Below are 130,671 nucleotides of genomic sequence, written 5' to 3' on the forward strand. Positions count from 1 at the left end.
CCCCTCTCCCCCTTCACCTCACTCACATACACTCTCCTAGTCAGTCTCTTATTCTCCATTCTCTGCAAAAGTACTTTCTAATACTTTCCATCTCCACACCAACATATATCACATTATTATTCTTTTATCTGTTATTTATGCAATGTGTTAGTATTAAAAGGATACAAATAACGTGAGGGAGTGTTATAATATGCAAAATAAATCGGTAAGAAGAATGTGTTAGGGATTGGGGAACTACCTTTGCCGACGAGAATATGAGCGCTTGTATCAGTGATCTCTTGGTATAGGAAATTTCGTAACCATTCTTCTTTAGCGATTTTGTTTCTGCCTTACACCTAACTTTTTATTATATGTCATTTATAGCTGTTTTATATCGCCTGTTTTTGCATCAGTAATATACAACAGTTGTAAAAACGTGATGTGTAAAAAAAAAAAAAAAAATCACTGAGGAAGAAGTGTTTTGAAATAACCAATCCTAACTCGTAATGCAAGTGAAGTATACGTTTTGAACTCGTGGATCTGATACTGGCTTTGACTAGTGTTATTCTGCAATACTACCTTATACATCCAAGTAGCATTGCATAGACTGATAAGAATATGAACTATGTTTTAAGTATTCGTATTCAGAAGCCTGCAATCCACGATACATAATATCCAAGTAGCACAAATGAGTTCTGACAAATAAATAAATAAGTAAATAGATAAATGCTAGTCAATTCCGCCTACCACAGGGACACGACACCATCCCTCCATCCCCCTGTCACCGTAAGTGAAAAGAATGGCTTTGTATCTGTGGAAGGTAAGAGAACGCCCTCAGTGTAAGATACGGTAATTTCCTGTCGCGGGCTTGCTGTTTACAACCCAGATATGAATTCTGATCCCTGCACTCCCTACTTTTTACAACCCCGCCTTGCACCCACTCCAGGACTCGCTGCGATTGCCTTATAAATATTAACCAGCACCTGATAAAATTCTGAGCGTCCTGGAATCGCACGGAAGTCTGGGAGATACTGTGAAATCTTGCGTTGATTTGTGTCGCCAATATTGTCACCAAAGATTTATGCAACGCGTCACTACTCTTAACTGCTCTATTCAGTTAAGCTTGTCTGCTGGTAAATAGAAGTGAGTTGGGGTGTGATTGACAAGGAAAGCATCCAAACATTGCCCGAGACAACGACATTCAACCGCCATTTACAATTCCAGGTTTCCATTTTATTTCCATGAGCGAATAGATTGGGGTTAATGAGATCCTGCTTAAGGGTTTCAAGGGATGAAGAGATGACTTTGGATGGTACGTCACACGCTTCATGGAAAAAAAAAAAATGGGATAATCCTGCACTCTCATATCCTTCCTGCAATAATAAATCTCTGTTACAGACGTCGGAATCAACGCCCTGCTCTGATGCCTTTCTCGTCCTTCTGTCAAAACAGGTCTGAGCTGCGACAGAGATTTGGTCGTAAGTTTGTTTGTGAATCTCAAGGCCGTATTCCAGACGAAGTAGAAGGCTTTGTAACAATTCATCTTTACAGGTTTCGTTTGCGTATGATACCTTAACTTTCTCTTGCTACTGTTATCGTTTTATTATCGACATAGTTTGTATCAGTAATATACTATAAACGAGGCTACTGAGATGCAGTGCGAAGAATACATTGCTAAGGAAGAGGCGTTACTAATAACCGAAGCCAATTCCCCTCACCGAATCACGCCAGCTTCCCTCACGTGGTGTGGTTGGAGAAGCCTAGTCTGCCACCTGTTGGACCAGAGTTTAATTCCAGGGACGTGTGGTTGAGGAAACAGTGGATCATGAAGTTTTGGCAGTTTCCAGACGGTTCGTTCGTTCGTTTGTTTATGAACGCTCCAGTATCCATGCGTCAGCCTTGATCACCTAATGGCGGCTTTTCTCCATGTTTCTCGATCTCTAGCAACCTCCGCATTCAGTCACCTTATCCTTGAGGTCACACTTTATGACCACGTCCCAGGTCTTTTTCGATCTGCCTCTTGCAACCTAACCCCGTCCACACATCTCACCCTCTGCACTCAGTTGTCATCCTTCACCCCCCCCCCACCTGCCCAAACCATCTCAGTCTAACTCTTCTCATGACAACAATAAAACATTCAAGTTCTATCCTTCCACTCAGATCTTCATTCACAGTCCTAACCCCCCTTCTCCTCAGGCCTGTCATTCAAGGATGCACTACACATCCATCTGATCATCATCTCTGTACAGTACGTTTAAGCCTACGATCACGACTGCACCACGTGTGAGCAGCGCTTAAATAAACGCTGAGAGAGAGAGGGGGGGGGGGACAGAGAGAGAACCACAGACACTGAACCTAGTAACATTTTTTTTTTTTATCTATACGGTCACAAAAGTTATATGATATGTATAAATTAATAAAAAATTACTGTCAATAGTACTTTTACTATTCTATCTAGCATGAACTTATATGAGCTATTTCTTTTGAATTATATCCTAAGCAGTAACCAGAGGTAAATAAAAAGAAAAAGTTAGCTACCTCAGTTACCCCATGGAAATCAGGTTCTCACGCGAACACTGTAACAAAGGAAGGGTGAAAGAATGGGAGGAGATCAAGAGAGGGGAAGATGATGGAGTGGGATTGCTACATGGGCTGGAGAGAGAGAGAGAGAGAGAGAGAGAGGATGAGAAATGAATCACAAACTGAGAGCGGATGCGAATGAAAAATGTGTAAGGATGAGACGGAAGTGCAAGAGGATAATAACGACAGTAGACTGTGTTTCTTTCCCTTTTTCAGTTATCTAACCCACTGATATGAAGCCATTAAAATTACCCAGAGTATCGCTACATTTACGTCCGTTGGTCTCATTATAATCGGTTCGGTGGAACTGGGCCACTTCATTACTAAGTCGTCGTATCATGAAAGCTGATGAGATTTTATGAGGTAGGAATGAATCTCCTTGGTTACCAGTCAGAGTAGATCTGCATCCTGGCCACATCCCACCATCAACTGAGCTGGGTTAGTAGTAGTAGTAGTAGTAGTATTTTGATGATGGTGATGAATGATAATGATTATTACAAGAGGAAAATCACCCTACTTTTTTTTTTTTTTAGTATACGAATATTTGCTTCTGAATTCACATATACTGTACAGTCCATTCCCTCCTGTAACTCAGATTATTTTTACTTCTCAGAAGAACAAGAAATACGTGGTATCTTCGCATTTCTTTCCTTGTTGTTTTTTTTAAATTGTTCCAAATACTTTTCTTTCCTTTATTAGCTTTTTTTTTTTTTTTTTTTTTAAGGAGGAACAAGAGATATGCGATGATTATGAGCTCTCTTTCCCTTGTCCTTCCCCCACCCCTTTTTTTTCACACTCTATTCTATTTGGGCATATAGAGAGAATGGATAATGTGCGATTGGTGAAAAAGATAACTAGATCTGATGTGAGAGGTGTAAGGCTGAGAGGGAGACCACGAATAGGATGGATGGACAATGTGAAGAGAGCGCTGGATGTGAGGGATGTCTGTTGAGCAAGGAAGAGTGGCTGTGCGTGACAGAAATAAATGGAGAGAAATTGTGAATAAATAAATGATGACGCAGCCCTGAGGGGATATTCTCCCGCATTTAGTCTGATCAGCTAGTCAGGCCAGGTGCGGGTAAGGGGATGGGTCTATTATGATGTGGCAGGGGTAATCCAGCTCTGCTGTCGGGTCCTACTGTGGATGTCACTGAATTTGATTGCACTGCGCAGTTGACCCTTGTGCGGTGTGGTGCGCTGAGGATCTGTCCCTTCTTCCCTTTGGGGCTAAGATGCGAATGAATGTGTTTGAATGGATGAGTAAATGGGGAGTGTGTTGTCCTGTCACGGCTACCTCCCTTTCCTTGGGGGAAGCAGCCTAGGTATAAGCAGCCTAGGTATATAGATAGATAGATTGATAGATTATTACTACCTTCAAACTATTTCATTCAAATCAGAGGAAGAATGTCTATGTAGTGAATGGGATAATGAAGGCTGTATCTAACCCCTTCAGTTCGAAAAATGTCTTCTAAGATTAAACTGAACTGAAAATGAGATGAGAAATGCGTGATCGGACTGAAGGGTTAAGTTGATTGGTGAATTCGGCTCCTTGGGATGTGTGATGTCTCCTTGGCTGCTCATTCAGTATGCAGATGGATGGCGTGATTTGGAAGGCTAAGGAGAGGACGAAAGGGAAATGGTTGGATAATGGTGGGACGAGAGCGTGAATTAACATAAAACTGGGAGAACAAAGACCGGGCGGGAAATATTATCTGTAGAATCCGTTAGTGCAAAGTCGTGTGTTCTGTTGGAGAGTTTTGTTTGTATAAATTCTTCATCGACGTCTCCTGTTAATCCCTTCCCTACCATGACATAGTTTTTGTATTTCATTTTTGCATTTTCCAGACGCCTCATTCTTGCTTGGATAGATTTTTGGAACGTACCGTTTCCCTGCTTCGGCGCTATCTCAACCTGAATAACCTTGTCTGCTAGCAACAGAAATAAAATATAAAAGTGCGTCATCGTAGTGAAGGGATGCTGTCTACATCAGTTAATTTTATTCAGATCTGGGAGTACCTCTAGCAGTGAAAATGGCTAATGGATATCCCACTTATACAACACCCAAAAAAAAAAAAAAAAATCAAACCGATGTATTTCGTATGTTATTCTTCCTGCTTCCAGGCGATTTGCTTCAGCTAACGAGATTTGTGTGTATGTGTGTGTGTTCTTACCTACCTAATTGTTCTTACCTAATTGTATCTTTACAGGAATGAGTCAAGCTCGTACTGTCCCGTGTCTTAAACCATATTTATCGTACATATCCTTAAATTTGTGAATTGTTTTGGCACACACTGTTTCATTCGGTAGTGCATTCCATTGATCAATTGCTCTGTTTGGGAAACTGAATTTCCTTACGTCTTTATCACCTCTGTTCTTATGCAGTTTTTTGTAGTGTCCTCTTGCTGATGCTTCTCCATATGTTAAGTAATCATTTATGTCTATTTTCTCCTTTCCTGATATGCACTTATATAGCATTATCATGTCACCTCTTTTCCTTCTCTCCTGTAGTGTTGGTAGATTCAGTTCATTTAGTCTTTCTTCGTAGCTTAGGTCCCTTAAGCTTGGTATCCATCTTGTAGCGGCCCTTTGAACTTTTTCAATCTTGTCTATATGCTTTTTGAGATGAGGACTCCAGACTACTGATTCATATTCCAGGGTTGGTCTAATGAATGATGTTATTATCCTTCTTAGCATGTCTTCATTTATGTATGTGAATGCTATTCTCATATTTGCAAGCAGTGTATACATGTTCCGTACCTTCTCGCTGATGTGGTCAGCCGGAGATAGTCTGTTATTGATAATCACACCTAGGTCTTTCTCTCTTTCTGATGTGTATAGGGTTTTATTTCCTAACTTATAATCCCAATCAGGTCTTTTTCCACTTTTACCAAACTTGATTACATGACACTTGTCCACATTGAATTCCATTTGCCATGTACTACTCCATACATGAAGTTTATTTAATTCTTCTTGTAGCTCTTTACAAGAGTCTGTGTTAGTAATTCTCCTTTGTATTTTTGCATCATCTGCAAACATATTCAGATAGCTCTCATTTCCAGTGTTACTGTTTATATCATTTATATCACTAAAAACATGATTGGTGCCAGCACTGAACCCTGTGGTACTCCACTAGTCACTTCTTTTCATGATGAGTAGTTTCCTCTTAGTACTGTCCTCATTTCTCTTTTTATGAGAAAGTCTTGCATCCAACAAAACAGTTTGCCTCGAATTCCTCCTTGATGGTACAGTTTCCATAAAAGTCTTCGGTGTGGTACTGTGTCAAAAGCTGTGTGTGTGTGTGTGTGTGTGTTTATTTCAGAGTTTAGATATTGCCTTATTTCATCCTTCGTCACTGCAATACTTCTAAAAGCTAAATAAAATCGTCTGGAGATATCAAGAATAAGGTTAAAGAAACATATCCTCGGTCTCAAGGGTTTAAGATGACTGAAAGCTGGTGATAATAAAATAAGAAGGAAGTCACAGGACAGAACTTGCATAAACTGATGAAAACCCAGGAAGCGTGTTTAGAAATGGTGGCGGAATCGATCAGAAAGTGAGAGCGAGTTGTGATTAATGGACGCTGTTTTTACTGCCCTGAGTACCAGACGTAGTGGTAGGTGGTGGCGACCATCCTCCACTCACTTGATGTAGTGCACCCTACTTCTTCCATCACCTTTTTCATTCTTCATCTGTGTTTGCCTTCCCTCTTTTCCTTTTTCTCCCATCTTTTCTGTCACTATTTATTACCCTTCTTTCTTTTTCAGGTGGCTTTACATTGAGTGACAAGCCTGATGGTTTCGTGTAAGCCAGGAAACCATTTACAACGCTGGGGTAACCATATAACCAAACCATACCAGTTTCTCACGTGTCAGTAAGTGAGTTGGCGAAGGGTTGGTGTCCCTCCCCATAGAACAACTAACCCAAAGACAAATGGCAATCCTTTACGGGGTTATGACATATCTATATAGGTAGTACCAGACGTCTCTTTTAACCCCCTTTCCTATGATGACGTACATTTCAATTTTATTTTTGCCATCTGGAGAAAAGTATATTTAGCTAAAGAATATGTAATTTTTCGAAATGGAAAATTAAGTCAAATACAGCCTTCGTTAGCCTCTTCATTAGTAAGCTCTAAAACAGAATGAAACAATTTGGAGATGGCAGACGTAAGATTTAAAAATATATATCATCGGACTGAAATGATTATCATGTCTAGAGGTAGCTACAATCAAAGAAAAAAAAAAAAACAAATGGTTATGAGTAAGAAGTAGAGATCCCTGTGCTTGAAAATGTTAACAATATACATTCTCAAAAATCATCTAGAAGTGGCCAAAATCTGTCTCTCTAGCTATTGACAGACGCCTTAATCCTGTAAGGGATGGCCACAAACAAATCGCCTCCACATCGCCCTGTCCCCCGCCATTTCACTGCCCTGCTCCCAGCTGAGCTCACACCCCCCTCTCTCATATAACTTTCCACTCCATCTCTCCATCTCATCCTTGGCCTCCCCCTCCCTCTCTCCCCCTCCACCTCACTCACATACACTCTCCTCGTCAGTGTCTCACTTTCCATTCTCTCCACATGCCCAAACCACCTCAGTGTGTTTCTCCTAACGCCTCCTATCACATCCACATCCACACCACAACGCTCCTTCACATCTTCATTCGTCTGTCTGCCTCTCCATGTGACTCCACATGCTCCTTTCAAATAACTCATTTCCACTGCTCTCACTCTTGACTTCTGCCCCTCCAACAAGGTCCAAGCATCAATTCCATAAGTTAGAGTTGGTATCACAATACTGCCATGCAGTAACTTTTTCACTTCCATGCTCACTTCCCTGTTTCTTATCACTGCTTTCAGGGAACCAGCAACTTTTCTTCCTTGTTGTACCCTTTCAAGCACTTCATTCTCCAAACTTCCATCCGTACTCATCACACTACCCAAGTACGAGTACTTAAATGCACTCACATATTCCATTTCCTTCTCATCCAGCCTCACTGTACATTCACTGACTTCGCTTTTCTCGAAAACCATAACTTTACTCTTCCCAAAATTCACCTTTAGATTCTGTTTCTTGCACACTCTCCCAAACTCATTCACCAAGCCTTGCAGTTCCCCCTTCGTCTTCTCTTAACAACACAGTATCATTTGCAAACAACAGATACATGCAGGGAGTTTCCAAACACTGCCCTCTCTCATTAGGGCCACTCCAACATCCATTGTCCTACCTTGTATCTCTTTTATAATCCCATCCGTATACAGATTGAACAATCATGGAGACGTGACACATCCCTGTTTCAATCCAATCCTCAAGTGGAAAAATTCACTCAGTTCACTATCTACACGCACTGCAGCCTAACACCCAGCTCATACATACGCTTCACAGCGTTCAACAACTTCCCATCTACTCCATATATTCTTAATACTTTGCACAATCCTTGTCTATCCACCCTGTCATATGCTTTCTCCAAATCCATGAAGACCGCATACAACTTCTTTCCCTTCTCTAGAAACTTTTCCAATAAAGATATAAGAATTGATCTACACAACCTCTTCCCTTCCTGTTCTTCTCCAACTAATTCCTCTGTTATTTTCCTAACTCTGTCAGTAAGTACCCTACCATATACTTTTCCTATTACACTAAGAAGACAAATGTCCCTGTGATTACCAGACACTTCATTTTCTCCTTTTCCTTTGTTCAAGGGAATAATTACACTTGACTTCCAATCCTCCGGCCTTCCTCACAGGCCAATCTGCACATCTTCCAAAATAAAATGGAAAATACGCCATTAGAGAGAGAGAGAGAGAGAGAGAGAGAGAGAGAGGTTACTGGTGAGAACGTACTGAATTAAAAATAAGAGCGAAACACGGGCGAAACACGGGAGACAAGCTGTGAAGGAGTGCAGTCGAGTTGGGGTTAGGCCTATCAGAGGAGTGAATTTGGAGTGACCTGTGTAAGAATTTGGAGTGACCTGTGTTTTTGAGAAAAATGATGCGAATATCATGGATAGAAAAAGAAACAAATGAAGAAGTTCTGAGAAGGGCAGGAACGGAAAGGGAAATGATGAAGACTATAAGAAAAAAACATGGAATTTTTGGGACGTGTTATAATAGTAAAAGAACTTAAAAATGACTGTTTACTTGGAAGAATAGAGGGAAGAAGAGCAAGAGGAAGACAACGATTAAAGTATGTGGTTTGTATAAGAAGCGATTTACAACAATCAACAACGTGGAGTTAATCAGGATAGCTGAGGATAGAGGAAGATAGCGCTCCATGGCCGCTAACGTCACATGACCGGCACTTCAGTAAAGGTAGAGGTGTAAGAACAAAGGAACGAATGTATAAGCTGAGTGGAGGTGGAGGTAATAAATATGTAATAGCTAGGTAATAAGTGTGAAATAAGTGTGTAAGTACTCAGTGAGAGAGTTTTGGACTGATTTCTGTAACAGCTCATTCTTATCGATTTATTTTGCGCCATATACATTACTATTCTCATGTTACCTGTATACTTCGCATATGGACTTGGTTTAACTCTCTAGAGAATTTTAACTGGGCAAATACAGATATTGTACCGTACGTTGGTAATGAAGAGGTGCTAGATATATTTACAAATCGCCTACGGCATAGGGAAACGAAGTAAAAGATGAAAGTGTGATGATAAAATAATGAACACCATGGACGAGATGGGAGGACAAGGTGGAAGAGCAGGCGAGAAAATTAGTTTAGGATTGTTTGAATGAAGTGGAATTGTGAAAGCTGATTTTGTGGGCATTTTATTATTCTGGGATGAGGCGTCTGACAACGGCCATCTAGATCTACATAAATTAATGACTGTCATTTTCTTTCACGAATGAGGGGTTACTTCGATTTCGTACAGTTTCCCTTACATCATCATGCTCTATAACTCTCAGCAGCGGTAACAAAGGACTGGAGAGAATCGTGAAGTATTCAGTGAAGTAATTAGTCAGTATCAGTGTAGAAGGCAGTTTTTTAATGGAATAAAATAACTTCCATCACATTTCACCAACAAAACGTTTCATTAAATGAGTTTGTTAGTGAGAGCTTACTGTCATCGCCCCCAGCCAGCCCTTCGCTCCTGTCCGAGAGTGGCTAAACGTTTTCCCAAGTATTCATTTTTTCACTTAAATAGCCAGATTCGTACCGCTTAAATTTACACAGATGGATTGTGACACGTGAAGTTTAGAATGACTGTACAGATGCTTGTACTGTATTATACACTTTGAATGGAGAGCATTATGTAAAATAATAAAGATAAAAATGAGTATCTGCCTACTCAGCCTTTGTGTACCCGTTGACTCCCGTGAATTGCCAATAAGATACGAGTTTCTATACAGATATCTAACTATCAACGGCATGGTGGGCATCTTCACTGCAGTTTAAGAGTGGGATGCTTATGGCGATCATTTCCGTAGTTTCCGTGCTTTCTACAATCATCCTTTGTCGCCAATGGAGAATAGATTAACAGTATATATAGGTAGTAATGTACTTTCTAATAAATCTGTATTTTCGATAAAAACAATACCTATCATCTCTTATCACCAATCATAGCAATAATAAATACAGGATTCATAGGTTTGTAAAAGTATTTTTATTCATGTGTTTCTCGGGAATAGTAAACATCGGAGACGCAATTCCTCCACTTCCCGCCCTTAACAAATTAAAAACTAATGTACTGCTGTGGCAGCGAGATAAATTTAAATCTTTGGATATTTCATGGGATAGCCGTAGAGTGTGCTTCATTAGTATATCAAAATATATGAACAATTTGAAGTTTACAAAAATTTACTGTGGAAACTGTAAGATATTGACATAAAAGATTTCATTTGATACTAAGCTTGACGTCATGATATGCGCAGATCACGTGCGCAGTCACACGAAAACAAACAAAATGAAGTCCCAAGACAGTAAAGCTCTATGGGCTACTCAGACAGAAAAACCTATACATTACACGTATGTGATAGTGATGCGTGGTGTTAGTGTGTGTCTTGTGATGGAAATAATGGTGGCTCGTTAAAATTGCGTGTAAATTGTGCTAATGCGGGAATTCTTTCCAGATATTTGAAGGAGTTCCGAGTGGAGCAGTGTACGCTTTTCCTTCAACACAAGTGCACTCAACACCGCCCATACACGTGTTTTCATTGGCATTTCTTAAATCAACGAAGAAGAAGGCCAATTAGAAGAAGAGATGGGACGTTTAACTACTCTCCAGACGCTTATTGTAATAAATTTGACGAAAATACTGGCATCTGTCCTGACGGAGACGAGTGAGTGTTTTGGTGGCGTCCTCTCCACTCCGTACATATTTACCTCATAATTTCCCTTACTGTTTGGATTTAAGTTTTTTGTCACTCTCAGGAACAAAGAGAAATCATTCAGTTAGCCATAAGTAAGAAGGGTATTGAGATATAAGGTGGGAGAAATGGAGAATGAAGGTGAAATTAGTTTGGACAAAGAGCAGTGGGTGAGGAGGGGGAGTGGTCGGTGTTTGTAAACAAAGCCTTAGACAGGTGCCACGGCTGGCAAGGCACGCCCATTTTATGCACAAATTTTCACATGTTGGCACATGATATTTGCTTCTCTAGACCCTCATTGTTGCTGTTAGATAGTTTTTCTTGTGGAAGATGACAGTAAAACTGAGAATTATTGATGCTTGAGTTCATAATGTGGCCACAATATGATGGATTGGCACACACAGTTAATGCAGTAATTTTATTTTCAGTTTTTCACGTGGTATTTGCTTCTCTATACCCCCCTGTGTATCTTATGGATAGTTTTTCTTGTGGTAGGTGACTGTAAGATGATGAATGAATGATGCAGTAGTTCATAATATGGCTACAAAAGGATGGGCTCCATAGAGAAGCATATTTCCATCCCAGGTGTAGTGCAGGTTAGTATTTTCTTAGTATTTTGCATTGAATCCATGATTTTTGTACTGGTATTGAAGGATATAACTTTTATATGCACAAGTTGATGTTTTATAATTTTTCATGTCTTGCATCATCTAAAAAGACAGGATTTTGCTTTTGACTTAAAATGCTATTGTGGTATTTAGACCTAGGTATCCAAAGTTTGTGTGTGTGTGTTCTTACCTAATTATATCTTTACAGAAATGAGTCAAGCTCGTACTGACCCATCCATTTTCATTATACACCTCCTTAAATTTATGAATTGTTTTGGCAGACTCTATTTCATTCGGTAGTGTATTCCTCTGATCAATTGCCCTAGGCTATTTGGGAAACTAAATTTCCTTATGTCTTTGTCGCCTCTCTTTTTATGCAGTTTTTTGCAGTGTCCTCTTGCTGATGCTTTCCCATAGGTTATATATTCATTTATGTCTATTTTCTCCTTCCCTGATATGCATTTATATAGCATAATCATGTCTCCTTTTGTCCTTCTCACCTGTAGTGTTAGTAGATTCAGTTATTCTAGTCTTTCTTCATAGCTTAGATCCCTTAAGCTTGGTACCCATCATCTAGCGTCCCTTTGAACTTTTTCAGTCTTATCTATGTGTTTTTTGTGATGAGGATTCCAGACCACTGATACATACTCCAGGGTTGGTCTGATGAATGATGTTATTATCTTTCTCAGCATGTCTTCATTTATGTATGTGAATGCTATTCTCATATTTGCCAGCAATGTATACATGTTCCATACCTTCTCACTGATGTGGTCAGCCGGAGATACAGTAGTCTGTTATTGATAATCACACCTAGGTCCTTCTCTCTTTCTGATACGTGTATGGTTTTACTTCCTAACTTATAATTCCAATCTGGTCTTTTCCCATTTTTACCAAACTTCATTACATGACACTTGTCCACTTTGAATTCCATTTGCCAAGTATTATGCCATTCAGGAAGTTTAATGAATTCTTGTAGCTCTTTACAAGATTCTGTGTTAGTAATTCTCGTTCATATTTTTGGATCATCAGCAAACATATTTAGATAGCTTTCATTTCCAGTGTTACAATCTATGTCATTTATGTACGCTAAAAACATAATTGGTGCCAGCACTGAGGCCAGTGGAACTCTGCTAGTCATATCCCTCCATGATGTGTGTGTGTGTGTGTGTGTGTGTGTGTGTTACTCTTGGGACAGTGCAAAATTAAAATTGGAAAAAAGAGATAGCTCCCATTAGTTAGAAAAGCCCTATTTAAAAAAGTATACTGTAACATTGCAGAACCACAGTGCAACAGTTCTAACTGTTCTTTACCATCAAGCAAAGAAATTGTTGATTATAGATTAGAAAGAAATGGTAGACAAAATTCATAGGTACCGATATGATACCATTATTACGATAAATGTGGAACTGCTTGGAAGCCTACCGGTATGGCAACTTGTTTAAAGCCAAAATGATCTTTCCAGTTTGGGTCATTGCATTAAGGACTATATGCTCAGATTTGCATTTTTAGAAAACATATGTATAAATCAACCTAAGACCTACCCACCCACAGTAAAAATCAGTCTGAACAAATCATTTGGTGATTGTGTTAAAACTAAAATGTACATTAACTTGAGGACTATAACTTGCATTGGTTGATGTCCAGTAATGTCAGTAAATACAGTGCTGTTGCTTTGAAATATCACAGAAATATATATATATATATATATATATATATATATATATATATATATATATATATATATATATATATATATATATATATATATATATATATATATATATATATATATATATATATATATATATATGATATATGATATATATACAGTATATATATCATATATACTGTATAGATGTGGATGTGGTTGAAAAGATTAGGAGAAATACACTGAGGTGGTTTGGACATGTGGAGAGGATGGAGAATGAAAGACTGACTAAGAGGGTGTATGTAGGTGAGGTGGAGGGAGGGAGAGGGAGGGGTAGACCGAGGATGAGGTGGAGGGATGGAGTTGAGAGGTATATGAGGGAGGGGGGGGTGAGTTGGGGGGAGGGGAGTCAAATGGTGGGTGACAGAGTGACTTGGAGGCGTTTTGTCTGCGGCCACCCTTTGCGGGATTAGGGCGTCGGGCTATAGATAGATAGATAGATAGATCTCCTATAGCCTATGTACAGAATTATAACACTGTTACACATGTCCATTCTTTATTTTTCATGCTTCTGTTTTGCATGGGACAGAATTAAATGAGTTCCAGTCACTGCCAAGGTCTTGTCAGAGGTGGATGTGTTGTCTTTGCTATCCTGTGTGTGTGTGTGTGTGTATAAGAGTACGGTACCTGGTAGTATATATGCCAAGGATGAGATGGAGTGGAGAGGTATATGAGAGAGGGGAGTGTGAGCTGGGAGCAGGGCTACATGGAGGCAGTTTGTTTGTGGCCACCCCTTATGAGATTAAGGTGTCTGGCAGTAGATAGATAGATATTCGGTACAGTAATCTCTCAGTTATCCAGATGACCACTACCCGGACGCTGTAATCGGGCTGTTCCAAACCATTACAGTATTTGTACTGTACAGTACGTTGTTTCCCACTATCCAAACAAAATGCTTCCGTCCGTTTGGAAATTATGGTCGCATGAAAATTTCCTTCCAGATGGGCAGGTGGGAATAGCCCGGTGGTGCTGCCGTGTCTGGCTGGTTAGTTTACCCAGCTCACTCTCAGTTCCCGCTTGGCGATGTAAACAGTTGTTATAGCAGCACATGGTGGCTTTTGTGGTTGTTCCCAACCGGTAGCCTACCTGCGTCTGGCCTTGATGTTCCTTGCATGCCTCTTCTTAGGGCGTGTGATGATGGCCCCTTCACTGGGGAAAGAAGAGGGTAGTGCTGACTCTTTAGAAGCAGGAGATCCTGGGTAAGATTGATGCAGGATGGTCAAATCTTGAGTGTTGACATAGATCTTACTCTAGCTTACTGTACTGTACCATGTGTTATTCCCGTTTACCAGGATTTTATTCCATTCTACCATTATGTTTTGTGTGCCCACTGCATTTTTAGGTCTGCTTGACCAGATAGAGTACAGGTTGTCCCTGTTTTATGAACGGACCTCTTACAAATTTTTGACCTAACAATCTTGTACTTTCAGTACAGTATTCAGTTAATTACATGAGATATTCAACACTTTCTTATACAGTAGGCTTTGTGTTAATGATTTTGCCCAACTGTAGGATAATATAAGTGTTGTAAGCACATTTGCAAGGCTTGGCAAGGCTATGATGTTCTGTTGGTTAGGTGTATTAAATGCATTTTCGCTTTACAAAAAATATGACATATGATCAGTCTCTTGGAATGTAACCCAGTCATAAGTAGAGGACCACCTGTAGTGTTAAACAACAGGAACAAGTGTTTTATGATGTACTGTAGTGACCTTTTACACTGGCTTTCAAAGTTAGGTATTGTTCGAAGGGGGGCCAGGAGAGAAGCCCACTATCTGGATGGAGCCACTACCCGGACATGCCCTTGGCTCTGTTACATCGGATAATCGAGGGATTACTGTATTCAGTATTGATAGGCTTATAAGATAATTAGCGATGATGACATTGTGTAAATAAATGTTGTGTTTTAAGGGTTTTGTTCAACTTTTTAGTTGTTGGCAGGTTACTCTTGGGCTGCTTATAAGATGCAACATATGTTTTTTGCACCAGCTAGCTACAGTAAAGGCTATGCCTGAACCATGATGTGTGTGCTGGTGTTAATAATCGCTGATTTATTGCCATTCTACAGGCAGGTTATTATACTGTAGCAATAATCGTGCAGTGCAATATTGTGCATATATCAAGTGAATTGAACCTTTTTTAGGTGATTTTAATGGCTATAAAGAATCTGTGCTGTTTATCAGGTACAGTACCATGATACCTCGATATACGATACCCCTAGATGCGAAACCCCGGCTTAACAACGGAGGTAGAAATACCACCATACCCTGCCTAGCAATGGCCAAACTCCAGTTTAATGATGGGTTTTGATTTTTTGTTTTTACCAATTTTGATATTTTAGACTAAAATTGTGTGTTTAGGCTAATTTATAAACTGATTATAGACTGAGATTAATGTTTTAGCCATAGGTAGGGTGAACATTATATATCATTTTGGGGTAGCTACAGTTTACAAAACATGATTTTTTCCAGACTTATATTTAACGATTTTCAGATTTTATTAGTTGGTTTTAGTGAGTTATTTGCAGGTGTTAAGCTTAGGTTAGCTTCTTTTACAGCTGTTAGACCCTTTTGATTGTCTTTAAACTTGTTTTTGGGCTCATTTGAGTGGGTTTTGGACTTGGTTGAGGGGGAAAACCCAAGGCTGAAGAATGCATCCCATTACTTTACATGTTAAATCTATCCTGATAAACAATAGGCTACCTCGCCTAATGATGGGTTTTTATCTAATCAGTTGCATTGTTAAAACGGGGTATACCTGCACCGGTACGGTACTGTACATAGATGTGAGATTTCTACCACATATTGCTCATTTATGTGGTGTCCATTTAATGTGTGGAATGGTATAATGGAACAGATTGCCATTGCTTCTTGTGAATCAAAATTTCATTTTTGTGGCTGTCGACAAGCCTTTGGTCCTTTGACAACATGGTACAGTAGCTATATTATAGTTATGTGAAGATTAAGAAAGAAACTAGCTTATTTTATTCATATATTTTCTTTGTGCACATAAACCTACCATGCTTTCCTTTGAATCTTCTTTTTTTAAGGCTTGATGGCAACTTTTTATTAAGATGTCTATTAACTGCAAGGTGTGTAGTATGCCATTAATACTGGCCAAGTCATGTAATTTCACTCAGTGGCGTACCAAGGGGAGGGGCCATGCCCCCCCCCTTTTGCAATACAGTGTATATATATATATATATATGTACAGTATATATATACCAGTATATAATAATAAGGTTATTGGAGAGACTGAATCATAACTCAGTGGCACAGAGTACTTAAAAATTACTTTAGAATATGCTGTATTTATGTCATATACCCATTCTAAATGGCCTCAAAGTGATCATAAAATTGGCCAAAATGCAAAATTTTCTTGGGGAGGGGGAGGCATACAGCCCCCCTGCACCGCTGTACAGGCTTGCTGCACTTGCCAAAGTCATGGGCTGCACAGTAAAAAAAAAAAAAAAAAAAAAGCCCCCCCCCCCTTCTTCAACTTTCTGGGTACACCACTGATTTCACTATAAATGCAACTCAGGGGTTATAGGCAAGTTTATAGTAGTAGTAAAGAATAATCATCTAACACAACCTTTCTTTAAAAAAGCACACCAGAGTCATGTTACTTTAGAAGCCATTAATTCTCCTTTTACTGGTAGGCTACACCACTGTATCGAAGAGTTTTTAGGTACGGTATCTAGCACTTTCGAGATATTACTAAGTTATTGTACGATATGTATTAACACTTATACCACGACAAAATAAAATGATAGTGGAGGTGCTAGAAAGTCTCCTAAACTGGCAAGAATACTGACCTAAAGCTCTGGTGTTGTATGCCCAAATGACCAGATAGGTGTGAGCCAGCCTCATGTGTTCTAGTCTATCCAGTGCTGGCAAAGGGTTGTTTAATATCTCATTGTTTTGCTGACAGTAAAGTATAGCATAATCTATCTACCTATCTATTGCCAGACGCCTTAATCCTGTAAGGGGTGGCCATAAACAAATTGCCTCCATGTTGCCCTGTCCCCCGCCATTTCACTGCCTTGTTCTCAGCCCATACCCCTCACTCACATATATCTCTCCACTCCATCCTTCCACCTCATCCTTGGCATAATAATGCGAATAAATCAATAATGCATTATTCACAGATATGCTGATATCAACAAGAAAAAGGAAACACAAAATATTCCAACTTCTTTAATGGATTCACATCTTTGGGGGAGATCTCTCCACCGAAGATGCAAATCCACAAAAGTGCTCATGATATTTTGTGTTCCTTTTTCCTTGCGCATAGCATAATACCGGTAATGTTCGCAGGATTTGAAATCTTGCCATGTGCAGACCAAAGTAAGGCAGTGGGTGATTAAAAAATGCTGAAATGAAACAGCAGTAGGTTAGCTGTATTCAGTCAGCAGTGTGCTTTCTTGTTCAGTAAATTACTGTATAATGAACGCTATACCATGGTGTAAGTTACTACACTCAACCCTCAGCTATCACTCCCAATTGGTCCTGCTGTGGCTGCGCTATAGCCGAAACCGTGATAGCCGAATTGAAGAACTTATGGTAATAATTCTAATTGGTGCCATGACCTCAATATTTACCCCTAAGATACTCTTTTTGTACCACATATTAATATATAATAGTCTAAAAATGAGCATGTTTTATGATGTGATCACGATTCTTACAAATATCCCTCACAGTTAATTCATTGATGTTATATTTCTTCCCCACACTTCGCTTAGTTGGAGAAGAACAGAGAGGCTTTAGGAAGGGAAGAGGTTGTGTAGATCAGATACTCATTCTTAGATCTTTAGTGGAAAAGTTTCTAGAGAAGGGAAAGAAGTTGTATGCAGCTTTCATGGATTTGGAGAAAGCATATGACAGGGTGGATAGACAAGGATTGTGGAAAGTGTTAAGAATATATGGAGTAGATAGGAAGTTGTTGAATGATGTGAAGGCTGCAGTGCGTGTGGATGGTGAACTAAGTGAATTTTTCTCTTTGAAAGTTGGGTTGAAACAGGGATGTGTCATGTCTCCATGGTTGTTCAATCTGTTCATGGATGGGGTAATAAAAGAGGTACAAGGTAGGGTAGTTGATGTTAGAGTGGCCCTGGTGAGAGAGGATAGTGTTTGGAAACTCCCTGTACTGTTTGTTTGCAGATGATACTGTGTTGTTGAGTGAAGACGAAGGGGAGCTGCAAGGCTTGGTGGATGAGTCTGGGATAGTGTGCAAGAAACGGAATCTAAAGGTGAATGTAGGGAAGAGTAAAGTGATGGTCTTTGAGAGAGGTGGTCAGTGAATGTATTGAGAGTTTGGATGGTGAGGAATTGGAAAATGTGAGTACGTTTAAGTACTTGGGTAGTGTGATGAATAAGGATGGAGGTTTGGAGGGTGAAGTGCTTGAAAGGGTACAGCAGGAAAGAAAGGTTGTTGGTTCTTTGAAAGCAGTGATAAGAAACAGGGAAGTGAGCATGGAAGTGAAAAAGTTACTACATGACAGTATTGTGATACCAACTCTAAAGTATGAAAGTGAAGCTTGGATGTTGTTGGAAGGACACAAGAGTGAGAGCAGTGGAAATGAGTTATTTAAGAGGAGCCTATGGAGTCACATGGAGAGACAGGCTGACGAATGAGGATATAAAGGAGCGTTGTGGTGTGGATGTGGATGTGATAGGAAGCGTTATGAGGAACTGAGGTGGTTTGGCCATGTGGAGAGGATGGAGGGTGAAAGACTGACAAAGAGAGTGCATGTGAGTGAGGTGGAGGGGGGAAGAGGGAGGGGGAGGCCGAGGATGAGATGGAGGGATGGGGTGGAGAGGTATATGAGAGAGGGGTGTGTGAGTTGGGAGCAGGGCAGTGAAATGGCGGGGGACAGGGCGACTTGGAGGCGATTTGTTTGTGGCCACCCCAAACGGGATTGAGGCATCTGGCAATAGATAGATAGATAGGTAGACTTCGCTTGGTCTCACCATTCTCTATAAGTTTCACATTTCCAGTTTATCTGCATAGCTTAGGTTCTTCCTCTTCTTTATTTCCCTGCCAGGTGCCGCAGCATTATGTTGGGTGATGGTAGGGGGACGGGGGGGGGGTACGTTGGCCATGGTCATATCATAAAAAAGGTTATTGTTCTCGCTATCACTGTTCACGGTCTGAAGGCGCACATTTGAAAGGTCTGGCGGGCAGGAGACTCGGTTGGGCGGCCAAATCAGCGCTCGGCTGGTGCTGACGTCACACGACCAATCACGGCGTGAAGCTTTTGTTGGCTGGGTGGAGCGCTGGAGCCTGGCCTTTTTGAAATTTTCGAACATTTGTGGTGCGCGATAGCAGGCATTTAGTGCGTGATAAAGGTATTTGGGTAGTTTTTTTTATATAGGCATGATAGCGAGATATGCTGTAGCGGAACCCGTGTTAGCCGAGGGTTGAGTGTTCTGTAATGCCAGTAACTAATATTGTAGCTGCCACAACTAACGCTCCATTGATCTGCTTGTACTTAATATTAGAAACCATGTTCTGTCAGTTCCACGTAAAATATCATAAGTTGGGTATAATTACCAATTGAATAATGACAATTTATGACTTTTGAAAGTTTTCTAGTTGACCTGTAGCTTTCAGTTTGATGATTTGGACATTGATATTGACGCATCTTGCTCAAGTGTTCTTTTTTGTGGAGATATATAGCCAACAAAAGTACAGTAATTTAATAACAAAAAGGTTAATTTAATTAATTTTTCATACTGAAATCTGTAAGCCAAGAAACCATTTACAACGCTGGGTGGTAACCATATAACCAAACCATACATGCTCCCTACATGTCAACAAGTGGGTTGGTGGAGGGTTAGTGCCCCTTCCCGTCAAATGGTTACCCCTTATGGGATTATGGCTTCTGGCAGTACATAGATAGATAGAAAAAATATTTTCTTCTTATTCAGATATTTTTGGCATCTCCAGTAAATATTTCACTACAGTGATGACTTACTGTACTTTCTGTTTATTAATGCTGACTTCAGACAGTTTTTTTCCCACTTATGAGAGATTTTTCAAACTGGAAATGTTACAGTATGTATAGCCTTTTTGTATCTTTTCATTAGGAGAGGCCATTTCTTAGGTGAAGAAGCTCATCTGGAAGTAGTTGTTGAGTAACTCTGGTCTTTCTGGTCAAGCAGACCCATCAAGCATAGGCAAGCAGTCATTCCTGCAGGGCCATCCCAGTCATTTAACCAATGTTCCCTCGTGGTAAACAGCACCTTGCCACAATGAGCTGCGGGGAGGAACTCCTCTGCACCCCCTCCAAAGTCACTTAACATCTGGTACTACAAATAGTTACACCTCACATCCCCCTAGCCCCATCACAACATGGTTTTAGGTCACTGCACTCCACAAACACTTCTTACAGACCTTACACAGAGAGCTTTTGATGGCATGAATTCAGCTAGGCCACCACACAGAACACTCCTAGTCACACCAGACATTAGCAGAGCTTTTGATGCCATCCCTGCCACAACCTCACGAACAAAGTATTCAACACAAACATGCACAATAACACAAAAAGATGGCTGGCAAACTACAGCAGGCAAATGCGCACGTTTAACATTTGCCGGTCAGTCTTTGAATATCTAAAACTTCACAAACGACATCCCCCAAAGATCTGTTTTTGCCCCTTACACTCTTTAACCTATACATGCACGACATACCCACACACCACAGATACACATAGCTTCCTGTGCCGACGACATAACACTTACATGTACACACCAAAACTCAAACACAGCCGCACATATCCTCCAACCTTACATCAACACACTACACGAATGGTTCACTACAAACAGGCTCAAAATAATAGCCCCAGCCAAATCTACAGTGACCCTTCTCACAACCTGGACAGCAGAACAATCACATTCCACACCTCACCATAAAAACACACCCTTACGTAACATACAATACATCAGTGTCATTTAAACAACACATCACAAACATTAAAGATAAATTTACACCAAGACTCAGTGCCTTGAGGTCATTTGCCCATACAACATTTGGACACAGCAGAGAAACGACCACCTCAATATACAAACAAAATACAGGTATACATTCAGTGATGAATTATGCAAGTCCTGTTTGGGCTTTTAACCTCACTAAAACACACCACAACACTTTACAGATCATACAGAACAAGGCCCTAAAAATAATCACAGGCTGCACAGCTACCACACCCACAGACGACCTACACCAAGAAACCAAAGTCCTTAAAGTCAAGGATCATCTAGACATGAGAAGTACCCAAATTCTCGCTACAACTTCCACAAACCCGCACCATCCACTACACTACATGGCAGCATATCCATACAGACCAGGGAACATCAAAACAACACCCAGCTCACGATATCATACACAAATACTGTCATCTCTCCCCCCTCGCCCGCCTCAGACCAGCTTCCAAAAGCATATCCGTACTCAAATTACTTGCCGCTCCGTTCAGTCACTTAAAGACAACACACTGCTGCATGCACGGCCTCCCAATATCCACCCTTCTGAATCCTATCTCCCTCTTGAGGACAGGGTCCACCTGGCCAGGCTGAGATGTGGGCATCATCCAGCCCTCTTAAGTTATCAGATGAGGCTGGATGACTCCGTCGCTGATGCCTGTCCAGGATACAACACAGCACCCCATACTGCTGTATTAAGCACATTATGGAAGACTGCATTGCACACAATTGCATGTACCAACAACACAACATACACTCCTTGAGACTTCTGTGGGAAAGACCGGTTTCGGCCGTGACTTTCCTTAGGGACTCAGGGCTGTTCAGCCAGACTACCTAGGGAACAACAACTACTACTACTGTACATGGATGTTTGGTTCCCAGATGGACACTACATTTGAGTCTCCCCACCTAGTTAACAATCACCACATTTACAAGAAACCAGTAAACTTCATCATGTCTCAAGGGGTTAACAGTTATCCTTTTTTATTGCTGCTGTTCAACCAATGTAATACAATTTTAAAAATTATTATTATTATTATATTGGAAAATAGCATACAAATAGAATTCATCCACAGCAAAATATGATCCTTTGAATTTTTCCTGTACTGTACCATATTTCTTGATGTTGTCCTCTTCATTGTTTCATCATTATTTTTAATTACTGGTGTCCCTTTGTTGCTCAGGGCAAGAAATACCATTGATAACATAAAATATCAAAAGAATATGAAACAGAAAAGCAGACCAAGGTCCAGCAGTGATTGCTGACAGTATCAAAACTACAGGAGCTTGGTATATAAATACCGTGTATATATATATATATATATATATATATACTGTCAATCCTTGTAAATCGCAGCAATTTGGGTCTCGACCACTGCCGTGATTTATGAATTCCGTGATTTATGAATAATAACTCATGTGAAAAATTAATTTGGGTCTGGACTTTGGCCAACTCGCCCCCACAGCACCCTACCTACACCTATCTAGGCACCATCAAACACAACCATACAAATTTAGGAATATTCAATGCATGTATTAAGGGATCTCACCTTAATCCTATGACGAAATTGCTTAAGTGAATGGAGTGGGGTGGTGTTGGGAAGTACTTAGAACCTCTCAGCACTTGTTCTTCCCAAACTCTTTCACCAGCTTTGAAAACTTCTCTTCCCTCTCAACACGACAAATGAGCTCCAAACGTTGACTGTATGACAACTGCGGCAGCTTCTTGACGCCATACTGCTTAGAGCGCTTCATTGTGGGGTCGGGAGGGGCCATGGCAGGTAGGAGGCGGGGGGAAGTTGCACAAAAAAGGCAGGTAACTCTCGTACTCCACGGCGACAGTCTGTAGTGTGCAGACTGGCGGGACAAGAACAACAACAACATGGTGGCATTAGTAGGCACATATGCCACCAGGGACGCGCGGTGATTGGTTGTTGGGTCACGATTTTCAGTTTGAATGCCACGGTTTACGGTTCTCCTCGGAAAAGGCCCACTTGGGTGCCTAGATCCATGATTTTCATGACTTAACAGTGATTTAAGGTTGCCGGCAGTCTGATGGCCACCTAGCCGTGATTTATGAACACGCGATTTATGAGGATTGAGTGTATATACAGGCAAACCACAATTTATGATACCCATAGATTTGATACTCCAGAATAGTGATGGGGTAGAAATACCACCTTACCCCACCTATTGTAGGCTTACTTCCGGGTTTGCGATTTTCTTTTTTTAACTGATTTTGATGATAGACTCAAATTTTTTGTTTGGGTTGATTTATAAACTGTTTTTAGACTTAGATTAATGTGTTTAAGTCATGGATGGAGTCAACACTGTCATTTGGGATATGGATTCTCACCCATCAGACATGGTACAAAAATGTGGACAATTAGGCAACTCAACAAAGAATATTTCGTGTTTGGCCATTGAACTGTCATCTAACCTATCATGGAATACATAATAATTTTGAATAAATATTGATAGCTAATTATGAAAACCTTAGCAAGTAAATATATCATGCATTGATGAAAATTGTGGCATCGATAAATTACTGTATACGTTTACATTTGGGCTGTTCAAGGAAGAACACTTTGAAAGTACAGTACAAAGGAATTTCTAAATAAATGTAGTGGTGAACAGTGAGGATATTAAAGATGCATGGAGAGAGCATTATAACCGGTTGTTGAATGAGGAGTTTGACTGGGACAGGGAGGGTTTGGAGCCAGCAGATCCAGTGTCTGGCCCTTGGCCTTTGATTGATACTGCTACTGTGAGTGAGGCAATAGGCAGGATGAGGGTGGGGAAGGCAGTAGGTGTGTCTGGGTTGACTGCCGAAATGTTGAAGGCCTCAGGCGATATAGAGGTGAGTTTAGTCACTGACCTGAAAAACAGGATTATTTATGAGTGTGTTGTCCCAGATGATTGGCTGAAGAGTGTAATTGTATATGTGTATAAAGGGAAGGGTGATGCCCTGGAAAGAGGAAATTATAGAGGTATAAAGCTTTTAGATCAGATAATGAAGGTAATGGAGAGAGTTTTAGAAGGTATGATTAGAGAAAGAGTGAATATTGATGAGATGCAGTTTGGGTTTATGCCAGGTAGGGGGACCACTGATGCCATATTCATTGTTCGACAGCTTCAGGAAAAATATATTGGTAGGAGAAGGGATCTTTATTTTGTTTTTGTTGATTTGGAAAAGACCTTTGACAGAGTCCCTAGAGAGGTGGTGAAGTGGGCAATGAGAAAGCTTGGCTTGGAGGAGTGGCTGGTTAGGGTGGTTATGGCCATGTATGTGGGTGCTCACACCCAGGTGAGAGTGAATGGAGATTTGAGTGATGAGTTTTCCGTGAATGTTGGTGTGCATCAGGGGTCAGTCTTGAGTCCCATGTTGTTTATCATGGTACTTGAAGCCCTTTCTCGTGACTTTAGAAACGGACTCCTGTGGGAGTTGTTGTATACTGATGATTTGGTGTTGATTGCAGAGAATGAAAGGGAGGCGGAGGAAAGGTTTAGGAAGTGGAGAGATGGTATGGGGCAAAAGGGTTTAAGGGTAAATGCAGATAAAACAAAAGTGATGATATCTAGGGTTGGTGGCGGTACTGTCAAAGACGAGGGAGAGTGGCCATGTGCAGTTTGCCACAAGGGCGTGGGAAGTAATTCCATCTTGTGCGGTGTGTGTGATAAATGGGTGCATAAGAGATGTAGTGGTATCAGAGGTAGACTGCGAGATAATGCTGATTTTATGTGTACGGCGTGCCGGGGTGAGAAGGTGGAGATCGTCAGACGTGAAAGGATTGAACTTGCTAGTGAATCTCTTGAGTGTGTGGAAGAGTTTTGTTATTTAGGAGACATGTTGTGTGCTGGAGGTGGGGCTGGAGCTAGCTCTGTGGCTAGGGTGAGAAGTGGTTGGAAGAAGTTCAGGGAGCTCTTGCCTCTCCTGACATTGAGGGGGCTCTCTCTACGTGCTAAGGGGTCTTTGTATGCAGCGTGTGTTAGGAGTGTAATGCTGTATGGCAGTGAGACCTGGGCAGTGAAGGAGGAAGACATTCGCCGGCTCAGACGTACAGAAATGACAATGATTAGGTGGATGTGCAGTGCGTCCCTGCGTCCAAGGCCTGGAGGGGCTGGGTTTACAATGGAAGAGTTGAGAGGTAGGATGGGACTGGAGTGTATTGGTGTTGTGATGAGGAGAGGTAGATTGAGGTGGTTTGGACATGTGGAGAGGATGGGGGATGATAATTGGGTGAGGAAGGTGAGAAGTGTTAATATTGGGGGTGGGGTTATTAGGGGTAGACCGAGAAAGACATGGGACGAGGTCATTAAGTGTGACCTTAGGGTTAAGGGACTGAACAGGGAGGCTGCAATGGATCGTGCAGCGTGGAGAGCCGCCATTAGGTGACTAAGGCCGACACATGCAAGCATGTTGGAGCCTTTAAAAACGAAAACGAAAATAAGAAAGAAGAAAAAAAGTAGCTTGGCAACAAGAAGAGTAACTAAAACGACATAAAGAGGGGCCTTTGAACAGGCTGTCCCAATCTCATCATTGATTGATATATCAATCAATCAATCAATCATTTCCTGTGGCACCCTCGGGGATGCATGTGTTTTCATTTGGGCTGCTCAAAGGAAAACGCATTGAAAATACAAAGGAATTTCTAAATAAATGTTGGAAAATAAAAGAAAAGAAAGGAGCTCAGCAACCAGAAAAGTAACAAAAATGACATAAAGAAGGACTGTTGAAAAGGCTATCCCAATCGCGTCATCGACTGCGTTCCCCGTCAAGAGAATTCCCCAACAAAACATCAGTGATTCTCTGTCACAACAATTCACACCTTGGACAATTCTGCATCATTCATACATTATTATTATGCATAACTGATGTTTATTTAACCCCTCCGTGTCTGCCGGTGTCGAATGGTGTTTAGCCAATAAATGACCACAGGTGTCGTTTGAGCGCAGCCTATAAAAAACGACAAAAATTTTAGGGAAGTGAACGAACATTGTGAACATCTTCAGACTGAGCTACACTACACTCCCATACATCCCATCAAGCAGTTCAGAGCCTGCTGCTGTGATGGATGGATTTTCTATTTTTTTGCTCGTAGCCATGCTTAAACAAGCACAACTACACCCATTATCTTGACCCAGATAGAAAATATCATCTTTCTCCTCCCTTGCGAAACACACACAGTCACCCTGTTTATGATTATATATAAACACAGGCATAAACAAAAAAGAGATGAAAGTAAAAGAAAAATTGATTTTTGCTTGGTATCTTTACCTATTTGCTCAGGTTTATTGCACCGTTTTGAATCATTTTACATATTCTTTGCCTTTTACAAGCATAACAGGAAAGTTTTCTGTGTTCAAGTGATGCTTTTGTGGGTGGAAAGGTCTCCCTTCCTTTCCTGCTAATCAGCTTGTTCGAGGTGCGAATGGGAGGTCGTCTTGCATTTCAACCCTCATTGTCTAGCCTCTACATTCAAGGGATGACGTTTATCTCATTTAGGTCTGAAAACAGACAGTCTCGCCTCCCTTTTTCAACAAACTCCACCACCCAGAGTACGAAAATAAGTCGATACTACCCTAAATGCAATAAACACCGAAAAATGCAAAATACTGTAAATTCATAATATAATTTTTTACATTCAAACCTCGCGTATTATGTACTGTACTGAAAAGCTTCATAGTAACATTGTATAGTTATTTCAGACCTTTTCAGCACCATTGACAATGTTTTTGGTTAAACAAAAAAAAAAGTGTGATGTTGTGTCATTGCAACACCTACGAGTGACTAGTATCAGCTGCCTAAATTTATGTAACTTCTGCATTCGATTGCATGCCACAGGATGGGTCTAGGAAGCTGAAATTTGCACTGGCAGGTGCTCAGAACTTCCTCTTCAGTATAGCAAGGAAAAAAAAAATAAATCAATTTTTGAAACTTCAGAAAATGGCCCCGGCATTGGCCAGGGATGCACGTAAAATTCTGGACCCACGGCCATGGAAGGGTTAATTGTCCCGGGACCATCTGATGATATGATTGTATACAGTGCTGCTGCTTCTTCTCTACCGAGTTTGAATACATGTTGGAGATTACATTCTCCAGTGACCTTGACTGGGTACCAGTGAGCCTGGCAGTGGTTTTAGGCCTAGGTTAGCACCTTTTACAGTTGTTAGGCCATTTAGATTGGCTTTAAACTATTTTTTGGACTCATTTGGGTGAGTTTAGGACTTGGTTGGGGGGGGGGAACCTGAGGCTAAGAAACGCATCCTTATACTTACATGTCAAATCAACCCCGAGGTACAATACCCAACCTAGCGATGGGTTTTTACGTAAACAGATACATCGTTAAACTGGGGTATACAGTATATGCCTCGATATATATATAGCCTATATATATATATATATATATATATACAGTCTATCATGTCTAACATGGTTTTTGCTAACACGAAAATGATCTAACACTGTTCAATTTTCCGGAAGCACTACTACTTCTAAAAGCCATTGATGAAGCTAACACGGTTATTTGAACTGGGCGGGCAGTGATAAGATGAATCATAGGAGCGTTGCTTTGCCAGTCATCTACCTCCCAGCCAATCACACTTCAAGATTCTCACTTTTGAACTACCCAGCCATTCAGGACACTCCCTGCTCCTGCCTACCTCCCCATTCTGCCTGCTCCCTCCAGCATTGTGTGTCCCCTCTTATCCTTCCATCAGGTAAATAAAGTGTGGCTTTTAGCTGCAATAATACTCTTTTATAATTTTTTGAATCATATTACTACTTTCTGTGAGGTTAAAATTGGGGGATATAAAAAAATTTTGCACCACAAGGGGGGAAAAGTGGACTTTGGGTAGAGGTGCAGAGGAAATAGAGGGTTTCAAGAGTCCCTGTAAAACGAAATTTCTTTAACACAGTAGGGGTGCGGAAGCAATTAACCATGTTACATGAGGACAGACTGAGTGTGTGCATATATATATACCAGAATATATATATATATATATATATATATATATATATATATATATATACTATATATATATTGTTACATAGCCTATGATTTCATCATCCTTTGTGTAATTTTAACGCACAGTATGCTGCATGTTTGATCACGAGCGTGTTCTGCCTCAGTCCCCCCCTTCTACCGTTATAGTAGAGTAAGTCGTTCTCTCTGTTGTCCAGAGCGGGATTGTGAACTCTATGTCCCCATGGCTTTCATTTGCGCGTCCTCTTACAAGTTGTATCAGGCTCTGCTGGCCCCTATATAATGAGCTCAGTCTCTGCATCATTGCCACTTAGATCTGCTCCTCACTTTGTTCACATCTCTGTCCTCCCCTATACAGATATTATTATTGTGAGTGCTCAAGAAATCTCCAACCATCTAGCAGCTGTGTGTAATTTGAGTATTACTGTTATTGCATTTTTTCTTGTACTGTATAGCATAAGTTTAATTTGTGGGCTTAGTGAAGTTTTTGTAATTCATGTATGGATCTTTATGTCAGTCATTTTTGATAATAGTTTGTATCTGTAATAATTTATCTGGCATTCACTGAGTATTATCTGGTATCTCATTTTATCAGGGCTGACTTAGATAAATTTACTCTTGCTAACTTCGTGTTAATAGAGGCTATTGTAGTTAACCATATATTTAACCTGTTTATTTGCCATTACATTATCCTTATGAGTTCTGAATGTTTTGTTGTTAGTTTGTGCATTAAACTTTAACTTGTAATTTTACCTAACTCTTTTGTTTTGAACCTGGAACTTTACGGGACAGTAGTGACTCTTCGTATTCTCACTTAAAGTGTACATTATCTTTCTCTGTTCCGTAACATAAATTTGGCGACCTCATATCAGGATATTCAGGATATTATCATAAGGATATTGTTTGATATTTTGTGACTGTGATATATTCATGATGGCTACTATTTCTACACTTGATGAAGCCAAAGATTTTTTGTCAAATGTGCAAACAGTGTGTGATATAGAAAACAGAACAAAGAATGAACTTAAGCTTGTTGCTCAACAATTGGGAATTGCAGTTCACTCTCATCATTCTAAGGATCAAATTGTTGGCATGATTAATAAAAGCTTGTTTAATGTAACTCCTCCAAATGAGCAAACGCAGATTGAATTAGCTAAGTTACAGCTAGCTCTGCAGGAGGCTCGTGCTAAAGAAGCTGAATTTCAGGCAACTGCTAAGCAGGCGGAGTCTCAGGCTCGTATTCAGGAGGCTGAATTTCAAGCACGTGCTAAGGAGGCTGAGTCTCAGGCTAAGGAGGCGGAATCTCAGGTTCGGATTCAGGAGGCACAGATACAGGCACAAATTGAACTTGCCAGGATTCAGGCAGACCATGAGTATCGCATGAAACAAGGTGGAACTGGATCATCTAGCTCTGATGATTTTGATGTGGCTAAAAATGTTAAACTTGTCCCTCCTTTTAATGAATCTGATTTAACAAAGTATTTTCAGTTGTTTGAGAGGGTAGCTACAGGTTTTAATTGGCCTAAGGAGTATTGGCCAGTACTCCTTCAAACTGTTCTCACCGGTAAAGCTCAAGTAACTTATGCATCTTTGCCTCAGGATCAGTCTGATAATTATGATGTAGTTAAGAGCTTGATTCTTAAGGCCTATGAGCTTGTTCCTGAAGCCTATAGAGTAAAATTTAGGACAACTTACAAGCAAGATAAGCAATCCCATGTTGAGTATGCAAAAATCAAAGAAGATTTGTTGGAGCAGTGGTTAAATTCTAAGAATGTGGATTCTGATTTTGACAAATTTAAGCAGATGATTTTGCTGGAGGACTTCAAAAGGTGTATTTATAAAGATGTAAGCCTATATCTTGATGAGAAAAGAATAGATAATTTGTCTGATGCTGCAGTTTTAGCTGATGAGTATGTTCTCACTCACAAGAGATATTCTAGAGAAAAAGGGAAAGCTGAGAGTAAGTACATTGCCTCTACTCAGAGTACAGGTAACAGGAAAGAGAATAAGGATGATGTTTCTCAGGAAGTAAATACCAGCTTCACCTCTAGATTTCAGAAAAGTAAATGTACTTATTGTAGTAAGCTTGGTCATACTACGGTGAGATGTTTCAGGAGACAGCGTGATGTGAACAAAAAGGAGTCTTTAAATATTCAGTCAATTGGTCTAGTGTCCACTCTTGAGAGTTCCCAGAATTCTTTAACTGAGTTAACTGAACCTGCTTTGAGGGGTAACTTAAATTCTCATGATGGAGCTCCTCTTTTGAGCAGTAACGTGGGTGACACTCTCAAGAGTTCATGTGCTAATTTCCTGTCTGATGGTTTTGTCAGTCCTCTGGACAGTAATGACAGGAAATCGGTTAAAATATATCGTGATACAGGTGCTTGCCAATCCCTTATGCTGACCAGTGTTCTAGGCTCTAATTTTAATTCCTCTGATGAAACTGTAATCTTACAAGGTGTAGGGAATAATTACTTCTCTGTTCCTCTGTGCAGAGTGAATTTAGAGTCTGGTTTTGTTAATGGTTCTCTTATGGTTGGGTTGGTTGAGACACTCCCAATGTCAGGTGTAACTTTCTTACTTGGAAATGATATTGGTGGAAGTCAAGTGTGTCCAGCTCCTCAGTTGTCTAGTGAGCCAGTGGCTGTGTCCCGGGATTGTGATGTCCCTGATGTGTTCCCTGCATGTGCTGTCACTAGGGCTAAGTCTAAAGTTACTGGTGATTTAGAGGATAATGATGATGATGATGTTATCCTAGCTGACACTTTTCTTGCTAATTTGGACCACTCACCAGATGAGGCAGTACCCCGTAGTGTTGATAATTTGTCTCGTCAAGAGTTGGTTGAGTTGCAGGTTGCTGACCCTGAGTTGAAAGGTCTAGCTAACTCTGCTTACAGTGAAGAAGAGTCAGCCGGTGCTTCTACTTGTTATTATGTAAAGTCAGGAATACTTATGAGGAAGTGGAGACCCCCAACAGCATCAGCCGACTGTGAATGGGAGGTTGTACATCAAGTTGTCATCCCTCGTGTTTGTAGGCAGGATATCATTCGAGTGGCTCATGATTCCAGTTTGGCAGGACACCTTGGAGTGAGGAAGACTGTGGCACGCATTTTGAAACACTTCTACTGGCCAGGTATCTTCAGGGATGTTTCCTGGTATTGTAAGTCTTGTCACACCTGTCAAGTTGTGGGAAAGTGTAATCAGACCGAAAAGGTTGCACCTCTAGTTCCCATTCCTCCTTTTGAGGCGCCTTTCACCCGTGTGTTGGTGGATATTGTGGGCCCTCTTCCTAAGACTTCTTCAGGATTTTCTTATGTGTTGACCATGATTGATATGGCTACTCGTTATCCTGAAGCCATTCCACTTAGAAACATCTCAGCAAAGAACGTGGTTAAGGAAATGCTAGGGTTCTTCACAAAGTTTGGTCTGCCCAAGGAGGTACAGTCAGACCGAGGAAGTAATTTCATGTCAAATGTTTTCAAGCAGTCTCTGAAAGAGTTGGGCATCTCCCAGATCACGTCTTCAGCTTACCATCCCCAGACCCAAGGAGCGTTGGAGAGATACCATCAAACACTCAAATCGATGCTCAAGAAATACTGTTTGGAACATCAGAAAGACTGGGATAAAGGTCTTCCATTCGTTGTGTTTGCTGCAAGAGAATCTCCAAATGAATCACTGGGCTTCTCACCTTTTGAACTACTGTTTGGCCATGAAGTAAGAGGACCCCTTAAGCTACTCAAGGAATGCTGGCTGTCGGAGGAAGATGACGTCAACCTGCTGGAGTATGTGATGAATTTCAAAGAACGGCTGTCCACTGCTTTACAGCTGGCGAGAGAGAATTTAGGAGCTGCTCAGGAGAAGATGAAGACTTGGTATGATAAGAAGTCCAGGTTACGCCACTTTCAGCCAGGAGATCAGGTTTTGATTCTGCTACCAGTTCATGGGCAACCTCTTCAAGCCAAGTTTAGTGGCCCTTATTTCGTGGAGAAGAAACTCAGTGATGTCAACTATGTCATCGCCACACCAGATCGTAGAAAGAGCAAGCAACTATGTCACATCAACATGCTAAAGTTATATCACAGGCGGGACGAAAATAATCCAGTCTGCACTGTAGCTGTTCCACCCGAGTCTACAAGTGAAGTTCTCCCATGCAGCATGAGCCTGAGTGATAGTTTGGGGAAGAATCCTGATATCATGAATGATCTCCAGACTAAGCTTTCTCATCTACCTCCTAAGGAAAGGCAGGAGTTTTCGGCATTACTGCAGGAGTACCCGCAAGTGTTCCGTGCTACTCCAGGAAGAACCACTGTGTTGATGCATGATGTCGATGTTGGAGACGCAAAGCCAATTAAATTGCCTCCTTACCGTGTGAACCCAGTGAAAGTTCTTCTCATCCAGAAGGAGCTTGGCTACCTGTTGGACCACAAGATGATTGAGCCCTGTCAGAGCGAGTGGAGTTCTCCTGTCACTCTGGTCCCTAAGCCAGGTGGGTCACAGAGGCTTTGCATTGACTACAGACGTGTTAATCAGATAACTAAAACAGACACTTACCCTCTCCCTCGTGTGGAAGATTGCATAGACAAGATCGGAAAGGCTAGGTACATAAGTAAGTTTGATTTGTTAAAGGGATACTGGCAAGTACCTATGACTGAACGTGCTAGGGAGATCTCATGTTTTGTAACATTAGGAAAGACATTTGCATGTTCTGTAATGCCATGTACATATTGTTTTAGAGTAATAAGAAATTTCCTTTGTAAATTTCTTTTTTCTTTGTGGGGAGGTGTTACATAGCCTATGATTTCATCATCCTTTGTGTAATTTTAACGCACAGTATGCTGCATGTTTGATCACGAGCGTGTTCTGCCTCAGTCCCCCCCTTCTACCGTTATAGTAGAGTAAGTCGTTCTCTCTGTTGTCCAGAGCGGGATTGTGAACTCTATGTCCCCATGGCTTTCATTTGCGCGTCCTCTTACAAGTTGTATCAGGCTCTGCTGGCCCCTATATAATGAGCTCAGTCTCTGCATCATTGCCACTTAGATCTGCTCCTCACTTTGTTCACATCTCTGTCCTCCCCTATACAGATATTATTATTGTGAGTGCTCAAGAAATCTCCAACCATCTAGCAGCTGTGTGTAATTTGAGTATTACTGTTATTGCATTTTTTCTTGTACTGTATAGCATAAGTTTAATTTGTGGGCTTAGTGAAGTTTTTGTAATTCATGTATGGATCTTTATGTCAGTCATTTTTGATAATAGTTTGTATCTGTAATAATTTATCTGGCATTCACTGAGTATTATCTGGTATCTCATTTTATCAGGGCTGACTTAGATAAATTTACTCTTGCTAACTTCGTGTTAATAGAGGCTATTGCAGTTAACCATATATTTAACCTGTTTATTTGCCATTACATTATCCTTATGAGTTCTGAATGTTTTGTTGTTAGTTTGTGCATTAAACTTTAACTTGTAATTTTACCTAACTCTTTTGTTTTGAACCTGGAACTTTACGGGACAGTAGTGACTCTTCGTATTCTCACTTAAAGTGTACATTATCTTTCTCTGTTCCGTAACAATATATATATATACAGTATATATATATATATATATACAGATATGTCCCGTTATACAACCACTCGATATACAAGAAACTGATGATACAACCTGGGTAAATTAGGGACTGTTTTCAATATACAATATCGATGATCCAATGATACGACATTCAGTCTGGGGCAAAGTGTGAGGATTCTAACTTGGTCATCCTAACAAACACAATCGCCGCCATTTTCTCTCAACCTTGGAGAGAAATAGCGGGACTGCTCAGCTGCAGCGTTGCCAGACATGCGATAATTATCGCAAAAAGCGATAAATAAAACGGGGATTGCAAAATTAGCAAGTCTACTGTAAGATTAGTACAACAGTAGGATTTAGTAACTTTTACGATAACCAGTATTATAATCTGGTGGTGAAGTGGGCAGTGAGAAAGCTTGGCTTGGAGGAGTGGCTGGTTAGGGTGGTTATGGCTATGTATGTGGGTGCTCACACCCAGGTAAGAGTGAATGGAGATTTGAGTGATGAGTTTTCCGTGAATGTTGGTGTGCATCAGGGGTCAGTTTTGAGTCCCATGTTGTTTATCATGGTACTTGAAACCCTCTCACGTGACTTTAGAAACGGACTCCCGTGGGAGATTTTTTTTTTTTTTTTTTTTTTTTTTTTTTTTGAGGAAGAAGGAACCAAAGGCAATGAGCCCGCAAAACTGTTCCTTCCAAGAGAAAAACAAAATACAAGAGAGAGCCAAATTCAAGATCCATTCATTTCGAGATGCCTGGACACACTGCGTTTGAGAGACTGGAGATCATAGGAAGCAGGAAATACAGACAGAGGGAGACAGTTCCAGAGTGACCTGTTGCATAAATGAAGGACTGGGAGTAACGGTTAACTCTTGCATTAGAGAGTTGGACAGAAAAGGGGTGAGTGTTTGCCGTTAGACGGGTGCTATGCGCCCGTCGTAGAAGTGGAGGAATGCATGCAGACAGTTCAGAGGAACAGTGACCATTGAAGTAGCAATAGAAAAGAGATAAAGATGCAACATTGCAGCGAAGAGACAGAGGTTGAAGGGAGTCAGTAAGAGGGGGAGAGTTAATGAGACAAAAAGCCTTTGACTCCACCCTATTGAGAAGAGCTGTATGTGGGGAGCCTCGCCACACATGAGAGTTGTACTCCACACAGGGGCGGATAAAACCCCTGCATAGAGTCAGCAACTGTGCAGGGGCAAAGAAGGAATGGAGTCGGCTTAGCACACCCAATCGCTTGGAAGCAGATTTTACAAGAGATGTAATATGATCTTTCCAAGACAAGTCCCGAGCAAATGAAACCCCAAGCATTGTTAGGCGGGGTATGGTGCAATTTCTACCCCCATCGTTAAGCCGGGGTGTCGCATCTAGGGGTATCGTATTTCAAGGTATTACTGTATATATATATATATATATATAAATATAAATATATACCATATATATATATATATATACCGTATATATATACAGTATATATATATATATATATATATATATATATATATGTATGTACAGTAAAACCTCACTATAACAAGCTAATTGAGGCCCAAGCCTTTCCGAAAAAAGCGAAATTCCAATAAAAGCGACATCTGGACTTCGCCCTGCAAATCCGGACATTTTCTGATACAATATATCAGACGTTAGTCTGAATCGCACCAACTGTTTTTAAACTGTTTTCACAACCTTTGCAATACTGTTCTGTATTATACATTCACTACAATATTCAATCAATCAATCAATAAATTTCCAGACGCCATAATCCTGTAAGGGGTGGCCATTGACTCTGAATTATTTGTTTTACGGGGAGGGGCATTAACCCTCCACCAGCCCACTTGTTGACACGTAGGGAGCATGTATGGTTTGGTTATATGGTTACCACCCAGTGTTGTAAATGGTTAAATGGTATAATATATACAGTATAATAATACTGTACTGTACACTGATAAACTATCTATCTATCTGTTGCCAGATGCCATAATCCCATAAGGGGTGGCCATTTGACTTTGAGTTATTTGTTTTACGGGGAGGGGCACTAACCCTCCACCAACCCACTTGTTGACATGTAGGGAGCATATATGCTTTGGTTAGTCCTATATGGTTACCACCCAGCATTGTAAATGGTTTCTTGGCTTACAGGAAACCATTTGGCTTGTCACTCAATGTAAAGCCACCTGTAAAGGAAAGAAAAGCATTAAGAAGTGACAGGATAGATGGGAAAAATAGGAAGAGAGGAGGACAGGCTTAGAAAAAGAATGATAAAGGCTAAGGAAGAAGTAGGCAGCACTACATCAAGTGAGTGGATGATGGTCGCCACCACCTACCACTAACTCATGTTTTTTATTTACCTTATTGTGGTGAACGTAACTGAAGAGGTCAGGCAGTCCAGACCACTTCTGGCTTTATTGGAATTTTTCCGTTATACAGTGTAGGAACTTAGTCCAGTAACTGCTTGATTCTGATAAAAGCAAATTCAGGTACAGGTATGCCCTGGTTTAACGATGCAATTGGTTAGGTAAAAACCCATAATTAGGCTAGGTATTGTATATTAGGGTAGATTTAACATGTAAAGTAATGGGATGCGTTTTTCAGCCTTGGGTTTCCTCCCCAACCTAGTCCAAAACCCACCCATATGAGCTGAAAAAACTAGTTTAAACCCAATCTAAGTGGCCTAACAGCTGTAAAAAAAGCTAACCTAAGCCAAACACTGTAAATAACTCACTAAAACCAACTAAAATCTGAAAATCATCAAATGTAAGTCTGGAAGAAATCAAGTTTAGTAAACTGTACCCCAAAATGACAGTGTTCAACCCAGCTATGGCTAAACACATTAAGTCTAAAAACAGTTTATAAATCAACCTAAACACAATTTTAGTCTAAAATATCATCAAAATCGTTTTTTTTTTTTTTAATCAGAACCCATCATTAAACTGAGGTTTGGCCATTGTTAGGCGGGGTATGGTGATATTTCTGTCCCCATTGTTAAGCCGAGGTATTGCATCTAGGGGTATCGTTTATCGAGATATACCTGTACAGTATATTGAAGTTCGTTATATCGAGGTTTTACCGTTTAGCCTGTACAGCATAGCAGTACTTTCACCTGAATGTAGGGGAAATGAAATATGTACAGTATATATGAGATACCTGTAACAGGTCTTTTCATAGTGATACCCGGTACTGCATTTTTATTTATGTGACCTGTTTGCCAATTTTTTTAAAAGACTGATTCATATTTATTGATTCAAATTTAAAGATACCCAGTGCCATATGGTATGGGTGTCCTGTTGAGTTGGAAAATCAGGTAGGCTATCATTTAAAAATGCTCTCTCTCTCTCTCTCTCTCTCTCTCTCTCTCTCTCTCTCTCTCTCTCTCTCTCTTGGATGAACCAAATGACTTTGGACCACTCATCAGACAGAATCACCCTGTTGATATTAGTTACCAATATTTATTATAAGAACCACATTTAATTGAAGGTTTATTGCAGTACAGTGCAATTGCCCAATTCCACATGTTCATATGTAATCAAGGTTACCGTATTTCATATATACATTATCTGAGAGCAGTGGGGCAGAGGAGAATGAAAGCCCTACCGAGTGTGAACAGTTTGTCTTTCATCTCATTTGATAGGAGGTTCGAGGATGTTTGTAACATTTGTGGTTGCCATATTCCTACATTAGTACAAAAAGAGGTTCCAGATCCCCACCTCTCTTTTGGTAGTATTCTTTGCGACGGTATGTAATTGATAGGATACTGTGAAATCCCACATACCTCTTCAAGCAGTTGACATAATTCATCCAGCACTGCATAGTGTTTTATTATTGTTATCAGTATTAATATTTATTTAGCTTTAAAGAGACTTGTATATGGTGAGGTTAGATATAACCTTCATTACTCGTTTCAACAAAAGAGGTCCTCGCAAAGTTGAATATAATCACCTGGAAATAGGAACTGTACAAGCAACATTATATTTTCTTTCTTCAGGTGCCCCTACCTACACCGGACAGCTGGGGACACCGAACGACGCTACCACTTAAGATATTACAAAACTGGGATGTGTGTACATGACACCGACTCACGAGGCATGTGTGTCAAAAATGGCCCACATTGTGCCTTTGCTCATGGCCTAGAGGATGTCAGGTGAGGAGTTAAGTCGCGATCAGTCTATCTAAAGCCAATCGTCATAATCCCATAAGGGGTGACCGTTTGTCTTTGGTTTAATTGTACAGGGAGGGGCACAAACCCTCCGCCAACTCCTTTGTTGACACGTTGGGAACATGTATGGGTTGGCTATATGGTTACCACCCAGCATTGTAAATGGTTTCCTGGCTTACAGGAAAACATTAGGCCGGTCACCCTGTAAAGCCACCTGAAGAGGAAAGAAGAGTAATAAAGGGTGAGAGGAAAGATGGGAGAAATAGGAAGAGAGGGCAGATACAGAAAAAGAGTGATAAAGATGAAGAAAGAAGTGGGCAGCAGTACATCAAGTGAATGAATGATGGTCGCCACCACCTACCACCAGGGAGTTTGGCACGGTGATATTATGGTTTGAATTTAGCTACTATGTACACTCAGCCAAAATAGTATTGCACCCCGGTGGTTCAGTGCATGTGAAAATGAGTGAGTTTTGCAGACATATATGAATCTAATAACCTGGTGCTTCAAACAATGTAGCACCAAATATACGAACTGTTATACCATTTTTAGTCAAATAAATAATAAGAACAATAGTTGCACTTACAGTCAGAGGGTGGCCCATATATCACCATACTTCATCCATGTTTCATAATGATAAATGCAGTAGAGGACTGATACTTTTTTGGTTGAGTGTACATACACTAGTTACTTACCATAGACGTTAACCTGTTGAGTGCAGGGCACAGCTCAGGCACCAACAAACCTGCATGTCAAACTTTCACATTCCACTATTAAGTGCTCTTTATAGCACTAGCCTTGCTTGGGGTGTTATCATTCTCAAGGTACTGGAACTATTACAGTACTTATATACTGTACTACCTGAATTTCATTGAGCTTAGGAAAGCACCCTACTGTAGTGGTGAAGATATTTAAGTAAGGTTTTATTTAACCCCTTCACTTTGAAGAGCCTCCAGTGATGAATACTCATGAACATTACATCCATCCATCCATCCATCCATCCATCATCCAATCCTCCATTGCCCCATGAGAAACGTAGGAGCCCGGGGCTAGGCAGTTGGTCCCGACATTTAAGATGAAAGTGATGGACATTATAAGAACTCGTTTATTTATGGACATTACAAGAACTCATTTATTCATGCATCAACTAATCAAGTGTTGCCCCATGAGGAGCATAGGAATGGAATTATGAAAGACACCTTCAGTGTACTCTGGTTGAATGGACTGATATGAAACATATTGACTATCTGGATCCCAGTACAGTACCGATAGGTCTTTAAATTTTTATTGCAACCTCCAGATGAGTTATCCAGCTTAAGAGAGCACCCAAGTAGTGAAGGGGTTAATGAAGACTGTATAGAACTCTTCCTGCTCAAAATATCCATATAAAATCATCATAGAATACCAAGAATGAAGAAACATTGTCACATTGAAGGGTTTTACTGCAATGATTTTGCTACATGCTCTGATATCCATGCCTGTGGGATAGGGCCATTTCATTGAGTGCCAGGTCAGAGATGCGACATCCATACATGCATGATGTAACCATTTCTGTCATGCTTGCAGCACAAGCATCATGTGATGAGATCGCTAGGTCCCAACATTAGTTCTGGTACCAGTACAAAAAGGGGGTTTCGTGTCCTCCACTTCTGTTCAGTTTAATTATTTCTTACTTTGAGGAGGGAATACTTGGGTACTGTTGCATCTCCCCTTACCAGCATCAGATAATGATTTTAATTTCATTTATATAATATATTTGTGTGTTTGTGTGCAGACCTCCAGTTTATGACCTGCGAGAACTGCAGGTGTTAGAAATGATGGAGCATGAGGGTGTCAACGGTAGTGGACCCAACAACTTGGACAAGGAGCGCAACATGGTCAATGATGACCCTAAATGGCAAGGTATGACACTAAAGCTTTGTTTGGCCACCATTAAGCTTAGGTTGGGATCCCAGAGGCACTAATGTACAGTATGCCACATTTGAACTTAGGACAGCATGAGTCTGAAGTGGAAGTTAAACTACACTTTCCAGCCTTCGTGCATCACCATTACCTGTCCAGTTCAGATATTAACTGACAGTCCAGTTCATTGATGTTATTACACCACTTAACATATACAGTCACGACTTGGTTTGCGATGGGGTCTTGCCATGTGAAAATGTATAGCATACCAGTTTATTGTGTGTTGATGTTGATTTGACATGGGTTCAGTGGGAGTGCATTATTATGTTTTAAGCTTGCCCTCAGCATCCTTCATAGCACCATGGTTTCCAGTAGGGGTAGCATCCATGCCCAACAATTTCTAAGTCACAAGTTTAAGTATTTAACACAGAAAGTTATCATTCCTCATAATATCACACACTGCACTATTCATTGTGCACTTGCACTGTTATTTGATGCTAGCAAGTGTTTCAGTGGCCTTGCATGCCCAGAACAGAATGAAAAGGAGATGGTCACAACGAATGTAAACACTGAGTGGTCATCTTGGCTCAAACTTCTGACTGTTAACTTTCGTGGGAGGGACTGCATACACAAGGGGTTGTCATACATGGCCACCATAATTATTGTACAGTATAAGTGAATTTTACAGGCATTAACCCAGACTTGGGTATAACACTTGCTTCATTATTCTGTCAGTTTAACACATACCAAACTAATCCCCAAAATGATGTTGGAGGTGGAGAGGCGGCCTGCAGTCCTAATGAACCTGGGTTTGAACCCCGGCTGGGGCAGGGAACAATTAAAGGATTTGAATTTCATAAAAGCAGACTTTACTGATCCACCAGAAGATGCACCAACATGTTGTAAAAATACCCCAACTAATACCAATACACCAGTCCTGTTTGAGACAGCTCTAGCATATATTCAATATGGATGGTGGGTGTAAATGCCCATGTGGTGACATGTGAAGGTGTTTGGAATATAGGAAAACTACTGGGCCTTGAGAATATGCTGTGAAGCCTATGACCAGAGTTGGACACATAGAAAAACAATAAAATGTATATCAAGTCATGACTGTATATAAAGGTTTTCTCGTATGCCAATTGCCAGACCTACACATTGATGCCATCCTGGGTTAAAAAGTGGTAGACAAAACATTATAATCAGCAAAAAAGTATTGTTACAGCTACTGTTGTGTGATAAAATTGGAAAACTGTGCTGTGTGAAGTATTTCAGTACCTATTACCTCTTGTCTCATTTCAGAAAGAAAATACAAGTAGTAATCCATGTTCATATTATTTTTATTTTTTACCCTCATACCTTGTCAGGCATATAAAAAAACTGTATTGGGTAAATACAAATGTGCAGTATATGTTTCTCTTTTCTGATGACCTGAGCATTGAAACAGTGTTTTTTTTTCTTCTCTCTTTTTGATTGAATGTTTGACAGTTGCACCGTACAGTAAGTTCCTCATAGTACATGTATTAGTTGACACTCATTTCAGAGTAAAATGATTAAGTTTGGTATTGGGAATACTTTAAATAGCTATAACATGTTTTTCATTATTGAATGTGTGAGATGTGTGGTTGAAGTACTAAGGCTGGATGAATTGACATGTAGTTTGTTATGTGTTTGCTTAGTACTTATTGTTGCAGAAATCTATGTATCCTTACCTTTGTTTCACTGGTAAAGTAACTTCTCATTCAGAGGTTAGGTACCGGTATAAATTGACACTACAGTTTTGCAGTTTTAGGTATGATTTTGTTTATACCCTTGTACATCTTATATATTTTACTTTAGAACAATTTTTCATGGTTTAAAGCAGTAGTAGTGGTGGTAGTAGTAGTAGTAGTTCTGTAGGCAGTCTGACCGAACAGCCCCGAGTCCCTAAGGAAGGCCATGGCTGAGACCAGGCTTTTCCACAGAGCTCTCAAGGAGTGTATGTTGTGATACTAGTGCTGGCATTTGTGTGCAATGCAGTCTTCCATAATGTGCGTAATAGTATGAGGTGCTCTGTTGCATCCTGGACAGACATCAGTGACAGAGTCATCCAGCCTCTTCTGGTAACTCAAGAAGGCTGGATGATGCCCTCAACTCAGCCACAATAATTGAAAACTGCTTTAAGCTAGGCTTAGATGTGGTTTAAAGCAGTTTTCGCTTATTGTGGCAGTTTCTAGATTGATATCTAGGTATCCTGCAGAATTACTGGTAATTAATGTACAGTAATACAGTCGACCCTCTGTCTTCGCAGGGGTTAAGGGCCTGAGACCCCCGCGAAGATCGAAAATCCGTGTAAAATTGGTGCCCCCCTAAAAACACCCCTAGCCCCCCATTTCCTTCTTTAATGAAAGAAAACCCCTGTGTACATATCAATAAACACTTATTTTATAATTACTGTAAAGTAAAAAAAAAAATAGTTTAATTGCATAGGTGGATGGCTGCTCACACTGCTCATCACAGCTACACTGTCACCCTCCACCACCGTTACCAGGATTTTCCCTCCCGTAACTTGTCCAGCAATTCTACCTTCTCCAGCAGGGTCATTACCTTCTTCTGGCACTTTGGGGTGCCTTCAGGAGATGTCTTAGCTGCTCTCTTAGGGCCCATGGTAGATAAAATGATGGTGTCACGGAGAGATCAGCGAGTACAAGCACACACATGCGTGGTCACAGTGAGAATGGGTTTCGGGACAATTCGCCGTCAGGTCAATTCGCAGTCACAACAATAACAAGATAATTCGCTGTCACGAGTTTTAAAAGTGGTGGTGGTTTATTGTTTTTATAATAAATGTAGTGACATCTGTTGAGGCTCAGCCATATCTTTCCCCACGGTTTGCGTCCACTATGGCCGATCAGAATAACATGTTGGATATTGTCATTTGAGATGAGTATATACTTGTACTTCTTCAGAGTCATTTTAAAATATACCCAGGATGTTGTAGTACCAATGAAAATTAATGAAGACAGCTACGGATGATGCTAGAATATAATTCAAAGTCAACTACAACGAAGTTGAAACAGGTTAATTATTGGCTAAAAGTGCAACTTATAAATGATATCCAAAGCCTACACTATTGAATGAACATAGACTTTGATAGATCCCCCTGAAAATTGGTTATTAAAGTATTAATTATTCAAAAATAAGTATATTTATAGAATGACGGGGAATCGTCCAGGGTGCGAATTGTCCTGAAGGGGAATTGTCCATGTTTTAACGGCGAATTATCTCGGAACCTGAGAATGACAGAGCCTACCGCGAGAGATTCAAAACAATGCGGGGGTGGCGAGGGTGGCGCTGTGGGCAGTATGCAGCGTGTGGCGCACAATTTGAATATGTTTCCATTTTTCTCTGGACTTCAAAAAAGGTGATTTGGTTTCCCTGGTGACAAACCGCAAACTGAGGAACCGCGAGGACAGAGGGTCGACTGTATTTATAACACCTAGATGGTAAAGTGGTCTAAAGCATCTGTTGAGGTGGGGGTCATATACCACATGTGCTAGTTCAAATCTCTAATATGCTGTTGGAGGTTTTTAATCTATTAATGCCACCCAAGGCATAGGCTGGCCATCTGGCCTTGAATGTTTTAGATTGTTGTATTAGTAATTTCTGAACCTTGTGGTGATGAATGAACTATTTTGATTTTTCTGTACCATTGCTGACTACACTCCAGTCAGATTCAGGTTGATCCCAACTAATAGTCACTCATATTCCGTAAATGATCGTCAAAAATTGGGTGCCTTTTTTGCAAGGGGTAATATGGAAGTTACTGTTCTTATATTTTTATCATTCAGACAGTTGAGAAATGTATAATTACAATATCATTTCTTCTCCTCCCAGATACTAGTTATGTTTTAGCAAATTACAAGACTGAGCAGTGTAAACGACCGCCTCGGTTGTGTCGACAAGGTTATGCCTGTCCTCAATACCACAATTCTAGAGATCGCAGGAGATCGCCCAAAAAATGTAAATATAGGTGAGTACCACTTCTGAATTAATTAAACCTATCATTGTGATCGGTGCATTGTGTATTTTGGGCAAGCTAATGCCTGAAGATTTAGCTCAGTTGAGAGATATCTTAGCTGTATGAAAAAAAATGTACATTACCGTATAGAGTCACAAGTTACCCTTTCTTTGCTGTTAGTAGTTGGTATACTTCAGAATGTTATTTGGGCTAACATCAGAGAATTATGTTCATTGGAGATACATTGTAATAGTCAAAGTATTAAAGTGATGGCATGAACTTCTCAGAATTAAGAGCCTGATTTTTCATAGTATTCTGTCCGTCAAATGCAGTTGATTTTTTTTTTCCCCAATAATTTACACTTTGATATAAGTCAACCAGTGTTCATATCAACAGCAATGTAAACTGTGAATATCATTCCATCTCTCCATCCTCTTTTGGAAGTAGAGTTGCCAAACCAGATTCACAGAGGTAGCAAAATGTGCAACCATGGGTTAGAAAGACATTACAGTAATCCCTCTAATATCCGAACGCCCAATATCCGAACATCCCCACTAACCGGACATAATCCTCCTGGGATCCAATATTCCCAAAATGGGCCAAAAACCGCAAAAAATTCGAAAAAAATCTGACTTTTTTCCCTCCCATAATTTGAAATTCCCGCCTGGCGCCAAACAGCTGTTACACCATGGTCCCTTCACCCCTTCCTTCCTCCCCCTCCCCCCTCCCCTGTCAGGTTGCCATTTGGTATTTTTCATTACCAAGTGTGGGCCAATTTGGTAATGAAAAATTCGTTTGGTAATGAATTAGAATAATGCATTACCAAATGGATTTTTCACATGTATGAGGATACACAGGATGGAGATGGTGGATTGTTTGCTCTCTCTGATTAATCTGCTACCCTACATAGTGTGAAAATAATCAACATGGTGTTAGTTATAAGGAGAGTGATTACATGTATTTCCACTTGTATATATAATTAGTGAAGAATATATGCTAGCTTTACGAATTTGGTAATGAAAAGTTATATTTGACAATGAAAGTTGAGGAGATTGGTAATGTGGCTGTTGCGATCTGGCAACTCTGTTACCCCACCAACATCAACAGTCACAGCTTAACTCCGATGGAGAGCAGATACTCATAACAGTGCAAGCCACAGTTGCTTGTTTTTTGTGAATAAACAGTGAATAAACTGCAATACCTTGCCACTAGAACACATGGGAATTTACAGTGTTGTGCAGTGTTAAGAAATTAGAATTTAGAGTGCAGAGGATTAACTGTGGACTGCAAACTGGCGGTTCAAACCAGTCCAAGAGCAAGGGACTTGTAAGTACCCAGAATGTTTAATATTGTATAAACTCACCTCTAAAACCTCATTTTATGGTTCTTTTGCATTTATTTCAGTCTTTTATGTCCCTTATTGGTGTGATTTGGGTCTTAAATAGGTGCAATGCATGTCCAGAGGGAGTTGTATAGGTGTTTTTCAGAGTCAGGGTCCATAAGTACAAGTCCAAAAGCTGGGGCCCAATATCCGGACAGGACCACTATCCGGACCTGCCTATGGCTCTATTGATCCGGATATTGGAGGGGTTACTGTATAGGCAAAAATATAGAGGAAATCACAAAGAAGTAAATTAACCCTATCCCGTAAAAGGAGGAGCATAAATTCTGGCTGTGTGCAAAACTCTTGCATGAGAGCTTTCAGAACAGTCGCATAGAGATATTTTACTTCTAACACTCACAGGAAAGTTACTCTTCATCATAGAAAGGCCACTTTGGTCTCATTTTGAAGATGAAGAGTTTTGATCTGTCGTACATTGTCCAAAAGACAATGTACACAAAATAAAATGCAAAAAAAGTGAGTAAAAGTTAGCTGACATGCCAAAGTTTTACATTGTCCCAAAAAAATTATTCAAGAAGTAATAATATTTTTTTGCTTCAATATGCAACAGAATAAATTTCATTTCTGATAAATGCATTATTTGTTGTATTTTCTTAACTAATATCACCGCATATATACTGTACGTGAGAAAAAGGAGCATAAGTGTTTGGCAGGAGGTCAAGAGGCTCATGTTGAAGCTGAATAGTTGCACTTTATCGTAGCGTATATAAAACGTGAAAAATAACGTGTCACACTCACCGGTAAATCCTGATCTTCGGATGATAGCTTTGGCTGTCATCTGAACATTTGAGCCTTAGAAGCCGATGACAACCAAATCCGTCAGCGGTACGCGAAAGGGTTTATTCTTCTTATCTTTAATATCTGTGATTTATTCAGTTTTGATATTGTGCTTTTTTATGTAAGTAGGGGGGTTTGTCAAGAATACTCCCCCAGTATCCCTGCTTGTCGTAAAAGGCGACTAAAAGGGTTGGCGGAGGGTTAGTGCCCCTCCCCGGAAAACAACTAACTAAAAAAAAAAACAATAAGCCTCGGACAAGGACTGACCAAACGTTGACGACCAAGGACCGGACAAAGGACATTGCAATTGGAACGTGGAATGTAAGGGGAGCAAATGATGAGGTGAAAGAGAGAGAGATTGTCCAGGTGCTTGAGGATGCGAAAGTGGATGTATGTGGAATAACTGAAACAAAATGGAGAGGAGAAAGTGTGAGAGAATGGGAGTATGGATGGGGTATATGTGCAGGAGTAGGTGAGAATGAGAGGGCAAAGGAAGGAGTATGTATAGTTGTGAGTAAAAGATGGAAGAGGAGCATAAGACAGTATGGATCAGTTGGATCAAGGATTGTGTGGGTAAAGTTGAAAGTTGGAATACAAATGTGGGCGATTGTGTGCGTGTATGCGCCAATGCAAGATCGTGCTAGAAGAGTGAGAGAAGAGTTCTGGACAAATGTAGAAGTGTGCATGGAAAAGTTTGGAAGGAATGATAAAGTGTTTTTGATTGGTGATATGAATGGTAAAGTTGGGAATGTGAAGGTGGATGGAATAGTTGGTGAGTGGGGTGTGCCTGCTGAGATAGATGAGAATGGGAGTGCGTTAGTGGACATTTGTGCTGGGGGGGGGGGTTGGTGATAGCCAATACCCTCTTCAGGCATAAAATGATCCACAGGTATACATGGCGAGTGATGAGAAGGGTGGGTGGTGAATTGAGTGAAAGGAAGGCAATGATTGATTATGTGTGTGTGGATGAAAGGATGCGAAGATGTATATTGGATGCAAGAGTTTATAGAGGTTGGGGGAGTGGACTTTCTGACCACTACTTGGTGGTGGCCAGAGTTAAAGTTCAAGTAAGATGGAGGAATAGAAGAAGGGAAAGACGAGAGGAAGGAGTAGTTGCAAGGAGAGTGGAAAGGTTACAAGAGAATGAGAAAAAGGCAGAGTATAAGAGAGAAGTGGAGGAACGATTGGGCAAATATGAGTTGGAGCAGATGGGGGACGTGGAAGGTGTGTGTAGAATATTTACAGAAGAAATATGTGCAGTATGTGATGTGGTGTGTGGAAGGAAGAGAAGACGGAGGGGGGTGCAAGGAACAGCGTGGTGGACTGAAGAGGTGAAACGGGCTGTGGCACAAAAGAAGAAAGCATACAATGAATGGATGAGAAATAGGGGCGTGGAAGAAGTTGAGAGGCGGAAGAGAGAGTTATATGTAGAAAGAAAGAGAGAGGTGAAAAGATTAGTAAGAGAGAGTAAGAAGAGAGTGGATGAGGAATTTGGAAGGAATTTGAGTGTAAAGTGGAGGGACTGTAAGAAAATGTTCTGGAAAGAGGTGAAAAGAGTAAGACAGGGTGGAAGTGGAGTTAGCAGGGGAGTGAAAGATAAAAATGGTAGATTACTAGTGGAGAAGGGAGAAAAAGTGAGCAGATGGAGAGAACACTTTAAGGAATTGTTGAACGTGGAGGATGGAAGTAATGCGAGTATAAGTGGCTGGGGAATGGCTGGAAGAAGGAGGGAGGTGAGAAGACAGGAAGAAATCAGTAGGATAGAAGTTGTGGAAGCAATGAAGAAAGTTAAATCAGGGAAAGCCCCAGGAATTGATGGAGTGTGTGGTGAAATGCTGAAGCATGGGGGAGAGATAGTTGTAGAATGGATGTGGAAGATGTGCAGATTGGCCTGGGAGGAAGGTAGAGTCCCGGAGGATTGGAAGTCAGGTATAATTATTCCCTTGTACAAAGGAAAAGGGGAAAAAGAAGTGTGTGGTAATCATAGGGGCATTTGTCTTCTTAGTATAATAGGAAAAGTACATGGTAGGATACTTATTGACAGAGTTAGAGAAAGAACAGAGAAATTAGTTGGAGAAGAACAGGGAGGCTTTAGGAAGGGAAGAGGTTGTGTAGATCAGATATTCATTCTCAGATCTTTAGTGGAAAAGTTTCTAGAGAAGGGAAAGAACTTGTATGCAGCTTTCATGGATTTGGAGAAAGCATATGACAGGGTGGATAGACTAGGATTGTGGAATGTGTTAAGAATATATGGAATAGATGGGAAGCTGTTGAATGCTGTGAAGAGTATGTACGATGGTGCGAAGGCTGCAGTGCGTGTGGATGGTGAACTAAGTGAATTTTTCTCTTTGAAAGTTGGGTTGAAACAGGGATGTGTCATGTCTCCATGGTTGTTCAATCTGTACATGGATGGGGTAATAAAAGAGGTACAAGGTAGGGTAGTGGATGTTGGAGTGGCCCTGGTGAGAGAGGATAGTGTTCGGAAACTCCCTGTACTGTTGTTTGCAGGTGATACCGTGTTGTTAAGTGAAGACGAAGGGGAGCTGCAAGGCTTGGTGGATGAGTTTGAGAGAGTGTGTAAGAAACGGAATCTAAAGGTGAATGTAGGGAAGAGTAAAGTGATGGTCTTTGAGAGAGGTGAAGTCAGTGAATGTACAGTGAGGTTGGATGGTGAGGAATTGGAAAATGTGAGTACGTTTAAGTACTTGGGTAGTGTGATGAGTAAGGATGGAGGTTTGGAGGGTGAAGTGCTTGAAAGGGTACAGCAGGGAAGAAAGGTTGCTGGTTCTTTGAAAGCAGTGATAAGAAACAGGGAAGTGAGCATGGAAGTGAAAAAGTTACTACATGACAGTATTGTGATACCAACTCTAACGTACGGAAGTGAAGCTTGGACGTTGTTGGAAGGACACAAGTCAAGAGTGAGAGCCGTGGAAATGAGTTATTTAAGAGGAGCCTGTGGAGTCACATGGAGAGACAGGCTGACGAATGAGGATATAAAGGAGCGTTGTGGATGTGGATGTGATAGGAAGCGTTATGAGGAACACACTGAGGTGGTTTGGCCATGTGGAGAGGATGGAGGGTCAAAGACTGACGAAGAGAGTGTATGTGAGTGAGGTGGAGGGGGAAAGAGGGAGGGGGAGGCCGAGGATGAGATGGAGAGATGGGGTGGAGAGGTATATGAGAGAGGGGTGTGTGAGTTGGGAGCAGGGGAGTGAAGTGGCGGGGGACAGGGCGACTTGGAGGCGATTTGTTTGTGGCCACCCCAAACGGGATTGAGGCGTCTGGCAATAGATAGATAGATAGATTATTTTCCTTTATTTTTGAAGTAGCTTGTTAAGTGCTGAGGAGTGTTTATCACTTTTTCCTGCTTAATTATCATTTTCATCCACATATAGTGTAGATAAACAGAATTCCTTTCTCTTTCCCTCCTTTCCCTTCCCTTACTATGTTATTGCCTGACTTTTTGTCGTTTATAGTCATCACTGGTATTCTTATAGTTTATACTGGTAAGTCAAGTGGTAGGTGGGGGTGCTCGCCATCCACTCAGTGGATGTAGTGCTGCTCTCAGGTGCCTACCCTTTCCTCTCTTCCTTCTTCCTTTCTTTCCTTCCTCTTCTGTCTTTCTTTCCTTCATTCTTTCCTCTTCCTTCTGTCTATAGGTGGGTCTACTCTGAGTGACAAGCCAAGTGGTTTCCTGTACACCAGAAGCCATTTACTATGCTGGGTGGTTACCATATAACCAAATTATGGCACCTGGTGGTTTAGTGGGTACATAAGGCGCTCCAATCTGATTGAGCCGGTGCTTGGTTTATATGCAAGGGGTGGCTGAGGATTATTGCTCACGTTTTGGCAATCAGGGATGAGTGAGGCTGGTCATTCTTAACTTCAATGTCGGGACCAACTTTCCTAGCCCCGAGCTCCTATGCTTCTCATGGGGCAACACTGGATTTGATGATGAATGAATATTATAGTAAATAAACATCTTGTTTCTTCTTTCTTCTTGTGTGTTATCTCCCCTCTAATGCTTTAACTTGTCTTATATTGTACCTTGCTGAACCATAACTCTGATGATCTTTTTCATTTTTTTCAATTACCCTTGAGTATTTTATTTGCATTTACAGACTTTTTGATCTGGAGGAGTTAGATGTAGCCTTTATTAACCTCTTCAATACTACGGTGCCCTCCTAATCTGAGTAAAGTAATTTTGTAGCAGCAAGAAAACAATATGGATGGCATCATATGCAGTAATTGAAGAACATAAGCATCACTCTAATTTTCATGTGATATAGGTCAACAGCATGTCCAAATGTGAAGCATGGGGATGAGTGGGGAGAACCAGGGAACTGTGACAATGGAGATGCCTGCCAATACTGCCACACCCGTACGGAGCAGCAGTTCCACCCAGAGATTTACAAGTCAACCAAGTGCAACGATATCCAGCAGAATGGCTACTGTCCACGGGGAGCCTTCTGTGCCTTTGCCCATCTTGACCGTAAGTCTCTTTGTCAAGCCATTAATGTTTCTTCGCATTTTTTTTTTTGCATGTACTGCCCATTTTGAAACAGAGTTTTTTATGCTTTTATGAGCCATTCTGATGCTTGGAAGGGATGCCCTGCATGTGGTGGTGCCAATATAACTGGGTGGCTCCACTGCTCAGTTATACAAGCGCCTCTTATAATGGAGCACTTTACAGCACATGCTACATATGTGTCTGTTCACGATAACAACAGTGTAGGGAACCTGTGGGACAACCCCATGGGAGAGTTTGCTTGTCTGTAGTTGAAAGGTCTGTTTGGTCAGGTGAACCAGGGTTAAGCAATAACAGCATCCTTCTGTGTTCCTCGAAAGGATGATGGTGGACTGCAGCAAAAGGAAAACTTCAGCCTGCAGTCCACCATGTTCATATCCAGATGAGCAGTCACAACAACAACAACATGGGCAATTTTGTTCATTGTATGTCCGTTTTCCATGCTGCATGGTTTCTGTAGCCTTTCAGTCAAGACTCTGACCCTGAGATCCCTTCTAAACCTTTTGATGCAGTTTGTGCGTTTGGTTATTTTCCTGAGTCTAACACCAAAAGATTTTGTTCAACTGAGAATTTGTAGCACCTTGTTGATCAGAGAAGGGGGGTAAGATTTATGGATTTTTATTTTATTTACCATAGTTGTCTCTGGGTTAACTACTGAAATGCTGAAAGCCTCAGGAGATCGGAATGAGTTTAGTTACCAGTTTGGTGAAGATGATTATACCTGGTTGTGTGGTCCCAGATGACTGGCTGAGTGTGATCTTGTAAATGTGTACAAGGGGATGGGTGATGTCCTGGAAATAGGAATTTATGGAGGCATGGAACATTTAGACCAGATAAGGAAGGTAATAGGGAGAGTTTTAGAATGTGTGATTAGAGAAAGAGTGAATATTGATGAGATGCAGTTTGGGTTTATGCCAAGCAAAGATACCACTGACACCTTATTCATTGTTCGGCAACTTCAGGAAAAAATATATAGGAAAGAAAAGGGACCTGTACATTGTTATTGTTGTTTTGGAGAAGGCCTGTGATAAAGTCTCTAGGGAGGTGGTGAAGTGGGCATTGAGAAAGCTTGGGATTGAAGTGTGGCTGGTTAGAGTGGTTATGGCTGTCTACTGTATGCTGGTGCTTGCACCCACTTGAGAGTGAATGGAGATTTGAGTGATGAGTTTTCCGTGTATGTTGGTGTGCATCAGGGGTCAGTCTTGGACCTCTTATTGTTTATTATGGTGCTTGAAGCCCTCTCATGGGACTGAAGAAATGGACTCCTGTGGGAGATGTATGCTGATGATCTGGTGCCGCTCGCAGAAAAGGAAAGGGAGGCAGAGGAAAGATTTAGGAATTGGAGAAATGGCACAGCACACAAGGGCTTCAGAGTTAGTGTGGATAAAACAAAAGTGATGGTATCTAGGGCTGGTGGAGGTACTGTCAGAGAAGAGAGAGAGTAGCCAAGTGCTGTTTGCCAAAGGGTTTGGGATGTTTCATCTTGTGCAGTATTTGTGGTAAATGAGTGCATAAGAGATGCAGTGGTATTAGAGGTAGACTGAGATAAAAGTGATTTTGTGTGTGTAGCTTGTCAGGGAGAGCATGTGAAGATTGTCAGGCATGAAAGAATTGATCTTGCTGGGGAGTCTTTTGAATGTGCAGATCTGTCAACAGTGGTGTTCCTCAGGGCTCTGTCCTATCACCAACTTTCTTCCTTTTATTCATCAATGACCTAAGCTGTACATCTAACCCTCTCCGCTCGTACACTGATGACCCCACCCTTCACCTTTCCATTCAGTTCCCACAACATCCATCTCAGCAGTTACTTCAACAAACAAGGGATGAGGCTATGGCACACCTAATGTCTGACTTGGGTCGTATCTCTGACTGGGGTAAAAATAATCTTGTTTTTTTTAAATACCTCAAAGACAGTTCTTACACCTATGATCCCGACAAAATCTTCCACAGGTGTACCCACTAATGTTTAATAATATTCAGCTTTGTCCTGCATCATCCGTGAACATGCTTAGGGTTTCATTCACTCGGGACTTATCTTGGAAAGATCATATTACATCTTTTGTAAAATCTGCTTCCAAGAGATTAGGTGTGCTAAGCCAACTCCGTTCCTTCTTTACCCCTGCACAATTGTTGACTCTATACATGGGTTTTTATCTTCCCGTGTGTAGAGTACAACTCTCGTTTAGGGAGGCTCCCCACATACAGCTCTTCTCAATAGGGTGGAGTCAAAGGCTTTTCGTCTCATTAACTCTCATCCTCTTACTGGCGTCCTTCAGCCTCCTCGCCACACTGTTGCATCTTTATCTCTTTTCTGTCACTACTTCAATGGTCACTGCTCCTCTGAACTGTCTGCTTGCATTCCTCCACCTCTACGACAGGCACATAGCACCTGTCTAGCAGCAAACTCTCATCCCATTTCTGTCTAACTCTCTAATGCAAGAGGTAATCGTTACTCCCAGTCCTTCATTTATGCAACAGGTCTACTCTGGAACTGTTTCCCTCTCTCTGTATTTCCTGCTAGCTATGATTTCCAGTCCTTCAAACGCAGTGTGTCCAGGCATCTCGAAATGATCGGATCTTGAATTTGGCTCTGTCTCGTATTTTGTTTTTCTCTTGGAAAGAGCAGTTATTATTGCGGGCTCATGGCCTTTGGTTCCTTCTTTTTAACATTAAAAAAAAGGGGGGGGGAGACATGTTATGTGCTGGAGGTAGGGCTAGAATGAGGAACAGTTGGAAAATGTTCAGGGGGCTGTTGCCTTTCCTAATGTTAAGAGGGCTCTCCCTCCATGCTAAGGGATCTTTGTATGTGGCATGAGTTAGGAAAAGAATGTTGTATGGTAGTGAGACCTGGGCAGTAAAGGAAGAGGATATTCCATCCATCCATCAACCTGTCCTACGTCGCCCCATGGGGTGCATAGGAACCCGGGGCAAGGCAAATTGGTCCTGACATTCAGGATGAGAGTGACCAGTTTCACCCATTCCTGAGTGGCATTACGTGAGCAATAAGCCCCAACCACCCCTTAGATATGAACCTACACTGGCTCATTCCTATTGGAGCACTGTAATTACCCAGTAAACCACCAGGTGTCATAATTTGGTTGTTTGGTTATCACCCAGCATAGTAAATGGTCTCCCAGTGTACAGGAAACCATTTAGCTTGTCACCTAGTGTTGAGTCACCCATAGGCAGTTGGAAGAGGAAAGAATGAAGGAAAGAAGGACAGAAGAGGGAGTGTAAAGTCATCCGTAGGCAGAAGAAAGAGGAAAGAATGAAGGAAAGAAAGACAGAAGAGGAAGGAAAGAAGAGAGAAAAGGCAGACACCCCATACAGCACTACATCAAGTGAGTGGATGGTGAGTGCCCCAACCTACTGTTCAAGAGGATACTTATAGGCTGGGGAATGAGCAGTGGAAATGAGTTTTTTGAGAGGAGACTGTGGAGTCACATGGAGAGACAGGCTGACAAATGAGGATATAAAAGAGCATTGTGGTGTAGATGTGGATGTGATAGGAAGTGTTAGGAGGAATACACTGAGGTGGTTTGGCCATGTGGAGAGGATGAAGGGTGAAAGACTGACGAAGAGAGTGTATGTGAGTGAGGTGGAGGGGGGGAGAGGGAGGGGGAGGCCAAGGATGAGCTGGAGGGATGGGGTGGAGAGGTACAGTATATGAGAGAGGGGTGTGTGAATTGGGAGCAGGGCAGTGAAATGGTGGGGGGACAGGACGACGTGGAGGCGATTTGTTTGTGGCCACCCCGAACGGGATTGAGGTGTCTGGCAATAGATAGATAGATAGAACTTAAGAAATGAAAATGATTAGGTGGATGTGTAGTGCATCCTTGAATGCAAGGCATGAAGGGGGTTAGGTTTATGATGGAAGAGTTGAGTGGAAGGAGGGGACTGATGAGGGGGAAGTAGATTGAAATGGTTTGGGCACGTGAAAAGGCTGGGGGATGACAACTGGGTGCAGAAAGTGAGAAGTGTGAATGTTGGGGATGGGTTTGCAAGAGGCAGACCAAAAAAAAACCTCGGATGAGGTCGTAAATTGTGACTTCAGGGATAAGGGACTGAATAGGAGGGCTGCCAGAGATCAAGTAGCATGGAGAGCTGCAATTAGGTGACCAAGGCTGATGTATGCAAGCATGTTGGAGCCCTTATAAAAGAAACAAAACTATTTATTTAGTTATTTATTTTCCATCCATCCATCATCCAATCCTACATTGCCCCATGAGGAGCATAGGAGCCTGGGGCTAGGCACTTGGTCCCGACATTTACAATGAGAGTGACCAGCCTCACTCATCCCTGAGTGGCATTACATGACCAATCAACCCCAACCATCCCTTGGATATAAACCTTCACTGGCTCAATCTGATTGGAGTGCAATAATTACCCACTAAACCACCAGGTGCCAAAATTTGGTTATATGGTTACCACCCAGCGTAGTAAATGGTTTCCTGGTGTTCAGGAAACCATTCGGCATGTCACTCAGTGTAGAGTCACCCACAGGCAGAAGGAAGAGGAAAGAATGAAGGAAAGAAAGACAGAAGAGGGAGTGTAAAGTCACCCATAGGCAGAAGGACGAGGAAAGAATGAAGGAAAGAAAAACAGAAGAGGATGGAAGGAATGAAGGATGGAGGAGAAGAAAGGGCAGACACCCGACAGCAGCACTACATCGAGTGAGTGGATGGTGAGCGCCCCCACCTACCACTATTTTATTCTGTTATTATTTTTCCAGAGGGTCTTGGAACCCATACCATGGGATTTTAAGGGATAACGTGTAGTGTACTTAAATGTTTTAACGCATACTCACGAAAGGCCACCTATGGCAGCCTAGACAAACTGTTGAGGGGTAACTATGGTAATTTTAATTTTAAAAAATAAATAAATAAATAAAAATGGAACTTGGAATCCAAAAAAGTGTATACAATGTCAGGGGCCCTAGGGAGTGTTCCTGCAAAGTTTCATTGAAATTGGTCCATGCATAAGTAGCTGGATAAACCCTTCTACAGCAGACACTGGTCTGTTATTATATAGATACAGTATTTGATAATTTAGGTGTACTCCTAATATTTTACTAATTCGTGCCTGGCCTTCAGTGACATTGTTCCCCAAAGAGTTGGGGTTTGAGCTGAGTGGTATAAATTGAATCTAAATTATAAAGAATATATGGCTCAAAAATAAACTGTATTGATGAAGGTGTGGTTGTTTGTCTTTTGCCTTCAGAGGAGATGACACAGGTGAGAGAGACTGCAGCGAGCGAGAACTGCTCTGGGACAAGTCTGGCAGACATCTTACAGTCAGCACTCCCAGTAGACACCCCAACATCCTCCACCTCAGTCACAAACACCGCCTCCATCAGCACCAAGGCCAACAATGTGAGCACTTTCCAGTCGGGCAGAGTTTATCAGTTTTAATTCAGACAAGTACAGTTGTTCTTTCCATGAAAGTGTTAAAAAGAAAATAATAATATCCTCATAGTAGAGTGAGTGAGAAAAAAAAAATCTTAATTTGTTGAATCAGTAGTGTGCTGTATTCTGTAGTTTACTTTTCAATTTATTGTAACTGAAAACGAAGCACTTCATTGAGTGTTGATTAATCATTCAGAGTAATAGTTTATTCATTTATTCATCATCTAATCCATTGTTGCCCCATGAGGAGCTTAGGAGCCCAAGGCTAGGCAAGTTGGTCCTGACATTTAAGGTAAGAGTAACCAGTCTCTCAACCCTGAGTGGCATTACTTGAGCAATAAACCCCAACCATTTCTTGGATATTAACCTGCACTAACTCAATCCAAATGGAGAGCCTTAATTGCCAACTAAACCACCAGGTGCCATAATTTGGTTATATGGTTACCACCCAGCATAGTAAATGGCTTCCTGGTGAACAGGAAACCATTTGGCTTGACACTTAGTATGGAGTCACCCAGAGACAGAAGGAAGAGGAAGAATGAAGGAAAGAAAGACAGAAGAGGAAGGATGGAAAACAGGAAGGAAGAGAGAAAAGGGCAGGCACCTGAGAGCAGCACTACATTGAGTGAGTGGATGGTGTGCACTCCCACCAGTCACTTATTCGTGAATATAATCACACCTCAGTTCAGTAATGTGTATTGTATTACTTTCTTTTCAGTTCTACTTCTTCATCTGGAAAATCCCTTTTGAGCTGTAAATACTAGGACAAAATCAGACTTGAGAATATAATACATATTGTACTGCATATGCAGTTACAGGCATTAAAAGATAATAATCCCTCTGCAACATTCATTTATTTTTTAACCCATACCACGCTAGTGACGTATATCTGCATCCCCTTCAAAAATGCCGAAGAAGTAGATCTATGTCCTGTAGTATTGAGAAGTCATTGCAAGCAACCAAAGTAGAATGGAAGGTACCGTAAAACGCCATAACTTCGGACATTTTTTATGTGTTTTAATGAATAACTCCTTGTAGAATGGTGCAATTTTATTCCTGTTGGTGTCATGTGGTAGCCAGGGAGAGTACCTACTAACTCCATATATTTAAAAAAATTAGCCAAGCTAAACTTGTGCTTTTTTTTTTTCATTTTCAAGTGTCCGAAGTTAGGAACAAATTTTCTAACTTCGGACAGCTCTTCCAAACTTCGGACATCCATGTATTTTCCCTTTAAACATGAGAATGGTTAATGGGATCTATCTCTGGACACACTGGCCAAACTTCGGACACTTGAGAAGTTTTTAAAAAATGTAAAAAAAAAATATTGGGCACTCGTGACCAGAGTTATACATATATATAGAGAAGTATCCCAAAATATCTTCTTTTTGGAGCTCGTAATTTCATATCACATTAAATTGCATCATATCACATTGTAGTGAGGTATTCTGGCCGTAAATAGAACTAAGAACTATTCATGAACTTTTTGAGATGAAAAAATAAAATAAAAATGCACTGCATATACCCAAAACTGTAAGAGGAACTGTCCTCATTTTCCTAAACAAAACTTCACTTAATTATCAAGTATCTACCTCATTGACTCAACAAATGCATACCGAAATAACATAATATGATGTTGAACATTTCTTACAGGTTCTAAAGACACACACACACACACACACACACACACACATACACACACACACACACACACACACACACACACACACACACACACACACACATACACACACACACACACACACACACACACACACACACACTCTGTCACTGCTGTCATCAACCATTGGGTATACAAATGTGTGAGGTGTACCCTGAACGTGTTTGAGAAACCTGACATGTATTTCTGGTTTTACCTTCACAATGATAGCAATATAATGCCTATATCTGTCTTTGGTATCAAAGGGAACCCTCACAACTACCCAATCTGAGGGAACAACTTTATCCCCAATAATCTGGGTAGAGGTGACTGTCAGGGGAGATGCTTGTGCTTCATGGTTGGGTGCAGATGTGGAAGTGGAAGGCTGTGCTGCTATCTCTGCTGTATCCTCTTGTGGCTGCAGTGGCTGGGGTTGTGGATCATCAACTTCACACTCTTCATGCTGGCTCTCTGTTTCATTTTGTAGTGCCCTTGTAGTAATACTCATGCCCGGTGACACATTCAACCTTTTCTTTCGCCTTGGTTTCGCTATAGCTGGACTTGAGCTTGACTGACTGGTTCCATGCCTCATGTCCTTCAACAATTCCAACACTGAGCTGTCTAAGGCAGTACTGGTAGATGGTCCTGGTGTACCAGTATCAGCTGTATCTTGGATTGAATCTTCTGGAAGTCTTGAGATGGATTTCTGTGGATCAAGAGGATAAATGCCGCACTTCCTAAACCCACTACGTAGGTTGTCAGCAATGGTCCCTTTAACTTTATCCACCAGTTCGGTCAGTAGTGCTGGGAAGCAGTCTTTAGGTAATGAAGCACTCAGCCTACCAACAGTAGTTTTCTTGAAGTTCTCGAGGATCTTACGCCAGTGCACTTTTAGAGGCCGGAACACAGCAACATCGAGAGGTTGTGTCAAGTGCGTGGAGTTAGGTGGTAAGAGAAGAAAGGAGATATTATGTTTCTCACATGACTCAATAACACTGGGTGATACATGGCTTGCCAAGTTGTCTCCTATAATGACAAATCTACCTGTCTTGCGTTTAGCATAGGGGAGGATAATTTTGTGGAACCAGTCATCGAATGAACACGAGTCGAACCATCCACTGGGGGACCTATTGTATAGTGTTCCAGGAGGGCCCCCTTCAGTCCATGTATCGTAAAGATGGATAGCTTTATACACCACATATTGAGGGAGTAACACACCAAATGCAGTTCCAGAGAACATAATAGATACTGAGGATTTTGTTGAGTTCATGATTCTCTCTGGATATTTAGTGCCCCGCCTCACTATGACTTTCTTTTTACCTGGATCATCAGTAAGATTGGTCTCATCAAAATTTATTATGTTCTCTGGAGGCACACCTTCTAGTGATTTTTTCAGGTTACTGTAGAACTCGGCTAGCATGGCTCTTGTCACTCTGGCTCTGTCAGTCTTTATATTCTGGGACAATCGTCTACTAAGGGTTTGTTTGTGGCGCTTGAAGAAGGAATGGGCCCATTTAACACCAGGTACATTGTTACTGAATCGTGACACAACAACCCCTCGTTTGTCTAAATATGCTTTCACTAACATCCTCAAGTCCAAATTGTCGAGTGGGAATCCCCATTCTGCCAATGTGAGGATTATCTGACACACCAGTAACTCTTCATCATGGCTTAATGAAGTATTACGTCCCACTTGTTTGCAATGTTTTTGTATCAGGTAATCATGTAATGTGCTCTTTTTTAATTTATATTTTTCAGCTGGTTTGCACACACTCATGTTCTTGTTATTTATGTCATCTTTAGCCTTTTCCAGGGCACTTTTGGACACTTTACTCGTGTAGGCTCTTTTCTTCTTTATAGGAGATTTCGCTGTTTTAGCCATGTTTTTCTGTTTATATAATTAGCATCACTTTACCATTAATATTATTGTCTGTCCGAAGTTTGGACTTTATTTGGCTCAAATAATTTGTCTGTCCGAAGTTAGGAATTTTTTCTGCAAAATAAAAAAGTATTCATTACAGCAGGCATAGCAAGATTATCCATGCATATATTTTGAAACAGTTTACTTCCCAGTACTTACAGCACTTTTCTACATATAATCGTACTGTTCACTTTTTTACAATTGAAACTGTTTGTTCTGTGTGAACAAAGTTTTGCAGGGTAAGAAAATTCAGTTATTTTTTCCAATGGATTCATGAATTTTTTTCACCCACACATATTCAAGCTAGTTTAATAGGATTAATACATAATAGTCTTAGAGGATTACCCTACTTACCCACATCATTATTTTTTGCAAATATCGCACTCTCTTCCAATAAACTTGAATTATTACATTTTTTTACGAAATGTCCGAAGTTTGGACGCCGTCCGAAGTTATGGCGTTTTACGGTAATAACGTATATCGCTAACTTCAGATATTTCTCCGCTATGCTTGCAACACTGATTTAGGAGCGCGGGAGGCGAATGAGTCTCCACTACTGTCAGCAATCTTGAAGATTTCAGAGGTAGAGTGGCACCAACCTGACTCGATTCAGCCAACTTTCTGGCTTTAATGATTACTTTCGATAGTGCCAGGGATCTTATATTAATGTATTAAGCCCATTTAGACAGAAAAAAAAATCGAAATCAGCCGGCATAGAGGGATATCACTCCTCCCCTCCCCCCAGTGCGGTATGGGTTAAGGTGTATTATTTTTAGCGAGGTAATGTAGGTAATGTTGTGTGTGTGCTTTTGTTCCTGATGGTAGAGTGTAGAAATAAGCAGTTAGATGAATGAAAGGACTATAGTTGTGGACGTAAAGATGAAAGAAAGGAAAGTAGTAATGGACATGCAGATGAATGAAAGGAGGGTACCAGTAGTAGTGAACATGTAGATTAATACATTTTACCCACATAAAATTTCAGTCAGTGACTATGTGTATGTAGTTCAAACATTTCATTATTCACATCACTTTGAAGCATGACATTAGCTTTGTTGTCATTGTTCTTGGTACTCCTGCAAATGACCTAAATGTTTCTGCCCCAGGGTGTGGTTGTGAGCAACAACTTAGATTCTGTGTTTGGTAATGGCCTAAATCATGGTGGCACAACCCTGGCACCGATCGGCAGTAAACCCCGGCACTACAGTGGCAACACACTCTTGTCCTCTGGTGACTCACTCGGCCTAGCTGGAGCGGGGAATCACAGTGCAGTTGGTGGAGGACTGGTGGGAGGGTATCAGAGAGCCCCGGGGTCAGAACGGGAGGAGGGCTTGAAGAAACAGATGGCAGCCATAGATTCAGATCCAACTCTGGACCCGCAGGAGAGAAATAAACGCAAGCATAGTCTCTTCCTAGCTTCTGTCATGCCGCCAGCACCCACCATCCCCATCACCCTCCCCACTTCGGCTGCTTCCTTGGTGGGCTCCTCCCTTCCCTCCAGCCTGTCCTCCACCGTTTCCCCACTTGCCCCTCCCTTCTACCCAACCAGCGATACTGTGGAATCTGTAGTAGGTGAGTAGTTCATGGAATTCTTCCCATTTTGTAAGTATAGTACTTGTACCCCATCAGTATGATATTTTGTTTTATGTTTCCAACCAATGATTTTATGTTCAGCTGAGGGGAGTCACTGTATTTTGTAGTAAAAAGATTTGAAATATTTCCCTCATAAGTGCATTCTTCTGTTTTATTTTTACTCCCACGAGACAGCACAAAATTATTCAGCACAAAGGAGGCCCATCATTGTCAACAGGTTCGGATTGTCCTTCTCCCTTTTCTTGTGGTTAAGTACAGCACTTGGCTACAGCTACACCTCTACTCTTACATTGCCATAATCCAGTCATGTTGTAGCACATTCCGTTGTTGGCCAGGCTGTCTTCATATCCTTCATCCTTGTTTCTGCATCTCACTGTATGTCTTTACATGCATCCCTCCATCTTATGAATACTCTGGTCCTCCACAGTGCGATGTGAAGTGCATTGACATTGTACTCTATTCATAATTTATCACACTCATCAGAATGCTGATCACAACCGTTTTAATCAGACATCACTGCAGTATCTGATGACCATGTTTTGTGTACCATTCATGTCATATGTTGGTCATAGGATGGTACACATTTCTGTGGTGAGTCAAGTGCGGTAGCACAGTACTAAAAACTAGAATGTTGGCTGAGTTACCAGACAGGGTGAAGAACACTGTGTTGTGAGTGCATCCATTCGGAACCCTGAAGAGTGGCTGGAGGTTTTTTTCGGTCATGTAAGGCCACCATAGGCGTAAACTAATCTATCTATCTCTCTATCTATTGCCAGACGCCTCAATCCTGTTTGGGGTGGCCACAAACAAATCGCCTCCAAGTCGCCCTGTCCCCCGCCATTTCACTGCCCTGCTCCCAACTCACACCCCCCTCTCTCATATACCTCTCCACCCCATCCCTCCATCTCATCCTCGGCCTCCCCCTCCCTCTTCCCCCCTCCACCTCACTCACATACACTCTCTTCGTCAGTCTTTCACCCTCCATCCTCTCCACATGGCCAAACCACCTCAGTGTGTTCCTCATAATGCTTCCTATCACATCCACATCCATACCACAACACTCCTTTATATCCTCATTCGTCAGCCTGTCTCTCCATGTGACTCCACAGGCTCCTCTTAAATAACTCATTTCCACTGCTCTCACTCTTGACTTGTGTCCTTCCAACAATGTCCAAGCTTCACTTCCATACGTTAGAGTTGGTATCACAACACTGTCACGTAGTAACTTTTTCACTTCCATGCCCACTTCCCTGTTTCTTATCACTGCTTTCAAAGAACCAGCAACCATTCTTCCCTGCTGTACCCTTTCAAGCACTTCACCCTCCAAACCTCCATCCTTACTCATCACACTACCCAAGTACTTAAACGTACTCACATTTTCCAATTCCTCACCATCCAACCTCACTGTACATTCACTGACTTCACCTCTCTCAAAGACCATCACTTTACTCTTCCCTACATTCACCTTTAGATTCCATTTCTTACACACTCTCCCAAACTCCCCCACCAAGCCTTGCAGCTCCCCTTCGTCTTCATTCAACAACACAGTATCATCTGCAAACAACAGCAGAGGGAGTTTCCAAACACTTTCCTCTCTCACCAGGGCCACTTCAACATCCACTGCCCTACCTTGTACCTCTTTTATTACCCCATCCATGTACAGATTGAACAACCATGGAGACATGACACATCCCTGTTTCAACCCAACTTTCAAAGAGAAAAATTCACTTAGTTCACCATCCACACGCACTGCAGCCTTCGCACCATCGTACATACTCTTCACAGCATTTAACAACTTCCCATCTACTCCATATATTCTTAACACTTTCCACAATCCTTGTCTATCCACCCTGTCATATGCTTTCTCCAAATCCATGAAAGCCGCATACAACTTCTTTCCCTTCTCTAGAAACTTTTCCACTAAAGATCTAAGAATGAATTTTTGATCTACACAACCTCTTCCCTTCCTAAAGCCTCCCTGTTCTTCTCCAACTAATTTCTCTGTTCTTTCTCTAACTCTGTCAATAAGTATCCTACCATACACTTTTCCTATTATACTAAGAAGACAAATGCCCCTATGATTACCACACACTTCTTTTTCCCCTTTTCCTTTGTACAAGGGAATAATTATACCTGACTTCCAATCCTCCGGGACTCTACCTTCCTCCCAGGCCAATCTGCACATCTTCCACATCCATTCTACTACTATCTCTCCCCCATGCTTCAGCATTTCACCACACACTCCATCAATTCCTGGGGCTTTCCCCGATTTAACTTTCTTCATTGCTTCCACAACTTTTATCCTACTGATTTCTTCTTGTCTTCTCACCTCCCTCCTTCTCCCAGCCATTCCCCAGCCACTTATACTCGCATTACTTCCATCCTCTATGTTCAACAATTCCTTAAAGTGTTCTCTCCATCTGCTCACTTTTTCTCCCTTCTCCACTAGTAATCTACCATTTTTATCTTTCACTTCCCTGCTAACTTCACTTCCACCCTGTCTTACTCTTTTCACCTCTTTCCAGAACATTTTCTTACAGTCCCTCCACTTTACACTCAAATTCCTTCCAAATTCCTCATCCACTCTCTTCTTACTCTCTCTTACTAATCTTTTCACCTCTCTTTCTTTCTTTCTACATATAACTCTCTCTTCCGCTTCTCAACTTCTTCCACGCCCCTATTTCTCATCCATTCATTGTATGCTTTCTTCTTTTGTGCCACAGCCTGTCTCACCTCTTCAGTCCACCACACTGTTCCTTGCACCCCACTCCATCTTCTCTTCCTTCCACACACCACATCACATACTGCACATATTTCTTCTGTAAATATCTTACACACACCTTCCACGTCTCCCATCTGCTCCAATTTGTATTTGCCCAATCGTTCCTCCACTTCTCTCTTATACTCTGCCTTTTTCTCATCCTCTTGTAACGTTTCCACTCTCCTTGCAACTACTCCTTCCTCTCGTCTTTCCCTTCTTCTATTCCTTCATCTTACTTGAATCCTAATTCTGGCCACCACCAAGTAGTGGTCAGAAAGTCCACTCCCCCAACCTCTCTGAGCTCTTGCAACCATTACACATCTTCGCATCCTTTCATCCACACACACATAATCAATCATTGCCTTCCTTTCATTCAATTCACCACCCACCCTTCTCATCACTTGCCATGTATACCTGTGGATCATTTTATGCCTGAAGAGGGTATTGGCTATCACCAACCCCCTCCCAGCACAAACTAATCGCTTATCAATAAATGTTCTGGAATATGATGGCCATGCCTTCGGGGTCCTTTGCCTGCAGAAATAACATAGAACTAGACATTATTGTTATCAGTAAATAGTTTCTTTATGCTCTGTTTAATTTACCACGTACAGTATTATCACCAGTATAAATTGCGAGAATGTTTGGGATCCTTTTGATCAGTAATTTTATATACCATCCAACCATCCATCATCCAATCCAACGTTGCCCCATGAGGAGCATAGGAGCCCGGGGCTAGGCAAGTTGTTCCTGACATTTAACCCCTAGGATATGCAATTCGATCAACAAAAGTTCCCTGAAAACCTGTATATGGAGCTGATTTTTCAACCCTTACAGAAGTAAAAAGTTTTATGCCCAAGTTTTAGAGCTTGAATTTACACACCTTATGCCGGTGTCATATAGAAATCTGACTCCCAGGTCACTTTTCTATTATAGAAAACTGACCCACACTATAGAAAATAGACCCCTTATGTGAAATTTAGGTTAGGTTGTTAGGTTAGGCTGTGGGTCACTTTTCCTTAAAGGGGGTCAGAATTCTATAATAGAAAAGTAACCCGTGGGTCAGTTTTCCATAGGGGTCAATATTCTACATGACACCGGAAACCAGAGCATTTTAGACCAACTGGTTCATGAGGTATAACCCATCGAAGTTGAAAAAAGTTACCCTTCCAGGTGGGGCGACTACAGTTTTCTATGCACCCCCATCCTCATTCCTCCCCTCCCATTACCTTCTTCACCCACTACCATCACCACCACCCCTCTCTTCCTCCCCTCACCCCCTCCCCTTACCCCACCCTTCAGAATTTTCCAGCTCAGTTTTTTTTTTTTTTTTTTTTTTTCTCTCAACCTATAGCGTGCAAAATTATGTCGGTGTTCCTCACTCGCTCCTAACACCCTTCCTCCCCAACACTTCTCCCTTCCCCACCTTCCTTCCCCCCTCCCCACCTTCCTTCCCCCCTCCCCACCTTCCTTCCCCCTATCCCCTTCCCTCGTAGCTGTGTAGCTGTCAAAATAAAAATGAAATTGAGCCAAAGTATGCAAAACCTTTTTGTGGTGTTACCCACACACTCCACCATCCCCTCTCCCCTCTCCCCTTCCCCCCCTTTCCCTCCCCTCGGAGCTGTCAAATCAAGTAGCTGTAAGAATTTCAAGGGGAAAAAAATGCTGAAGCATGCAAAATAATGATTATGGTGTAAGAGAAAGACAACACACAAATACACTATTTATTATTATAATGAACAAACATTACTAACATTTACATGAAACATTACGGTCTATTCACCTCTGTGAATATATCGTAAATAAATGAAAAAACACACATTCTGTTTCGTGCATCGGTGTACGCAATTACACAAATAATAAATCTGGTATTGAATGAAAACACGCAACGTGAATAGTAACAATGACATATACATATACCGGTAATACTCAAGGTGAGGGGGGGGGGTAAGCGGACGGCTGTCACCTGTAAGCAGAAGGAGGAGGAAAGATTGAAGGAAAGAAAGAGAGAAGAGAAAGGAAGGAAGAGAGGAAAGGACAGACACCCAAAGCAACACTACATCGAATGAGTGGATGGTGCCATATATACATATACAGTATATACAGTATATATATATATATAATATCGTATATATGAAATGTCAGGACCAACTTGCCTAGCCCCGGGCTCCTATGCTTCTAATGGGGCAACGTAGGATTGGATGATGGATGGATGGAGATATACGTGTATATATATATATATATATATATATGTCTCTCTCTCTCTCTCTCTCTCTCTCTAGGTATCTGTCTATCTATCTATCTATATATATATATATATATATATATATATATATATATATATTTATATATATGTATATATTTATATTTATGTGTGTGTGTGTGTGTGTGTTTGGGAACCTTTCAGATCGAGAACGGTAACTTAAGTCCACAAAATTATTTAAAATTACCACATGCTGATTGTTAACTTTTGGACAGCGAGAAGTTTTACTATAGTGAGTAGAATATCAGACAGTAACTGGACTAAAGTAAACTGCATAACCTGCTCGTCAGCTGTCTCTAAGGGATAATATCCGATGATGCATTATTGTAGTTTATACCTGCTGCGGCCAAATGATTTATTCAACTTTGCAGACCCCCATGGTATTGAAGAGATAATTAAAAACTCTCATATTCCTCCAGATCATAAAGCCTATCCTCAGCTGAATAAATTGGCTAGGAGACAATAAAAATATAATAAAACACTATAACCTCAGACTAAAGGACAGGAGGAGGTTTCCTTTGCCAAGTAAAATTTTCTAGCATTAGCAATCATAGAAGAATGTAGGGATGTTGAAGGTAACAATTTTGCCGTAAGGATATTATTTATAACTTATCATTAGGAATATTTCCTTGCCATTGGACATCTTAGCCAATAAATGTATTGTATCTGCTTTCTGTGTGTTCAGTGTGTTCTGAACTGATGTGTTTTGGAGTGAATACAGTACTTTTTTGCTCCTGATGAGTTATGGGTAAAAGTTTGTTTAACTTATAACAGACCATTGTGTTTAGTCACGGTATTGTATTACAGTGCACTCTAAGATTTGTATTCTTGTTTGGTTAGGAGGCTTCCCAACACCTCTCTCTTACCATTTCGTATCTTTTTGTTTGTTATTTATGCAGTGGATGTACAGACTGCGTCTAAAGTTCATGCGCCCCATGATGCAGCAGTTGTGAACATTACTAAACAATTACTTAATAAAATGGGTACTTACAAATAATTAGTACATCAGAGGTCTTCCTTTCATCTTCAGGCACTTTTTGAGATATTTGAGGATAGAATCTGTTTGGTTCCTTAGATGCAGGGGGTAAATATTCCTCCACACCCATTCCACTGTTTCAGTCAGTTGCGGGGTGGAGTTTGTGTCATGTTGTCTTAGCTCCGTTTTAATGATTCCCCATACATTTTCAGTTGGGTTCAAGTTTGGGGAATTTTGTGGCCAGTCTTAAGTGTACAGGCATACCCCGCTCTGTGATACCCCGCCATAGCAATGTAATAAAAATTAACATCCTTCCCTCCCTATTGATGGCCAGTCCCCAGTTTTCCAATGATTTCTTTTGTAACTGAATTTGATGGTACTTTAGACTTAAATTTTGTGTTTAGATTGATTTATAAACTGTTTTTAGACTTAGATTAATGTGTTTTAGTCATTTTGGGGTACAGTTTACTAAGTGTGATTTTTTTTCCAGACTAATTTTTTTATGATTTTCAGATATTTTTTGGTTTAGGTGAGTTGTAAACTGCTTTTAGGCTTAATTTAGCTTGTTTTAAAGCTATTTGTGGGTTTAGGTGAACTAGAAACTTGTTTTTGGACTCATTTGGATGGGTTTTGGACTTGGTTGGGGGGGATCTCAAGGCTCTCAGATGCATCCCTATACATTTTCAATTTTGTTTTTGAAGGCACCAACATGCTTGCATGCGTCAGCCTTGGTCACCTAACGACGGCTTTCCATGCTGCTCGATCTCTGGCAGCTTCCTTATTTAGTACCTTAACTCATGGCATCCGGCATATAGTTCCACTGACCCTTCTCCTAGCCGGGCATTTCAGAGAATTATTATTATTTTTATTTTTATTTATTTTTTTTTACCTTAATATCTCAGCTAATACTTAACCAATAATTAAAAACTAAGTGTCATAATACTCATCAATCCTTCGACTTCACGCTGATTGCCTCATATTGTCCATGAAGTGTGTTTAGTCAGAGAGAGAGAGTGGGGAATTGAGGCAACTTTTGGTGTATATTTTGCCCACATCCATATGCTTGGCTGAGGTGCAGTGGCTCAGCTAAGGCTTATATTAACCCTCCACAATAATAACACATCCAGAAGACTGCAGTCAACCACAAACACCATTTCCGTGTCAGTTTTTCAGAAGTGTGGTGTTAGCATTGACCTTGAGGCAGGCTGGCTCAGCTCACCAACATATGATTTCTTGCCTCACCACCGAGCCACCATGCCTCCACCAGTGCCTTACGCCACACACACACACACACACACACACACACACACACACACACACACACACACACACACAGATGTACTGTATGTTTGGCTTGTATTTGTCACTCAGCAGATGAGTTTCTGGTCAAAATTTTTTTTTAAGCAAGATACTTGTGTATGTAAAAATACACAGAATATTACTTTCTCAGCCAATTTTTCCAAAAAAAATTGTGCAGATACATGAAAAATAATAAAGTAGCAGAAAAATCACATGACTTAGAAATGGTCTCTGATTGGATGTGACGTCACTTCTCACACTGAGGCAGCATAGTCGACTTTGTTTAGATTTAGCCTGCATACACTGTGTTTATTTCTGACCTCCAGGAATGCCCAATGACAAGAGGAATAATTGCACACTAGGGAGATTATTCCTTTGTGTACCAATCAATGAGAATAAACGAAGGCAGTGGTGGCTGATTGCTTATTGGAAGTTCCCATTGCTGGAATGCAGTCTTTGCTGTTGTGAAAATGTTATTTTCTTCACCATGTAGGTTCATAACACACCTAGTTATCTGAAATTCAGTCAAAAACTGTGCTTAATTTAATTATTAATTGAAAATTAGGATTCAGAGTGAAAAAATGCTAAGGTTTACGAGTATTTCTACTTTAGATCACCAACATGCCTTGACAGACTTCTGTTTTGCACAAATACTTTTTTTACAGTGCAGATAAATGTATTTGCATGTTAAATTTATTTTTATACAATGTAGAAGTATGCCAGGACATTGATGGGCTAAAGGAGATACTTCCACTAACTTTAGCGTGTTTCTGCTCTGAATCTGGATTTTTTAAATTAAACACAAAAATTTGACCGAATTTCAGATAATTAGGTTTGTATGAACCTATATAGTGATAAAATCTATAACACTTACCAATTACAAGTGCCGATTTGGAATTTCATCACACCCTCCTGAAGGTACATTACTATCAAGTTCAGAGTCACTCACTGAAACTGTCCTTTCAGAAAACTAATAATGAAGAGGTCAAATATTAAACATTCATGAGCATAATACCAATATAAACTCATACAGTGAATACTGTACGCCATACATTAAACACTTTCCATCTCATGTGGTATGAGCACCGCTCAGGATTGTATGTAGCTGTAAATTGCTTCAAGTTGAATTCGCTGCAATTTACATGCCTAACAGGTACCACCCATTTACACCACGAAAAGTATTCCTTCACAACATATCTGAAAATGGTAGTTTGGATCTGCAGTGGCCATTTTGGTAAATATCATGACAACTGTTGTCGCAGTTACTAGTAAAGTCTTGTGTGATGGACTGGAGCATTGTCTGCAGTATGAATACTGATGTCATTGCCAATGTGGGGGCTGCTTCCCTCCAGCCGCAAAAAATTAAGTTATCATGTCTTGATCAGTGTAACATATAAACAAATTAAAAGATACGTATACTATAAGCTTCTTAGTACATGGCAGAGTGCACTTGCCAAGTTTACCCAGAACAGAAAACACGTCTATTCTAGCACCGCTGTGCCAGTAGAAGTCTGGGTATTACTACAATTACAACTACTACTGCTACTACTACAACTACTACTACCCTGCCACTGCTACTACTACAACTACTACTACCCTGCCACTGCTACTACTACTTCTACCATTACTACCACCATCACCTCCACTGCTACATAAAACCTAGATAATAATATTGTGTACAAAACAGTTATCCACGTACTATCCATAATCCACTATATTTTCCACTATAACAGAATTTTTTTCCTGTGATTTGTACTTTTTTTTATCATAACAAATATGTACACACACAAAAACTTTCAGTGAAAAATAAAGCACTGATTTCATCATGAAACAAACTTTCTGCTTCCATTATTCACATAAATATACAAAGAGCGCTGGTGCGAGGCTTGCCCTATGGTGCTTCCTCCTCCGCCTCCTCCCTTTCTCCACTCCCTATCTCCTCTTCCATCTCATCTGTGCCAATATCCCCCTCTCCAGGATGGCAATATCCTTTGAACCATTTCCGTCATTGGAAATAGCATATGAACATACAAAGGGAAACAATGGGCACACAGTGGAGGACTCATGTGACCCACCCTCCTCATCCTACGCATAAATATCAACACTCATCGTGGCAGTCGCTTTCCTCAGAGGAAGAGTCACTTTCCCTACTCACAGTTGGTGATAATGTCACCTTGAGTTCTCTCCCTATTGCACTACCACTAAGGCCTTTTCTTTTCTGGTCTTTGGACTTCATTGTGTTGAAGTCGGCAGCTGCGGGCGCTCAGTGGAGGATCCAAACACGGAAAACTTTTTGTTTAGGTCTATCCATTATGGAGGTGTACAGATAACAGGAGCGTTACTGAGATGCGTTAAGGAGGGTTGCCAGTGGCTGCATGTGATGGAAATAACCCGCAGAATATTCAGACAATGCCATGAAATGCTAAATCATGTATACTGTATATGCCACCCAAACTTTCCCGGGCCATCATATATATATGACACCCAGACATCATGGGTTAACCCTGAGGTCACACTCAGTGACCTCATCTCAGGTCTTTTTCAGTCTAGCTTTCACTACCCTACCCTCCAACATTAACACTTCTCTATTTCTGCACCCATTTGTCATCCCCCATCCTCTCCACATGCCCAAACCATCTCAATCTACCTCTCCACATCATGACACCAGTATACTCCAGTCCCATCCTGCCTCTCAATTCTTCCATCATAAACCTGGCTTTGCCATTTCTGTACATTTGAGCCTGCAAAATATCCTCTTCCTTTACTGACCAGGTCTCACTATCATACAGCATTACACTCCAAACACATTGCATACAAAGATCCCATAGCATGGTGGGAGAGCCCTCTCAATGTCAGGAGAGGCAACAGCTCAGTGAACTTCTTCCAACCACTCTTCACTCTAGGCATAGAGCTAGCTCCTGCCCCACCTCCAGCACATAACATGTTTCCCAAATAACAAAACTCATCTACATGCTCAAGAGACTTACCAGCAAGTTTAATCCTTTCACATCTGTTAATATCCACATGCTCTTCCCGATACACTGCACACATGAAATCAGCATTATCTCACAGTCTACCTCTAATACCACTACATCTCTTATGCACCCACTTATCACAAACGCTGCACAAGATGGAATTACTTCCCATGCTCTTGTGACAAATCGCATATGGCTACTCTCCCTCTTCTTTGACAGCACCATCCCCAGCCCTAGATACTATTACTTTTGTTTCATCAGCATTTATCCAAAGACCTTGTGCCCCAAGCCATCTCTCCACTTCCTAAATCTTTCCTCAGCCTCCCTTTCATTCTCTGCAACCAACACCAAATCACCAGCATACAACATCACCCACGGGAGTCCATTTCTGAAGTCACATGAGAGGGCTTCGAGTACCATGATAGATGACAAGGGGCCCAAGACTGACCCCTGATGCACACCAACATTCATGGAAAACTCATCACTCAAATCCCCACTTATCTTTACCTGGGTATGAGCACCCACATACATGGCCGTAACAACCCAAACCAGCCACTCCTCAATCCCAAGCTTTCTCATTGCTCTCCTCACCACCTCTCTAGGAACTCTGTCAAAGGCCTTCTCCAGATCAGCAAAAACAAAATAGTTCCCTTTTCTTTCCTACATATTTTTCCTGATGCTGTCGGATATTGAATATGGCATCAGTGGTCCCATTGCCTGGCATAAACCCAAACTGCATCTCATCAGTATTCACTCTTTCTGTAATCATACCTTTGAGAACTCTCTTCATTACCTTCATTATCTGGTCTAAAAGCTTTATGCCTCTGTAATTTTCTTTTTCCAGGGCATCACCCTTCCCCTTGTACACATTTACAATTACACTTTTCAGCCAGTCATCTGGGACAACACACTCATACTGTATATAACATTTTTCAGGTCAGTGACTAACCTCACTCCTATATCTCTTGAGGCTTTCAACATTTCAGCAGTCAACCCAGTTGCACCTGCTGCCTTCCCCACCTGCATCCTGCCTGTTGCCCCACTCACAGTAGCAGCATCAATCAAAGATCAAGAGTCGAACACTGGATCTGCTGGCTCAAAACCTTCCCTGTCCCGGTTAAGCTCCTCATTCAACAGCTGGCCGTAATGCTCTCTCCATGCATCTTTAATATCCCCACTGTTTACCACAACAATTCCTTCATCATTCTTCTCACACCGCTCACCAATGATATCTCTATTCTCTCTCTTCATCTGATTTGCCACTTTAAAAATCATATTCTTCCCTTCCACTCAATTTAGGTTATTAAGTAAAAGTCTCTGTGACTCAGACTTCACCTTGTAAACCTCTTTTCTAGCCCTACACTTGGCAGCTAAGTATTCTTTGTTACCACCCTTCTTCCATTCCCAGAAAAGCATTCTTTTCTTCATAACTGCAGCTTCTACACCATCATCCCACCACCACGTCACTTTATGTCATGGTGGGCCTCTTGTCCATCCACTTACTGAATCAGTAACTCTCAAGAGGTTGGTCTTGAGGGCTCTGTACTTTTCATTAACACTTCCATCCTCGTCTCCTTGTTCAGCTACCACTCTCCTCATCTCGCAGTAGAAGGCATCTCTTACTGTTTGGTTTTTCAGCTTCTGTATAATCCTCCTAGGTGCATAGGTCCTCTTTTTCATCACCCGCCTCTTAAGCACTATATCACATATCAGTATTTTGTGCTGCTGCACACACTCCTCACTCAGTGTTGTAATGTCCCCGATTGATGATACCCTGGCTGAATGATGGATTTCCCCAAACACATTGTTATAACAAGGACGACCTGTACTCAACCTGACAATCTTGCAACCACTCCCTCACATCACAGGCTGTGTGGCATGGTACTTCATCTTGCATAAAAATGTAAGTCTGGCAAATCTCAAAACACTCTGGCAGGTGGTCACACAAGAGTACCAGGTAGGTGTTTTTATTGAGGGTCTCAGCTTTTGGCAGCACAACAAAATTCCCCTGACCATGGTACCCAGAAGCACCCGAAACCTTAACACTGTCAGGGAATTTTTCTGTTTTCTTGATGTAGTGAGGGTTGAGTGGGTCACTGCCACTGCGACGATACATATTCCCACCTCTGTTCCCAGCCACAGAAAAAATTGCTCCATTACTCCGTAGGACTCGCTGCCACATGGTTTCATCCCACTCACTATTTTCAGCAAAAAGCAATCGCATTTTTACTTCCTGAGGAGATGAGGCTTGGAGCGGGGACAGCAGCTACGATAGCCTAGCCTGTCATGCAGGATACGCTGTACTGTCCTCTTGGAGACATCAGCCAGCTGTAGTGGGTTATTTTCTTTTATTTCTCCTGCTGAAATGCATGGGTTAGACGTCCCCTGAGGCAGTTACAGTAGCAGCTCTGTGCATTAAAACTGCCTGATGTACAATATCGCTGCTATCCCACTTTGAAGGAGACATAGCATGTAGTCTGTCAGTTTATTAGGCCACGACACGGTCCAGCTTAATAGTTAGGCATCCTGTGGCCATCACATTTGTAAGGGAGCAGCATTTATCCTTTTAATTGAAAAAATAAGCAACTTAATGAACCATGTCCAATTGATCAATAATTGCATAAATTTGGGTGTGGCAGTCACATCTTATGTGGTCCCCAGCCACTGCCTTCTCACCAGATACTGAGTGATGCATTACGGAACATTATATCTTTCACCAGAGAAAAGGGCGTAAGCCAGATTCTGTAGGAAAACGTCTCAAAGTGTGCCTGAAAATTAAAAGAAAGCCTCGAAACTGCGAGTTATTTTTCAACACCAAGTTTATTAATGTATAGGGATGTTTTACTTTGGTTTTACACTTGTTGTGTCGGGGAGCATGCAAACTAGTGTGACCACATGCCAAGAGTGTTTTGAGGCTTGTCAGCCTGACATTTTTATGCAGGACGGTGCACCGTGCCACACAGCCCATGATGTGAAACAGTGATTGCGAGATTGTCAGTTTACGTACCATACAGTGAAGACTGATCAGGAAATTCCCCGACTTTGAACCCAGTTGAAAATTTATAGGCAGTCACTAAAAGGAAGCTAAGGCAACATGATGCACACTCCTTCCCGCAACTGATTGGAACAGTGGAACAGGTATTGAGGAATATTTACCCACAGCATTTAAGGAACTTAGCAGATTCTGTCCCAAAACATCTCAAAAAGTGCCTGAAGATGAAAGGAAGACCTCTGAAGTCACTAGTTATTTGTAAGTATCCATTTTATTAAGGTATTGTTTAGTATTGTGTACAATTGTTGCATCAGGGAACACATGAACTTTTGGTGTGGTCTGTTTGTATAATTCTCTCATTCATTCATCATCTAATCCAGTATTGCCCCCTGAGGAGTGTAGGAAACTGGGACTAGGCAAGTTGGTCCTGACATTGAGATGAGAGTGACCAGCCCCACTCATGCCTGAATGGCATTATGTGAGCAATAAACCTTAACCACCCCTTGGATATTAACCTGCACTGCCTCAATCCAATTGGAATGCTTTAATTGCCCACAAAACCACCAGATGCCATAACTTGATTATATGGTTACCCTCCAGCATTGTAAATGGTTTCCTAGTGTATAGGAAACCATTTGGCTTGTCACTCAGTGTAGAGTCACTCATAGGCAGAAGGAAGAGGAAAGAATGAAGGGAAGAAAGACTGAAGAGGAAGGATGAAAAGAAGGAAGGAAGAGAGGAAAGGGCAAGCATGCGAGAGCGGCACTGCTTCGAATGAGTGGGTGGTGAGCGTCCCCACCAGTGCCATATGTGTAGGTATCCGTCCTTCCATCATCCAATCCTATGTTGTCCCATGAGGAGTGTAGGAGGCCGGGGCTAGCCAAGTTGGTCCTGACATTTAAGATGATAGTGACCGGCCTCACTCATCCCTGAGTGGTATTATGTGAGCAGTAAACCCCAACTACCCCATGGATATAAACCTACACAGGCTTAATCTGATTGGAGTGCCTTAATTACCCACTAAACCACCAGATGTCATAATTTGGTTATATGGTTACCACCCAGTGTAGTAAATGGTTTCCTGGTGTACAGGAAACCATTTGGCTTATCACCCAGTGAACGAGTCACCCATAGGCAGAAGGAAGAAGAAAGAAAGACAGAAGAGGAAGGAAGGAAGAGAGGAAAGGGCAACCACCTGAAAGCAGCACTATATCGTGTGAGTGGATTGTGACATGCAGTCTCAGGATGACAGGATCCTCATGTAGGTATCAAAAAGACATAAGTAACTTACTAGAGAAAATGAAGCTGTGGTATACTTGGTATATTGCCAAGGACGAGGTACCAGAATGCCTCCTGAACACAGTTAAAGAGGGTTGTATTCTGAGTGGCATGAGAGACCTTCCCACCACCTGTTAGTAATTTGGTGTGTTTAAGTATGATGTAGTTTGCTTAGTAACATACAGTACAGTAGAATTTTGATGTGTAATGCACAAAATAAATCATTAAGAAAAATGTGTTACAAAATCTCCAAAGCCACTTAGAGTACTACCCACAGCCCAAAGTTTGCCGTAATTTGAATGCACTACTCTCTCTCAACAGGAAGCGCTCTAGAGGACTTGAACTTAGACGAGCCACTGAACATAGCCGCATCTTTAGATAGAGAACTAGAAGCTGAAAATAATTCTATAAGTAATTCTATATCAACGGGTTTAGCTAGCTCAGGTAAGGGAAAAGTGTGTGTGTGTGTGTGTGTGTGTGTGTGTGTGTGTGTGTGTGTGTGTGTGTGTGTGTTTGTATATTTGTATTTACCTAGTTGTGATATACAGGAAATGAGCAACGCTTGTGAGGCCCCGTCTTTGTTTCTCGATATCAAATTTTGCTTCGAACTTGTTCAAGTTTTTAGACTGGAGAATCTCTTTGTCCAGGCTATTCCACAGGTCTATGCATCTACATGGAAAACTATATTTCTTGATGTTTTTGAAGCAACTTGGCTTTTTCAGTTTCATTCTGTATCTTCTTGTTACTCTCCCATCCCATACAAACAGATCTTCTCTCTCAGTTTTTTCTACTCCCATCATGGCCCTGAACACTGCAATCTGCTATCATGTTGCTGCTCTGTTTCCTTTCCCCTGGGGAAGGCAGATCTAGCTTTTCCATCCTTTCACTGTATGACAGATCTGCCAGGCTAGGGACCATCTTGGTTGCAGTTCTTTGTAGTCTCTCGATCTTGTTTATATCTTTCTTTTTATATGGGGACCACACTACTGCCGGATGTTCCAACCTGGGGCGGATCATAACCACTATCGATTTTTTCATCATTCCTCATCCATGTTTTGAAATGCTACTCATACGATAGTCAAGAGATTATATGTCTCTGTATTTTGTTAATGTTTTTCAGGTGACAGATTATCCTGGACCAGCATTCTCCATTCCTTTTCTTCTCTCGCTTTTGTGATTAGTTTATTACCCATCAAGCAATTCAGTGATGGTCTTTTGGTACTTTTACCCATTTCCAATATTTTACATTTCTTTTGCGTTGAATTTCATTTCCCACATCCGGCTCCAATCATGAATCATATCCAGGTCCTCCTGCAACATTTTACAGTCTTCTTCAGCTTCTACTCTCCTCATGATCTTTGCATCATCAGCAAATAGACTTGCATAACTGTTCATTCCATCTGCCATATTGTTTACGTAAATCAGGAACATTACAGACGTTAACACCGAGCCCTATGGGACTCCACTTGTTACTTCCCTCCATCCAGACATCCTGTCTTTTATTACTGTCTTCATGGGTCTGTCTCTCAAGAAATCTCTCATCAACTGTAAGAGGTTTCACTTCAGGCCTCCTATGTGTTCCAATTTCCATATTATGGTTGTCACTTGTGGGGTACCTTGTCAAAGACTTCCTCCAAATCAAAATACACACAATCCACCCAACTATCTCCCTCCTGTAGCACATCTGTCGCCCTTGAGTAGAAGCTCAACAAGTTGGAAACACACAACCTTCCACTTCTGAATCCAAACTAACTTTCTGCGAAAATGCCCTTCTCCAGATATTTTGTCTGTCTACCGTTCAGGATTCTGTCACACAATTTTGCAGCCAAGCTGGTCAGGGACACTGGTCTGTAATTCAGGGGTTCATCCTTGTTCCCTCCCTCATAAATTGGTACTACATTGGCCCTATTCCATTCCCGAAGTACTTTCCCTTCTTGTAGAGAACACACAGCCATGAATCTTATCTGCTAGTCGTTTTCTGCATTCCTTTAGCATCCAGTTAGAGATCGCGTCTGATCCTAGGGCCTTCCTCGCGTCTTGAGTTTCCAGTAATTTGTATACTTCTTGCACTTCAGCTTTTACATCTTTTAACACTGCATTTCCAGACACTCCCTTCTCCTCCACAGAATCACTTTCTTTAGTGAAGACTGATTGGAAGCATTTGTTCATTATTTCAGCTTGCATAACCACATCTTTATAGACATTTCCTTCTAGTTTCAGTTTACTGATTCCTTCCTTTTTTTTCGATTTGCCATTAACAAACTTGTAAAAAATTTAGGTTCATCCTAACATTTGCCAACTATACATTTTTTGAAGTTTCTTTCGTCCTCTGTACGTATTCTTGTATATTCATTATTTCATCCTTTCTGTGTATTCTTGTATATTCATTTCTTGTTCTTTTATATTTGTCCTTTGTTCTTTCTTTACCTCACTTTCTCCATATGTTCCATGCTTTATAACTTTCCTTTTTTGCAGTCATATGCCTTTTGTTGAACCAGTCATTTCTCCAGTTCTTTTTCACACTAACCTTTGGCACATAGTTTTCCACACCTGTATTATAGAATTCTAGAAAGATATCCCACTTCTTTTGTATCTCTTGTTTCCCTGAATTCTCGCCAGTCCACTTCTTCAAAAACATTTCTCAGTCCTGTAAAGTTTGCTTTCCCAAAGTTGTATCTTCCATGCCTGTATAGCTCATCTCTTGTCTCCCCATTTCCTTATGTCAGTTGGAACTCAGTCACTACATGATCACTTTTTCCTATAGGACACAAATATTTCAGAGATTCAGTTGCATCAGGTTCTTTGGTTAGAAGCAAATCTAGGCTTCCTGGTGTATCATCACCTCAAAATCTTGTCTCTTCTTTGACCCACTGAGTCATTATATTGTCCATTGCTATATGTAAAAGTATACTGTCCCATGAATCTTCACTACTTCTTGAGTCCCACTCCTCCCAGTTTACCTTCTTACAATTAATGTCATTCATCAGGATTATGTTGTTGCTTTTCTCAGTCACTTTCTGTAGGTATCTGACTATGTCTTGACAACATCTGATATTCCTACCCATTCCATGCCCTTGTCTTGGGGGGACATATGCTACTGCGATGACTCTCATGTCTTTCCCTCTGGTTTCTATTACCATGTTTATCACTTCAGCCATACCTTCTCCCAGTTCCACACTATCCACATTTAGGCTGTTCTTCAGTACTATCATCACTCCTCCTCCAGTTTTTTCTTTTCTATCTCTTCTCCATAGTTTGTATTTCCCATCTCCGGTTTGGATTTCAGTATTCTCTCTAACCTTGGTCTCTACAAAGTACATAACGACTGGCTCATTTACCCTCAAGGAATTGTCTGTTTCTAGCCTTGCTAAGATTATACCATCTGCATTAACATATGCCGCTTTCAGTCATTTTGCATTGTTTTTTATTCTCTCCTCTCTCCCTTTCTCCTTCGGTACCACTTCCTCAATTTCTGATCCATAACTTTCCAATAGAACTGTGTCTTTCTCTTCCTCTGTTCTCTGGTTATTTTTTTCACTAGCTTCCCTAACAAGTTCCTTTATTTTAGAACTCTCTTCCTCATTTACATCTCTCCTTATCCAGATATTTTGAAATCCTTCCTTATCTGCTAGTTTCCAAGTCTTGTTTATTATTTCATTTACTGTGACCTGGGATTGAAATTTTACTTTAAATGCCCTTGCCCCTCCTTCCACATATTTTCCCAGCGTAAACGCTTCTTCAGTCTCCCTTTGGGCTTTGTCATTTCCATCCATAACTATTGACACTATTTCCTGTACCCTTCTCAGTGTTTTCTTTTCTTTTTCTGACCTCACTGACTTCGGTTTTTCTTTCAAATCTGAGAGAATCATGCATTTTTTCTTGTCTGCTGCATCTCTGACAAGTGATTCGTTACATTTTAGTACCCTCACCATTTCCTTCTCCACCTTTTTCTGGTTTTCCTTTCTCTGTTGTTCTAAAATCTCCTTAAGACTTATTTGATCTTCCTGTTGAGTTTTCTTCCACCCCTTGTGGTGTTCTTGGATTTCCTTGATATGTTCCTCATGCATCTTAGTTTTTAAGTTCATGCTCGTCAAGTTTATATTTCATTTTGTCCCTTGTCTCCTCCAGCCTCTTATTTTCCCATTTAAACTGTTTTATCTCACTTGTGGCTGATTCATTACTCGCTTTTAACCCTAGGATATGCAGTTTGATCGACTTATTTCTCAACTCCTTGATCTCCCTCTTCTGTTCTGAGATTCGTTCTTGTAATTCGCTAATTATTGCCCATACGTGTTTTAATTCCTGGGCATTCTTCTCAGCCATTTTCTCCGTGCATGTTACTCTTGTTTGGTTCAGTTTGATACTTCTGTTGGTTTGGTCTTCATTGGAGAACCCTGCGAACTCACTATCATCAGATGTAAACAATGGACTGCTTCTCTCCACCATGGCATAATAGTACAAAATTTAAAACCGTCAATGTGTTTTGCTCTTATTTGACTGATGCCTCTGGCTTATTTTCACTCAAATGAGACAGGATCACCACTCATGCATTCAGTTCGCATATTCACAATAAGCATGCTTCCTTTTCACCACTGATTTTGCATTATTTTCCCACAATCAGCATGGAGCTCCACCACTGACGACATCCTGTGTGTGTGTGTGTGTGTGTGTGTGTGTGTGTGTGTGTGGGCTTGAAGACACTAATGTTATGTTTTGATATCATGAAGTTTTGCTGTGTCTTCAACAAATTTCTGTCATTGTATTGGTTCTTAGTTGTGTGTGTGTGTTAGTTTTATATATGTGTATTTACTTGATACTGAGTACTGTATAGTACAGTACTTAACCCCCACCGCGCCAATTCTTATTAACCCGGTTACCATCCCTGAGTCGTCCCCCCCCCCCCCTTTTTTTTTTTTTTTTTTTAGGTCAAGTGATCTCGTACTCTTCATCACCCATGTCTTTTTGTAATTTACACCACTTGGGTTGGTGCGAAGGTGATGATAAGTCACCAGCACTATGGGAGGTAGGTGGACGTGAGTCCACCAGGGCTGGGCAACAAATGAGAACTGAATTACTAAATATGCAGTATGTGGCAGCTCTGGAGTGTCAGGGCTTGGCAACTGCTCTGATGGCATAGAGGGAGACTCAACATTCCCATGGAAACCACTGACACTTCCTCGTGCTTGAAATTACGTTGCAGGGACCCATCGCCTCATATGAGGCGGTCAACTCGGCCCTTGTGGCCTGCATAATCGCCTTATATGAGGTGATCAGCGCGGTGGGGGTTAAATATTTCATGACGAATACTATTCCTTCCCTGCCTTTAACTTACCTCCCACTTCACTGATTCCCCCCCCCCCCAACAGGCTTGCCATAATTTATACTTGTCTGTGTTCATTTATTGACCTTATATTTCCCATAGCATTTTGTCATTTCTTACACTTAATCTTTTCCCAGAATACTTCAACACTCACTTTCCATAACGTAACTACTTTTCTGCTTTATCGTGTACCTCGCTTTTCTTTTTTTTTACACTTCACTTAGGTATTCTTTTCAGTTCTGACATTCTTTTTTTTTCCACACTTACATCTCACTGTTATCTCTACTCAGACCAGTAATCAGTTTGCATTTTTTATTTCTGACCATCCACAGATTTCTCCTACTCCTGTATCCACCACCAGTACCACCACACCTCTACCAATTCCCTCAACTCATTCCCTCTTCTTGATTGGACCTCATAATCCCACTGTATGCTGTATATTTCCTTTGCCCTGCTCCTTCCTCTCCTCAATTTATAACTCTCCCTCTACTAATTTTCTTAACTAGTTCACAGCAATTCTTTTTTACCTCCTTTATATCCCTCATTTTGCTTTCTCACCACTCCCACCAGTGAATTTCATGAGTACACACATACAGGGAATGGAGATCATGTTGAAAGGAGCCTCATTGATATGTGCTCGTAGAGAAGTCGATGCTGGGTAGTGTTGCTGATACAGGGGCAGTGAGAGGAAGATGTGGAGGTTTGTCAGATCATATACTGTGGTATGCAAGATCAAGCTGAGAGGAGTGAAGTGGATCAAGAGAGAGAGAGTAGCAGTCAAGGAGAGAGACTGAAAGTCGAGGAGCTGAGGATCAAAGAAATGGCAGATAAATATGAGGCCAAAGTAGGGGAGGAGTTAGAATCAGTGAATTGGAATGAAATGGATCTGGACAGCTTGAGGAATGTATGTAGGGATTGCTTAGATAGGAATGCTAATGTGGTGTGTGGTGCGACAAGAGTAACAACAAAGAAGGTTACCGCCTAGTGGGATGAAGAGGTTAAGAGAGCAGTGGAGGAAAAGAGGAAGAAGTGGCTAGAGTGATTAAGAAGCACATAGAGAGACTAGTGAAGAGGAAAAAGTAGGAGATAAATGATGTTCTAGGAAGCAAAATGAATGCAAATTACTCGGAAATAGGAAGTTATAATGGAAAGAGGTAGGGAATTGTAGAAGTGACAGTGGAAAGAAATTTGAAAGTGTGAAGGATGTAAGTGGTAGATTATTAACTCATGGAGATGAAGTAAGGACCAGATGGAGAGAATATTTGAAAGTCTAATGAATGGAAATTGGAGAGAGCAAAGCGACTGTTAACATGGTTGGTTTTGAGGGTGTACAGAGAAGGAATCCAGTGCCAGGAAACGTGACACTTGCAGAGGTGAAGAATGCTGTGAAATGCCTGAAAAATGGAAAAGCAGCTGGGATTGATGAGGTATATGCAGAGGTGATTAAGTGTAACGGAGAGAGCGGAATGAACTGCTTGTTGAAGATAGGTAAGAAGGCCTGGATGAGTGAAACTGGCCCAGTAGAGTGGAAAAAAGGAGTGATTGTACCCCTGTACAGAAAAAAAGGTGGGCGAAGTGAGTGCAAGAATTTTCGTGGCATAAGTCTGTTGAGTAGGATAGAATTATAGAGAAAGTAAGAGAGATATCAGAAGTCCCAGTGAGTGATGAACAGGGTGGCTTTAGAAGTGGCAGAGGATGTGTGGATCAAGTATTTGCAATAAGACAGATAGTGAAGAAGACATGTGAGGAGGACTATAAGGTGTTTATGGCATTTATGGTTCTGGAAAAAGCATATGACAAAGTAGACAAGGAAGGTTTGTGAAAGGTTTTGCGCATGTACGGTATAGATGGTAAACTGCCAGGCGCTGTCAAGAGTTTTTATGATGGTAGTGAGGCATGCGGAAGGGTAAATGGGCATGTAAGTGATTGGTTCATGATCATTGTGGGTGTGCAACAAGGTTGTCCCCATAGTTGTTCAGTATATATATATATATATATATATATGGATGGGGTGATGAGAGAAGTAAAAACACGAGTAATGGAGAGAGGAATGGTGTTGGTAATGAATGGTTATGGATGGAATATCTGAAAAATGTTGTATGCTGATGATGCAGTGCTACTTGCAAATACTGGACAAGAGCTTGGTAAACTAGTGTAGAGTTTTGTAGATGTCAGTAAGCGTCGTACCTTGAGAGTAAATGTAGAAAGAGTAAAGTGATGGTTATTGAAGGAGAAGGTGACTCCCAGTTTGATGTTACAGTGAATGGAGAGAGACTGGAATTGATGAGAAAGTTCAAATGCCTAGGTACAGTGGTAGAAAAGAGAGGAAAATGTGCAAAAGTAGTGAAAAGTAGAGTGACACAAGGAAGAAGAGTAGCTGGTGCTATGAAGGCCTTGATAAAAAATAGAGGCTTGAGTGTTGCAGCTGTGTGAAGCTTACATGAAGGAGTGTTAGTGCCAACTTTAACATATGGATGTGAGACTATGGTGTGGAATGAAAATGGAAAGTCAAGAGTAAGAGAAGTGGAGATGGAACTGCTTAGGATTGTATGTGGAGTACAGAGAGTGGATAGGATACAAAATAATATGATTCCTGAAAGATGTGGTGTGAGGAAGTCTGTGGACACCAGAATCAAAGAGAGTGTACTTAGATGGTTTGGTCATGTGGAGAGATGGATAACAATAGAGTGGTGAAAAAGGTATATCTGAGCGATCCTCTCTTCATATCTGAGCAAATTTGAAAGAGGGAGGAGGCGAGGTAGGCCAAGAAGCAGATGGAGGGATATGGGGCATGAGTGTGTGAGGAAGAGAGGTATGGAAGTTGGTGAGGCTAAGGGACTGACAAGAGACCAAGCTGTATGGATGAATTTTGTGAGAAGTGCATAACCAGGGATTTGGTGCTCGTTTTTAATGTGACAGCAGTCTATTTGACTCTGTCAGATAAGTATATGAGTAGCTACAGAACATGGTGAAATTTTATTTTGCCTGTCTGATGGAGCCAGGACTTTGTGGGCTTGAATGATGAGCGAATGGAAGCACGGCCCATTGAACTGGGCAAACTGGGTTGTCTGGACATTGCTACTCCTCACCGTGCCCGAGAGTGTGAAAGGAGGTCCGTATGATGATGATACCTCTTCTTTTCCCTAACTGTTGTTTTCTCCATATACCCCCCAGTACCTATTCATTTCCATCTTTGTTTTTACGTCACGAACTGTCATCTCTGTTGTATGGTATATTCTCTTCATCCCACGCCCTCCACTTTCCCATTCATATTTGTCACTGTTCATACTGTCCCCCTCCTCTTATTCATTCGTATCCCCCTCTCATCCAGGTTTGCTTGGGTCGAGTGCTCCTGTGAACATCCCAGGGTCAAGCTTTCAGGACAGGTCAGCAGGAGGACTCTTGACCAACGCCTCCCCCTCCACTTCTTCCCCGGCCTTCCCACACTCGTTTCTACAATCGGCACTACATAGGGAAAACTCGTTAGACCAGGTACCAATCTTGTAGAATAATTTTCTGTTGGCTTCATTACTCTTGGTTTTTGTTACTTAGTAGGTGTGCTGTTTGTACAGCACAGTAAAACCTCACTGTAACGGACTAATTGGGGCCCAAGCCATTCCAAAAAAGCGAAATTCCGATAAAAGTGACATCCGGACTTTCCCCTGCTAACCTGGACTTTTTCTGATGTATCAGACATTAGGCCGGATTGCACCAACGGTTTTTAAACTGTTTTCACTACAATGGCAGTACTTTAGTGTATTATACATTCACTACAGTAATCAAATGGTACAATATAAATAGTAATACTGTACTGTATACTGATAAACATGTCTTTTATTTACCATATTGTGGTGAACATAGCTTGTGGTCAGGCAGTCCGGACCAGGGCCGGGGTCAGTCCATTTAAATTCTAATTCAGAATAAAATTTGAATTAATCAGTTCCAATTCAGTTCATTCGTAAAAAAAAGAAATCTTCAGTTCCAATTCAGTTCAGTTCATTATGGTCGATATTTCATTAAGTTAAAATGTTTTCAATTCAAAATCAATTTTAAACCTCACTGTAATGGACTAATGAGGTTTCAAAATAACATCTTTATTTATTATCAGAAATGCTCAACCACACAAACCAGTTACATTCTTTACCAGCTAAAGGTTCAAATTGTTTAATTCTTTGTATTAGTGGTAGGTGGGGGCACTCACCATCCACTCAGTCGATGTAGTGCTGCTGTCAGTTGTCTGCCCTTTTCTCTCCATCATCCTTCTTTCCTTCCATCCTCTTCTGTCTTTCTTTCCTTCATTCTTTCCTTGTCCTTCTGCCTACGGGTGATTTTACACTCCCTCTTCTGTCTTTCTTTCCTTCATTCTTTCCTCTTCCTTCTGCCTGTGGGTGACTCTACACTGAGTGACAAGCCAAATGGTTTCCTGTACACCAGGAAACCATTTACTACGCTGGATGGTAACCATATACTGTAACCAAATTTTGGCGCCTGGTGGTTTAGCGAGTAATTATTGCGCTCCAATTGGATTGAACCGGTGAAGGTTTATATCCAAGGGGTGATTTAGGTTGATTGCTCATGTATTGCCACTGAGGGATGAGTGAGTCAGGTCACTCTCATCTTAAATGTCGGGACCAGCTGCCTAGCCCTGGGCTCCTACGCTTCTCATGGGGCAGTGTAGGATTGGACGATGATGATGATGATGATAATTAATAAACAAAATAAGAATGAGTCCAGGTTACTGAGGATTGCATCTGATCAATTCCAATTCAATTAATTTTATTTTTATATTTTTCTCCATTCCAATTCAATTCCATTGCCAGATGCCACAATCCCGTACGGGGTGGCCATTTGACTCTGAGTTATTTGTTTTACAGGGAGGGGCACTAACCCTTCACCAACCCACTTGACACGTAGGGAGCACGTATGGTTTGGTTATATGGTTACCACCCAGCGTTGTAAATGGTTTCTTGGCTTACAGGAAACAAAGTCACGGTTTTTGTAATCAGTTCCAATTCATTTCCACTTCTATTCATAATTGACCTCAGCCCGGGTCTGAACTGCTTCTGGCTTTATCGGACTTTTTCTGATATATAAGAATTTTGTCCAGTAGCTCCTTGATTTCATGTAAAGCAAATTCCGTTCTACTGAAGTCTGTTATATCGAGGTTTTACTGTACTATATTAATTTAGTTTCATATGTTAGCCTGTATACTGTACAGTAGTTTGTGTTTTTTTTCTTTTTCTTTTTTTTTCTGTATACAGTAGTCACTCAATTATCTGACGTAATAGAGCCAAAGGCACGTCCGGGTAGTGCCAATGTCTGTATAATGAACAACATCTCTCCTACGTATACCTAACCTATTTGTATAGTACCTCTGCTTACTTTGGCAGTGTTTTCCAGTTATTCAGGCATATTTAGACTTAAAAACACACATAGGAATAATGAAAATAATTTTTAACACAAGAAAACCTTGCAAAAAAAAAAAAAAAAAAACTATGAAAACCAAGAGACACCCTATCTTTACACTATTGTACTGTATGTACAGTACCCCTCCTAATTTTGGCACTGTTTCCCAGTCATTCTGCAATATTTAGACATCAGAACACACATAGGAAAATCCAAAATAATTTAAAACACCAAGAAAACTATGCAGAGGAAAGAAAAACATTAAAAAACAAAAAACACCTTATCTATACAATATTGCATGTGCAGTACCCCTCCTGATTTCAGCACTGCTTTGAGGTCAGTTTGCCATATTTTGACATTAAAACACACATGGGAATATAAAAAAAAAATAAATAAATAAATAAAAAAATAAATACCAAAACACACCCTACCTATACACTGCTGTATGTACAGTACCCCTCCTAATTTTGTCATTGATATCAGGTCAGTCTGCCATATTTTGACATCAAAACACACATGGGAATATCCAAAATAAATTTAAACACCAAGAAAACTCTGAAAAAAATAAATAAATAAAGTTTCCTGACAACAAATATTCGATTGGGTTACTTTCCACTCAGTGCATGGCAGACAGGCTTCATAACCCACACACCTCCAGCAGGTGTACAGTTGTCTTATGTGGTCTAGTGGCTAACCTCCACATTTAGCAAAGGTCAGAGAACTCCTCCTCCTCCTCCTCTTCCTCTTCCTGCTGGAGCTGAGTGATGAGTGGTGACGTACAACGCAGTGGCCTACCTGCCTCAGGAGACTCTGAAGACAGTCGCAAACTTACATCCAGCAGAGACTCAACAGCTGTCGATGTGCTTGGGTCCGATGGTGAAGGTGGGAAACGAGGTGGTGGTGGTGGTGGTGGTGGTGGTGGTGGTGGTGGTGGTGGTGAGAATGGGCAGGCACTTGTGATGGTGGCAGGCTTGAAGGAGTCATTCCTGTCTGACGATAGGACCGATGATTCTGCCGGAGGATGACAGTGTCCCTGACAGCCCATAGCTCCATTGCCAGGCTGAGTGGCACCAACTCCCTGTCACAGTGCAGGCGCTCGACATACTTCAGCACCTCATCAAGACTCGCACGTAGCACACTGAGACGAGGGAGTGATGGAGTTGAAGGGGGCTGCAAGTCAGGGTCCTCATGCTCGTCCTCGTTGGTGTCATTGTCATCACTTGTGCCCACAGAACCAGCAGCAGCGATCTCTTCATCAGACATCGTCTGAAAACCAGGATCGCTGCCGTCATTGCTGTCCACCTGCTCTCCTCCTGTGTGAAGAGGGTGATGGAAATCATCCACGTCAAACCTCTCAGAGTTGTGCTCGGCTTCTATTCCGTGGAGGAGATGAGGCCAACCGCTTTCAAGGGTTTTCACGGAGACTTCCTTCCACGTGTTCACCCAGTTGAACACTGCAGACTTCCAGGTCATAATGCCGATAATTCTGGAAGGTTTGCTCCCCACGTGTCCTCAGCCCTGTCCTCATCCTCCAGCACCACCATCACCTCGTTAAGGAATCTTCGCCAGTACAGTCTTTTGGCAGCCTTGATAACACTCTGGACCATTGTTTGAATCAGAACAATCTTATTAGGTGGCAAAAATATATACCTAATGTGCCTGTCATCAGCAACCAGATCCTTATCAGACAGAAGCGCAGGGGCATTGTCCAGGAGCAGGAGTGCCTTCACCTTGTTGTGAGCAGTACCAAGGACCTTCATTTGATAACGGATAACCTCCTTGGCGAAGTGTCTGTGGAACCAGTCTCAGAAGATCATGGTGGTGAACCAGGCCTTCACAGAATGGTACCACACAACAGGCAGGCTATCCAACAGCCCTCGGAGACAACGTGGTTGCTTTGCATGTCCAGCTCTAACGGGTTTGAGGCAGTGCATCCCGTTAGCATTAGCACAGCACAGAACAGTGACACGTTGTTTGGATAACTTGCAACCAGGCACAGTCTTCTGATTCGCCTCTGCCAGGGTGTTGGTGGGCAATGAGCGGAAGAATAGGCCAGTTTCGTCAGCATTATAGACCTGACTAAGGGCAGGGCCCTCGTCCTTGATCAAGTGCTGCATTTTCTGGTGAAACAGGTCTACCTCCTCCGCTGCCACGTCCAAGGTCTCTCCATGTGCCTTACGGCCTGTAAGTCCATGGCAAAGGTTGAAGAGAAAAAAATATCCTTCGGAAGCCTTAAAGTCGTGCACGTTTTGCAGGCATGCAAACTTCTCGACTGCAGCCTTCACCTCAGTCCCATGCACAAGCACACCAGCAGCACGTTGCCAGCAAAACTAGAACTGTGTCGACCAGTCGATAACGGCATGCCGGGCCTGGGCCATGACCTGTCACCCCTGTGTGTGCATTCGTCGAAGTCCTATCTGTACTGTGTAAGCTTGTCCCGTGACTTCTTGATGTCAAACGGTGTTGAATGGGCTAGATCATATTCCCACAGTATGCGTCCTGTGGTCCAGCCTGCGTCAACTTTGCTCAGTATCTCACGCTTCTTCTCCAGAGTCAAAACCTTCCTCTTCTGGTTCTCAGGTGGTGGAGGAGCCATCATCACACACATGAGAATGCAGCAGGGGAGGGTCGTAACCTGAAGAAGGTAGGGGACCACCACAAAAGCAACCGCATTCTCCAGAAATGCTTGCAATTGTGACCACTCAGTCGGTGACAAAGGTGGGAACTGAGGTGCGGGTTTGGAGGCCAGCGAGCAGGACAGTGTTGCCTTATCACTCCCCATGCTTGCCTCCGAGCACAGAGGAAGCAACAAACGGTAAGCTGACATCTGCATACAAGGTTCGCTTCCGTTTGCCCAGGGAAGGGTTATCACATGACGACAACGGTGAATGACCAGTACATCACTGCCTCAGGCAGTGTATGACTAATGCGGCCTGCCAGGTGACTCCGACCATTTGGTAGGGAAGCGGAGAGATGCACGTGGTGGGGGGTTTCGCACTAATCCCAGAGGCTGGGGGACTCCCACCATTCGGTGTAGAGGTGGGCAGGCGTTTTTTCCGCACATTTACTCATGGCTTGTGATCCATGTTACATGTGCAGTGGCCGTTGGAAACACAGCTTCCGGTGATTGGTCGACTTTGGACATTTGGTAGAGAGGCAGACGGGCACTGTCGCCATACCTGTACTCGTGGCTTGCGGTCTGTGTTAGACACGCGGTGGCAGTTGGGAAAGACTAATCCCAGTTGCTGTGCGACTCTGACATTCAGTGGGGATGTGTACAGACATTCTGTCAGCGCTTGAGGGTTATGACCAGTATTACTTTGGGTGCTGGAGGTTCGTAGGGGGTGATCAGACCAGCGCGCAACTTTGACCATTCAGTACAGGACAGATGGACATTTTAGCTCAGGTTGTGGGTTATGTCCTGTATCCTGTGCATGGCTAAAACCCAGTGGCCATGATACCAAATGTTTCAGCCTGTCAACTGGCCAGCTGAAGTTCTCGGGGACTTTTATGTCCGGATAATAGCAAGTAAATTCTGATAATGGTTTATTAGAGCCAAGGACCAGTATCCAGATAATTAATACAGCCGGGTACTGTGCATCCAGATAAATGAGGGATTACTGTACTTTTGTTTTCCAGGGTAGGGATAAATATCTTTAAGCAGTCATTCATGTTGAAATGTGCTGCTGCCTTTTGATAGTTCTAGACAGTTCGGTGACAGCTCTTTATTATACAAACTGTTTTTTCTTTTTATCTTGACAGATATCTGCTCATACATCTAAGATATTGATTAATAATTTACCTGTATTCTATCTATCATGCCAGATGCCTTAATCCTGTAAGGGGTGGTCGCAAACAAAGTGCCTCCATGTCACCGTGTCCAATGCCATTTCACTGCCCTACTCCTAGCTCACACCCTCCTCTCTCATATACCTCTCCACTCCATCCCTCCATCCCATCCTTGGCCTCCCCTTCTCACTCCCCTCCTCCACCCCACTTGCATATATTCTCCTCAGTAGTCTCTCATTCTCCTTCATCTGCACATGGCCAACCCATCAGTGTATTTCTCCTAACGCTTTCTGTTACATCCACATCCACACCACAACACTCCTTCACTTTCTTGCTTGTCAGTCTTTCTCTCCACGTAACTCCATACACTCCTCTCAAATAACTCATTTCCATTTATTTCACTCTTGCTTTGTGACCATCCAACAAGGTCCAAGCTTCATTTCCATACGTTAGGGTTGGTATCACAATACAGTATTGTTATGCAGCACCTTTTTTACTTGCATGCTCACATCCCTCCTCTTTATCACTGCTTTCAAAGACCCAGCAACCTTTCTTCCCTGTTGTACCCGTTCAAGCACTTCACCCTCTAAACTTCCATCCTTACTCATCACACTACCCAGTTAATTAAACGCACTCACATTTTCCATTTCCTCCTCATCCAGCCTCACTGTACATTCATTGGCTTCATTTCTCTCAAAGACCGTAACTTTACTCTTCCCTACGTTCACCTTTAGATTCCATTTCTTGCACACTGTTTCAAACTCATTCACCAAGCCTTGCAGTTCCCCTACTTCTTCACTTAACAATCCAGTATCATCTGCAAACAACGTTACAGAGAGTTTCAAACACTGCCCTCTCTGATTAGAGTTACTCCAACATTCACTGCCCTACCTTGTATCTCTTTTATAATACCATCCGTATACAGGTTGAACAATAATGGAGCCATGACGCATCCCTGTTTCAATCCAACCCTCAAGTAGAAAAATTCACTCAGTTCACAATACACACACACTACAGCCTTAGCACTCACATACTCTTCACAGCATTCAACAGCTTCCCATCTACTCCATATATTCTTAATACTTTGCACAATCCATGTCTATCCACCTTGTCATATGCTTTCTCCAAATCCATGAAAGCTGCATACAATTTCTTTCCCTTCTCTAGAAACTTTTCCACTAAAGACCTAAGAATGAAAATCTGATCTACACAGTCTTTTCTCTTCCTAAAACCTCCCTGTTCTTCTCCAACTAATTCCTCTGTTATTTCCCTAACTGTCTCACTAAGTATCCTACCATATACTTTTCCCAGTACACTAAGGAAAAAAATGCCCCAATGATTACCACACACTTCTTTTTCCCCTTTTCCTTTGTACAGGGGAATAATTATACCTGGCTTCCAATCCTCCGGGTCTCTACCTTCCTTCCAGGCCAATTTAAACATTATCCATATCCATTCCACTGCTATATCTACCCTGTGCTTCAGCATTTCACCACACACTTCATCAGTTCCTGGGGCTTTCCCCATTTTGACTTTCTTCATTACCTCCACTTCTTCCCTCCTACTGATTTCTTCCTCTCGTCTTGCCTTCCTCCTCCCAGCCATTCCCCATTCACTTCTATTTGCATTGCATTCATTCTCTGTGTCCAGCAGTTCCTTCTAGTTGTTCTCTCCATCTGCTCACTTTTTCTCCCTTGTCCACTAGCAATCTACCATTTTTATCTTTCACTCCCCAACTAACTTCTTTATCACCCTGTCTAATGAGTGAGGCTGGTCACTTTCATGTTAAATGTCAGGACCAGCTTGCCTAGCCCTGAGCTTCTATGCTCTTCATGGGGCAACATAGGATTGGATGATAGATGGATGGATGGATGGACTAACTCTCTTTACCCATTTCCAGAACATTTTCTTACATTTCCTCCAAAAATACACTCAAATTCCTTCCAAATTCCTCATCCACTCTCTTCTTACTCCCTCTTAAAATCTTTTCACCTCTCTCTTCCACTCTACATATAACTTTTTCCTCCGACTCTCAACTTCCTCCATGCCTGTTTCTCATCCACTCACTATATGTTTTCTTCTTTTGTGCCACAGCCTGTCTCACCTCTTCATTCCATCATGTTGTTCCTTGCACCCCCTTTCGTCTTCTCTTCACCCCACACACCACCTTTCATGCTGTACAAATTTCTTCTAAAAATATCTTGCACGCATCTTCGACATCCCCCATCTGTTCCAGTCATATTTACCCAATCGCTTCTTCACTTCTTTCTTATATTCTTCCTTTTTTCCATCCTCTTGCAACCTTTCTATCCTCCTTGTATGGACTACTTCCTCCTGTCCTTCCCGTCTCCTTCATTTCATTTGAACCGTGATTTCACCACCACCATGTGGTGGTCAGAAAGTCTACTCCCTCAACCTCTATATGCTCTTGCATCCATTACAAACTTCATCCTATCATCCCGACACATAATCAGTCATTGCCTTCCATTCATTCAGTTCACCACCCATCCTGCTTATCACTCGCCACATATGCCTGTGGATCATGTTGTGTCTGAAGAGATTATATGCTGTCACCAGCCCCCTCCCTGCAAAAATGTCCACTAGAATACTACCATTCTCATCCACGTCTGCAGGCACACCCCACTCACCAACTGTTCCATCCACCTTCACATTCCCTACTTTTCCATTCATATCTCCAATCAAAAACACTCTGTCATTCCTTTCATGCACGCTTCCACATTTCTCCAGAACCCTTCTTTCACTCTACAGTAATCCCTTCACTATCCGATGTAATAGAGCCAAAGACATGTCCGGAAAGTGGTCCCGTCCGGAAAGTGGTCCCGTCCGGAAAGTGGGTCCCTGGCTCCTGGACTGGTACTTAAGGACCCTAACCCAGCCTAACTTTGAAGGCCACATAAATAACTTCCTACCGGACATGCATAGCACCTATTTAAACCTATTTAAGACCCTATTCATGCCAATAAGGGACATAAAGCATGAAATAAATGAAAATGAACCAGAGAATGAGGAATTAGAAGTGGTTATGGAAAACAGCAGTGTACAGGGTACTTACAGCATGTCTGTGACTGCCTTCTCCAAGGCTGTGGCAGTGGTGAAATTGCTCTTGAAGCACGTACAATAATCCAGTGTTGTGCTCCTCTTACAGTAATTCTTTGCACTGAGTTATAATTGTTTAACACTGCACATTCTGTTCGTAATTGCACCAGTTTCAACCACCAGTTTGCACTCCACAGTTAATCCTTTGCACTCTAAATTCAAATACAGTATCACAACACTGTAAATTCCCGTGTGGTCTAGTGTCAAGGTATTGCAGTTTATTTACTGTTTATTCACAAAAACGAGCACATGCGGCATCCATTGCGATAAGCATCCATTCGTGATGGCAGTTAGGGGGTAACTGGTGGAGGGGGCAGCAGGGTTGCCAGATCGGAACTAAGCCACATTACCAAACTCCTCAATTTTCTTTACCAGGTTTAACTTTTCATTACCAAATTCGTAAAGCAAGCATTTATTCTTCACTAATTATATATACAAGGGGAAATAATCACTCTCCTTATAATTAACAGCATGTTGATTATTTTCATGCTATGTAGGCTATCAGATTAATCAGAGAGAGCAGACAATTCACCATTTCCATCCTATATATCCTCATACATGTGAAAAATCCGTTTGGTAATGCATTATTCTGATTCATTACCAAATGAATTTTTCAGTACTAAGAGGCCCACATTTGGTAAGAAAAATACCAAATGACAACCCTGACAGGGGAGGGGGGAGGGGGGAGGAAGAAAGGGGTGAAGGGGCCGTGGTGTAAACAGCTGTTCGGCGCTGCACGGAAATTGCAAATTATGGGTGGGAAAAAATTCGGATTTGGGGGGAATTTCTTTCTTATTTTTTGGCCATTTTTGGGTTCCGAAGGTCTAGGCCCACAATATCCGGTAAGTGGGGATTGCGGATAGTGGGCATGAGGATAGTACAGGGATTACTCTTGCACAATCTTGCATTGGCACATTCGCACACAGTTGCCTACATTTGTAGTCCAACTTTCTTCCTGTCTTACACACACAGTCCTTAAGCAGACAGATCCATACCTTCTTATATTCTCCTTCCATCTCTTGAACACAACAATACAAACTCCTTCTTTTGCCCTTTCATTCTCACCTACTCCTGCACATATACCCCATCCATACTCCCATTTACTTGCATTAATTGTTTTTAATTACAGTATTGTAGCGAATGTGGACATGCTCTGAAATGTTTGTACCCCTACAACACAAAATCATTTACTTTTTATTCTTGCCACCATTGTATGATTATATGCAGCTCAGTGATATGGCTGGTAATGATGGGGTTAGTAACTCTATATCTGACCCCATCCTTCTGAGCAGTTCTTTCTATCCATAGATCCATCAACCAATCCTGTGTTGCCACATGAGGAGGGTAGGAGTCTGGGGCTCGGCAAGTTGATCTTGACATTTAAAATGATAGTGAACAGCCTCACTTATCTCTGAGTGACATTACGTGAGCAATAAACCCCAACCACCCATTGGATATAAACCTGCACTGGCTCAGTCCAATTGGAACGCCTTGATTATGCCCTAAACCACCAGGCGTCATAATCTGGTTGTATGGTTACCTCCCAGTGTAGTAAGTGGTTTCCTGGTGTACAGAAAACCATTTGGCTCTACACTGAGTGACAAGCCAAATGGTTTCCTGTACACCAGGAAACCATTTACTATGCTGGTTGGTAACCATATAACCAAATTATGACGCCTGGTGGTTTAGTGGGTAATTAAGGTGCTCCAGTCGGACTGAGCTGGTGCAGGGTTATATTCAAGGGGTGGTTGGGGTTTATTGCTCACGTAATGCCACTCAGGGATGAGTGAGATTGGTCACTCACCTTAAATATCAGGATCAACTTTCCAAGCCCCAGGCTTCTACACTCCTCATGAGGCAACGTAGGATTGGATGGTGGATGGATAGAAAAAATGCTGAAAGGGATGGAGTCAGATAATAAAGTCGCCTAACAGCAACAAGTATATCATAGAAAAATAACCATCTTAGTGAAGTGGATTAAGAAGTAGAAAAATAACCATCTTTGTGAAGGGGATTAGGAAACCTGACCATTGAGAGTCATACAACATTACTGGTATTGTTTGTATCCAAAAGATGTAGCTGATTGTTAGGTTAAGAGGTGGTGTGTGTGTAGAAATGCCTTAACCCCCGGAATACAATGATATCTTTTGCAGTTTATTCTTGCTGCCACCAGATTATTCTTATTGTTATTGGTGTTTTTATTGTTACTGTTATTGTTGTTTTTGTTTTTGTCGTTTTTTATTCATTACTTATATTTTTAATGCTTTTTATAGCTTAGGAGAGCCCTTTAATAGTGTAGGGGTTAATGAAGGTCTGGTATAACCTCAGAAATTTTAATTATCTGTCCCAGACTGAATCAAAATTATCAGGAGGTAGCAAGAGCAAACCGATGATAGTATCATCAGTGTGAAGGGGTAAAAATTTTTCAAAATAACTTAAATAATTGTAAAATCATTCCAGACTACAGGAGTATTTCTAGGATCAAATAATGGAGTAGGAGGAAAGAGCAGTACTGGAGGGGGATTGTTTGATATCGGTAGCATGTCCCCCCACTCGCGCAATCCCCCATCTCTCCCCAACCCCCTTTCCCAGTCCCCGTTGGTGGCACCCTTCAACCCTGGGGCTCTCCCCAACAATGGAGCCGCGTCATCGGAGATACAACGCTTACGAGAGGAGCTGGCCACTAACAGAGCCAAGGTGAGTTGATTGCCTTATCAGAATGCATTCAGTGTTCACCATCACCTTTGGCTTTCCTCTCCTTTCACTGATCCACCTGGTGATCAGGTCTACATCTTTTCTGTCGTTAATGACCTAGAGCAATTAGAACAGCACCATGCCCGTATCCTTGACGGCCTTTGTGAGAGTTCCAACATACTTGACCTCTTCCTTACAAGTAATCCTGCTCACGCTGTAAATCTTTCCTCTCTGATGGGCTCCTCCAGTCACAACCTTATCACCTTAACATGTCCTATCGCTCCAGTACAACCTGTGACCCTCCAAAAAAACATCAGTTGTAGCACTTTAGAGCGGTTGATTGGGAGGCCATCAGGCAGTATGTCTTTGATTTTCCTTGGAATGATTATTGTTTCCATGGCCGAGAGCCATCACAATGTTCCATGTGCAATACCGAGGTTATTCTCTTGGGCATTGAAGCTTACATTTGTTTTTCATATCCTTTGACTAATGCAAAAAATCCTTGGTTTAATCATGTTTGTGGCACTCACCATCCCCTCACTCAGTATAGTGCTGCTCTCGGGTGTCTCTCCTTTCCTTTCCTCCATCCTTCTTTCTTTCCTTCCGCTTCTGTCGATCTTTACTTCATTATTTCCTCTTCCTTCTGCCTATGGGTGACTTTACAGTCCCTCTTCTATCTATCTTTCCTTCATTCTTTTCTCTTCCATCCGCCTATGGGTTACTGTACACTGAGTGACAAGCCAAATGGTTCCCTGTACACCAGGAAACCATTTACTATGGTGGGTGTAACCACATAACCAAATTATGGCATCTGGTGGTTTTGTGGGTAATCACGGCACTCCGGTCGGATTGAGCTGGTGAAGGTTTACATCCAAGGGGTGGTTGGAATTTATTGCTTACAGAATGCCAGTCAGAGATGAGTGAGGCTGGTCACTCTCATCTTAAATGCCAGGACCAACTTGCCTAGCCCCATGCTTCTCATAGGGCAACGTAGGATTGGATGAATGGATGTTCTAATGCTGTCCTTAATAAGAAGAAGGCCTACAAAAGGTACCAGGGCCAACCCACCGCTGAATGTCTTCTGTCTGGAACCGTGCTAAGTCTGTTCTTCGCGCTGCTAAAAATAATTTAATCCATACTAAATTCTCTGAACTCTCCAACTTGAGTTCTTCCCACTCCTTCTGACACCTTGCCAAAAACCTTTCTTACAACTGTACCTCATCATCCTTCCCTCATTTTTTCCACTCCGATGGCTCTGTAACTGTTTCTTCTGCTGATAAAGCATAACTCCTCGCTGAAACTTTCTCCTCCAGTTCCACCTTAGATGATACCGGTGCTGCCCCTCCATCTTTTCCCCCCCTCTGACTTACTCATGACTGGCATTAAAGTTTCTTCAACTGGTGTATTTTCTGCCATCACTGACCTCAACACCACCACAGCATATGAACCTAATGGGGTCCTTCCTGTTGTTCTCAAGAACTGTGACTGTGCATCTGTGCTTACACCCTGCCTAGGTAAACTCTTTCACCTGTGTCTGTCAACTTGCACCTTTCCTTCTTGTTGGAAATTTGCCCTCATTCAGCCTGTCCCAAAGAAGGGCGACCATTCCCAGCCCTCTAGCTATTGCCTTATTGCTTTAACATCCAGTATTTCAAAAGTTTTCGAGTAAGTTCTTAACAGAAAAATTTTAAAGCATCTTTCCTATCACAACCTTCTTTCTGATCGTCAGTGTGGGCTCTGCCAGGGACGCCCCACTGGTGACCTGCTAACCTACCTTTCAGACTCCTGGTCATCCTTTTTTCAGGACTTTGGTGAAAGCTCTGCCATTACACTTGACATCTCAAAGGCTTTCAGTCAAGTCAGGCTTAAATCTTTAATTTCCAAACTACCCTCTTATGGTTTCTATCCTTCTATCTGTACCTTCATCTCTAGCTTCCTGTCTGGTCGTTCTATAGCTGCTGTTGTAGACAGCCACTGTTCTTCTCCTAGATTTATCAGTAATGGTGTTCCTCAGGGCTCTGTCCTATCACTAACTCTCTTGTATCTTCATCTCTAGCTTCCTGTCTGGTCGTTCTATAGCTGCTGTTGTAGACAGCCACTGTTCTTCTCCTAGATTTATCAGTAGTGGTGTTCCTCAGGGCTCTGTCCTATCACCAACTCTCTTCCTTTTATCCATCAGCGTCCTTCTATGCTGTACAGTCATAAGAAAAACTATCGTTACCCTTCAGAGCTATACACTATGACACAACGACGAAGTGTTGTGGAATGACGGGACAGGAAAATTTGTACCACAAACCCGTCAATGTTGGTTATGTGAGACACAGATATTAGAATTTGTGCTAGAGGTAATAAAAGCTAATTACTGTAGCTCGTTTTGCCTTTGTGCATAGAGACAATGCGTTTTATTACCCGTCACCGAATTCATTTAATATTTATGTAACAATGGTGTAGAGTCGACAACACACATGCAGATGGACAATATGTGCACCCATGCCAGACGTGTGATAGTAATTCATCCGATACAAGCCAAGTTGGTAAATTTCAGTGTAATAATGATATGTATTGCTTTCTACATATAATAAATGTTGAGTAGAAGGAAAATAATAATATGTGTTCAGTCTCATTGCTTTAATATTTTGTATACCCATCCCCCTGCTTCCAAAACAGCCTCTAGATGTCGATGCATGGATGCCACTAACTGAAACATCCATCTGAAGCATTTAACCACCAATCTAAAGCAAGCAAATGAACTCGTGCACCCCTGCTACGCTATCAAAAAAAAAAAAAAAAAAAAAAAGTCGATGCCTTTAGATTTCATACACTTCAAAATAATTTATTTGTTGTATTCTATAGACAATAAGTGTTGAATAGTGGGAAAATAATAAACGTGCCAAGTTCCATTATTAATCCCCAGCAAGGCGCTCAGGGTAATGCAAACACGTCCTATATATTTCCCTGCCATACAGTTCATTCTTGCTCATTATTCCAACTCTTGTAATGGGACTATGATATGGCAACACTAGATAGGGGAGGGGTGAACAGCAAGGACCCGCCCACATAGCCCAGCTAATGTTCGTTTAGTGTCGAACATTCCTGGGGGTAACGATAGTTTTTCTCATGACTGTACATCTAACCCTGTCCACTCATACGCTGATGACTCCACCCTTCACCTTTCCATTCGCTTCCTGCAGTGTCCATCTCGGCAGTTGCTTCAACAAACAAGGCATGAGGCTATGGCACACGCAATGTCTGACAGGACACATATCTCTGATTGGGATAAGAATAACCTTGTTGTTTTTAACGCATCAGAAACTCAGTTCTTTCATCTATTAACCCGACAGAATCTTCCACAGGAGTACCCTCTAATTTTTAACAATATCCAGCTCAGTCCAGCATCATCTTTGATCACACTTGGGGTTTCATTCTCTTGGGATTTATCTTGGGAAGAACTTACTACCTCTGTTGTAAAATCTGCTTCCAAGAGATTGGGTGTGCTAAGCCCACTCTGTATGTTCTTTATCCCTGCACAATTGTTGACTTTATACGCAGGTTTTATTCACCCCTGTGTGTAGTACAACTCCCATGTGTGGGGAGGCTCCCCACATACAGCTCTTCTCAGTAGGGTGTAGTCATATGCATTTCATCTCATTGACTCTCATCCTCTTACTGGCTCCCTTCAACCTGTGTCTCATCACCACACTGTTGCCTCTTTATCTCTTTTCTATCACTACCTCAATTGTCACTGCTTCTCTGAACTGTCTGCTTGCATCCCTTCACCACTATGACAGCACGTAGCACCCATCTAGCAACAAAGTCTCATCCCTTTTCTTTCCAACTCTAATGCAAGAGTTAACTGCTACTGCCAGTCCTTCATGTGTGCAACAGGTCAACTCTTAAACTGTCTCCCTCTGTCAGTTTTTCCTACTGCCTATTATCTCTTGTCTTTCAAACAGTGTATCCAGGCATCTCGAAATGAATGGATCTTGAATTTGGGTCTCTGTTATTTTGTGTATGTTTTTTCTTGGAGGGAGCAATTTGCAGGCCCCTCCTGGCCTTTGATTCCTTCTTCCATGCATTAAAAAAAAAAAAAGTGCACAAAATCCCATACTTTGCAGCAGATAATGTAATGGTAAGAATCTCTAGAATAGGTAGTATCAGTTTTGGACATAGGAATTTCAAAAATTACTATGATTATGGAACCATGTATCACAAGGGTATGATCCTTATGCCCTCTTAAAACCTCATCTTTTCAGTCAAAAGCTATATTGTTGTATTGATTTCTGCCACCTTGGTAATAGGTTCTGTAATATCTGCATAGCACTGAGAGTAATCTAACTTTGTGTCAAGCAGTAAGAGCAGTTCCGTCTTTGGTAGTAAGTGGTTTGCAGATAGTATGATGATCTTGCTGGCATTCATCGCTTCAGAACTTTCAGGTGTCTTTGATTATTGGTGCTGAAGGTATAGCTGTTTTGACTGAGTTGGCTTCTGTGTATGTATCTCATTTTGTATGTATATATATGTTAAAATTTCTCATGAATGCCTGATCCAATTTGGATCAAACTCAGGAGATACAGTGCACTGTGTGGGTCTGAGAAGAAGAGATTCATTTTTGGTGCAGATTTGTTAATGGTCAAAGTCACGGGGTCAAAGTTAGTCAGGTGCAGTATCCCTCTGCTTCCTAAACACCCTCTTCAGTTTTGTTAATATTAACCTTGATACCTGTAATGGTGGATTCATGATGCCTAAACCCAAGAAACCATTCCTTTTCACACTCATGGTCCTATTTAAAATACCCACCTTTTCACAAAGTCAGGTAGGTTTTTGGTCTTTGAGGTTGCAGCAAAATCACAGCAAGCCCTGTGATTCTTGTGGGTAGCTGCTGTGGTAGTCCATCCATCCATCATCTAATCCTACGTTGCCCCATGAGGAGCGTAGGATCCCGGGGCTAGGAAAGTTGGTCCTGGCATTTAAGATGAGAGTGACCAGCCTCACTCATCCCTGAGTTCCCAACTGAAAAACAAAGTAGAAATTTCATGTTTGGTGTTACAGCTAGCATCATGGGAGGAAGGGATAGCCCAGGCTAGGACAGCATGTGAGGCCTGGCGTCGTGAGGCAGAAGACTCCAACCGCAAGTACAAGTTGGCAGAGCAAACCAAAGAAGAGGTAAGAAGGGCATATAGATAGACAAATAAATAGATAAAAGTAAACTCAATTATGTGGCATATAGCAACCAACCACATGGGTGATGTACTGATGAAAATCGACGTTTTACTTTCCCTAAACATCCCAAAAGGTAGTCTAACCTTCTATGATACCTTACAACTGCACTGTATAACTGTTGAGATAGAAAAACACCCTTGAATACTGTGGTAAGCATGATAAAATGTGTTGCTATACTGTACAGTGTACAGTACTGTACTGTGCACACAATACACCCGACACCCAGAAACAGAGTGTGACAGGATGAGGCAGGTTAGCAAGGCAGACAGAAAAAGGATGGGAAGACCTAACCAAGAGAACGAGACAAGTGAGGCAGGAGCGACAGAAATGAAAGAGAAGACATGAGGGGGAATAAACCCACCAGAGAGTAGCAAGAAAATTTCCATATAAAGTAAAACACATGTGGTTGGTGGCATCTATGGCCAGGTGTCGAGCAGACTTCGCTGCCACATCCTTGAGCTCCACCTCCCGCACTATGACACCAGTGCCTCGTTGCTGGCAGTACCACTTCAACACTGCCTGGTCAAAATCGTGGTGCATGGGTCTGGCCACTATTTTGTATTCAGGACATCAGTATGTCTGCCCATATTCAGTCTCATACTGCAAGATTTGATCTTATGCTTTCTTGGCGTCCTGCTGGGTCGTACAAGGCACACAAAAAAACTCAGCCACCTGACTCAATGTCCATCCTCCATCACAATCAAACACTTCTTTTCGAGAGAGAATTTTCCCGGGACACTTAGCAGCTGGAGATGCCATAGTGATACATGCCAACAGAAGGCATGAGGCAAGCACGACATGCAGAAGGACATGGATGAAACAGCAGCCTGGGAATGGTGGTGGGGGCACCAACACATTGTCATCCAATTGGGGATGAGATACACAGGGAAAAAGTATGAATGAAATATATTGAGGAGGAGGAGGGACATACAAACAGTGGTTGTGTTTATTACTGAACATAAGAAAACAAAAGATTGCGACATGCAGATAATATAGAAACTTGCCATATTTGGCAAATGCCAAAAGCAGTATTTTGGTGATTGACAATCACAGTAGTGTTTTGGTGGCAAAACTCACGACGCTGAATTGTTTTGGTGATGGAACTCAACGAATGGCACAGATTTCAATTTTTGACCTACTGTCAGAAGCTATAAAATTCATCCTCATGTGTTGTGAAGAATATTGATGCCTTTAAGATGTCACCATCAGATAATTAAGTTTAAATTATATAGATAGATAGATAGATAGATATTGGAACAACCTTTATACGCAGATTATTGAATTAATGTAGTCAGATTATTGTATGTTTTATGTATCAGTTTTCTCTCATTAATGCAAAATTATTTCTGATAAACACTGGGCAATATCCAGCAAGAATATGTTCTCCAGAAATGTTTTTTGCACTTTTAATTTTGTATTGCTGTACCTTTTGTGTTTGTGTGTATGTGTGTGTGTGTGAGTGCACGTGCATATGTTTGCAAAGCAGTGCGCCCGACACATGAGGCCTGATGTGGCCATTGTTAACATTGTTGTTTTACTGTCATCGTCAAAATGCATTAATTTCTTGATGCAACGTGTTGATAATTGTATTATACACTGTTTACATATCCTAGTGTTCTGTGTTTGTATTGGTAGCGGGACCAAGAGTGTTAAGCATGAAATCAGCTTGAGATGTAACTACCAATTAAGAATGAGTGGTGGGGGGTTAGGGGTATGGGGAAGGGTTGGGAGCTGGGTAGAGGTGGGTGGAGCTCGTTTCATCCCCCCCACCTCTCTTCCCTGGGTATACGGGGGTAGGAAGGGAGCACCCCTGGGCAGAAATTAGTGAATGTGAGTGTACATATTTCTGATGTTTTCAGAGGTCCCTCCCAGTAGCCTGAAAAAAACAGTAGTCTGAAAGACCCTCGGTCTCCTGCCATTCAGATTACAGGACTTTTACTGTACACCTAAACCCCACTGTTCGACAGGGATGCGATCCATAAAAGGGGTTGAACAACGAATTGGTCAAATAACGAACCGATTCTTCCCATAAGATTGTTAAGAAATAGGGGGGTTAGGTTCCTGACCACCTTCGACACTCAAAAAGTATTCAGTAAAGATGGAAAAAATACCATAACATATGAACGAAAGTGACACAGGGATTTGAGCTGTTTTCTTATAGATGAGGAGAGGTAGATTGAGATGGTTTGGGCATGTGGAGAGGATGGGGGATGATAATTGGGTGCAGAAGGTGAGAGGTGTTGATATTGGGGGTGGGGTTAAGAGGGGTAGACTGAGAAAGACATGGGACGGTGTCATTAAGTGTGACCTCAGGGTTAAGGGACTGAATAGGGAGGTTGCAATAGATCGTGCAGCATGGAGAGCTGCCATTAGGTGACCAAGGTCGACGCATGCAAGCATGTTGGAGCCTTCAAAAACGAAAATGAAACTGTCTTATTTTTAGTACTGCATACATCTCAGATAATTGACAATTGAATTTTGATCAAAGAAGTATTGGAGAACAAACAATATATACCTACTTAGCGATATGAAAGAAAGCCACCTGAACGCCTTCGATAGAGTGTTTATTGCTGAACCCTCCAACTGGACATGAAGTCACCACACCAAACAAACTCAAATGTACTCAATTTAAAACCATAAATAACAGTGGAAGCCTAGCTGGAAGCACTGAAACCTAACTGAGGGGTTTTGCCCCCAGGACCCTCAGTGATTATAACCTACCTAACCTAGTGCAAACTAAGATTGCATTCGTAAAACTAGAGCCAAAACAGTATCATGCGTTTAGAGTATTCGTTAATCATTGTCGCAGTCATCACCAGGATTGCCATTTGGTATTTTTTATTACCAACGTGGACCAATTTGGTAATGAAAAATTTGTTTGGTAATGAATCAGCATGATCTATTTCCAAACAGATTTTTCACATGTATAGAGATACAGAAGATGGAGACAGTGGATTGTCTGCTCTCTTTGATTAATCTGCCAGCCTACATAGTGCAAAAATAATCAGCATGTTGCTAATTGTAAGGAGAGTGATTATTTCTACGTGTATATATAATTAGTGAAGAATAAATGCTTGCTTTAAGAATTTTGTAATGAAAAGTTAAATTTGATAATGAAAATTGAGGAGTTTGATAATGTGGGCAAATTCAGATCTGGCTAATCTGATCGTCACCCAACCATGCGATGGCGAAACACTCACTCAGGTTGGTGAGCACATGACTGCGCTTGACAGGGGTAATAGTAGGGGTTTTGGGTGGAACCATGTTGAAACAACAAATTGTCGAATAACGATCGGTCGAAAAACGAGGGTTTGGTGTATATGGAAAACTGTATTTCTTGATATCTTTCGAGCAACTTTCCTTTTTCAGTTTCTTTCCATATCCTCCTGTTGCTCCCCATCTTATACAAACAGGTCTTTTCTGTCAGTTTTATCTACTCCCATCATCGCTCTGAACACTGCAATCATGTTGCCTCTCTCTCTCTTCTTTCTTCTAAGGAAGATAGACCCAGCTTTTCTTGTCTTCCCTTGTGTAATAGATCTGTCAGACTATGGACCATCTTGGTTGCTGTTTTTTGTATTCTCTTGATCTTGTTTATATCTCTTTCTTTTTATATGGAGACCACACCACTGCTGCGTATTCTAACCTGGGGTGGATCATAGCCACTATCAATTTTTTCATAATCTCCTCATCCATATATTGAAATGCCACTCTTATGTTTGTCAAGAACTTATATGTCTCTCTGACAATCTTGTTAATGTGTTTTTGGGGTGACAAATTATCCTGGACCAACATTCCCAGGTCCTTGTCTTTCACTTTTCGTATTGCATCCTATCCCATTGAGTAATTCAGTGATGGCCTCAACCCATTTCCAGTATTTTGTACTTTTTAGAATTGAATTTCATTTCCCATACCCGGCTCCAGTTGTAAATCCTGTCCAGATCTTCCTGCAGCATTTTGCAGTCCTTTTCAGCTTCAGCTTTCTTCATGATCTTTGTGTCATCAGCAAACAGGCTTGCACAACTGTTCACTCCATCCACCATATCGTTTACGTAAATCAGGAACATTACGAGTGCCAGCACTGAGCCCATTTGTTACTTCCCCGCACCCTGACATCCTGTACTTAATTACTGTCCTCAGCTGTCTGTCTGTCATGAAGTCATTTATCCATTCCAAGAGGTTCCCCTTCAGTCCTCCTATGTGCTCCAGTTTCCACATTAGTTGCTTATGGAGTAACTTGTCAAAGGCTCTCCAGATCTAAGTACTGTATATAGAATCCACCCAACTACCTCTTTTCTATAGCACATAAATCACCCTTGAGTACTGTAGAAGCTGAACAATTTAGTGACACACTGTCTTCCATTACTGAATCCAAACTGACTTTCTGTCAAAGTCTTCATCTCCTCCAGATATTTTATCCATGTCTTTCAGGATTCTCTCACACAGTTTTGCGACCATGTTGGTCATGGACATGGTCTACAATCCAGTGATTCTTCCTTATTCCCTCCTTTATAACTTAGTACAACATTGGCCCACTTCCATTCCCAAGGCACGCTCCTTTCGTCCAGAGAACACACAATAAAACTGTGAATCATATCTGCCAGTTGTTCTCTGCATTCCTTTAATATCCAGTTAGAGATCCTGTCAGGCCCTGAGGTCTTCCTTACATCTTGAATTTCCAGTATGTTATACACTTCCTGCACTCCCACTTTCATGTCACTGTCTTTCTAGTCACTCCGTCCCCCTCCACCAAATCACTTTAGTGAAAACCAGTTGGAAACTTTTGTTCATTATTTCATCTTGCATTACCGCATCTTTGTAGATCTTCCCATATGCTTTCAGCTTATTAATTCATTTCTTGTGTTTCAGTTTGCCATTGACATACCTGTAAAAAACAATTTAGACTCCTTACATTTGTCAATTATACCTCTTTCAAAATTTCTTTCTTCCTCACTGCAGATTCTTGTATTTTCATTTCTAGTTCTTGTAAAGTATTTTCATTTCTAGTTCTTTTGTATTCTTCCTTTGTTCTATTTTTATCTCTCTCCATTTGTTCCATGCCACATCCCTTTTTCTTTTTGTTATCATACACCTTTTTGTTGAACCAATCCTTTTTCCAGTTCTCTTTCCCACTTACTCGTGGCACATATTTTTTCACTCCTGAGTTGTAAATACCTAGAAGGATATCCCAGTTCTTTTCATCTCTTTTGTTTCCCTGAATTCTCTCCAGTCCACCTCTTCAAGAAATTTCCTCAATCCTGTAAAGTTTCCTCTCCCATAGTTGTATCTTCCATGCCAGTAAAGCTCATCTCCTGGTGCTACATTTCCTATCATTTGGAACTGAACTGCTGCATGATCACCTTTTCCTGTAGGGTATAGATATTTCAGATTCAGTTTATATATACTATGTATGTATATATATATATATATATATATATATATATATATATATTAGGGCATTGGGCTATAGATAGATAGATAGATAGATATACAGTACAGTAAGACCTCACTGTAACGGACTAATTGGGGCCCAAACCAGTCTGAAAAACGCGAAATTCCGATAAAAGCGACATCCGGACTTCCCCCTGCTAACCTGAACTTTTTCCAATATATCAGACATTAGTCCGGAGTGCATGAGTGGTTTTTAAACTGTTTTGACTACCATTGCAGTACTGTACTGTGTTATAACTTCACTACATTAATCAAATGGTATAATATATATAATAATACTGTACTCTGCACTGATTAACATGTCTTTTGTTTACCTTATTATGGTAAACATACGTGAAGTGGTCAGGCAGTCCGGACTGCTTCTGGCTTTATTGGACTTTTTCCGATATACTGTATAGGAATTTAGTCTGGTAGCTCCTCGAGTCCGATAAAAGCAAATTCCAGTCTATTGTAGTGCGTTATATTGAGGTTGTACTGTATATATATGTCCGACTCTGGGCATAGGCTTTACAGGTTGCTCCCAAGGCCCAGTAGTCCTACATACCATACACCTCTACATGTTACCACTTCGGCACTAACACCCACCGACCATACTAAATACGTGCTAGGGCTGTCTCATACAGGACTGGTGTATTGGTATTAGCGGGGGTATTTTTACGACATGTCTGTGGGTCTTCTGGTAGATCAGTGAAGTCTGAATTTTATGAAATTCAAATCCTTAAGCTGTTTCCTGCCACAGCGGGGATTTGAACCCGGGTCCAGTAGGAATACATGCCACCTCTCTACTGATTGAGCCACCTCCTTCCCCATCAGGTTCTTTGGTTAGCAGTAAATCTAGTCATGTTGGTGTGTCATCACCTATAAATCTAGTTTCTTCTTTGACCTACTGGGTCATTACATTATTAATTGCTATATTTAACAGTATACTTCCCCACAAATCTTCACTACCTCTTGAGTCCCACCCCTCCCAGTTCACCTTCATTACAATTAAAATCACGAACCAGGATTATATTGTTCCTTTTTTCAGTCACTTTCTGTAGGTGTCTGACCATGTCTGACAATATCTCTTGGTATTCAGCCTCATTCCATGCCCTTGTCATGGGGGGGGGACGTATGCTACTGTGATGTCTCTCCCACCTTTCCCTCTGGCTTCTAGTTTCATATTTATAATTTCTGCCCTACCTTCTCCCAGTTCCACATTATCCACATTTGTGCTGTTCTTCACTGCTATCATCACTCCTCCTCCCATTTTTTCTTTTCAATCTCTTCTCCATAGTTTGTATTTACCATCTCCCACTTGGCTATCAATATCCTCTCTTAACATGGTCTCTACACAGCATGTAATATCTGGCTCATTTACCCTCAAGAAATCATTGATTACTAGTCTTGTCAGTGTTAAGCCATCTGTGTGCCACGTTCAGTCTTTTTACGTTGTTTTTTATTCTGTTCTTCTCCCTTCCTCTCTCTGTTGGTACTGCCTCCTCAATTTTTGAGCCATGACTCTCAGATAGAACTTTGTCTTCTCTCCCTCCGTTTTCTGGTCATTTTTTTCCTTAGCTTCCTGAGTAGCTCCTTTTGTTAGCTCTTTCTTCCTCATTTTCATCTCTCCTTTTCCAAACATTTTTGAACCCTTCTTTGTCTGATAGTTTCCATGTTTTGTTAATAACATTTACCATGACCTGTGACTGAAACTTTTACTGGCAGCAGTCCTCCCTCCTCGTATGTTCCCAGCCTAAACACTACAGTACAGTACTTCAATCCCTTCTCGAGCTTCATTGTTGCCCTCCATAACTATTGATACTATCTCTTTAGCCCTCCTTAGTTCTTGTTTTGCCCTTTGTTATTTTATTTACATAGGTTTTTCTTTCAATCCTGAAATTATCACACTTTTCTTATCTGCTACATCCCTGACCAGAGATTCTTTACATTTTAGTGCCTTAATCACTTCTTTCTCCACCTTTTCTTGGTTTTCCATTCCCTGTTGTTCTAAAATCTTGTTTCTTCCTGTTGAATTTTCTAACACCCCATGTGTTCTTTGATTTCCGTGATATGTTCATCATGCATCCCAGTGTTTTGTTCATGCTCATGAAGTTTATATTTAATCTTGTCCCTTTACTCCTCCAGCCTCTTATTTTCCCATTTAAACTGTTTTATTTCACTTGTGGCTGATTCATTGCTCGCTTTTATTATGATATCTTTCTCTCCTAGTCAACACTAGGTGAGCAGACACTCTCTAACTTGTTTTTCAACTCCTTTATCTCCCTTGCCCATTTTGAGGTCTGTTTCTGTAATTCCTTAATTAGTTCCCATACCAGTTTTAATTCTTGAGCATTCCTTTCAGTCATTTTCTCCACACATGCTACTCTTGTTTGGTTCAGTTTAATACTCCTGTTGTTCCAGTCTGCTACTCTTGTTTGGTTCAGTTTAATACTCCTGTTGTTCCGGTCTGCTGCTCTTTGTTTGGTTCAGTTTAATACTCCTGTTGTTCCGGTCTGCTGCTCTTTGTTTGGTTCAGTTTAATACTCCTGTTGTTCCAGTCTGCTACTCTTGTTTGGTTCAGTTTAATACTCCTGTTGTTCCGGTCTGCTACTCTTGTTTGGTTCAGTTTAATACTCCTGTTGTTCCGGTCTGCTACTCTTGTTTGGTTCAGTTTAATACACCCCATGTTCCGGTCTTCATCGGAGAGCCCCTCGAACTCACCATCACTGAATGTAAATAATAAATTGCTTTCCTCCGCCATGATGCAGTTGTACAAAAATTTAAACTACCACTGTTCTACCTTTATTAGACCGAATCCTTCGGCTCATTTTCACTCAATTCAGGCGGGACCACCACTCGTGCACTTATTTTGCATAATCATGATTGTGGCATCTGGCAATAGATAGATAGATAGATAGATAGGTAATTGGCAGGCCTCCTTTTTGCCACTGATTAAGCATCATTTCCCCATAATCAGCATGGAGCTCAACCTGACAATGTCTTGTGTGTGTCTGTGTGTGTGTGTGTCTGTGTGTCTGTGTCTGTGTCTGTGTGCACATACATGCATGCACACAAACTGTCATTAGTTTTGTGATATAATACTTTTTTTCCATAGTTTGTTGTGAAAGTAGCAAACCAGCAGAAGGAGATGGAGGAACTGCGTGCAGGACGACTTGGCCCTTACCTCCATGCCCTGCACTCCCACACAGACCTCCCTTCTCTCCCCCTCCACACACTCAAGGCACTCCAAACACAGCTACGCCAGGACCTGGAATCTGTGGAGAAGGTGAGGCAGCAGTTGGAGAGAGAGAGAGAGAGAGGGAGCAATAGAGCTGAGTTCTGGTGGTGAATATCAAGTTTGGTTGAGTTGTGGTGATTGGATTCAACATTTTCCAGGAATTTACATTCTGCTCTGAATCTTGTCCTGTTTGCTAATTCAAGTAAAACTTGTTCTGGTGATTCATTTTGGAGTTAATTCCGTAATAATCCAGTCAGGTGCTTATTCTGGTGAGGGAAGAGACAAGTTGATAAGTTAAAATGATTGAATTGAATAGTTAGGTAATGGATGATACAGGATAGGTGATGGAGGGCCAAGAAAGTCGATGAGAGGGTTAGGCAGTTAAGTAAGTTAGAATTGTAAAGTGCAAGGGAGGTCTAGTTATTTGTTGTTGTGAGGAAGAGACATAGGCAGTTAATGGTTGATTAAGCTAGATGGGAGCGGGAACATCCATCCATCCATCATCCAATCCTACGTTGCCCTGTGAGGAGCGTAGGAGCCTGGGGCTAGGCAGGTTGATCCTGACATTTAAGATAAGAGTGACCAGCCTTACTCATCCCTGAGTGGCATTACGTGAGCATTAAACCCCAGCCACCCCTTGGATAAAAACCTTCGCCGGGTCCAGCTGGAGCGCCATAATTACCCACTAAATCACCAGACACCAGAATTTGCTTATATGGTTACCATCCAGTGTAGTAGGTGGTTTCCTGGTGTACAGGAAACCATTTGGCTTGTCACTCAGTGTAGAGTCAATGTTGAAATTAAGACAGTGGATCAAGGTAAAGGCAGTTGAATATGATGAGGTTGTGAGAGAGCAAGTTAAGATAAAGTAAGATGGAGGGTTAGATATTGGATGAAACTCGAGAAGGTGAGGGAGGGTTAAGAATGTGAATGTGAGGCACAGGCAGTTGAGTAAGTTAGAGCTGTGTGTTAAAGTGCGAGGGTAATCAAGTTACTGTAGTTGTAGTTATGAGCATGAGTAAGGACAGGGTGAGATGGGCAGTATTAAGAAGCAAATGAGAGACACAGGCAGTTGAGTAAGTTAGAAATGTGTATTAAAATGCAAAATAACCGAGCTACTTTAGTTGTGGTTGTGAGCATGATTGAGGACAAAGCGAGGTGGGCAGTTACGAGGTTTCTCCAAAAAGAAAGTGAACTTTTTAAATAGCACACCAGTTAGCAGTCACATTGTGATCATGACGTGAGCGCTGTGTACTGGCAATTTTGAGCTTAGGCTAACACTAGCTGCATCGCGCCACATCACTTAGTCATCAAAGAACTCATGCTTGAGTGAATGTGTGTTTAATGCTTTTGGCAATTTGTTGGAAGTTGAACAAGGAAGGATCTTGAGTAATGTGTTGGCATGAAATTCTGTTTCAAACTGGGAAAAACTTTTACTGTACTTTCTGGAAAATTTCATAACAGGTGATGAAATGGCAATGATGAAGAAACAAAAAGGCAGTCATCGTAGTGGGTTGAAATATCATCACCACGATCAAATAAAGCATGTCAGAGTCGCGCAGTTGTGAATGTTGATCGTTTTTTTAATTAATTTATTTACTTTTTTTCTTTTTTAATGGGAAGGACATCATGCATAATGAGCATGTTCCACGTGGTCACACAGTCAATGAAGAGGTTTACTTGGACATCCTGAAACGCTTGAGGAAGGCAGGGCATTGTGAAGGAAGAGGTCTGAGGCATAGACGAACAAAACATGGATGCTGCCCCAAGACAGTACACCTGGACTTGTGTCACTCCTTATCCTTGTTTTTTTGACAAAGCAGAATGACTGTTGTCCACCATTTGCCCAGCTCCCTGGATTTGGCCCTCCCAGACTTTTTCTTTTTCCCAAAGTTGAAATCCACCGTGAAAGGCATCAATTTCAGTCAGTAAAAGAAATTTTGCCTAGTGCATGAAACGCACATTCACTTAAGCGGGTGTACCTCAGTGACTAAGTGATTTGGCTTGTGGCATACTAAAGCTCAAAGTTGCTGCTACAAAGTGCTCCCGTCAAGATCACAATATGGCTGGTGCTAGTTGGTGAGCTATTTAAAAGGTTCTGTTTCTTTTTGGACAGACTTTGTATATGGATGATTAAATGGTAATAGAATACTGTATGTCATATAATGCAATTATTATGGTGTTTTAGCAACTTTACTTTCAAGATTTAAGTTATCTTATGATATGATTATTATTTGTTTAGTTCCAGTATTACCTACATCTTCCATGGTGGGGACAAGAATTGCTCCTTGCAAACATGTGGTTTAAATTTAAACCTACTTTGTAAGCAACACATAAATAACCCTATTCCCTTTCAGAGTGACCTACAAGAAAGTTTTTGTCCACAGGTTATAAACAACTATGGGAATAAGAGTGAACAGTGGCCAGTGTCAACCAATGCGTGGTAGGCTGGCTCAGCTGGGGCATCTTCACTTTATCTGGGCTGGGGCAAGACCTACACTACTCATTCCTCCACCATTCATTCAGTCATCCCATTTACCATCTTGTTTCATTCTGTCTTAGTAGAGAGTAATTCCTCAGTCCTCTCTCTCTCTCTCCCCCCCCCTTGTTCACCCTCCCTCCATCCAGCCTTCACTTTTTGTTTCTTGGCTCTGTTTAATTCTGGATCTTCAGCACTGTTTAATCTTCCCAACTCCCACCACCATTCTCCAATCATTTATTGCTCCCAATTTTCTCTAGCCAGTGTGGCCTTTTTATACTTTCATAATGATGTAGGACAATGTGTCTTTTGTGTACTCTTAGAATTATCTCTTCCTTTCACTGGTTCATTCTTTGTCTAAGTACAGTTAGTCTTTCGATGCTTTGTGTAAATCTTTTTATATGTTGTTGATTTCCCCTCTTGCCACACTGCTTTTATTATCTTAGTAAAGTTTGAACCTATTTCATGCTTGAATTTTTTCTCCATTCTGTTCATATTATGTGTAATGTGTGGTCTGTCTTTGTCCTTAGATTTTTCTTCCTCCCTGTTTCCTTTTTGAGCATTAAGGGCCATATTCTTAGGACACTTGAGGCTTGCTGGTAGCATTTCCTTATAGATTTATTTAGCATATTACACATTTATGTTCTCTTGTATGTTATTAATACCTTTTCCATAGCACCATAGTTTTGGTAGGTAACATATAAAAGAATATTACTGTATCATATGCAGAAAAAAAAGGGTAAGGAAGAGGTACTAGGAAGCTGCCTAAACTTTCAAGATTACGGCCCTCATTCTGCTTAAAGCTTCTGGTAGGCACACGAGCATGGAGGGATGTGGTAAAAGAAGCTTGGATGTACTTTCTCGTGAGTTCTAGTTGTTGTTAAATGTTGCCACTCATTTTTATTGTAATATATGTTTGTCACAGTTTATGTAATTTTAAGTAGGTAATTTTTTCCATGGTGGTTTCCTGTTATGCGTCATTGTTTACCCGTTTCATTTAACTGAATGTGAGTCAAGATGTAATAGCACTGATGTTGGTTTTATTTATTTTTGTTTATATATATATATTGACATGTGTATTTTTATTTTATTTGAATGTGTTTTGTGTTTTGATAATATTTCCATTCACCCCTCCCCCCTCCCCATCTCCCTCATGAGGTGTTAACTTGCTCCAAGCTGTAACCTATCCTCTGTCCTGCCCCTTGCTTCTTTCCTCCCTCCCATTCACCACCTTCCGGTTCCTCTCCCATTCTACCCCTCCCCCACTGTGTTCTGACAACTGATGCAGTACAAAAAATGCAACAATGAAAGAAGTCTCACTACGATAGGGCCAAAGTTTTTGCAGAGTGCCCCTCAGAGTAGTTTCAAGTGTGAGAGGATATCAGCAGCATCCTGTCCCCTTCACCACCCCCACCCCCTCCCAGATCAGCGTTGCCACTTCCCTCCCCTCCCTCCTCCCCCTCCTCCTTAGGACATGTATTTCTGTCAGTTGCCCAGGTTGGCTGAACATGTGCCTCATTTTCTGCAAAACTTTTAACCCACTGATTCCAGGTGATGTCCTTTCAGTAAGTCATGCTGCTACCTGACAGCGTATGCAACTAAGGAAAAGTCTGTCATAATGAAGGAGTTTATTAAGAGTACAGTATATGTATCCCCTTCAGACTGAAAGTCTATCTTAAGCTAATTAAAGTTGTCAGGAGATAGCAAGAATAACATGAAAAAGATATCCCTGGCCTCAGTGAGTTAAAAGTAGTAACAGCCAATCCTTCTTTTTACCCCTGGAGGGATTTTTAAAGATGCAGTATTACCTTTATAGACATTTTTTAATCTTAGCTCATATACAATACATTTTAAAATATAATAAAATATTTATAGTTACTATATATCTATATTGAACTTGTGCATTAAGCTGCCTATTTGATATTACGAATATCATACAAAAAAAATATTTCTATTGTACATTAGAAAGGTTTAACAGAATTTCTAGAGGATGTTGTAGCACATTTTACTGAGCTTTAACACAGTACAGTTCAACACTTGGGGTTCAGGAATGTTTTAGTCCATTCCAATTCAGAATTATTCCTTGCCATGACTCTCACCTTTCCACAACTGCCCATTCTTCATCACTTGTTTTTTATCACCTGCACCTATAAGTTTGAAATGGACTTTACAGGTGGTCAAGTTAGAGTGAAGTAGTAGAGGTAGATGTGGAAGGGTGTGGTTTGTGGCTGACTTAGTTCTAATTTGGAATGACTGTTCTTGTGGACAAATAAATAATGCATGTGGCACGCTGATCGGGGAACCTGGGAAGTCGTGTATCGTTAGTCCGTTATAGATAATCAGATTTTTTCATTCTTAAGACATTTTTTTGTGCGTGTCATGAAATTTAAAGGTGTAATCAAAAAGCTGTATCAGAAGACGATGATGATGGTGAGATAATGTTTATATCTCTTAGTGTAGTACAACAGTTTTATAATGTAACTTTTGGGTGAGGTTGTGTGGGGTGAGGCGGGGACGAAAGGCATCCCAACGAAGTGAAAGGTGAAAAAGAAAAAACACAAAAAAAATGAAACTGAATAAGATTATCCAGAAATAGTCATGAGCCGAAAAAAGAAACAGAACCTTAGGGAACTGTTGAAAAAAGTCCCTTTTGAAGTGACAAGTATAAAAAAAAATAGGTAAAAGTAAAAAAGGAAATACAGAGCCAAGAGATGAAAAAATTACACATGTAATTAAGTACCTGTACCTTAGAAAGCTATACTTTGGCTGAAGGTGTTTTGGTAAAATAAGTTGTGTATAAGTAATTTATACTTTAATCTAGAATTATATGTGTGATTAAGAAATATTTAAGAGATGCATGAAGTGTAGAACATGTGAATCAGTTATGTGTTGAGTGAAAAATGTATCAAAAAAGAAAGTTGTGTATAAGTAATTCATATTTTGAATGTTAGTTTTATACGCTTGATTATAGTCAAGATAGAGTGTATTTAATGAAGTAACAGTCATACTTTATAAAAAGTAAGAAAACTACAGTGGAATCTCCTAAATCACACATTTCTGAACAGCAAATTCATAATACTTGGCAGCATCATGCAACAGTTTGCAAGATCAGTAATTTGCATAAACTCTGAATACTGTAATTTGCGATTGCGACCTTGAAAGTGAAGGTTTCCCAATCATCTGTTATTCAGTGTTTGCCCAAATGGTGTATTTACCTATTTGTAGTATACAGGAATTGAGTTAAGCTCGTGTTGTCCTGTCTCCAAATCTACATTTATCCAATCTAGTTTTAAACACGTGAATGTTCTTTGCCTGCACCACCTCCTCATCTAAGTCATTCCAAACACTTATGCTTCTACTCGGGAAACTGAACCTTTTAAGATTATTAAGACATCTACTTTTCCTCATCTGGAAGTCATGACCTCTTGTTCTTCCATCATCAAACACAAAAAGATCCTCTCTATCGACTCTTTCCAGTTCTCTTACATTTCTAAATATCGTGATCAAGTCACATCTTTCTCTTCTCTCACGCAGCGTTGGTAACTTCAGTTTTTCCAATCTCTCCTCATAGGTGAGTTCCTTTAAACATGGTATCATCCTTGTTGCCATCTGTTGAACCCTCTCAAGTTTATCAATATGCTTCTTCAAATGAGGTGACCATACCACAGCTGCATAATCTAGCCTTGGTCTTATCATGGCCACTGTCAATTCCCTCAGCATTTCCTCATCCATATACTGTAATTAAAAGCCACTGTTATATTGGTCAGTAATCCATAAGTTCCTCCAATGATTTTGTTTGTATGTTTTTCTGGTGACAGGTCATCCTGAATAGTCACTCCCAAGTTTTTCTCAACTGTTCTTTTACAAATTATCTCATTGCCCACTTTATATGTCCAGTGTGGTCTTTTTTCACTCGTTCCCATTTCTAATACCTGACACTTCTTGGCATGTCTGGCTCCAGCTGTGGAGTTTGTCCAAGTCCTCTTGCAGTTCTTTACAACTATCAGTACATTTAATATGTTTCATGATTTTAGCATCATCTGTGAACATACTCATGTAACTATTTAAACCCTCTGGTAAATCATTTACACAAATCAGAAACATTATTGAGGCTAAGACAGAGCCCTGGGGTACTCCACTAGTCACGTTTCTCCACTGTGAAACCTTATCTCTTATAACTGTTCTCATCTGCCTTCCTATCATATAATCTTCCATCCACTTTAATAGTTTCCCATGCACCCCTCCAAAGGTCTTCAACTTCCATAGCAGTTTCCTATAGGGCACCGTGTCAGACGCTTTCTTTAGGTCAAGATAGACGCAATCTGCCCATCCCTCTCTCTCTTGTATGACATCTATTACCCTACTGTAGAAACTTTTCCCTAATACCAAATTGTCTTGGTGTTATCACTTCATTTTCTTCTAAATACTTTATCCATCTTTTTCTAATAATTTTCTCGCAGATTTTACAAACAATACTAGTAAGTGATACAGGTCTATAAATGAGTGGATCTTCCCTATCTCCTCTCTTGAAGATTGGCACAGTACTTGCTCTTTTCCAATCTTTAGGCAACCGTCCATTTTCCAGCGAAGTCTTAATGGTGACATAAACAGGCCACACTAACTGGTCTGCACATTCCTTCAGGATCCATCCAGATACACCATCTGGTCCCATTGCTCTTCTTACATCCAAATCCCTCATCAGCTGCATCACCTCATTCACATCCACTGTAATTTCTGCCATTCCTGTCTCTCTGGGTTCTATTTCAGGTTCCCTAAATTCCTCTTCCAGCACATAGACTGACTTCAGTTTGTTGTTCATTGTTTCACACAATTCTTCTTCTCTTTCATAGGTTTCATCTCTATCCCTCAATCTTATTATACTGTCCTTAACTTTCATTTTGCCATTCACAAACCTATAAAATAATTTCGGCTCCTTTTTATATTTAGTTACAATATCTTTTCCATATTTCCTTTCTTCTTCTTGCCACACCCTTACATATTCATTTCTTTCCTGCTTGTACTCCTCCCAGGCTCTTTCACTATACCTTCTTCTCACTTTATTCCATGCTCTTTTTCTTGCCTCATGTGCCACTCGACATCTGTTGTTAAACCATTTTTTCTTCCTTCCCACAATTGCAGAAAATTTTGGGACATATTTACTAACTCCTGTTTTATACACTTCTATCAGAAACTCATATTTCTCGTCAGCATTTGTGATCATATTCATTTTACTCCTGTCTACATTTTGGAAAAAGTTCCTGGGGGAAGGAAGTCTGCCTTCCCGTAATTGCATCTATTCTTCGTGTGTTTTTCATCCCTTTCTCCTTCCCTTACTCCTACCACTTCCATCTCAGTAACCAGATGATCACTTTTACCAAAGGGGCATTGGTAGGTTATGTTCCTCACATCATTTGGGTCCTTTGTGAATGCTAAGTCAAGCCTTGATGGTTCGTCGTCATCCCTAATTCTTGTATTTTCTTTAATTACTTGGGTTAACATGCTTTCCATCACCAATTGCATTAATTTTTTTCCCCATGATTCCTCATTGCTCCCAGCATCCATACTTTCCCAGTCCACTTCTGTACAATTAAAATCTCCCATTATTATTTTTCTATTTCTTCACTAAAGTATCATCTTTAGTTTAATAATGGATTCTCTTATTAACTGCTCATAATCTTCTTTTGTCCATTCCCTAGTTTTGGGAGGCATATAAAATACTATTACTGTACATCTATTTTTTCTCCATAACTGTCTTCTATTTTAACTCCCAAAAGTTCAGCCATGGTATTTTCAATTTCTATATTTTTTGCTCTTAGGTCACTGCGGGTTAAAATCATTATACCTCCCCCAAACTTGCTTTCTCTAGCTTTCCTCCAAATATTATAACTGTTCCATCCAAATAATTTGGTATCAACATCTCGGGGCATTCTAGTCTCCACTAAGCAAACAGTTTCAGGTTTCTTTTCATTTATATAGTCTCCAATTTCCCCTTTCTTGGAAATTAACCCATCCACATTACTATACATGATACTTAGATTTACGGCACTGGTTTTATCTTTACTCATTCTTCTCTTATTCGTTACCATATCCATACCCCTTGTTTCCCTCACTTCTAGTTCCTCACATACCACCTCCATACCTTCATATCCATCACTCTCCAAAAAAAAGTTTTACATTCTTCCTCAGTCCTCCTGTCATTTTTTCCTTCACATGTTCCTTCAAAGATTTTAAAACTTCTCTTTCTTCTTCATTCAAATCTTTTCTTACTATAACATTTTCCATCCCTGCCTCTTTACTTAGTTTCCAGTTCACTTTAAGTATATCGTTTACTACGCTTTCTGATGACAACTTAACTCTCATTGGTCTTACTTCCCCTTTCTTATACGGTCCTATCCTCCTTACTTCCTCAATTTCTTTTTCCCACTTGTTTCTTTCAGGATCAATCTTGCCCAATATTTTTCTCACTTGATTCATGTCACTCTCAAGTCTCACGGATCTAACTTTTTCTTCCTCCTCCCTATTTCCAAATATTACCACACATCTGCTCCTTTCTACAGTTTCTCTCACTACTTTCTCTTTTTCCTTCAATATTTTCACTACATTTTCTTCCATTTTTGTTGTTGTTCATTTCCCTTTCTTCCTGAATGATTTTCCTTAAGCTAATCACTTCTTTCTGTTCCTCTTCCACATGTGCCCACTTTGCCTTATGCTTTTCTAACACACTACTCACCTTCTCCGTTTTGTTACTGCTTTCTCCTAGTTTTCTCCTTAATTCGATATTTTCTCGTTTCAAATTCTTGATCTCCTGGTTCGCCATCTCATTGGCCTGTACCAGACTCTGTATAGTGTTTTCTGTATTTTCAGGCATGTTTCTTGATACCAGATTCTCCACTTTCTTTTGTAATTCACAAACCCTCATGATCAATGTTTTAACCAAATCCATTACACTTGTTTTCTTGTCAAAACCTGGAAATTCAGGTCCCTCGATGTTTACATTGTCGGCCATGTTTATAGTTGGTTACAGTACTGAACAGCTGTCACCGAAATTCCTATAAACATTCATGTGTACTCATCGACAACATCTCTTTACATTTTTGGTGATCTGTACTAATTTACAGTACTTTACACTTTCGATAAGACTAAAGGAGACAGGACAAACTTAATTCTTGAAAACTACTTATGGTTTGCAGCAGTGGTTGAGAGGCAGGTGAGACACATCTGATTGCTCTGACTGCTCCTGTGTGTGTATGTGTGTGAGGGTGGGGGTAAGGTTGGGTAGATTGTGTCTGGGAAATTCCTTAAGGGGGATCTGTGTGGGATGGGACATTTCTACTAGGGACCTCATTATGTGATTAGCTTGTTCATGCCTTCATTAAGGTGTGTGTGTGTGTGTCTTTAAATACTGTAGTAATCTCATTTCCTGGTTATTAGAGTTCACTGGTGACCAGTTTGATGTTGGTTTAGGGATAAAGGGGACACCTTTTCCAAAATGACACTCATAAATAATTTTTCCCATAAGATTAGTTATTTCTAAATCATGAAATTCTCAAATTGTGGCATGTGCCCAGTCTCATAAGACCGCGATTTAGGAGATTCCACTGTAATAATTTAAGAAGGCAATAACTACTGTACTGGTACAAGTCATGTAGTAATATAACAAACAGTAGTTAATGTTTCATTATGGTATTTTGGAAACTTCTGAAGTTTTGTGTTACTTGATTCTGCCCATCCTTTTTTAGGAGGGGGGGATAGCAAGGTTAGTGGGACGATTTAATGAGATATTAGTGGAGACTTTTAACAAGCACAGTGCTGTAAAATCATGATGAAATGCCAGATAATTATTTGATATGAGGTGCAGTGTTCAATCACAGACAAAAGTTTGCCTAATGTTTAACTTTTTTACTTCCTGCCTTCCGCTGTTGGCTGATGTTCCTTAGCTGAGAGAGGCTTGACATGTTTCTTGACTCACAGATGATTCTCTTCAATTTCATGCATCAGGGAGGAAAGTAGTGCAAGAGAGGGACTTGGTCATGCAGTGGCTTTTATATACCCTCTCCCTCCCTGGCACATTCTGATGATCATGTGGCCACAGCAGCAGTAGGTTGGAAGGTGACAGACATGTCCTTAACAGTTACAACAGCAGCAGGGAGGAAGGTGATTGCACTCAGTGTAGACACTGTAAAATACTAGGCAAACCTGTGTCATTGATTTTACAACCACTCTCTGCCCCGCCTTGCCCCAGCCTGTCACTTTAGCTAGGCTTTTACCAATTGTTAAGGATCTTTATAGACCAAGAAGCAAATTTTTTGTGTGTATGTGTGTATGTATGGTGTATGTCTTAGGATCTTTTTCAATTTTAACCAGTAATAATTATAAAATAGGAAATATAAAAGATATATTAGAAGAAAGCCTCGCAGTGCAGAGTAATAACTGGGTAACTTGAACTGGGTACAGTCAGTCCTCATATGTCACCATTTTTTACCTGTTTTTCAAAGTCCATAATAATTTACGGGAAAACTGCCTGTTATGTTCCATTGCCACTTTTAAGGTTTTTAACCCATATGACTTTTTTTTTTTTTTTTTTCAGATTACCATATTCAGTTTAGGAAAGTCATTTGTATTGAAGGGGTTTATTACGTGTTAAATTTAACCCCTCCAGTTTGCAAAGTCCATCCTAAGCAGAATAGAATCGTCAGGAAATAGCGTGGATAAAGTGAAAAAGACGTCCACAGGCAGAGTAGGTAAAAACTGCTGTACTGCACAGTAATGTGGTACAATACTTCTTCCGGTTAAAAGTATCAGTTATATGGAAAAAGTTGTGCAGTTTTAAAACACAACCCTGATATATAAAGAGGACTGCCTGTACAGTACCAAGGTAACAGTTTTAAGGACCCACAGTTTTGCCAACTCTGAAGTATGCTGGGACTTTGACTGCAGGTTCCATGACTGCTTTATAGAGGTACCACAACTACCAGGTCAGATGGTGAAGCTCCACCTTTAACTGGGCTAGGTGTTTTAAGAACTGGAAAGTTTCTGGGTGCATTTTATAGAGAGAGGGATTTTATACTGTACTCCCCCGAATCATAGATGGGGTAAAAAGGTTAGAATGATGATAATATACAGTCATGTACAAAAATGTGAATTTGTTCAAACCCCTTGATCGTGAGAGGTCTCTAGTTAGCTGAATAAACTCATTTGATGGCAGCAAGAGTGAATAAAAGTAAACTCATTCAGTGGCCAAAAAAAAAAAAAAAAAAAAAAAAGGTGTTGCAGGAGCCATTATCATAGTGAAGGAGGTTAATTGAGGCCATGTGCAGCAGATCATTAGAGGGGGGAAGTTAATCACAGGTCATTTGAAATGCATCTTGTATTATTTCATTACTTCGAAAGCATTTTCTAACTGTACAATAAGATTATTTCAAAACCAGTTTTTAACAGTACATTACGATTAGATTGAGATATTGAGTTTTGCATATTTTTCTGTAGGTACAGTAGTTTTCCTTATAAGTAGCTTTCATTGACATTAATTTTGCTGCTTAGCCATTATTAAATTGTTGAAGAATTTCCACCATTCATAGGATGGAAAGAAGTAAAGGTCAGGATGATATTGAATGATGCTGGGAATTTCCAGATATTGAATGATGTTGGGAATTGCCACATGAAGTTGTTTCTACATGTAAAGTTATACCAGGTTTCTCACGTGTTGAATGGAAAATGTTGTGATATGGTCAGTATTTCATTAAAGTCCAGGATGTCTGCTTGCAGAATGCTACAAAAGGACAACAGGTGTATAATAAGAAAGTGTAAGATGTATGCAAGAAAATTGCTGCTTTAAGTTCAACAACTTTTTAATGAAGCATGATTAAATAAAGAAAGGAGTTAAAATGATCTTGTCTGCAAACATGAACTCTACAGAAAGTCCTCAATATAATATTTTCTCTTAGGTGTTCCTCTTTATTATTAAGTCCTAACAATTTACAGAAAAATTGATTGTTATAATTCTGGTGCTACCTGTATGTTGGTTTGCCAGTCTCCAAGTTTACAGTTCCTGGTGCAGGAGAGGGACGTCTTCACGTGGTAGCACTGACATAACCAGGCATCTCCACAGGCTGGTTATACAGATGTCCCTCAGCTACTTCCCTATCACCTGAAAGGAAGATGGGGGACTTCAGGAGTACAGCAAAGTCAGCTTGCAGTCCCACCAGGTGCAGGTCTCAGTTGAACCAGGGACTACTACTACTACAACTAGTACTACTATTACTACTACTCCATCCATCCATCCATCATCCAATCCTACGTTGTCCCATGAGGAGCGTAGGAGTCCAGGGCTAGGCAGTTGGTCCTGACATTTAAGATGAGAGTGACCAACCTCACTCATCCCTGAGTGGCATTACGTGAGCAATAAACCCCAACCACCCCTTGGATATAAACCTGCACCGGCTCAATCCGATTGGAGCACAATAATTACCCACTAAACCACCAGGCGCCAAAATTTGGTTATATGGGTACCACCCAGTGTAGTAAATGGTTTCCTGGTGTACAGGAAACCATTTGGCTTGTCACTACTACTTTCAATACCAGTTGTATGGAAAAATTTGTAATATTCAGGAACACTAACCCAGGCACATCAAAAGGTCTTTATATTAAGGAAATCATCTCTGATTTTTAATGTGCACCATCTTTATCCTCATTTTGTGTGCATCAGACTGCCATGTGCAAGTTAAGTAGTGTTGAACTAATCCACTGTGTAGTTTAAATTGTCCTGAAATTTTAAATTGTCCTGAAATTAGTATCTGTCCATCTTGAATTCTGAGCTGTAACAGGATATTATTTCTAGAATATGGTGGTAGTCATTAAAAAGTGTTATGGAAAGGGTGTTGAACTACAGTGTTGTCTTGTTCTGCCACTGAAATACAGGATATTTGCTGCAGAAATGGGGAAAATCTCCATAAGTTTAGTAGTAGTAGTAGTAGTTGTTCCCTAGGCAGTCTGGCCGAACAGCCCCGAGTCCCTTAGGAAGGCCATGGCCAAGACCGGGCTTTCCCACAGAGCTCTCAAAGAGTGTATGTTGTGTTGTTGGCATAGGTGATTGTGTGCAATGCAGTCTTCCATAATGTGCTTAATAGTATGGGGTGCTGTGTTGCATCCTGGACTTATGGATGCCTGTCCATAAGTTTAGTTGGACAAACTGTTGTACAGTATAGCCTCACTCATTCTCCAAATCCCTGCTGATGGTCTTTCTACTGTACAAGATAATGCCTAAGGTCTTGCAGCCTGAGAATGTCTTTTTGTTTTAGCAAATATCAGAATTTCTTATTTGACTTGGGAATGTTCATGTTGAGAGAATTAGTGAAGGCCATGTAGAACTCTTTCAGCTTGATGAGTCTCTCTCCCCCCCCCCTTTTTTTTTTTTTTTTTTTTTTTTTTTAAGACATCCATTCACAGTTGGAAAGTTTTCCCTTATTGAGAGTATCAATGAAGGCACTAAGTATCCTTATTCCTCCAGTTCAAAATGTTTCTCATAAGTTGAAGAAATTGTCAGTGAACTGCTTAAATAAAATTTAAGACATCATCATATTAAAGGAGTTCATCTCATTCCTAACAGTGAAGCTGGTATTACAGTACTGTATAAGATTCATTGGATGATGAAGGTTGGTCTTCATTAGTGGCAATAAGTTGTAATGTGTGTGTGTGTGTGTGTGTGTGTGTGTGTGTGTGTGTGTGTGTGTGTGTGTGCTATTAGAGGTGGCTGAAGTACTGGGAGAAGTTTTAAGTGTGGTACATAAAATTTAACTCCTTGTTTTAATTTTTATTTATTTAGCCAGTGTAGGACTTTTGGGTATGGTCCATAAGTCCTTGTTCTATTTTTTATTTACCATTACTTATATATTTATTTTTTCTCCCAAGTCTTTATTATTTACAGAAATTACTTGTTAACATTTCATTGTTCCCAGCAAAGCTGATTTGCCAGAGAATTATTGGAAAAGGTTTAATATTGTAGTGTAAACTTATGGGACTGCCTATACTTCATTAGACATTGTGCATATACAGTGACTCTCCTAGCAAATGCTTTTGAAACTAAAAACGTTTGTTACTAAAACTTAGAGATTACTCAAGCAAAATTTTTGCTCTGATTTCATTTACTTGATGTCAGTCTCACATCACCATGTTGTGAATGCAATATAACAGAATAGAATATAGTAATTCCTCATTTTAAATGCCTAATTGTTTTTCACTATAAATCTGTTAAGCATCATTAGCAACACATTTCATAACATGTCATTGTTCATCGCTACGCAGTCAAGAGATGCAATGAAAGGTCAGGGTTGAAAGAACCCACATCAGCCTTTACCTGAGTACTGTATATCACTTAGTCTCTAGATATGTATTGCTTATGGACTGTAACACATGCATGCAGATTCACCAGATTACACCATCACATACATTTGATATGTATTTGCAACCTTGATATGATTTACAGTAATACCAGTAATATTTGAGAAGATAGCCATACTTACTGAAACATGACCCTCACTTAAAGGGATTTTCATGTAAGACTAGTTTTTAGGAACAGATTTACCATACAATGATTGATGAGGAACTACTGTCATAGTCACCTAAATGTTGGGCTTATGTTGTAAAATTCAGTCTTTCTTTTTGCATATCTTCATGGCTTGCTTATTGCTGTTTTTTTTTTTTTTTTTTTTTTTTTTTTTTTTTTTTTTTTGACATTCCTGTGATATAGGAATCTTCCAGGGTGTTATATTTTTTGACAAGTTTTATTATTAAGCTGTGATAAAAGCCATACTTGCATCAGCAGGAATACACCTTGGGCTTAGGCAAGGTACGTGGCAGTTGTAGTTTTTTTGCACATAACTTAATTCATGTGGTTGGGTTAATGGTACAGTGAAGACTGCTTCATGACAAGGATTACATGAACTGCTCTTGACCTCATTCAAAGTTGGTCATCAAAAGTAAATCATTTAGTTCTAATTGGCTTTCCAGTAGTCTTCTGGATGTGATTCAAAGATCAGCAACAAAGCAAAGATTTTCGCTTTGAAGGTACAACTCGAGATTTTTATATTAAATTGGACTGTAGTAGATATACAGTACTAGGTATTAAAATGAAGCTCTGTGGAAGCAGTATGTATAGTATAGAAATGAGATTTTACCACAGTATTTTTACCAATTGATCAAAGTGGCATTCTAGAGTACAGCTGTAGCTGTGTAGATTCTTCCTCATTTAAGGAGGACAGTAGACTATTGAAGTGACTAACTTCTTTTAAAGAAGGTTTTTTTATTTCCCGAAAGAAGAAGTGAATATTATATGAGTGTTTGTTGTTACTGTATAGTACTGTACTACATAAACATTTGTGGTGAGACTGAGAGTCTCACTCCTTGAAATAAGTTTGGTTCATGTGGAAATGTACTGGGTCAGTTCCATGGTTGATATAATTTTGAGTATTGTTGTTGATCTTCAGAGAATGAATTAGTGTTGTTGCTATTGTCAGGTGTCCCAGGTGTAGTGGTGCATAGGGTCTGTATCCCGTCTAAATGGTAGGGCAGGAGGTCAAGGTGCTGCCATAATGTAATTGGTTAGCACGGTACCCCCAAAAGGTGAAGATGCAGTTATGAATCCTGTTCATGGTGACTTAGGATTTTCTGCCATTGCCATAGTTGCCAGTTTGGCTGCATAGGCAATCATAACTATCAGAAGAGGCACCTGTTCAGCTCAGATTAATTTTATACTGCAACAACCAGATAACCAGAAACCCAGTATCAGATCGCTGTAGTGCTTGTAATCTTAACCCATTGAGCCCAGGGATGTCTATTGTTTTATTTTTATTTTTATTTTTTTTTTAATACCACCTCGAGAACCAGAATACAAGAGTCCTTTCTCAAGTTCCATGAATTCATCTAATACAAGCAAGAGTACCGGTAAATTAAAAAGGAAGTCACATTAATTCAAGTGTCCATGCACCTTAATATGAAGTGTGCTCGGCCATGTGGAAGTTCATTGAAGACTGACATAGAAGATGCACTCTTATAGCAATATATTTTAATCTCATACCAGCTTCATATTTAGATACATTCTGTACCTCATTGAACATATTACAGCCATAGTTATGCAATTATTTAAGCACCTTATCTCTAGTGCATTTGAGTCCTTCAGAGATCTTAAAGAATTCATGATAATTTGTGGAGGTTATAGAGAGATTCTTTGTACAAGTTTCTATATTGTTCATAAGGATTGCTGTTTATTTTTGACATTTGGATGTGTTCTATTTTGTGTGAAATCAGTTTATACTGTGGAATTGTATGTCTGAAGTTAAATAATCATAAACCAGAAGCACTAATTATTCACCAGCTTAAAGCTCAGAAGTACAGTAATTCTTCATTTAAGTTTAGGAATATGCATAATAGGATATGCAAGGGAGGGTGATTTTTGGGAGAAGGGGTCATTGCTGAGAAGACAGAAATGCCTATAAGTCATATTCTCAAGAGGTGACATACAGGGCGGTAGGTAAAGATTGATAAAGTCTTACATGCGGAGGGAGTTTAGTAAAGGCTATACTGTAATTCAAACTTTTTCTTTCACTGCAAAATCATATTTAACCACAAATTTTTGAAAATCAGATTTTTTTTTTTTTTTTTTTTTTTTTTTTTTTTTTTTTTTTTTTTTATAGTAAGGCGTAACTGCAGCATACAGTTAGTCCTTATTAGTAGTGTTCATTTTTACATGCTTTTTTCTTTTTGCATCCACAATCATATAGTATCTTTCATAAAGGCTCCAGTTCGTATGGTCACCTAATGGCTCTCCATGCTGCTCAGTCTCTGGCAGCCTCCCTGTTCAGTCCCTTAGCCCTGACCTCATCCCAGGTCATTTTTTAGTCAGTATTTACGTACTCTACATTCCGTTGTACATACAAAGCTTATCTGCCATTTCTGTCAATTTACAGTACCAGTAATTTGTAGTTGTGATATAGTGGAACACATCCATAGCAGATATTGAGGATTTCCTGTACAGTAGGGTATGAGGTTATCCCTGGCAAGTCCTTGAATGCCACTGTGGCAAACTGGAGTTAAGCATGCCTGTACTATAAATCATCACATTTCCTTCTGGTAGGCTTTATATAAAGATACGTACACTGTTTGAGGATATGGAAAAAGGAATTAAAGGCTGATAACCATAGAGATCTTCCACTCTGACAGGTGTATTTGTGTCTGTTGTATTTAGTTTTGGCACTTGTAGAATTCTGACAGGGATTACATCACTGGCATGTATGTAGTAATTACAAGGTTGTGCAAATATTTACTGAAATATACTCCAGATTTAGTTTATCTAGCTGTGCCACTTACTAGAAAAGGCATGTTACTTGAAATTGTTTTTAAATTAATGAACTACTTGCTTGGGTTAGAGTATCTTGATTGAGGGATTACTGTACTGAATACATTGCTGGTATAGGACACTGATAATAGTATACAGTACACCTTCGACATAACAAACTAATTGGTATCAGACCCTTGATGTTAAAGCTGATAGTTTGTTAATTCCGAACACTATGCTGTCCGGTAATTTCCCAGGCTTCATGGCATTTACCAAACAAAGATAGTTAAATATATATCGTCATTCAGCCATACATTTGTACACAGTAACATACAGCTAGGTCTGAATGGCTGTTTTTCTCAATAAATGCTTTTTTTACTAACTTATGTACTGTATATATTCTTACCTTTCAGGAAGTAATTGCACTGCTAATAAAAACTGCAAGTAGGCCTTGGATAAATCTATGTTTGTTTATCATGCAGTGCTGGTTGGTGTTTCCCGTGGGTCCATTCTTTTATTCTTTTATTGAATAAAATTTGTTAAACAAACATAATGTCCACCAAGCTCAAGGTGGTCTTTAATCATGATATTTGTTAAAAGAGGGTTTGGTATATCGAGGGAGTACTGTACATTATTACAGCTTTGCTGGGTAGGTCAGATTTTATTGCCATGGTTATTTTATGTACAGTATTGGAGTAAAGTTATCAGGCACCCCAGAAGTTAATTGGCATAATATAGAAACTGATATATATGGCTGTCATTTAGTTAATGTCTTTGATATATATGGCTGTCATTTGGTTAATAGCTTGTCAGATTATATATATATATATATATATATTGTCATTTCTTACAAAAAATACAAATGTATCTCATCTTAAATGTCGGGACCAACTGCCTAGCCCCGGGCTCCTACGCTCCTCATGGGGCAATGTAGGATTGGATGATGATGGATGGATATATATATATATATATATATATATATATATATATATATATATATATATATTGTCATTTCTTACAAAAAATACAAATGTATCTCATCTTAAATGTCGGGACCAACTGCCTAGCCCCGGGCTCCTATGCTCCTCATGGGGCAATGTAGGATTGGATGATGGATGGATGGATGGATATACATCACTGTTGTGGTTAAGAGATAGGGGTGAAGATAGGCAGGGTACCTGACTTCGCATTGCTTATTCAGCTTCTTTGTGATACATGGCCTATGAACACAGTGTTAACCAACACTGCAACCACTTCACAAGGTATGATCCAGTAAAGTTCATGTGTCTTTTTAGTTTATTTTTTAAAATTATGTTCTGTAAAGATCAGAAGTGGATGATCCATAATGCTACTCTTGAGGGAGAGATTAATATAGTGTAGGATATAAATAAAATGCAATGTTAAAATGCTGATGACTAATAATACAGTATTCACTTTGATTACAGTACAGGTACCAAGTACTCTATTCTGTAAGACAGTTCAGGGACAGACATGGAATGAACTTTTGGTAAATAAGTGCTCACTGTATGCTTTATGTATGTAATTACTGTACTGTATTTGCACATACTGTATGTAACACTTCAGTACCACATGTACCAAAAATATTAACCCGGTGATAAGTGTTAGAGGGAAGAGGAGAGATAGACTAAGAATATGATGGAGAGAGAGAGAGAGAGAGGGTAGGAGGATGGTATGTCATGGGGGAAGCAGTAGGAGGCATAATCTTAATATCTGATGATTGCACAGTCATTACCGAGTAAGGAAAAAAATGCGTGGAGTTGAGGCCATTACTCACACAGTGTGATGTCAGGCAATAAGTAAATACAGTAGATGGATAAGTATGATTTTGTATTTTGGAAAATGGACTTTATATTGATTATTAGATAAGTATGATGGTACGTTTTGGAAAGTGTACATTATATTCAGTATTCTGTATGTACGCTGCTGTATATGGAACATGCTAGGATCAAAGTTCCCAGTTGTTACTCTGCAGTGCATGACCTTAATCAAGATAGTTTTTAACCCTTTCACTGCTCGGATTTCTCTCATCTGATATAAAGAAAAATTGTGTGGGTTTAGTTTGACACAGATACCCAAGTGCATCAGTAGCACCAAGGGGTTAAACCTGCAGGATTTTGGACACATCGAAGAATGGAGAGAGAAGAAATGATGTTATAGGTTACTATACATGTAATCCCTTATCTCTGATGACATATTTCCAGTTTGTCTTGCTATCTTCAGACAATATTATTCAGTTTAAGATAGACCGTAGACTGATAAGGTTAGATTTTAACTTGATGCTGGTGTGGGACACTTTCATTTGATGGTATTGACGTAACAGGGCAACAGACCTGCCCAGTTATATAGGGTTCCCCCTAAACTCCCTCCCTATCCTTTGAAAAGAGGATGGCGGACCACAGGAGAAGGGCAGCTTCAGCCATCAGTCCATTGTGTTTCACATCCAGATGAGCCTGAGGAACAACAGCAACAACTAGATTGTAGTCTAATTTTATCTCTTCACCAATTGATACTCTTCCTAAGCTGAACAAAATGGCATGAGAGAAGCAAGAATAAACTCCAAAGATGTCACTAGATCTAAGGGGCTAACCTCCTGTTTTTCTACTGCTAGACAGTCTTTCCAGTGATAAGTTTCTTGCGCTTGGAGAGTTACTGGGCTCTCATTGGCCAAGCTTCTGTACTGTACCTGAAGAGTGTGTGTGGTACTTTCATTTGTCAGATACCAGTGTCCGAGGATTGCTTGGCTCTCTTATGATCAGTCATTCTTTTTCATATGGCTGAGAGTTGTCTTTGATAATTGGGCTTTATTCCATGTCAGAGGGTAATTAAACTATCCTCCAAATCTACCTCAAAATTTTGGAATTGAAGTTAGTTTTTGAAGTATATTAAATTTACATTTATTTATAATACTTTATTTGGTGCAAACTAAAGATTTTTCTTAGCCTGATAAGTTTGTGTTGATTTTACAGTATATTATATAAAGCATCTTTTTTTAAGCTTTCAATTGGACATGCTGCTGCTTTTACTTTCACT

The 130,671-nt window shown here is 40.8% G+C and overlaps 1 protein-coding gene across 1 annotated transcript; it reads left to right on the plus strand.

Moving 5' to 3' along the window:
* Window positions 1–10,424: 10,424 nt before the first annotated feature.
* Window positions 10,425–112,279, plus strand: unk (RING finger protein unk). Its single transcript, XM_080275712.1, has 14 exons — window positions 10,425–10,531; window positions 10,636–10,845; window positions 37,703–37,858; window positions 39,648–39,775; window positions 43,652–43,787; window positions 50,244–50,446; window positions 55,703–55,868; window positions 60,583–61,034; window positions 75,921–76,043; window positions 84,251–84,411; window positions 95,692–95,928; window positions 100,975–101,088; window positions 109,691–109,861; window positions 112,201–112,279. The coding sequence occupies exons 1-14, from the start codon at window positions 10,425–10,427 to the stop codon at window positions 112,258–112,260; spliced, it is 2,424 nt and encodes an 807-aa protein (XP_080131838.1). The 3' UTR covers window positions 112,261–112,279.
* Window positions 112,280–130,671: the final 18,392 nt, after the last annotated feature.

Source organism: Coenobita brevimanus, chromosome 62, assembly GCF_032717465.1.
Source record: "Coenobita brevimanus isolate Jiangsu-jjx chromosome 62, ASM3271746v2, whole genome shotgun sequence".
In the NCBI taxonomy this organism is placed as follows: Eukaryota; Metazoa; Arthropoda; class Malacostraca; order Decapoda; family Coenobitidae; genus Coenobita; species Coenobita brevimanus.

Coding starts and splice junctions, on each gene's coding strand:
- unk (XM_080275712.1), top strand. CDS start 10,425: ATGATATGCGCAGATCACGTGCGCAGTCACACGAAAACAAACAAAATG. Junction 10,532..10,635: donor GAAAAACCTATACATTACAC/GTATGTGATAGT, acceptor AATTCTTTCCAG/ATATTTGAAGGAGTTCCGAG. Junction 55,869..60,582: donor AACAATGTGAGCACTTTCCA/GTCGGGCAGAGT, acceptor TGTGGTTGTGAG/CAACAACTTAGATTCTGTGT.